General features: G+C 38.0%; 1 long non-coding RNA gene across 2 annotated transcripts; it reads right to left on the reverse strand.

Annotated features, from left to right (window-relative positions):
- Nucleotides 1–24,420: 24,420 nt before the first annotated feature.
- LOC141414109 (uncharacterized) lies at nt 24,421–97,571 on the reverse strand. Of its 2 annotated transcripts, XR_012439199.1 has the most exons (4): nt 97,375–97,571; nt 63,523–63,755; nt 35,421–35,673; nt 24,421–24,799 (listed from the first exon to the last, which is right to left on the reverse strand). It is a non-coding gene; the product is annotated as an uncharacterized lncRNA (long non-coding RNA). The 2 variants fall into 2 exon arrangements; XR_012439198.1 differs by lacking the exon at nt 63,523–63,755.
- Between the last annotated feature and the right edge of the window lie 46,608 nt (nt 97,572–144,179).

Below are 144,179 nucleotides of genomic sequence, written 5' to 3' on the forward strand. Positions count from 1 at the left end.
GGGGCCTGAGGAGGGATAAGCAGTTGCGTATCAGAGCAACATATTGAGGCTGAAGACTTCCCTGTTAAGGTTGTTACTGTTAATTTTCATCTGATTTTGTTTACTGGTTTTGAGACCATTAGGACATTAAAATCAATTTCTCCTGAGATCACATTCATCAAGCTACGTACGTAGAAACACACACTCAGAGTGAAGCTGTCACCAATGCTAGTTTGCCATTCCTGGTCTTTCAATATTTATAGATATGTTCATTAAAGCACAGTTCCCTCCAAAATTTTATGTTCCTCCACATTATATTTTGTGATACATTCATTTTTTATTCATCTGATCAATTTCTTTACCAATCACTGTACACTTCATGCTATAGATGAAGTAAAAATGATGAGAGACCAGTCTGCTTTCTTGAAATCCTGTGGAACCAGTAAAAAGAATCCTATAAGCTATTCCCTAAATATACTTCTGTATCCTACTGAATAAAATAAATATATTTTATGTTGTTGGCATTTGTGATATAGAAAAAACTGATGTTTTATCAGTCATGTAACATGCTTTTGACACACAATTGTTATGTCTAGAGGTCATTGTCACTGAACTGCATGACCTGTTGGGTCTTATTATAGCAGAAGTAGAACACAATGATCCACTTGTTTGCATAAAATCACTGTGCAAATTATCTGTTCAATATTATTTCATTAAACTAATGGATACAAGATTGTTTTACCCACTCTATAAAGAGGAAAATATAAATAATTCACTTTGCAAAATTATTTGACTTGGCTCAGGTTGTCTGGATATAATTAATTTTACTTTTATTATTATATTTAAGTCATTACATCTGTTCTCAAAATGTTCCATAATGGAAGAATTAACAGGAAGCAGGTTATACAACTGAAACCCCTTTCTCTCCAAACATAGCATCCATGGTGACGAATGTAGAGAACGAAACAAAAGCAGCACAAAACTGGAAAGAAAACCTCTAAATGCATAGGTTAACCTCAGCTAGAATGTAATGGAGAGAATCCTTTCTCTGTTTCCTCTGAAAAATATTCTTAAAAATCCCAGAGTGCATGTCACAGTCAAAAGGCCAAATGATGGATTTTTCACCAAGCAGGATAAAACAGTGGAGAAAATTTGCATTTTGTTGAGGATGTCAAATCTGATCCAGTTATGATAATTTGAAAAGGAACCAAACAGGGCCAAGCTGCCTTGTACAGCTGTGAAAAGAAGAAGTCTGCTTAAGAAAGGGCCCTGTAAACTCCGCACAAGATAAAATTCAGGGTCAAAGTAGTTCTCCATACTTTCATTTATTTGCCGAGGTCTGACTAATTTCATGACTATAAACTTTTGCATTCATCTTGCTGTTTCCCACTTAAGGAAGTTTTTCATGCATTCATTCCATTAATGTTTATTAAATGTCAGCAAGCATTCAATAATAGGCATGCAAATGAACAGACATGGGTCTTACCATCAAGGGGCTCCCTGCTTAATGGGATAGCAAATGCATTCCTCAATTCACCAAAAACATCAAATGACTGAATTTTAATAATGTGAACAGAATACCAGCAGCTCACATAATTCATTCTGACTACCACACATAAGGAGCATATAAACTGTTACTTAGAGTATAAGCAGCTTTGGGATCGCCATGAGGTGGTGGAAGGCATTATAGGAAAAAATAAAGACACCAGGAAAAAGCATGCAGTACATAATTAAATACTTGAAGGTGAAGCATAGAACACCGTGGTTGGAGCACATATGCGCAGGACAGGAGTAGTGAGAAATGAGGGCAGAAAAGGTAAATGGAGTCCATGATGTAATCATTCTTGATACCATGATAAGGAGCAAAGAACTGAGGTAATAGGTTCATTAAGAGGATGTTTTACAGCTTTGGTTTTTTTTTTTAAACTGCATCATATCTTTATTACTTAAGGGCTCTAAGCAAATGAACACTCATCCCCCCCAAAAAAATAATTTATTGGCTTGAATAAAGTATGAAGCCCATGTACAGATTACAGGCACACTTCAAATTCAATGACCAGATGCTATCACGGGATCCATTTCTCTCTTGGGGATTGATAACCCTTCCCAGGATCTTGATGGCACTGCCTTCTCTCACTATATCACCATGACTTCAAAAGCACATTAACAGCATGGCCACGTATGAAGCCTTGGACCCTCTTGCCATGGAAACACTGATTTAACAATACATGGACCAATTCCATTTATGAGAAATCCAGGAGCCAGTTAAGAAGCTCATGCATCCCAGGTAAATGCAAAATCAGCTACACTAAAGCCACTAAGAACATTCATGGCACCCCAAAACCACAGTTCCTCCCCTGGCATAGTACCACCCTATCAGAAAGAAACCCTTAGTTCCTGGATTCTCTCTGAGGATGGAGAGAGAAATCTTGACGGTACATTACATTAGTCCATTTTGGTTGCTATAATGAATTATCCAAGGTAGGTTAATGTATAAAAAAAAAAATGCTAGATCTAAGTGGTCTCATACATTGATGGCCGTCTTGCTAACAGAGTCTTGAGGCATTGCAGAATACCCAATGGCAAGAGACAAGGAAGGCATGTGTGTGTGCCCATTTTTCTGGCCTCTCTCCCTCTTCATACAAATCCAACAGGATTCAATCTGATGTTGTTTCATCATAATCATTTCCCAAAGGTCCCAAATCTAAACACCACAGTCAGATTGAGTTCCATCTTCATTTAATACGTCACAATGGGAATTAAATTTCAGCACATGAAGCCTTGGGGAACACTCAAGCCATATCCGAACCATTTCAATGTCAAATGCTCCGACACTTGTGCAACTGACCAGGATACTGGGTATTCTCACCTGTCCTAAAGCACTGATAGAACCCAGAAAATTCTAGATGCCAGCCGCTGAGAACAACCACAACAGCAAAAAGAGATAGATAGCATACCACTGGTTCTCAATGCAGGCAGAGTGAAAAAAAGATGACACAGTTGGCAGACTCTCTGAGGCACAAAAAGAAAACAGTAGAGCATGAGGTCAATATTCTGGCTTTTGGTGGGGAGGGGGCTTCCTAAGGAACTTGTCTCTGTCTATTGAATTCTGGATAATGAGAGTATCCAACATACCTAAATAATTGAGGGAAACTGAAATAAATAAAAGCTGGACAGTGTGCTGCTGTTTAAGTAGACCCATAGTATAGTAGGCAGACACCAGAGGGAGCAAGAGATTATGAGCTATTGAAAAAAAGACCAGCAGGTATCTACAATTAAGAATCTGCTGGGCATGGGAGGTGGGGAGATAAAAGAAAATGGTGGAAGGGGTGAATTCAAGGATGATTTATTTGACATATTGTAAGAACTTTTTTAAATGCAACAAGGTACTTCTATCCAGCACAACAATAAAAACTGGGAAAAAATATGGTGCATTCAAGTATGATATATTTAATATATTGTAATTATTTTGTAAATGCCACAATGTATGCCCACCCAATAAAATAAAAAAAAAATACTAACCTCAAAAAAAATCTACACACACAAAGTTAGAAGGACACTGAAAAGTTTTGAGGGAATCCTGGAGTCCTTAGCCAGGTTTGATGTTGACTGTCATTCCCTGTACAAATCTCAGTCCATAAAGACAAGGAGAGGTGACTGCCTTCAAACACCTGAATAACAACACAACATTGCAGAAAGCATGAAGAAGCAGGCAGAAATGACCCAATAAAAGGAACAAAACAAATCTCCAGAAACCTACCCTATAGAAATGGAGGTGTATAAATTACCTGACAAAGTATTCAAAATAACTCTCATAAAAATAATGAGCTCAGAAAAATATCTGAACAAAATGACAATTTCAATAGATTTGAAATATAGCTATGAAAAGAAGAGATATGAAAAGATATTTTAGAGTTGAAGAATGCAATAAATGAACTGAAAAATTCACTAAGAGGGTTTCAATATCAGACTTGATCAGTAGGAGAAATAAATTGGTCACTCAAAGACACTCATTTGAAATTATCCAGTCATAAGAACAAAAAGAGAAAAATGAAAAGAAGTGAAGAGAACCTAAGGAACCTATGTGATGCTGTCAAGCTGAACAATATCTACATTTTGGAGTTCCAGAGAGAGAGGTACAAAGCTTATTCAAAGACATAATCATTAAACACTTCCCAAATATGGGGAAGAAAATGGACATCTTAATTCAAGAAGAACAATGGAATCCAAATAGTATGAATGCAGCTAAGTCCTTAGTGAAACACATTGTAACCAAATTGTTAAAAGTCAAAGATGTGCCAGACACCAGAGGCTCATACCTGTCATTTTAGCTACTTGGAGGCAGAGATCTGGAGGATTACAGTTTGAAGACAGTCTGACAAAAAGTTTGTGAGACCCCAATCTTAACCAATAGATGGGTGTGGAAGTGAGCACCTGACATCCCAACTACCCAGGAGGCAAAGGTTAGGAGGACTGAGGTTCCAGGCCAGCCTAGGGAACAGGTTTGTGGGATTGTCTCAACAGGAAAAGCAGGGCATGGTGGCATATGTCTGTCATCTCAGCTACTGTGGGAGGCCAGCCTGGAAAAAAGCGAGATCCTATCTCAAAAAATAACCAGAGCTAAAAGGGTCAGAGGCATGGCTCAAGTGATAAAGTGCCTGCCTAGCAAATGTGAAGCCCTGAGTTCAAACCGCAACACTGACAAAAAGAAAAAAAAATGTTGAAGATGTAAAGATTTTCCTTTGAGAAGGAGTATATATCCTTAAGTAATGTGTCATTTTGTGTCATTTTAGGTTTTTATAAATAGAATTGTACTGCGGAAGGCATATTCATGTCTTCTGGTCTACCCACACAAAAGATTCTCTAGCATGTATGTGCAGGAGTGGAGTTGCTCAATGGTTAAACTTGATTCGGGATGATAAACTATCTTAAGAGTATACTGTGACATTAGATCAAGGGCAAACACAACAAGGGGATTGAACTTTGATCACAAGATAAAAGCGAGAGCACTCAAGGGAGATATGAGGATAGGTAAGACACCTAAAAAATTAGTTAGCATTTGTTGTCCTCAACACAGAGAAACTAAACCAGATACCTTAAAAGCAACTGAGGCCAATAGGAGAAGGGGACCAAGAACTAGAGAAAAGGTTAGATCAAAAAGAATTAACCTAGAAGGTAACACACATGCACAGGAAATTAATGTGAGTCAACTCCCTGTTATAGCTATCCTTATCTCAACTAGCAAAAACCCTTGTTCCTTCCTATTATTGCTTATGCTCTCTCTTCAACAAAATTAGAAATAAGGGCAAAATAGTTTCTGCCCGGGTAGCGAGGGGGTGGGGGGAGAGGGAGGGGGCGGAGTGGGTGGTAAGGGAGGGGGTGGGGGCAGGGGGGAGAAATGACCCAAGCATTGTATGCACATATGAATAATAATAATAAAAAAGAGTATGCTGTGTACACATTTAGCAACAGAGCATATAAGCACCCCTCTCTCTCACACACACATATGGTATTTCTATTTCCTCATCTGTGAAATGACCATTTGTGATTTTGTTCATTTCCTATTGATATATATTTGTTTCTAATTGAATTTTGGAATTTACTTACATTTCTTTGATAACAATGCAGTGCTAGTTACATGTGTTGCACAAATCTTTGTATTTCTGGATTTTCTTCTTTGCTTTCTTCTTGAAATATTTTGATAAACATGTGTTCTTAATTCTTTTGTTTGTGGTGCTGGAGCTTGAACTCAGGGCCTACATCTTGAGCCACTCCACCAGCCCTTTTTTTTTTTTTGGTGTGGTTTTTCGAGATATGGTCTTGCAAACTTGCCTGGGCTAGCTTCAAACTGTGATCCTCCTGCTCTCTGCATCCTAAGTAGCTAGGATTACAGGTGCGAGCCACCAGCTGCCTGCTATTCTTAATCTTATCATGTTCAGATTTGTCAGTTTTGGCTGTGTGTGAGAATATATGTTTAATCTTTAGATAGCCTCCTTTTCCCAAAGTCAAAAAGACAATTTCTTATATTTTTCTCTAAAGATTTTAAAATCTGGCCTTTCATAAATATGTCTTAATCCATTTGAAATTTAGTTTTTGCATGCTGTGAAGCAGATGCAATTTTTTTCACATTTATACTCAATATTCCAGCACTAATTATTACACTCCTATGTGCCATATCATACTTGCCTTATATCAAATTTCTGCATATGTGTGGATGTAGATCTGGGAGATCAGTTGTGTTCCATTAATCATTCTTTCCCTGTGCCAGTACCTCTGTGTATTCCTAAAGCTTTGTATGAACATCTTGATATCTGATTGAAAAGGTTCTCCTCCATGTTTTACAGGGAGCTCTTGAATATTTCTGGCCCTTTGCTTTTTCAAATAAATTTTTAGGTCAATTTGTCAAGTTCTATGAAAATCCCTGTTGGAATATTGATAACAATAGTATCAAATCAATCAATTAAATTTGTGAAGAACTGACATATTTGTAATATTGAGAATTGTCAACCATGAGCATGGTTATATGTCTTGATTAAATTGGGTGTTTAAAGTCATTCAGTAAAGATTTTCCATATATTTTGTTACCTGTATTCATGGGTGTCCTAATGATATTGTAATTCACACTTCATCAGTATATTTTTTAATTGTAACTTACATATACAGATACCTTGCACAACTTTCTTCTATCTATAAAAGCAAGTGTCTAAGATTTTCTAGGATTTCTACATAGACTTTGATATCTTCTGAAACGAGTAAGATTTTTTCTTCCTTTCTAACAGTTACATCTATTCTTATCTTTCTATATTTGGCAGAATCTCTAATAAAATGTTAAATGAAATTTTGGTAGTAGGAAAATGTATCATGTCCCCAATTAAATGGATTACTGTTTGGTATAATGATTTCTTCAGTTTTTTTGTCATGCCCTTTTTTTGCAGGTTCAAAACCCTGTATTTCTTGTTTAGTAAGGAATTTCAAATATAAAGAATGAATGTTAAATATTATTGCATGCTCTTTATTGTATACACTAAGACAATCATATCATTTTATTTGATTTGTTTATGTGGTGAAACATATTAATAGATTTTCTAAAACTGAAGCAACATTGAATTTCCGGAATATACCTAACTTGGTCACCATGAATTATTGACTACATAAGGTTTCATTGCTAACATTTTTCTTAGTATGTTTCATCTATGCTTATGAATAGGAGTTTTTCTGATTCCCTGCTCAAGATGTACTTATTTTTTCCTTTGTTTATGATACAACTTATATAAGCCCCATAAAATTACTTGGAATGATTTCTACTTTTTTCTATTCTTTGGAAGACTTGATGCTGAGATGAACTTATCTGCTTTTTAAATATTTAAATAACTCCTCTCTAAAATAACTTTGTGTCACATGGTTTTTGTATATCTTTTATCAGATTTTCTAACTTGGTAGAGTTTAGCTTGGGGAAGGCAACAGGTGGTAATCAAGAAAACAAGCAAAAAAATCCGTTACAGGTTCTATGAAGGGAATGTGACAGAAAAGAGAGAGGCAAACTATGGCCTGCCATGTGTTTTGTAAACAATGTTGTACTGGAACACAACCACTCACAATAAGCCTTGTCTATGGCTGCTTTTATCACATTACCTTTATCTGTCCTGTCTCTCCAGGCTGATCTGGATTGTGACAGTTTGTTAGACTTGCCTTGTTTTTAATGATTTTAACACTTTGGGGGAGTATTTGTCAGTTACTTCGAACAACTGTTCTTCAATTTGGGTTTGACTGACATTATTTTCACGGTTAGAATGGTGGTATGGGTTTTTGAGAGGAGAAAGTAGTACCATTTTCATCACATCATATCAGGGAAGTATAATGAAATGACCTATTGCTGACATTAGATGCTGACATCTTTTCCTCAAGCTTCTCCCCTATGAAGTTATTCCTTTTTCCCATCCACATTGTTCGTAAAAGAAAGTCACTATGCAGTTCATCTTGCAGGGTGAGTTATGCTCCTCTTTGGGAATGAGATAGAGCGTATATTATTTGAGATTTCTCTGCATTGGTAAATTTGTCTCTTCCCCTTCATTTACTTACAAAATAACTTATTTATATGAGTATGAATAGTTGGGCATTTATTTTATATTTGGAATTATAATCCAATACTATTATTTATTATTTCTCTCAATTTACCTCAGCTTTGACTTTTCAATGGATTTTTAATAGCTAAAAAATCTTTACCTTTAAAACCTACCTTTTCACTATTTCTATTCAATGGCATTGTCCTTGAGAATACAATCTGTATGACACAGATGCTTTAAAATATATTCTACTAGATTGGGCTTTGTAAATAATTTCTGATTATTAAGAGCAATTTCTGGGGCTCTAAGACTCATAAAGTCTTACTTTGGTATCTTCATTATAAGTATGACTTTAATGAAAAGTGACAGAGCCTGGATAACTGTAGTGTGCAAAGAAAAGGAAAGCCTTGTTGCTGAAGGGTAGGTAGCAACTGTACTTCTGTTCATTTCTGCCCAGGGGATGCTGCCTTTTGACTCTGATTATAGGAGTTGATTCTGGGGATCTCGGCCAAGTTCCATTCTTGTATATAAGAAGAATGCCTTCTGCTGCTTTCATGAGAAGTCATGAAAACCTCAGAGATTGCAAAGGCAGTTTTGCATATCAGGGTCCTATTGTTAGTTTGTATATTGTTCAGACCTAGACTTAATGCTGGGCTTCTTTCAAATTTCTTTGGTAGGTATGTTTGCTGACCATGAGTAATTTTTTTTTCCATTTAATTTCCTTTTTTTTTTAATTATTCATATGTGCATACAATGTTTGGGTCATTTCTCCCCCCTGCCCCCACCCCTTCCCTTACCACTTGCTCCACCCCCTCCCTCTCCCCCCAACCCCCTCGATACCCAGCAGAAACTATTTTGCCCTTATCTCTAATTTTGTTGAAGACAGAGTATAAGCAATAATAGGAAGGAACAAGGGTTTTTGCTAGTTGAGTTAAGGATAGCTATACAGGGAGTTGACTCGCATTGATTTCCTGTGCGTGTGTGTTACCTTCTAGGTAAATTCTTCTTGATCTAACCTTTTCTCTAGTTCCTTGACCATCAGTAATTGGGAAGAAGAATGAAGAATACAGAAACCTGGAACTCACTTCTTTTTTCAGCTCTGTGGCCATCCCTGTTCTTGTGCTACAACCAGATAGGGAGGGCTGAGGTTGACAGCAGGACCTAAAGAAGAATGTGAGAAAGGACCTAAGAATTGCCATTGCCCCACCCCCAAAATCAGGGCTGTGTTAGTCAGCTTCCCATACCTGATATAATAAATATACAAGAGAAAGACTTTGTGTTGGCTTATGATTTTGGAAGTTCCAGTCCAATATCAAGTGGCCCCATGGCTTTGTAACCAGGAATGTGTAAGAATATCCTTTGCCCCACATCTCTGCCAGAAATAGGTGTTAATATTCTTCTTAATTTTCCCAGTATGATAGGTATAAAGTGATATCATATTACTACTTTACTTTGCAGAATTTAAAAATATTACCATGTGTTTGGTGATTTTCATAGTTGCCTATATACTTCCTTTGCTCAATTTTATGGCAACTTAAAAAAAACATTTGGATATAACAATAATTTTTTTGCCCACAATCTACATTGCCTATATAAATATTTTTGAAAAGCAAACATTTGTTGACATCTTATGCTTTTCCATATATAGTTTAATTTAATTTTTCAATTTAAAGCAATAATTTGTCTTTTTAAAATTTTGGGTTTTCTAGTTTTAACAAGAAGTTTCTCTCACCTCTACATTTACCTAGACTCTCCCAAATTCTCAACTATACCATCCCACTTCCAAGAATTAGTCACATTAAATTAAAAACATAAGGACAAACTATTTTCAAAAAATATTATTTTGGCATGTTTCACCATGTAAAAACTAATATAGGGAAATAAATAATTTCTATCAGTAGGGGACTGACTGAGAAAGTCATGGTAGATAAATAATGGTAGATAAATACTATCAAAAGAAGAAGATGAGTATACCAGTTGCCCTGGAAAAATTTCTCCTAAAATGGTTTTGAATGAGTAAAGCAAGTTATATGAAATTGTGCATAATATGAAACAAAAAGTTACCCATGAACATGTATAACGAATGCATGTTTACGTCTATCTCTATATGAACACAGGAAAATATGGAAGGTCATATACTTATTGGAATGAGAAGCAAAAGGGGAAAATGAGAAAGAAGAGAATCATAAAATTTAGGGAAGACTATTATAAAATTAATACCTACCACAAAAAAATCAAGCTCCATTTCCAATTTTGTTTTCTTTAAAGTTCTATATCTGTGTAAAATGATCTTTCATTTATCTTTACATTATACTCTCAAGGATGAAACTTGATGGATGATTTATTGAATAAATACTGTTATATTTATATAAGTGTAGTAGGAAGAACCTAGTCTTGGCTTATCTTTCAGGTACTTGGTGACTTGTATCAGTGACTTGCGTCTTGAAAGCTGGCAGAGTCTCAATGATTCCCAGATCCTTTACAGGTGTATTAGTTCCTCATTCATGATCTAGCTCAAGGATTCTAAGGAGCATCACTGTTGGCTTTTGGGCTGGATACTTCCATGCTAGGGGTGAGCCCAGAATGCTGGGCTGGCAGAGTGGCTCAAGTAGTAGACCACCTGCCTAGAAAGCATGTGGCCCTGAGTTCAAACCCCAGTATTGAAAAAAAAAAAAGCAGGATGCTAAGCCACCATATCCCTCGCTTCTATCTATTAGATGCCAGTAGCAATGCACTCAGTGGTGACAACCAAAAATATCCCAAGACATTATCAAATGTTCCTTAAGAGGACACATTAACCCCAGTTTTGAACCACTAATCTAATCTGAATGATTATTATATCCGTTTCCTGAAATTTGTTTTTCTGGTAACTAAAAAAAGGATACTCTTCAATAATTCCACTGGAAACTGACCTCTGAATTATTTCAGTGCCCTTTATTTTGATTAAGTGTGTGTCACCTTATCACTAGTGTGAGAGGGAGATACGAGCCTGTTGTTTTCCTCTCCATATTATACAAACAAGCCATAATGACTCATTCATTGTAGGCACAAGGAACTTCAGCCTTCAGGTGCTTGGGGAGTGTTCATAGTAAATCATAATTATCTGAGTTGTTTTGACCGACTATAATACAGCTAAGGAACAATGACTTAGAATTTTTTGAAAATGAAGGAAGTTCCTTTCTATTCATTTGCTTTATCCTTAAGTAATCACACATACACAGGAACTGCCTTACTGTTTATTGCAGTCTTTTATCTTAGCATTTTGAATTTTTACAAAAGTGATCATCCAGGGTAAAGGACTAAGTTAGGAACATAAAATGTCCTAGGCTCTGATGATTTTGCTTAAAGGTAATCCATTTTGTGTTTAGACAGAGCAGAGTAACTCTGGAATTCCAAACTGCCCAATTGTTAAAACTTGAAGTAAATTCTCCTTAAATATCACACATGGATTAATCCCAGCTAATGACAGACTTGTATTTGCTTCAGTTATAACTTTCAAGCAATTCTCTTAGAAAACCAAGAGGCACAGAGGGATATGAGACTTTGTGCCATGTTAACAGAAGTGACTGCATGATTTTTTGGGGGCAGTTATAATCAAACTTGATTTCATTATCACCTATTACAATCCACCACCACCAGCAAGTAAGTGGTTACTGAGATTTTTGTATAGAGCTTAATTTTAAATAAATAAATAGAACCTAGTTGCTGTTTGAAGTTAATGTCTTAGGTTGTTGCATAAGGCAAGCCATGTGCCTACAACTATCTTAAAAATATTCATTCATTTTTATTTAATAAAAAATTTCAGGCAGGCATCAGTATCTCGAACCCATAATCCTAGCTACTTTGGAAGCTGAGATTGGGAGGATTACAGTTTCAGTCCAGCCCAATCAAAAAGTTTACAAGACCCCACTTCAGTGAAAAAAAAATGGGCATGGTGGTATGCATCTGTCATCCCAGCTACTGTAGGAAGCATAAATAGAAGGATTGCAATCCAGGCCTACCTGGGCAAAATTTGAGACATTTCCAAACTAACCACAGCAGAAAGGGCTGGAAGCATGACTTAATTGGTGGAGCACCTGCCTAGAAAATGTGACACACTGAGTTCAAACCCCAGGACTGCCAAAATGAGGTTTTTTTCTAAGTCCTATGTGCCAGGCATTGTGCTGGGGACATGCTGATGAGCAAAAATAACCTATTCCCTGTCTTCATGGAGTTAAAGGGCTAGTGGAGCAAAGACAATAATTATATACTGTCATGAATAAGTGGTAGAGATTGTGAAGCCAAAGTATCTGGTGCAAATGCCTTTGTGAAATCTCCTCTACTTAAAAAGTTAGGTAAGACTTACGTGAGGACCTGATCCTTTTACCAGATCTAAAGGATCATTAGAAGTTATGGTGGTGAAGAAGGGAGAGAAAAACATTTCAAGAAAGCAACATTTAATCTGCAAAGTCCTTGTTGGGAAGTAGGCCAGTGTGCTTGAAATAAGGGTGGCAACTGGTGACATCCATGTGAAATAAGCTTGAGAGATGAAAAGAGGCCAGAGCTTTCGGTTCAAACTCAGTTTCACCTAAATCCTATAAGCAATGAGAAGTCCAAGAGTCATTTAAGTAAAGAGTTGACATTAGTGTTATTGAAACAAAAGGTTGATGCTATTAGGTTTTGAAATTATTCTGCATAAGTTTAAAGAATGGGCACAAGAAAGAGGAGAGGAGAAACTGAGTGTTGATGTGGGAACATTTTAACGGCCCCAGCTAATAGAAGATGATTCTGTATACTAGCATGGATGTAGCAGTAGTGGTGGGAATGAAGAAAAATAAGAAGATTTGAGAGCAATTTATTGGATAATATCAATTGTAATTTATAAGAGCTGGGGGTATCTCCCAATGGTAGAGCCCTTGTCTTGTATACATTAGAGCCTGAGTTCAATCCCCAGCACCATAAAAAGAAAAACAAAAAAACCTAAGTAAAATAAAACAAAATCAATTGGCATTTATGGTAGGTTTTGGTAGAGAATGAAGGTGATAGGAAGAAGAAAGAGAATATAAGAATGACTAGGAAAACTGGAATCATGAAGGGCTATTTTTTTCTGAATTGTAGATGAGGCTCAGATAATTTAACTAAATTTCCCAAGTTCACAGAGTGAACTTTATAAATCTGACCCAGAGAAAGAAACACTTAAAAATGGAACAGTGCTCATTTTGCTAAAACCTAGAGTCCTGATACTTTAAAAAAATATAAAAGAAATCTTCACCCTAGACCTCTTTGTGCTCTTTTAGCTCCCCCACGCTCACTGGGCAGGTGACCCACCCTCAGCCTCCAGTAAGTCAATTAGCATGTGATTCTGAAAGAAGTGCATAGAGTAAGTTATATTGCTTTCCAATCTTTCCAAATGCTAACATGAAACAAAGACAAAAGACCCAAACATCAAAACAGAAAGTATACGAATTATGATTAAAAATAAAACTAGATAGCAGGTTATCTCCACATCTCTTAAACTACAAGGGGAGACAAACTACCAGTAGCCACAGGTTGCCATAGAATTTGAGTACCTGAACACTGGAGACCAGGAAAAATCTAAAATGGCCAAGTGTCATGGGCCAATTTCACATTAGCATTGGGAAAGGTGCTGCCCAATGAAACAATATCTTAGAAAGAAGAACCTGTGGTAAATATTAAAGCAGCTAGAGGACTCAATCCCCAGTATATTCTCAAAACTGACTCCTGAGTTTCTTTTCCGGGTAAATCCACACACAAAGGAGAAACTTCTGGAAGTTGAATAAAAATGGGTAACCAGTGAGTGGCTAAATTGCAGATGAAGGGAAGGTTCTGTTAGAAAAGTGAACCACCTAACAAATGAAAAGAAATGATCAAATTAGGATAAGCCCTTAGGCAAACCCTCATTAAGTATTATGGGATCTGGTCATGAAACATCCATGGCTGCCAACATCACAAAAAGAAAGCCATGCAGACAGCAAATACCTCCTATTATAAAGACACACTACCACATGTAGTCCTGAAAAAATGAGAAACTGAGTCTGATCAGGACTTGTCTGATCTGATCCAGTTTGTAGTAAATACCAGGAAGGAAGGAACATGCTGAACTGAGCCTTATGTGGACAACTGCAAACATTCAGACTGTAGGGAAATATCCAGGTCAAATGTCCTCTATTCTTCAACAGTGAAAAAAGGGAAAAAGGGAGAATCTTAAAAGACATATTAATTTTCTTTAAGAGGGTTAGACTAAACTGAAGTTCTTACAGATGCTCATTTGGATGATAAAAGCATAAAGGAAAATCAAGAAGGTGATCAAGAAGTTATAATTTAGTAGTCACATTGGGGAGTGAGAGAGCTGTGATTCAGATAGCATCTGAGCTGGTGGCACATTTGATTTCGTGACCCAGATGTTGGTAGCAAAGTTGTATGCCCTGTAATAACTCATAGAGATCTGCAGTTGCTTTGTGTAGGTCTTTTTTTTTTTTTTGCATCTATATTTTATTTTTGGGGACAAAAGCAGAAAAAAAGAAAATGCAATTTATTTGGACATGCCCCAGCTTACTCTAAAAAGTAAAATAAGTGGCTAGAGAGATACACATCATTCTTGTGAAAATAAAGTATTTAATGTACAGTTCATAATTTCTAAAGCCTAGAGTATCTTTTTCAATGGAGAATTAGTATAGGAAAGGAATGTTAAGATGTGATTTATAGTTTTTGCTTGCATCCATATGAATTAACAAGCATAGTACCATAGGACATATCTAATTTATGCTTAGTGTATGTCCTCAAGGCTCCATCCAGTTATGATCAAATCTGTAAACACCAAATGGTTGACTTGGCCTAAATAATCAATACCCAGTGAATTACCTGATCACAAAGGCTAAGAAAAGGGAATGATCTTAGTTGATGCTAGAGGCAAGGACTTTAGATGAGAACTATTTCTTGATTCCCCCAGATCATATTAGCAGAAATTCCCCAGAGAAAGGAGTAAAAGGACAGTAAATGTTTAGAACCTTCCCTGGGTGCCAGAAGATGTTTGGTTCATTATTGTGATGTTTCTACAGCTGTCTGCTTATAGAAAGAGCTGCAGGAAATCTGTCATCCTTCTTCAAAACAACCAAGGGTCACTAAAGCCCCATTATTGGCCCAAAGCAGGAAATACAACAAAGCCCAACATAATACAGTTCCACTGAAAGGAATCTGACTTAGGAAAGAGTTGATGGAGTTTTCTTAGGATTGCTAGTCTAAACTATTCCCAGGCCAGTCACGATGAAAAGATATGCTTATTTAATGATCTACTGTTTATGACAAATTGCAAAGGCTATCAATAGGAAGAGGAAGCCTGTGCATCAAGATGCAATCCTTTTCTGATATGCCAGGAAATATTAACCAGTGATGACAAAGTAAAATAAAACAAAGGTGATTGCTGACATGACATTTGTGGATACATGCCAGAACTATGTTACTGCCCATAGAGATGGAAAGGCCAGGCAGAGTCACCCCAGAGTACAATCACTATCTCTGGTTCTGACCATACCAACAAGCCACTTGTGTGACCTCAGTTATAGCATTCAACTGAAAAAGAGAGTTAGTAGTGGAAAATGAAAAAATATATATTAGCTTAATAATCCATTGTAACATTAATTAGCAGAGTCATTAGTGAAAAACAGCAAGTCACTTTTCAAAAGAACTCAATACATCCTAGGCCATGTATGGGACCCCTAGTCACAGTTGTTTTAAAGAAAATGTGCACATTGTTTATGTGCCAAGCATAAAATGTTAGTAGATAGTAATTGACAATATACAATGAAGTCTTAATTTTAATCTAAAAATAAATACTAGTGGTTTTCTTTGGAGAAGTTAGAAGTGATTTTTTCCTTAGTTCCTCCTCTATTCAAGTACAAATTTTGCACAGTTGGTAGTTGGCATTTATCTCTCAGTCCTGGTGTACTATGGATCCACTCAACTCTAAGTATTAGTACATTCCCATGAGGACACTTGCAACCTAAGCCTTGAGCCTCTGAGAACCAGGCATCTTGATATAATGAGAATTTCTTCACTGAGGAGTAAGGAATGAAGATTGATCTGATGTCCTAAATGTCATATTCACTGTGTAAGGGGTAATAGAGGTTATTGGTCTTCTCTGAGCAGTGAGCCACAGCCCTGAAAACTCCATTCTTCCTTCCACTAAGTATGTCCATCTTGCCTTATTGTCTGCTTGGCCACTTTTCTGAATTCCCAGATCAATTCCTTCTTTTCAGCCAGTCATCTAGATCTCACTGAGCCCAGGTGATTCACATATAAATCAAATAGCAAAGAAAGTTCAAATTCCCCACTTCTTTCTGCTTTAATGTCAGCTAGATTTCTCACTGTCTAGAAAGTTCTTGTGGCTGCTATAGACTAGGTTGTACTGGAGTACCTGCAGTACAACCAGGCTTAAGACTATCTTAAGACAAAAATTTAAGTCTCCAATCTTCCTTTGTGAGCCTCCAGAGTGAATAAAACATCAAGATTGTGCAGAATGGGTCCCATAGCTACCAAATCCAGGAAGCAAAATATCCCCAGCTATCAAACAACCTCCTAAGGAAACTTATTCCTGGTATCCAAACTTTGTAGAATCCATAGTCTCTTATCTGAATTTCCAAAATTCAAAATGCATTTGGTGACAAATGTTCACCTCATCTGTCCTATGTGATTTATAGTTTTTATCAAACCAGTAAGATATTTATACACTTTCCTGAAGAAATAGGAATGTTACATTATGGGGTGTTTTTTAAAGACCCTGTTACAGATGTTATGCAATATTTGATATAACACAAGTTTGAATTCAGAAAAGCATATAACCATATGGGTTTTGAAGAAAAATGAGCACTACAAAACTAACTGAATTAAGATAGATGGAGATTTCATTTTCTTCAGCCATACCAGCATCTGGTTCAGTGTGTCAGAATTTATAACTGGGAAATCCAAAGTCAATTGGGAGAAATTACCTATTAAAGATTGATTTGGGCACAATATATTGATCAAATATGGAGAAGAAATCTACACATATTCTGTCCTTCCTCTCAAAAGGGCACTATTGTATCCTTAACAACTTGAGACATTTATAAGATGACAACCCCAGTCACTAGATCACATTTATTTAAGGTGCCTTCTTTTCCCATGGCACTCAAGAGCTGCAAAAGAGAACTGGCTCTATGGAAAAGTGTTTTTCAAGCCTCTGTTTGGGTTACATTTGCTAACATCTCATTATCTAAAGTGAACATGTGGCCAAGGGCCATGTCATAATGAAAGAGAACAAAGGCATATTGTGAAGCATGTAGCGCCAAGGAGGAAAGAATCGGTCGATTTGTGTACCCTATCACAAATTTCCTTCACATGGACAGAACCGTCAAGGAAAAGATGTGTTCCCTGTTGACACCCACTGTCACACAACTAGAAAGCGGTAAGGGCAGGATTTAATCTGGTTCTAGAATCTGCTCTTGACTTTTATAGGAACCTAGCCTGACCCCTGTCTCTCTGAATGACTCCTATTTCCTTTCCAGGAGAAAATTGAGTCTATTCACTAGGAGGGAGTTATCCAGCAATATAAGCCTAAGAGCAAGTAGAGGCTGACTCATGGCTGTACCATCTTCCTGGTCATGGACTATAAACTCAGGGATGGTATGGGTAGGTAGCTCCAGAACCAGCACATCCTGTAACTCCAGATATGACCTCAATGGGAATCCTTTCTCTTCATTTCCTATCACTGTCCAGGTAGTTACATGAAATTGCCACACAAGTAGAAGCCTCAGGTGTGAAACAAAAGGATTGAGGCCAAAGATTCTGATCTGTTTTCTGTCCTCTGCATACTATCATAAGGAAATTTGCTTTAGCATGCTTTTTAAGTTATTCATGTCTTGGGAGCCCCAAGTGGGAAAGTTATTAGAATGTAAGACTACCTTAATAAAAATAAAATTGACTGTATTAAAATGAAACATATTTTCTTTCAAACAAAAAAGATCTGGGCTTTTACATTTTTTTTCCTCCTTCTCTATCCTAAAACTCTTCCACACTTAAAATATAAGGTAACTATGGATCCAGTGTTCTTGGAATGATGTTGATGCTTCTCATTAAAGTTTTCTTTGTCTGTTGATAGTCTGTAATAAATGTGATTCCATACCTATTCGCTTTCCATTGACTCATACAGGTCAAACTTCAAATATAGAATTTAGGAAAAAACAGTAGTTGAGGAGTGTGTAGAATGATAATATTGAAACAGCGAGGGAGGGAGAGTGTAGGGAAGGCAAGAAGGAGGAGACGAGTGGGGGGCCTTGGAAGTGATATAAGAAGTTATGTGGGTTGATTGTCTGTGTTAGAGTGTAAATTCAGATGGTAGGATCAAGTATTTAAATCACACAGCAGCTCACTTAGACATGCCTTAATCCTATTGCTGAATGTCTGTGTCTTAGGGAGGTGAGGAAGCAAGTGGAACGAAGTCTGCAGGAAGTATACACAAAGAGCAGGAAAGCTGCAGATGCCATGAGAAGCAGAAATATTGGTGACAGATGTTCCTGGCTTATTGGAGGGCCTCACTCCAGACAGCATCTTCATCATTTCTCTGACACTGCCTCTTCCCCCAAGCGTGTGACAGGCCCCATAATGGCTTTTACAAGTGTGCTTGACAGAGGGTGCTGTGAAATTGCAGCATCCCTTTCACCATCACCTTTATAGCAGCCTTGTAAATACCTTTCCTTAATCCAGCCACCCAGCAGGACATAACTCTATTGAAAAGAAATCCTAGACCATACCAAAGTCTCTCAAGAAATACTCAGAAGAAAGATGAACTTTAATCCTATTATGGCTAAATCATCTCAGCTTTCAGGCTGTTAGATATCTCTGCCAATCGGCCTACTACTCAGAATAGTATAGAACATATAAAATACTCTGTGAATGTATGTGTATATAACTGCTTATGGATCATTAGCTCATTTAATTTATTAAATTAATAAGTTCTAATGGGCACTACCAATTTCTGAGTTCATGCAGAACTTGGATGCTACACAAAGATCTTTTCCCAGATCAAAGGGGTAAGACTGATGTTACAAAATTTCTAGGACAAGGAAGAAGGAAGACAATGAGCAAAATAGATTGTGATGTTGGAAGACTAAAGAAAAAAGCCAAAATAAATCATACGTTTTAGAGAATTTTCAACTTAAATCCACAACCTGACAGACCAATAATTACCAAATGATTATTCAAATTGGTTTTCTAGTAAATTGCTGCTTCTGACTAAGACAAAATAACAAAGATTGGATTTATCCTTTCACCTTCTATAAGCCACACACACACACACACACACACACGTGTGTATATATATGTATATATGTGTATATATGTATATATATATATATATATATATATATATATACATACATAGCAAAATATAGTAAATAAAAGCCTTTGGGGATTGTGCATCAGGTAACAAAATGTAGTGAACCCCATGATTAGCAAGTTTACAGACTGAACAGAAATTCCAGGTTGTGTCTCAAGGAGGTAAAACCCAGGTAAGGTCCAGTGGTCATGCTAATTTGAGGAAATAGATCTTTAAGTCCAGGAGAGGAAACTGGAGTTCTCAGGTAGAGTGCCATAGTAAAGAGAGCTGTACACAGGGAGAGGGAAGGTCCTCCTTGAGTCTTTGCTAAGAGTTTCTCAGTATAAACATGATAGAAAACTACCTGGTATGTGGAGGTCATGTGAAAAGATGAGACTAATCTTAAGACTAATGCAGAGGTGAGAATACCTCATGTTCTCTCCAACCACAGTGGAAACACCATACACAGAGGAGGCTCACGATAAGTATCTCATGTCCAAAAGTTTAATAAGCAGGCTGGCTGGCCTAGAAAAAAATGGCACAGCAGCTTCTCTTGGCGGGTCTGGCCTTAAGTAGCATTTGGGAGAAAGCAAGGGCTAGGGACAGGCAAAGAGAGGTGGCAGGAGATAAGGGACAGTGGGACTTTGCTCTGCAAGGGATGAGACCAGCTGTTGAAGCAAGGGCTAGGGGCAGGCAAAGGGAGGTGGCGGGAGACAAGGGACAGTGGGCTTTGTTCTGCAAAGGATGAGACCAGCTGTGGCTCAGGCTGCAGAATGGTGGCATGGGGCAGTTCTTATCAGAAACCATATATCCTCTGGGTCACAGATGGATGCTCAGAATGGTTTTGCCTCCACAGAGGGACAAAATTAGCCCTAGACTAACAGTCTCCCTTTCCCAAATAACAAAGTTTAGAAGAAAGATCTAAAAAGAACAAACTATTTCTAAGCAACTTATCTACCTCACTGAGCAGAGCTCAAGAATATTCATGAGAATACAAAAGTATCCAGTGCCCAAATGGTACATGCATATGTTGGATAAGCCAATACACTAAACATATCCAATAAAAGTTGCTAGTCTATTCAAGAAAGCAGAAAAGTATGACCCACAATGAGGAGGAAAAAAAAGTTAATTATAAAACACCCAATTATAGAATAGGTGGTACATTTGTAGACAGGACATGAAAATAGTTATTATAACTGTCTTTTATAAGTTCAAAAGTTAGGTAAAAGCTGAGTATGGTGGTTTGCACCTGTAATCCCAGCACTTGAGGGGTAAGGCAGGAGGAGCTTGAGCTTGAAGCCAGCCTGGGCAACACAGTGAGTTCCAGGCAAGGCTGGGTTGCATAATTGGATCCTGTCTCAAACAAAAAAAGAGAAAAAAGGTAGGACATGATGGCACACACCTGTGATCGCAGCTGTTTGGGAGGTGGAAATAGGAGGATCCTGGTCCAGACCAGCCTGGACAAAAATGTTAGCAAGAACCCATCTATCTCAAAGAACACACTGGGCCTGGTGGCACACGCATATATACTCGGCTACATGTGAGGCATAGGTAGGGGGATCATGGTGTGAAGTGCAATGAGACAAAATGTATGAGACCCTATCTGAAAAATAACTAAAGCAATAAGCACTATGGGCATGGCTCAAGTGGTAGAACACTTGCCAGCAAGTGCAAAGTCCTGAGTTCAAACCCCAGTGCTGCCAAAAAAATAGGTGAATACATAAAAGATGTAACAGAGGTCAAATAAAGCTTTAAGAGATAAAACTATACTACCTAAAGGCATTAACAGATAAGACACTGTAGAAGAAAGTATTAGTGAAGTTAGAGTGAGTAATAAAGAGAAAATCTTAAAAGTAGTTGGGGGAAACAAGACATGTTATTTACAGAAGAACAAAGGTAAAAATAATATTGGAAGTGAGGTGTAAAGGTGCATGTCTGTAATCACAGCACATGAAAGGCTGACACAGAGGTCATAAACTGGTGGCCAGTCTGGGCTAAATAGAGAGACTCTGTCTCAAAAAAAAAAAAAAATCAGAAACAATGCCAGCAAGAACAAGGTTTATAATGCTGATGAATAAAAATACTTATCAAACTTGAAGTCTATACTTAGAAAAATATCTTTTATAAACCAAAGAAAAATAAATATACTTTAAACATATAAAAATTGAAAGAATTCATAATCAGCAGAATATAAGTAAAAGAAATGTTAAAGAATGTCCTTTGAGCAAAAAAGAAAATAATACCAGATGAGACTATGCGTGTCCACAAAGGAATGAAGAATATCGGAAAATAGTATTATTCTATTTTTATATGATTTAAGATATAACTTTAATGATAATTGGTAATTTAAAGGAAACATAATACAAATATATTCCCCCTAAAAAGCAAGTTACTTAAAACAATAGAAGCTGTGATATTAAGAGAAAAAGGAGATAAAATGGGATTTATATACTATACTACTAAATAGAAGATGACTGAAAAATACAAAGACATCAAAAAAATCAGTGGTACAAATAGAAAACAAATAGCAAGAAGGTAGTTTTAAACCCAACCATGCCATTAATCATATTAAATGAAATGCTCTACACATACTCAATTAAAAATCAGACATTGTCAGATTTTATATATATATATAGAGAGAGAGAGAGAGAAAGCTCCCAAGTATTTAGAAATTACATAACAGTCAAAATGACTCCAGAGTCAAAGAAATCAAGAAGAGAAATAGAAAGTAATTTGGACTCAATAAATATGAAACTACAGCAGGCCAGACTGTGATAGAAGCCAATAAAGCAGGACTTAGGGAGGGATTTATAACATTTACCACCTGTCTCAAATCAATGACCTTAGCTTCAAGCTTTAGGAACAAACTAGAAAGAAGAACAAATTAAACCTGAGGCCAACAGAGAAAGGAAACAATAAAGATTAGAGCAGAGATCAATGAAATTCACTTTCCTTATCCACCAAAGATCAGAGACCAAAATCATCTTAGTGTTATGGGGATATTGCTTGCCATTCCATCTGTGAGTAAAGCAATCCTCACCACCATTATAAAGGAGAGATGAAAAGGAATTATGGACTACTTAACTAAGAAAGAGAAAGAGCAGAAAAGAGGGAACCGAACATACTTTCTGGTTATCTGCCTCAATAGAAACATCATTCCTGTTATTTGATAGGAACAGATGAGGAAGAAGTCCAGATGGAAAGGAAATGAATTCTCTGGAGTTGCTATTTGAGTGGCAGAATTTCTATAATCCAACAGCCCAAATTTTCCCCTGTTCTTTTACATTCCTTGGCCCCACAGCAATGGTAAACCAAGAGCCATGGACACAGTGACTATCTTCAATAATCCTTTGTGCCTGATGTTAATGCCTTTGCCCTTCATCTTCTCAGATGACTTATCAAACTATCATCCTTTCTTTTCTCTATCACCTTCCCCCTCTTAGATTTAGAACTTCATAAATGAAAGCATAAAAAGCAGAACTCATAAAGGTAAACTCTTTACATAAAGTTACCATGCACATTCCTGGCAACAAAAATGGAAAACAGCTTTACACTTCACAATATACCTTGCTCCTGCAGTGGCAGCCACCCACCCCTATCCTTCCTAGCACCCTGAGCAAAACACCCTCACATCCTGATCACCAGCTGCTATTATTGTGGGCAGTGGAAACAGAAATAGCTGTGACTTGGTGTGGCTAAAACTTTGTGAGGGAGCCATTACTATTCATCCCACTTTACCGATGAGGAGACGAAATCCTAGAAAAGCGATTTGATCAGTGTCTCATAAGTGTAAGAACTCAAATACTGATCCTCTGACTTCAGATTTCACATTTTGTACCCCAAACAGGTTTTGAGTGAACTATACTTTATCCTGTAAGTTGTTCTTTTATTATGTCTTCACTTCATTTACTCAATCTTTTATTCCACAAATGCCTATTGAAGGCTGCAAGGTTTCATTTTTCATAAAGTATCTTATAAAAGTCTATGTTTAATTTTCTGGGGAACCTCCATATTGTTTCCTTCCATGGTGGATACACCATTTTACATTCCTACCAGCAATGCTGAAGATTCTGAATTATTTTCTGCTTGTTCATTTTGTTTCCTTCTGTTTTTAGTAATATCCAGCCTGAATGGTAAAGTGGTATAACAATAAGCACTTTGATTTGCATTTCCTTCATTATTAGTAATGTTGAGCATCCTTTCATTTGCTTATTGGCCACTTGTATATCTTCTTTTGAGAAATGTCTACTAAAATCATCAACCCATTTTGAATTGTTTTTGTTGTTGAGCTATAGGAGTTCTTTATATTTTCTAAATATTAATGTTTTAGCAGATATATAATTTACATGTATTTTCTCTCATTCTGTGTGTTGCCTTTTCACTTGATTAATAGTGTCCTTTGATAAACAAAAGTTTGTGGTTTTTTATTGTCATTGTTTTGTTTTTACTTTTTTGAGACAGGGTCTCCCTATGTAGACCAGGCTGGTCTTAAATGCAAGATCCTTCTGCCTGTGCCTCCTGAGTTCTGGAATTACAGATGTGCACCACCATGCCTAGCTTAAAACACTGAAATTCTAATGAAACCCAATGTATCTATTTTTTTCTTTTGCTGCCTTTGCTTTTGGTATGAGTATAGTAAGACTTACTGGTAGTTTTATAGTGGGAAGATGGACAACGGAGGAAGAAAAAATGTATATGCCCAAACATCAAAGCAAATTCAAGTTTTATATTAGTCACCCTCATTTTGACATGTTCCTTGGTAAGAAAGAAAGAAAAGGAAGGAAGGAAGGAAGGGAGAAAGAGAGACAGATGGAGGGAGGGGGAGGGAGGAAAGGAAGGAAGATGGAGGGAAGGAAGGAGAGGGGGAAGAAGGGAAGGAAAGGAGGAGGGAGGGAGAGAAGGAAAGAAGGGAGGGAGGGGAGAAAGGCAGGAGGGAGGGAGGGAGGAGAGTGTTCCAGTCACAGACACTGCAAAAGACCTCTGCAGACTTAGTCATGCAAATAGAATCATTTATTGCTTACAGTTGTGTGGTTCAAGAACTCAGACAGATCCTAGTAAGAATGGCTCCTCTCTGCTCTGCAATGCCTGAACATCAGGGTGGCTAGGCAGGACAGTCAGCTAGAATAGTTTCACAAAAGCCATATGGCTGGACCTAAGTTCAAACCATTCTCTATCTTCTTTGGCTCTCCTTCATATAATCCCTCTTCCAGAAAGCTTGTGATTCCTCATAATATGGTAGGCTTCAGGGAGCTGAACATATATGCCAACTGGCTTTATACAGACAGAATATGAAAGCTGCCAGTCCTCTTCAGTTTTGAGCTCAGAATTTTTACAACATCATTTCTGCTTCATTAGAAGTCACAAGAGGAGAGAAAATAGAATCCACCTCTTGAAGGATGAGGACTTCTACCTAAAATGGAAGTAACATAGAAAAAGGCATGGTCAACACCTTTGATTATAAAGAGGAACAGCCCTAGAATGAGAATCAGGCAAACACTTTCTTCCCAAGTTGAATCTAGGCTTCCAAAACCAACTTTTCACACTTTGGTGGGTGTAAAGCACATTTTACTCCCTCTTTCTGAGGCCTTAACTATCAGTTAATATCACCTTATTTGAAAGCACAGTGGTGATTGTTCTTATTCTCTGCAATTTAATGTTGTTTCTGGTGTTGGGGACAACAGGCATCCCACAGTGGGTCCTGAAAATCTAAGGTGGGCCTTCTTTTTCTTTTTTTGGACACTGTTTCATGGAACTATTTCCCTCCAGATCATTAATGGAAACAAGGCTTCCACTGTGGAAACCTACTCTGAGTGTGCTTTGTCCTCCTTAATGTCTAAGCAGTTTCTACAGGTCTGTGACAGGATGACGTGAAGCTGGTGAGGTAGGATATGTTGCTCTTGTGTACTGTGCTTCATGGACGGAACAAAGGCTCTATCCAGCTGGTGTGTGGCAGAGGCACTTGGAGAGCCCTCTCTCTTGGTCTATTATGTGAGTCTGAGAAAGGAAGCTCAGGCAAGATCAATACATCCTCTGTGTCGACGTCAAATGCCTTGTGACGTTGGTTCTTCAGGGCTGTTTTTAGTGAGGATATTCCAGTCTTATGAATTTGACATGAATTTGGCTTAGTGCCCTGACAGAATGCAATGTAGGCATAATTTGATCTTCCTGTAATTGTCTATTTAACTTGGCAATCCAGACTAAGTTTTTCCTGTGAAGTGAGCCCAGAACGTCACTAGGATAGTGGTTGGGTTAATTAATGAGGCATAATAATGTACATAATAAATGCTTATGATCTGAGTCCTCTTCCCACTATTTTCCTCTCTTCTTCCCATAGAAAATGGCTGGCCTCACCAGAATCTTTGAGTCACATTTTGTTAAAGGAGACTCTGCTTGTAAACAACAGCAAGGGAAAAATAATAACTTGAGAACCATCTGTTTGATTGAGTCCTTGATTTTTTTTTCCCATTTCCCCCTATTGCATGTTAAAGAAAGTAAATAGGAAAAAAATTCTAATTATATTGCTGTTTTCTGATTACAGGATAACTTTTTATTGTATTTATTTTAAATGCCATTCTGATACACAACCAAAAGTTTTAATCATCTATCTTCTTATTGCTCCTTCCAATCCCCTTTTCTCCTCTCTTTTCTTAGTATGTGCCTAATCACATTTAAGATCATTCTTGAGCTTATCCAAATCTTTGCAGCCCAGCATTACCAGAGATAGATGTGGGAGTAGAAGCTTGGGTTGCATCAGGTGGGGAAAAATGTTTTCACGTGTGTCAATGCCAAGGCCTGTGGACCCACAGGCCTAGGATATAGCTTTCCATCCCAGCAGCTCTGAGCTTGGAGAAATCATTAAACATTTTTCCTCACCTGGAAAACATGGACTCATCAACTTTAATTCTATAAACAGCTATCAAGTACCAACTTGTATGCCCTAAGCACTGAGCTACACCTACACCTGATAAACAGAACACCAACTTTGCCCATCACAAGAATCACTGTTAGGATCAAGTGAGAGAAGGTGTAGGAAAGACCTCTGTAGGTTACAAAGCAGTGCCTAGGTCTGAGATGTTACTTACATTATTATTACTGTAAGGCACCTGAGAGTTAAATCAGCTCTGTCATGATCTTGGGGCCAGGTGGGTGCCTTAACTTATCATTTGGATTGGGCAAGGAAATAAATCCATCAAGCAATGCTCGAGTCTAGCATTTCTACGCCTATGTCCTCTTCAGAGAGAAACAAAACAAAACAAAAACATTGCATCTACATTATCACCCCCCAGTCAATGCCATTTTGCCAAATAGCTGTCATTAGCTTGTGATTTGCTTCAGCTGAAAATTCCTTGATTTCATGACTTCAATTTTTTTTCCAAAAATTAGTGCTGTTCTTGATCAAAGTCAAAATTCGTCTAAAACCACTTTTGTTAAAAAGACAGCATAAACACTGTGATGCCTGGCACATGATGTTACATGCTTGCATTTGGCTCTCATCACTGCCAAGAGAAGGGAAATTAACATTTTGCAAGGACAAAGCGTTTGGCTAGAAAGGGTACATTCCATGTGAGTCACAGGTGATGAAGTCATAACCCAACCTCTAGCCTGACCAACTTCTTGAAAACAAGGCACGTCAGGAAACAATAGCGTTCACCACAGGAAAGATGTAGCTGGTCCTACTCCTGAGCCTCATCAGTTAACTCACATTCATGCACGTGGGTAAAACACTACTCGCTGTTTCCTCTCAATAATCCATGTCTGACCTTTGAGAAGTTGTGACAAATGCTTCTACTGCTTCCTTATGACCTCTTAGAAACAATCTCTGGCACACAATATTTTTTAATCAAATTTAATGCCAAGGAGTTTTGAGAAGTAGTTATGGAGACATAATTGCCACAGAAGTAAAAGTAGAAATTGTAAAAAAAAAAAAAACACAAAAAATCACCAGGATACTACAAAATGAGGGCTTAGTGTTACTGTTCTAACTCAAAGGACAGTGGGACAAATATACTAATAAACACAGTGCCTCATTGCTAAGAGTTTACAATTTTAGGTAAAATAATCTGTATAAACATGAAAGAACCAGAGATGAAGATAAACATGGCCTAAGAATTCAGGACAAAAAACAGTAATGGTATGTCACAGAAAGAAAAAGATGAGAGTTGGACTCTGAACTATTTAGGAAAATTAAAGTTATGTTTCCAGAAAGAGTCAGGAATATGTCAATTTCCAATTCAAAAATGTTCTGAGGTTCACTCCGATACGTGATTTAAGAAGACTACCATTTCTTTCATGGGATTGGTCTCACAAAATGAGACAAAATCATCCTGTTGGAAGAAAGCTCAATTTTTAATCTCACTGTCCGAGTAAGTACTGAACATAACTTATTCAAAATACAAGCTTAATGTTATATAAATGGCTAGCAAGTGTGATCAAGGGAAATTTTGAATGAAAGTAGTATTTGAAGTGGGCCTGGGAGTCATTTTTTATTCTTGTTTTCTACTCTTTCAAATTTTGCTCTTCCTTAATCAATTTCTATAACCAATATCCTGTCCATGCTTCCAGGCAAGAACTCAGTCCTTGAAATAGCACTACCCCATCTGTTTGAAACCTTGCTGGGGGTCTTCCCCAGCCTGCTTCTCATGCACACATGCCTAAGACACAAGATTTGTTAGAGCCATTCTCCTCTTTTTTGTCTCCTTAGTCCTGGGATGTCCTGGCTTCTCAAATCAGCTCCAAACCCACTATTGTGATCCTCAGTCCTTCCTTCCATCAACTCTCACCATACTCTCATCATTGTACTCCCCGTTTAGTGGTTTCTCTGTTAAGAGATCCTCCTACAATCAGCATCCTCCCAGTGGATCTATATCAAATGAGTTAGCCAGGGAAGAGGACTGATCCTCATCAAATGCCAAAATGATAGTTCTGCCATCAATGAATTATTTATTGAGCACTTACTATACAATAGGCTCTGTTTTAGTTATTGCTAACAAGATAGACAAGGTCCCTGCCTTCATAAAGATCATATATGAATAAGAGAAACAGTAAGCTCATAATAAATTAGATCATTTAAATTGTTATAACTAATATAAGAAACAATTGCTATGAACAAATAGCAGCTAATAACTGGCTATTTCTAAAGTGCTATCCTAAGCACTTTATGTGGGTTATCTCATTTAGTGCATAGAACCTTCTGAAATAGGGGTAATTGTTAGCCCCACGTTACAGGTGAGGAAATTAAAACTTCCCCACGTTCTTGCACCTGCTAGGTATCAAGACCAACAGGCAGTCTGACTCTGTACTTCCCACCCACTACATGAGGAATGCCTTGTTGGGAGGAAATTTATTTGAACTATGACATCAACAATATGCAGCAGGGAGCACAAACATTCTTGGCTTTTCCATTGTCTAGCGGTGTTTGCCTTGGCATCTATACCCCCAAGGGAACCCAAAACACTGGGACACCTTCTGTCCTGCAAATTTTTGCAAATGAGATACATTCAAAACTTGGCAAAACTTGGGATCTCAGAAGATCTTTTTTCATTAGGGAACAAGACCCTTTTGGTCCAAGCCAAGAGACTGGTCTTAGAGGGACGCCCCAAGAGCTCCATCAAGGATAGCTACCTCTGTCCCTTGCCTTCCCAGAAGGTCTCACAGGCAACTATCTCCTCTTCCTCAAGAAGAGCAGTGGAAACCCAATGTACCATCTAAGTTTATTTTACTTATTTACAAAATTATATGTGCTCATTATACTAGTATAGCACATTTAAAGGCAGAATGGTATTCAATCATGTGTGTACCCCAAATTTATAGATAACTCCTCCACTGTGGGACATTCAGTTTTTAATTCTGTATTAATATAAACAATGACAAAGATGACATCTTGATGAATAAGCAAAATGTATATTATTATATTTCCAATTATTCCCTTAGGGTAAATTCCCAAATTCAGAATTATTGGTCAAAATGTATGAATATAAAAAAGCCTATTTGTGCCTATTATTAAAATTGTTTGCAGGAAGATTATACAAATCTCACCAGACTGTCTAACATTGCCAACAAAACTGTGTCATCACCAACACTGGACACTTAGAAGAGGAACAGCAGAGCTCTGAAGTAAGGTACCCCTAGTTTGTAATTTTCTTAGGCCTCGTCTTAAAGCATCTATCATAGAAGTTTTACTGAGTTTTGCTTATCTTAGCGATAAGCAAGAGAAAGGGGGTTGGCTGAATTGCAACAGGCACCTGAGAGAGTGGATGGGATTGGTCTGCATAAGGTAATTCACAGAAGGAGATGGATCCCTGGAATCTATAGAAATATGAATACCCTAAAATAAGACAGATTGAAAGCAAAAATATGTAACCAATGGTCAATTCAACCAATAAGTTGGTTGAATAAATTGGTTGAATTTACTTGCTTCTTTCTCCCCAAATAGTTCATTGGTTGCTCTCAAGATAGTTTGACTCATTCCATCAAGATGTCTTCGCTGTTTTCCATCCGTAAATCCTTCCCCAAATGTCTTCTCCACTGAGTGCAGACCCAAAGGACCAGTGATTAGCAAGGATGAGAATGGTCTCAGAAATGGAAGCCTTTGGTCACTGCTGAAGATTTTCTTTAATATGTTAATGCCCCCACAGATCCAGGCAAGATTTTAAAAAGGCTAGAAATACAGAGCTATCTTCATTGAAGCAAACATCTTTTTTCTACTTTTCCCTTGGCGGCAAGACAAGTTTATTTAATAACTACATAATTTATTATCAACTTTGAGATTAAAGATACCTAAAAACATCTCTTTTGCTTGTTCTTTGAATTAGCCAAAGGCAAATTCAGGGATTTTGCCAAACAAGGCAATGGGAAAAAAATCATCTACTGGGAAAAAATAAAGTTTGGATGAGTCAAATTAAAACCATTCACTGTCCTAATAAGTAGTTTATAAAATGAAATAAAATAGTTACCACTGCTTTGAGCTGTAACAAGCTCTCAGAAAACTCAGAAGGCAAAATGCCAGAACCACAATCAGTCATTAGGGGAAGGAGGAGTACTGGAAAAAAAGCAAGAGCCAGCTGACCTTGAAGAGAAGCAAAGAACCATGCACCAAGAAGAGAAGAATGCAAGGTCTTCTGACCCATCCCCCTGCCTCCAGAAATAACCCCATTCAGAAAAGAAATCAAGTTAATAACTAGTACTAGTTGGGCCTAATCACCCTGGCAATGGTCTGTCCTAGGAGGAGACCTCTTTCCCCAGATCAGGGCCTGCAAGAGACTTTTTATTATGAAGGCAAGGAGGTTTTCAACCAGGCAACAAGCAGGTTCAGTTGAATTGGACGGACTAATACAGGTCATATACGTGCTAAAACTTAATTTTAAATGTCTCTATTTTTGATCAGACACTGTAAGTTTGAATCTCAATATTTCTAAAACCTTGATGAGTAGAGGTAAGGAGAAAATGAGCATTGGTAAGTTGCCAGAAAAAAAAAAAAACTTTCCCCTCCTCCATCCCTGACTCTGAAGGTAGAAACAGGGGTTCTCTGTATGGAGCCTCTTTCATAGCGCTGAGCCCTGCCACTGAGGGAGGAGGGGTTCTACAGAAAACTCACCCACAGTGCGAGTTGGAGGCTGAAATTTTGGTAGCGCACATCTGGGAGGGAACCCTTGTATCCACATGGTATTAAACAGAATTGAGGAGAGGAATTGAAAGTCAGTGTTGATAGAGAGATGGAAAGAATAGAGAGACTTGAACAAGTCAAGAGAGCTAAGTGGGACAAGGATCAAACAAAAGTCAAAGAGAAATCAAAGCAATTCCTGACAACTTGCAATATTTGACGTCCTGTTTTTTCTGGACTTTATCGTTTTTAATTGCATTAGATTTTCATCTAAAGCAACTTGTGGGAACATGATAAAACCTCCCTTATGCAGATGTCATTGACTCAGAATGAATGATAATTGAAGGCCAATGTCATGTTTAAAGACAGCACTTGGCAAATCTTCAGGATCTTCTTTACATTTAATTGAAATCTTGTTAAAAGGCAGTTGTGCTTTTAAAATATATTGCTTGAAAATCAAGAATTCTTTTAACGGGCTTTCATAGGTTTTATGAAACATAAGTTTATTATGAATAATAATAATTTCACTTTACTAACTAGTATGTAATTATAGGTCACCTAATGTCTACTAAACTAGAACACTTGACTTATTTCAAGACTATACAATTCAGATTTTCCAAGAAATAATATCATTCCCTCACCAACTGTCACCCCATGGCAACTATATTTGCAATTTCAGAATATTCTTTTATGACTATGGGTTACTATATCTTTATTTCAACCCTTAATTGTATACCTCATGCAAGCTATTTATATTGCCTTACAAGATTTGGTTCTAAATAATTACTTCACTACAAAAGAAAGATTTTTTTAATTCCTTCAGATACTCTTCCAAATCTGAAACACACTAATTAACCTTAATCAATTTTACAGCAATGTATGCACAAGACAAAGTGCATAATAGAGGACTTAGAACCAGACAGACCTGGCTTTCAATCTCAGCTCTACCATTTGCAAGTTACAGACCTTGGGGACATATTTAACATCTCCATGTTTATTTCTACACCTAAAAAGTGAAGATAATGACAATATTTCATAGGCTTGTGAAGAATAAACACAAAAGCCAATACAGCTTGCACAGACCTGCACATAATTGCTCCTCACAAGATGGTTAGTATGTTCTTATTTTGCATTTTCCATCAGAGGATCCTACTGGTCTTTTACAGTCAGTGTTTCAGCCACAATGATACCCAGGGTTTTCCCCTCCACTTTCTGGTCTCTGTAGGACAAGGTAGATCTTTTGGGCTTCTTTGGTAAGTCTTGCTTTCCTACATTTTGTCCTCAGGATAGATCTTGATTGGCCTCTGGTTCCAAACAGAATTCTATCTGGGGTCTGACCAAAGCAGTATAACAGAAGAACTTGTTTATGACCTGGAAGTTTCCACTGTAGTTTGATGAAAATCAGAAGAACCCAGCAATATGCTGCCTTTTCTACCCACTAGCTCACTGAACTTCAGTCTGTCCATTATGAAGCAGAAATAACATTTACATCTAGGCTTATTAATGAGAAAATCTGTGTGAAAATACAGAATGCTATAGAGATGTAGGTATTCATTATTACCTACATGTAATTCCCTTATTTATGAAGCATAGCAGCAATTTGCTGGTTTTGTTGTATAATAAAAATTTAATTATGTAATAATATGTTCCATATTTAGTTTATTATAGGTCAGACCCAGAAATCTGTTTCTCATGTGTGCCCACAGTCAATTATTCCTCTTTGCAAATGCAGTCCTCTTGATTCTCTTCTCCTTCACCACATGTGGACAAATTGCTCTCAATATTATAGTACAAAATTATCTCTCCCCAAACTCCTTCCACAATGCACAATGTAGTGCTTCAGACTCAACCGCTCCTTATTTTATTTTATTTGTTCTTTCCCTGACCACATCTTTTAGTTTATATTTAGCATTTCCATTCCATAGCACAATAATGTTTCAAGTACTCTGCCATTCTGTGTTCAAAAGAACCTTATTCCTCCTGACTTTTCATGGTTGGAATTATCATATAATCAAGCAACACTACTTATTATCTGAGTGTACCTAGGTTACACTACACTTGCACTTGCTTGTACCCATAAATTTGCATATATAATTGCTCCCCCAGGGGGTCATCTCCAAATGTAACCACTAAGCTGTTCTCTTATCACAGAAGAAAATAAGGTTTTGTCAGGAAAAAAAGTTATGAATAGCTTTTAAATGTAGCAAAAATATTGCTGAGTGCTATTTTTTTTAGCAGAAAATTAGATCTTTCATGTATACTTCCAGGTCATTTGATTCTATTAAATCTGCATATCTCATTGTCTTTGAGTTATTTTTCAACTCTTTAAATTTTAGAAAACTGATATTAACTCAAATTATTTTTGCTCAAAAAAATGCAAGTGAGTTTTGCCTGGTGTAGTATCCTTGTTCCTGTGTACTAGGCCGATTTTGCACCTGTTGCACAAATTCTTTCAGCATCCCTGACTGCCTTGAGTTAAATATGATACCTGTTCATTTTATGTTTGTATGAAAGTCAAGATTTACCTTTTGCTCAAAAATAAGTTATTTCAAAGTTTTATTTAGATGTTTCCCCTAAGGATTAGTAATCAGGGTGCACACTCTGGACAAAGTAAAGTCACTTTATGCTGTCTCAAGTTTTAGACTTAGTTGACTTATTGCTAAATCAGGCCTGCAGAAGTACCAAAGTTGCAACTTTTTTCTGCCTTATTGAACTCATTTAAACATAGCTGATTTCTGAAGTTGTAATCTTTAAATTTCCACTTTTGTCAGCCTAAATATCCAGATAAGCACACCAACTGTTCTCTCATTCTCTTTTCTGAGTGTTTATATTCTGTGTGGATTAATTAATACATTAAGGAAGAGCTGGAGCACTGGGAAGGAAACAAAAGTTAGGCAAATTTCTGCAAAGGAGTTCCAGGGAGAATGGCTGGTAAGAGAAGGGAGAAGTAGAGAGAGAGCTGGCTTGAAATGTCTACGCTGGAGGGCTCGCTGCATCTTTGGCAGCTGGGTGTGCTTTTGTTCATGTAATTATTTTCCTGTCTGTTTTCCCCATGAAATTAGAAACTAACTCTATTTACTTCATTGTTTTATCCTCAGCACTTTTCCCCAGTATTGGAACATATTAAGCACTCAGCAAATATTTATTAAATTAATAAATGAATGAAGAAAAGATTGACATGATAAATCAGAGAATGCAGATCACAGGGCAGTTGGGAATGTCAATTTCCTGTGTACTCCAAGGGCTCATTTTAACCTTCTAATCTGAGAGCTTCTTGGCTATGGTACTCACTGGCTTTGTAAACTTGGGCAAGTCTTTCTTGTGAGCATTCATGGTTTGGTCTGGAGACTGAGGACAAGGAAATGTCATTAGAAGCTACATGACTAGTAATAGTCAGTAGAGAATCTTGAACAGATGACGTGGAAGGAAGAAAAGACATACATGCCTTCAGTTGGGAGAGCTAGAGTATCATTCTGCATAAAAGAAAGTTCTAGGGCTTGGGACATAGCTCAGTGATAGAGCATTGCCTAGCTTGCACAAAGTCCCAAAATAACAACAGAAAGAAAGAAAATTCTGGATAAAGATAGTAAAGCTGGACATTCTAAGTGGCTGAATTAGTGAAGTGATCCAGGTATATATAGTAATAGGGTAGAAGTTCTCTCTCAAATAAGAAGCTTTTTTTGGGGCAGGGGTGGATATAGGATTTCATTATCTTCTGCCTGTTCTCACACAGTCTTGGACATATTTCAGTCCAGCACTGTTGAGAAGTTACATCAGGCCAACACTTTTGCCTAATATTCAATGTCTTCTATATTATGAAGATCAAAGAACCTACACAATTGCATGACTTCCTACTCTCCAATATACATTATATAACTTAATCAAATGGAATTTCTCATTGTTCTCACACCTGTCTTGCATTTCTCACTCCTGTCCTTTCATTTGGGTTGTGCATTTGCCTGGAATACTCTCCCACAACTCCTGATCAACTTAGCTATGGTACCCCCAACATCTTCAGTTGAAATACAAACCCCTTTTATGAATCTTTCTATTACATCAGTCCCAACAATGTGCCATTCTTCCATCTCTGAATCTTATACATTTTATGATATTTATCTCAGAGTACCACACATTACCATAATGCACTTATGGATCTTACCCTCCCAGATAAAGAAAAAGTTCCTGAGAACAAGGACTCTTACTTCTCCATCTTGAAGTTCTGAAACCATTTCTTCAACATAGGAGGTTTTTAATAAAAAATTGAATTAATGAATGAATAAATGCATAAACAGACATATCCATGCCACTTCTTGTTGCAATTATCTCTACCAGATGTTGAAGAGCAAATTTAGACCGTTACTAGAATTTCACAGATTGAAACAAACTTCAAAGTTGTTTTCTGAGGAAATTTAAGCTCAGGATCCAGACTTACTTATTCCTGGGAGTTTAGCCATCGAGGGCTTCTTTAACATTTCCACTTTTCTGTTTTACTGCTGCTAGTAAACATGCAAATCTTCAAAGACCTTGCATAGGGTCTCCAAGAGATGTGCTGTTGAAAGGAGCATGCTTCTCTTGTTGACCTTTACAGGCAAGGCTGCTGCACAGGGAATGTTCCAGATGCATTGCACGCTCGGGTAACACCAGCCCCACATGTTCCTCACTGATGGATGTTGGTTTATAAAGTGCTGTAAGGAATTTTGGAAGGATAATATTAGAACATTAAGTACAGGTTTTGTTTTTCATTCCACATGATGAATTAGTGGGGTTAATTTTCAGTAAGGTTTTTTTTCAAAGGTTATTTTAAAGGATTAAAATATTTGACATAACGGAGACAAGCTATTTACTTCTCCTCTTCAGAATAAAATGTTTTCAATTGCTTGTTATGTTTCTTTAATCATAGTTGTGATTAGGATACAGAGAAGGAGCATCTGTATAATGGGAGGCCCTATAACTTGCAGCTCTCTCATAATTGCTACCAACCAGGGTTTCCACTTGTAATGGAACTATATTTTTAATTTCATTATCACATTTTTCCTCATCAACTTGGAAATTGTCCACACCACAAGGAAATTGCTTGCTTATATTTTTATTTGATCTACTTTTAACAATAACCAGACCCATGTTACTCCGTTAGCAGTTATACTTGTCAGAGCTACTACCAAAGCAAAGTGTAAGCAACAAAGAGATTTAAAAATGCAGGTGATACCAATGACTGCCAAAACTCAGTTGGAAAAGCCATATATACCTTCTTTTGCAGGAGGTTGACCTCTACTGCAGCTCTCTTAGTAAACCTCTCTCCTCATTCCAATCCTATGTGGGGCAAATGTGTTGGCCCTCTGGTTTTTCAGAGAGCCAGGCTATGCAAGATGTACCCGATACATGGACTGCTGCAAGCTGTCTTCCTGATTTAGAAGACTCAAGGGGGAAAGAAAACCCATCTATAAAGGCCTTTTAATTTTTAACATAAGCTTTGGCTTGAGTCGTAAAGTGTATCACATTGGTCATCTTGAATCTGAAGTCCATTCCCTAAATTCATCAGTGTGTAACTGCCACAGCTGCTGGTCCTTTGGCACCTGCAGGGTACCCCAGAGAGAGTCTCTGCAAACACACGGGTTTATAGGCAGCAAGCTTAATGACCAAATTTCAAGATTTGTTTTTCAAATAAGTGCATGTTAAGTGAAAAAAAAGTTTAAGATGTCAATGAGCCAGAGAACATTTCATTGGCTAAGAGGAGCCTTATGAAAAATCTATCATAGAGCATCTGATTTAGAAATGTAAAGAAAAACAGATTTTCTTAGATTTAAATAAGGAGAAGAAAGACTATGCTCTTTAATGTGTGTCAAACCAGCATTCAAATTAAGGACTTTTTCCAGCTGTAATGATTATTTCTCAGGAAGGAACATTTCCTAATTTAGAGGCTAATCCTCAAAAATTGCTGTGGAGGCCAGAACATTTCTTGGTTTAGGTGATGTGTCTGTTCACTTTGCTTTAAATCCCTGAGGGCCATAAAATCAGTGAAGTAGGACTGGGTTAGAAACCAACAGAGTTGAGTTCTGACCCTCCTTCCACTGATTCTTTGCTTTGAGGCCCCCAATTTCTATTATTGATGTCATATTTGTCACATGGGAGGGTGGTGGGTTGGCAGTAGGACCACGGATTGAGGTCAGGATCTGAGCTCTGTAGAGATGGACATTCCGTCCCCATCCTCCCAACCCCAACTGTGGCTGACACCACAGAGGAGGAAGCAAGGCAGGTCCACTATTCTGAGACATGCTGGTGAAAAGCGTGTCTGTCAGAGCACCTTTCTGACACAGCCATTCTAATTGCAGATGACAACAGCACACAGGATGCCTGGAGCTTCTTTCCAAAGGTAAGAGATAGTGGGTTCTTATCCTTCCGCTCTGCACAAATGTGAATGACCATTTATTTCAGATACACAGGCTCCCCAAGCAGAGATTTTGCTGAAAAAAATATTATGACACAGATTATTTTTCCCATTTTGAAGTTTTAATACTAAAAACTCAGGAAATATTGTGGATTTGAGTGGAAAACTTAAATGAATTTCTGTGACAACACAGGTCTTATCTGGACTGTAGACATAGATGCAAATCTAGGATTCAAGGCTAAGGAGTTCCAGGTATATGCTATAAGATGCCAAGTAAGCAGATATCAGCATCAGTAAACACTTCGCTACATTCTTAATACAAATTCATATTTGCATCCCTAATAAGTGAAAGATGTACTGAACCACACACCATAGAAGTGCATTATTCTGTGTATTTTTTAGTTAATGGCCATGCAGAATAGAGGACAAAGACAGAGTATGAAACAAAATGAAACTGGGATGATGGTGTCTGCTCTGCCATCTCCACCAGTTGAGTCACCTTGGGCAACAATCTTAATCCTCTTAATCTTTTTAATCTCATTACTGCCCTGCTTACCTCACAGGTTAAAGAAAGTAATATAAGATATATTAAAACTATATTCCTATATGTAATTCTCCAATAATGCACATGTATCTTTCATACTCAGAATCCCTCTGCAGAGGCAGATTTGATGGAAGATTGCTTCCATGATTGCATCCTGATGATTTTTGTGGCAAAAGAATAGACCCCCAAGCCATTGATTGGGGACCTCCTACACTAGATTTCTAGGCGAAAAACTTTAAATGAGCTCTTCTCCATGGTTTTCCTAATGCTTAATTAAAGCAGTGACCCCTCTTCTGTAAGGTCCTCGTTCCTACCTCCAGTCCTCTCAGCCATAGAAAGAATCCCATCTCAGAGCTGGCAATGACACAGACAAAGTGCTTCTGTGTTCTTCCTTATGAGCCCTATGACAGGGAATAGTGACTGGCATTCCACTGGACAGAGGAACAACCTAAAGTCAAGTCTAAAAAGGTTTCTTATTTGACTCCATAACTTATCCTGTTTCTTTAAACAAAAATTTCAAAATGGAAAAAAATCTTCGAGAAATAATGGTTTTTTTTTTCAGCAAAAATGATCTTTATTTATCCTGTAGCTACCTTCCCCACCCCCAACACACTCTCACAACTTCAGAGTATCTTTCTCAAGAATTAATTCTAAAAATGACATCTGTTCTTGGGGATCTTGAAGATAATAATGATTTTTAATGTTAAACATTTCCCCCGAAAAATAAAATGATACAGTTAGGGAAGGGAGCAGTATGAGAAGGAAAAACTCTTTCAACTATTTCACAGTTTCTGACCCTCTAAGCCCAATCCCCAGCAACTCAGCTCACAGCAGTCTTCTTGAGAGATGTCTACAGGCAGCTATACATTCCCTCCTGGCTGTGCAGGATTGATTAACCCAGAAATGGCATTCCATCTCTGAAATATGACTATCTAGTGAGAGATATGTTTCAGGCATGGCTTTTGTCACAGGTGAGATTCCTGCGTGGAACTCCAGATTTGCACAACAAATTCTTCTCTTCCCCAGATAGAGACTGCAGACTCATCAAATATGCTATTGGTTGAAATGAAGTAAGGATGGAAAGTGCTAAGGACTCAGACCTGTGTATTGCCATGGCAGAAAAACAGGCTGATGTCCAACCTATGAGGAGTCATTTGAAGTCTCCTCCATGCAAGAAAACACCACATGTGCAACGTAAGGCAGGCCTCTGTCTCCCACTGAGGTACTACAGACAGTGTCTGCCTGCACAATCCATCTCCAGGGCATGTGCAAGGGAGGCGGGGCAGAACAAGTAATGTGAAACATAAAAAGTACAGCTGAGACAAAGAGTTGCAATTGCAAATGGCCCTTAACCAACACCAGGCCTCATCTGCTGTTGGTGTTTGAAGTCTTCAGACTGAGGTCTGTGCCAGTCCCCAGTAATTCCCCACACTGGAGCTCATCAGCAGTGGAATGCAGAGAGACTGCGCCTCTGTCAGGGGTCTGCTGTCAAGAATCAAAATGAGGTCTATGGGATGGGTAGTGGGTGTCTGAGTGACTCAGCTGTCTCCAGGGGCCAGAGATTCATCTAGTGATCAACAGTGGTGCCCAGTCAGGCAGGGCTGGGGCTGACCTGATTGTCTGATCCATGCCTGGCAAAACATGAAGAGAGGAAATAGTTCCTTATAGAAGAGTAGCAGTGAGAAGCCAAAGTAGCAACTCCCATGGATGTCCTAAGAGCCCAGAACCTCAAAAGGGAAGATAGATTTTTGGGTTCACTGACAAAAACACGTCAACTTAATAGGGATGGTTCATTATTGTCTTCCTCCTAAAGGCTTCTGTAAGCAACTGGGTGTTATAATCAAAAGGATATCTCTTTGGGGAAGGGGCAATCAGTCTGAACACTGTCCTTGGTCAAATAATGCCATCACATTTATCTTTCTACATTGTTGGAAAAGTGGAAACCCTGATGGTAAAGTAACCTAAACAACTAAAATCTCTGACTCAGACCATCCTGAAGTTATAAGTAATTAACATGACTGACTGGCTCAGTCCCAAACTGGACCAATCCATTAAAGCCCAGATGCTCATCTATCTCTTCTGCCTCCAGTATGTGTGTCTCTGGAAGCTACCCTTTTCCATTCAGTTTTCAAGAACTTTATGTTCATTAATACGATGACATGACACATTCAGGTTTTCTTTTTACTATGTTTATTACAGATTTTTAAGAGGTTCCTCCATGCCTCAAATCAGGAAATAATTAATTTATGTAAGTCATCAAAAATGTATGATATTCATTCCAAGCCATATAATCTTTACATAAGCTACCTGAATTCTCAAAAAAAATTAGGGGAGAGATTCTTGAATTGTCACCCACTATTTTAATTATTCAACAAGTATTTAGGGAGCACCAACTATATATCATTTCTGTTATAGTTACAGCTCAATGTCTGGTTATATACAGAGTGATATGACCTCATTTGCTATGAGCAATTTCTAACAAATAATTTAGAAATTTGCATGCTTCAGCCAATTCTTCCCCTCCTAAAGAAAACTTTAAAGTAATCCATTTATTTTTATGCATTCAGTCTACAACATTTGTTAGGGACTTTTTGATCCAGATAAGCTAATAATAGTCTTATTTCTCTGTTTCTGTTCACTAAGTGCAATTATAAACCTTGGAAATGATTTAAGGGGCAACCAAAAGAGAACCTCAAAAGAAGGACAGAGTAAGGCAAGCTGCTTAGGGACCCCAGCACTAGAAGAGCAACAGTGTGGGTGCCTCCTACAAACCTCACTGCCATGAGAAGAATGTGAGCAGGCCAACCTAACAAGACAAAGTAGCTTGGGAGATTTATCCCTCTCCCATATGGAATGAGAGCTTGCCAACATTACAAGGCAACCCTGCAGCACTGGTGAGGGGGATAGATCCAGAGCCCTCCAGGTAGGCAAAGTACCCTCTTCCACTACCCCCAGGAGTGAGACACTTCTTCCCCACCCAAAGACATCAGGCAGTAAGTAGGGGGAAAGAAAAAAGAAGGAAGCCACCAGCAAGTGGGCTGGCCCGGATAGCCTCTTTTCCTTGCAAGACTGAGCGTTCCCTCCTCCACCCAGGGACACTAGGCAGTTAGGTGCCTATCAAGGAGATCCTGACATAACTAGCACCTTGTTGGAAAAGTGCTCTCTTTCCCTCCTGGCTCTGGGAATTTTCTCAATTATAAAGAGAAACAGGCAACCAGGGAGCACCTGCAAAGGCGTGCCAGCCACAAGTGACTGCCCGAGAAGATCCTTTGTCTCCATGAACCTGAGACTCCCCTCCAATAGTACCACCAGGCAGCATAAAGAATGGGGATCCTCAGGATAACAAGTGGCTAGAGCAGGACACCTATTCCTCCTTGTGGACCAGCCATTTTTTTTCCCACCTAGATACAGGAGCCAGAACTCCTGATGCCTCCAAAACAGGGGCAATCAGTGGACTCTCATCTGCCCAAGATGCACTAACAGAACAAAGTTCTAAAAATAAATTTGCCATTGGAAACACAGCCCAATCAGAATCTGCTGAACCCAAGCTAGGTAACTGCCTGCTAAAATAAAAGATTTAACAAGAATCCGGAATTGCCTAACATAACAGTCAAAATATTCAGTATGCAACTGAAAACCATTTAAGAAGAATGAGAAAAATCATGACTTAGTTGGCAAAATGCAGTCAAATAATGCCAAAACGGCATGGGAGGAAATGCTATACTTATCTGACAAGAATTTTTAAAGAGCTATCAAAAAAACGCTTGAATACATGATTACACGTTCTCTCAAAACAAATGAAAAGTCAGAAGACTTCACAAAAGAAATAAAAGCCATAAAACAGAACCAAATGGAAATTTGTACCATAATAGAAAATTTTTAAATTTGCTAGATATATTCAGTTGTTGAATTAGGATGTCAGAGGTTAGGAAGGGAGAACCTGAACACAAATCAATAGACTTTACTCAATTTGAAAACACGATAAAAGCGAGAGCACACAAGGGAGGGGTGAGGATAGGTAAGACACCTAAAAAACTAGCTAGCATTTGTTGCCCTTAATGCAGAGAAACTAAAGCAGATACCTTAAAGCAACTGAGGCCAATAGGAAAAGGGGACCAGGAACTAGAGAAAAGGTTAGATCAAAAAGAATTAACCTAGAAGGTAACACCCACGCACAGGAAATCAATGTGAGTCAATGCCCTGTATAGCTATCCTTATCTCAACCAGCAAAACCCCTTGTTCCTTCCTATTATTGCTTATACTCTCTCTACAACAAAATTAGAGATAAGGGCAAAATAGTTTCTGCTGGGTATTGAGGGGGGGAGCGGGAGGGGGTGGAGTGGGTGGTAAGGGAGGGGGTGGGGGCAGGGGGGAGAAATAAACCAAGCCTTGTATGCACATATGAATAATAAAAGAAAAATGAAAAAAAAAAAAAAAAAGAAAACAGAGTGTTTTCTGTTTTCTGACTGAGGAGAAAAAAAAGGGAACTGAGTCTTAGGGACCTGGACAGCAGTTACAAAAATCCAATATTGGAACTCCCAGATGGAGAGGGGAAAGGGTATTTGAAGAAATAATATCTTAAAACTTTCCAAATTGGGAGAAAACACAAGCTTTTTAATGTAAGAGCTTGAGAAAAATCAAAATAGGATAAACCCAAAGATATTTACACCAAGATACATTATAAAGTTCTGAAAATGAGCCAGACACGGTGGTATATACCTGCAATCTCAGCAATAGAGAGATTTTCCAGTTAAAGGCCACACTGGGCCACATTTCAAGACCCTACATCAAAAATTTTTAAAGTTCTGAAAATGAAACACAAAAAAACCCTTCAAGAGCATTCAGAGAGATATGACATATTACATAGTAGGCAATAATAATTCAAATGACAACAAATTTCTCTCCTCTGTAAGCTCAGCAGCCAGAAGAAAATAAAAAATCTTTCAAGTGATGAAAGAAAAGAAAAATCAGTCACAAATTCTGTGTCCAGGGAGGCTAGTCTTCAAAACTGATGGCCAATAAAGATATTCTAGGTTGAAGGAAACCTAAAAGTTGCCATTGGCAGACAGACTAGTGACACTCACTTTTTTTTTGTATGTCTATGGTGCTAGGGATCAAACTCATGGCCTTATGCAAGCAAGGCAACAAACCTAACATTAAATAATGACTAAAGAAAGTTCTTCCCAAGAGAAGGAAGAATGTTAGAGCATCATAAAGGAAGAAAGCACAATGGAAAGAGCAGAAATATGAGATACAATAGCCTATCATTCATTGTGTGAAATACACTTGATTGAAACAAAAAGTATAATACTATCTGATATTCAAAGCAATGTTATTTAAGGGTGATAAAGTGAAAGGAACATCAACGAAAGTAAGGTCCACAGTGCACTTGAAGTAGAAATATACTGCTATCACTAGACTGTGACAAATTGCATATGTATATTACAACACTCACAGTTCTAAGAAAATTGTATAAAGAGGAATGGACAAAAACACTGTGGACAAATCAAGATGAAATCACGGAAAGTGTTCAAGTAACATGTGTCAAGGCAAGAAAAAGAAAAGCAGATGAACAAGAAATAGAGAAAAAACGCAGAAAATAAATAATAAAGTTCCAGAATAAGCTCTAGTATATTAACAATTGGTTGAAATGTAGATGGTCTAAGTAGGTTAAAAAGGCAAAGATTAATAGGGTGGATTGAGAAACGATGATCCCATGCTTACAAGAAACTCATTACAAATTCAACAACCTAAGTTGACTGCATCACACAAATATTAATCATAAAAATCAGGAATTAATTCATTAATGTTTAAAATCTGACAAAATTGACTCCAGAGAAGAGAAAAGAAGAACGTTGTAATGATAAATGGATTACTCCACCAAGAAGACAAATCAAGTCCTAAGGGTGTTTGCATCAAACAAAGGAGTTCTAAAACTCTGATAGACCTGAAAAGAGAAAAAGACAAATCCATATTTATTACTGGGGATTTCAACATTCGCCAGTCAGTAATTGATGCAATAATTAGCAAAAAATCAACAAAGATATAGATCTTTACATAATCACACAGTAGGATCTACTTCACGCATACAGAACCTAACAACATCAATATACACCTTTTTCCCCAAATGGTTTACATATCAATAAGCTAAAGAAGAAAAGCAAATGGTCCTGAGAATTGACAAAGACAAGATATTTAACAGTATCCAACCTTCACTTGTGATAAAAAGTGTTTGTCAAGTTAGGAATAAAAAAGGAATTAATTTTATAAAAAGCCCTTACAAAAATCTTACAACTTATACTTAATGGTAGAAGATTGATGCATTCCTCCCAAGACAGAAAACAAGACAAGGACACCTAGTCTTCCTGCTTTTGTTCAGTATTGTACTGGAAGGCCTAGCAATTCAATAAGGCAAAGAGATGAAGTAAAAAAGCACATCTGTTTGCAGATGTTATGATCATCCATGTAGAAAATCTCAAGGAATCGATAAACAACAGCAAAAGAAACTTCGGGAACTATGAGGATACAAGATCAACATGTGAAAACCAATGTCATTTCTATATACTAATAATGAACATGAAAAAGCCAAAATTTAAAACAATATCATTTATAATTGTGCCAAAAAAGTGAGTTGCCTAAGTATAATTTTTTTTTTCGGTACTGGGGTTTGAACTCAGGAATTACATCTTGAGCCACTACCAGCCCTTTCTGGTGATGGATGGTTTTTGAGATGGGGTCTCACAAACTATTTGCCCAGGCTGGTTCCAAACCATGTTCCTCCTGATCTCTGTCTCCTGAGTAGCAAGGGTTACAGGTGTGAGCCACCAATGCTTGGCTGCCTAGGTACAAATTTAATATGTACATGATCTGTAAACTGAAAATTACAAAATGCTGATGGGAGAAATAAAAAAATTAATGAACAGAAAGACATACTATGTCCATGTATTGGGAACCTCAATATATTAAAGAATCAATTCTACTCAAATTGATACATAAATTTAATGTAATTTCTATTAATATAACAACAGGTTTTTTTTGGCAGTCATAGGGAAGATATTTTTAAACTTCTATGGAACAGCACAGGCTTAAGAAAAGCTCAATTTTCATTTTATAATTTTATTTTATTTTTATCATTGTGCTAGGGGTACATTGTGACATTTTCAAAAGTTCTTATATCATAGTTGAATTCATCTCCTCCATCATTCTCCTTCTCAAACAATTTTTAAAAAGAAAATTGAAAATGTGAGAAACCATTCTTCTTGATATTAAGACCTATTCTGTAGCTACAGCAATTAAGATAGTGCAGTATTGGTGGGATAGTCATATAGTCAATTGAACAGAATAGGTAAGCGAAAACTACTATATAAACATGCCAAATTAAAGCCAGGTGACAATGACTCACACCTGTAGTCCTAGCTACTTTGGGAGGCTGAGATTGGGAGGATTGAACTTCAAGGCCAGCCCAGGCAAGTAGTTCACAAGACCCCATCTCCAAAATAACCAGAGCAAGATATACAGCAGGTGTGACTCAAGCGGTAGAAAACCTTTGCAAATGTGAAACCCTGAGTTCAAATCCCAGTCCTCCCCCTCACCCCTAAATCCCAAATCCATTCTTGACAAATATGCAAAGGCAATGCAATGAAGGAAATACAAAACTTTCAGAAAGTGATGTAAATGGTACCATGGCAGGATAGCCATGTGTTTTTTAAAAAATTAACTCAATATTGATCATGGATAGGAATGTAAAGCTACAAAACTTTTATAAAAATAAACATACAGGATGCTATGGTTTGAATATAGTTTATCTCCTCCAAATTCATGTTGAAATTTGATTGTTTTGTGGTGGTATTGAGAGAGGAGGACTTTAAGAAGTTATTAGAAGCTTCTGAGGTTATTAGAAACTTATTATGGAGCAATATGGGGCTCTCATCATATTAGCCATCCTATTTCAGACTTCCCAGTTTTCAAAAACATGTGTCTAAATAAACTTCTTTTCTTTATTAGTTACCCAATCTCTGACAGTCTGTTGTAGCAACTTCAAGGAATATTGGCAGTTAATACTGACTATACCAAACCTCAATTTTCTAGGAAGTTTCAAAATATATTAAATGTCATTAGAGAGGAACAGAGAGAAAGATATCTGAGAATCAATTGAAAGAGAAACATATCTTTGTCAAAACCAGTTGCTTTTATATGGATGCATGGCACAGGATTAGACTAGCATATCAACTTCTGAGAAAGGGGTACTCATCCTAATAAAATGAAGTTGTTCCTAGAGCTTCTTGCATGTTTTTTATTTTTTTAGAAGACCAGAGAAACAAAAGAAGGCAGATACTCTGTTTTAGGAGTGCAATTTACTTTGTGGAATTAATAGCTAAAAGTAAAGAAATGTTGAGCCACTAGTAATTACGAGATGTACAAAAAGCAATTATTATTGCAATGAAGTATATTATTTGGAGTATAATTTGCAATATAGTTCTGTTAACATAAAAGCTACAAGCTAGGAACGAATTCATGAGCCGAGAGAAAACTGACAGCCATAAAGCATGTGCACCCAGGAAACAGCAGTGTATCTATACTGATATAGACAGGCATAGACACAGATATATGTATGACATCTATACATATCATACATATAAATATCAGAGAAAACAAGTGACTTATTGAATGAATTAAAGTCTCACTTTTATTTCCGTAAGTTTCAAAACTCTGGAAGGAAATTCAGGGGTGGAGGCTCTAAGACTTGACAAGCTATGTTAACAAACTCCAACTGTATTTACTTAAGCATACATTTATTAAGTTTGTTTTAAAAGTCATATCAGTGTAAGTCAATTTGCAAATATCTTACTTTACAATTCAACAACAAAAACAATGGCAAAATATTTTAGTGGGTCAAGTACTTGAATGGATATTTCTTCAAAGAACATGTACAAATGGCCAAGAAGCACAATGAAAGATATCCAGCATCATGAAGTCCTGAGTTCAAACCTAGTACTGCCAAAAAAAATGAGTGGGGGAAAATATCCAGCATCACCAGTCACTAGGGAAACGTGAATCAGAACCACAATAAGGCACCACGTCATATCTATTAGAATGGCTGCTATCAAAAAATGGGGTAAGGGGAGTAAAAAGATTTGACAAGGAATTAGAAGAATTAGAACCTTCATACATTACTGGCAAGATTGTTAAAAAAAATATGTGCAGCTGCTGTGGAACAGTGTGGCAATTCCACTAGTGTGTGTGTGTGTGTGTGTGTGTGTGTGTGTGTAACAAAAATATTAAAAGCAGAGACTCAGTGCTTGTACACCCATGCTCACAATAGATTATTCACAGTATCCACAAGATGAAAGCAACTCAAATGTACATTAACAGACAGATGAATGGAAAAACAAAATCAAATTTTATATCTATCTGTGCAGATTATTACTCAGCCTTAAGAAAGGAATAAAATTCTGATACAGGTTACAATATGTATGAACTTTGAAAATATTATGCCAAGTGAAAGAAGCCAGACACAACAGAACAGATACATATTATTCCACTTATATGAGATACCTAGAAAAGAAAAATTCATAGAGCCAGAAAGCAAAAGAGACATTAGTGGGCCTGGGAAAACAGAAAAGGGTATTGTTTTTAAATGGGTGCAGAATTTGTGTTTGGAAGGATGAAAATGTTATGGACGGTTACACAATCTTGACCATGTACTTACTGCTGCTAAATGGAATACTTAAAAAATTAGTTACAATGGGGCTGGGAATGTAGCTCAGTGGTAGACTGCTTGCTTAGCCTGCTAGAGGCCTCGGATTTGATCCCCAGCACCACAAGAAAACAAACAAAAAGTGGTTAAAATGGCAAATTTTATGTTATATGTATTTTACTATAATAAAAAAGAAAATCACAATGAGATACCTGTCAGAATGGCTGAATTTTAAATGCCTGAAGAGAGCATGTGTTGGTGAGGACATGGAACAAATGTAACTCATAATGGAAGTGTGAAATAGTGCAACTATGGTAAATCAGTTGGATAAGTCAATACACATTTACTCCTTCTAGGTACTCATCAAAGAGAAATGAAAACATTCCCACATAAAAACTTGCAAACATAAATTCATAACGGCATTGTTCATAATAGGCCTGAACTGAAAATAACCTATACCTTTGGTATCTGTGGGCATTGGTTCCAAGGACAACCCCCACTGAGGAAAAACAGTGCATGCTCAGGACACATAGAATTCTGGGCTGTAGTGTGGAAGTTTGATTAATATTTTTCCCACAGTGCCCCAACCCCCATCCAATGCCAAGTTCTGCTAATACATGCAACTTTCAACAAATCTCAAATTTTCACTTAATCACTTAGATGCCCTTTTAAGCTTGGGAGAATTATCATAACTTTTGCCTTGCTTTTGGGAGGCGTTTGCTTTTTGGGAGGCTTATTTTCACAAAATTGAGGTAAGAAAACTCTCAGCAGAGCACCCGATTTAAACACAACTAATGAGCACAAGGTACTGACAGAGCTTCTCTGCATCCACTGAGCTGTGTAATGCACATATGGAAATTAAAATATTTTGTTTTTGAAATTACTTTTGATGTTTGAAATTTATTATTTTGACTGTACTTCCATCTGCAATCAAGTGGGCTTACTGTATGTCCATCAACTGATAAATGGGCACATTTCTATTTCATGAAATAATATGTAAATAAAAAGGAATAAAATATGGATACATGCCACAACATGGAGAACCTCAAAATAATTATGCCATGTACAGAAATCTAGACAAAAAATAATATATACTATTTATTTCAATTTACATGGAATTCTGCAAAGAAACTCAATTGATCAAAGGCAAAGCAGTGGTTGCCTGGGCTTAAAATTGGGGTGGGTGTTGAATGGGGCAGGAAGGAACTGTTAATGGAGCATTTTTGAGGTCAATAAAGTACAGCAATAAATAGCAAAGTGAGGAAGGGGTAAGAGTTTCCTGTAGAAAATTCAAGTGGGGTGACTGAAGCTGGGGCATCCTAGGAAGGAAGGGGTGTCCTTGGCAGTGTCAATTCCCACACCTCCCACCCATCCCATTTGAAATGTCAGACTGAGGCTCTGGTCATGTCTTTCTCCATTCCCTCATTCCTGGCATCCACTTCACAGGTCCAGTAACATGGGTCCCAATGTGACCGGGGAATAGGAGGACCTTGGTTCCTTCTGGGGACAAGCAGAGCTGAGAGCCCAACTCCTTCTCTGAGGCCTGGCACCTGCAGCTTCTATTCCTTAGGCCTGGGGGCAAGACAGATTCAGCATTCCTGAGCCCTGACTTCCAGGCTGCCCAGGGCTTTCTCCTACTCATGATGACCTCAGGAGGGCAGGGTCTACCTGCCACCAGCCTAGCCTGATTGCACTCCTGCACAGGGGCCTGAGGTCCAATAAATACTGTCTGCATGGGGGCTGTGGGCAGGTGACCTAGTACCCCTAGTGGTAATGGAAGGGACCCCTCCCCCCAGCTGCATGGGTCCAGATTGGTCAGTTCACAGGATGAGGTGTATGGCCATGCTGCAAGTCAGAGATTTCTTAATTGCTCAAAGGTTCATCTTTTTTTTTTTTTTTTTTTTTTTTTTTTTCGTTTTTGCAACCCTGGAGGAGTCCTTGCTGTGGCTCAATCCAGTGGAAACAGACAGTGGAAGAGCCCAGCCTGCCACCACCAGCTTGCTCCAAGTCTGAGAAATAAATACATTCATGACTACACAAACATATTCATACAAAAAAAAAAACCCCACTATTGAGAGTGTTTGCATCATCTGTGTTGATAAGGATTAGATACAATCAGCCAGGAAGGAATATTTGATGTGGTGGACCTACCTCTTGATTGTGACAGTAGCATCACAACTGCATAAAAATATTACAATTGATTAAACTGTGCACTTAAAAAATAGTAAAACAGAAAAGCAACTATTCCCCTTCCTTCCATACATGTTAAGCACCTTGGACTCCAGGACTCCACATCTGCCACTGCTACAGAGCACTAGGGAGTTCAAAGCACCGTGTTTAGGTTTGCACCGTTGTTCTGCTACATTTCCTAGCCTGGTGGTCTACCCTAATTGCATATAGTGTTTCTCCTCAAAATTCGTACGTTGATACTGAATCTTCAATGGGATGGTATTAGGAGGTAGTGCCTTTGGGAAGTAATTAGGTCATGAGGCCTCCACTCTTGTGAATGGGATCAGTGGTCCTACAAAAGAGGCCTTAGAAAGCTACCTTGCTCTGTGTTAGAATGCAGCAAGAAGGTACCATCTATGCACCAAGAAATGAACCCTTACCAGACATCAAGTCTCCTGGTGCCTTGATGTTGGACTTTCCAGCCCCCAGACCTGCGAGAAATAAATTCCTGTCATTTATCAGCCACTCAGCTCATAGCCACCCAGTTTTGTTATAGCAGCCTGAGTGGACTAAGAATAAGTCTTCCATTTTTAAATAAAAATTGTAACTTCTTGTCTAGTCTCTTAGTTCGGGCTCTAGTTTCTGCTACAGTTCACTTTCTCATCCCAAATCCTGTTACAGCTGCTTGAAAACCCTTAGAGCAAGGCAAACTACCTTCTCCACAGCCCACTCCCACCTGCAAAACCATTATGTAATTTCTGTCATCAGGCAGTGTGTTTAACTAAGTTAGGAGGACATTCCTCAGCTGTGCCTAACAACAAATGGAAAACAGTTTTTAATTCCTTTGTTACAAATTTACCTAGCAAAGTGCAAGTTGGGAGCCAAAAGAAAAGTAGAAAGGCCAGAGAAATAAATAAAGGAAAGGTCATAATGCAAAATTATATGCAGCAATATATTACCCACTGTAGTCTGTGTCCTAATATTTCTTCAGAAGACAGCCATAATAAACAACACTCTCCCTGAGGAGCCACGACACCTGCTACTGATTTGTTTTCCCTCTAATTGGAAGTTGTTGGTGGAATTCCACAAACAGAAGAAGACTCTCGCTATTGCTTTGAGACAGAAATGTGCTTAAAAGATGTCCGTGAGCACGCAGATGGTAGCCTGATCCCAGAGATGGACAGGAGAGGCTAACCAGGAGAGACAGACAGATGCAAACAGTAACAGAGGACACAGGCAGAGAAGGCTGGAGAGAGGGTATCAAATACACGTTCAGTTTCCCATGGTGGCTTGGGTCATTTGCTTAACTTGCTGATTCTCTATCCACTGTTGCCATGCTTCGGATTAAGCGATTAAGCGAGTCCAGTAAGCTCGTTGCCTCAGACACCTTTTTTGTGCTTAATTGTTAAACTCATATGCAATTGAAAGAAAATATAATCCATATGTTTTTTGCTCATTTACACTTAAATTATCCAAAGATGGTGTTTTAACTTCAATTTGTCATTCACAGAAACTTCAGAGACTTCACTAAATCTCCAGAGCCCTGTGTCAATTCCTCCTCCACTCATTTATGGCCTTCAAGCAAATGCTTATATTTGAAATGAAGGGTTTGAGGGGTCAGCACAGGGACTTACAGGAAGTTTCAAAACAGTTTTCCGCCCATAACTGGTTCCCCTCCAACCTCAATAAGTAGTCACTCAGATCCCTTTGCTACCTCCTTCTTTGTTCCTGAATTTGGGGTACTCAGGACCAACATGGGTCTTCTTTCCTCTTCAGCTCCGCTGTCTCCACAGGGGATCTTCTTTAACAACCCTCCTTAGTATCCAGTTTATACTGCTATCCTTGACCTTTCCTCTGAGTCTCTATCCTGTATGTACTAATTCCTATTTGATACCTTAGAAATCACGTAAGTACTTCCAATTTAACTTTCCATAATGAAATATGTGGTACCATTTTTGAAATCTTGTATGCATCTATAATAATTTCAAAATAAAAAGTTTTTAAAATGTATGATGAAAAATCAAATATTTGACTTTTGTCTGCCTGAAACATTATTTCCTTAATCTTTTCCATTTCAGCAAAAGGCACAACCTTCATCCAGTTGCATCTGAATAAAAATTTTAAGTTTTTCCAACATTTTCATTCAATTCACTAACTAATTCTGATGGCTCCATTTTGCATCTATCTACTTTCCCATCACCACTAACACTATCAACTATATGTTTTCATCACCTCTTGTCAGGATTATTAATTTTTTCTACTACTGCATGACAAGTCCTCACACATTTAGTGATTTAAAACAACACAGATTGATTACCTTTGTTTCTGTAGACCAGAAGTCCAGGCACGAAATGGCTGGTTTTTTTGCCGTTTCTCACCAGACAATAATCAGCAAGAGCTAGTTCTCACTGGTGGTTTAGACTTCTTCTTCTAAGTCTGTTCAGATTATTGGCAAAATTCAGTTCTTCAAGATTGTAGGACTGAAATCCCATTTTTTTTTTGCCAGCTACTAGCTGGAGGTGACTCTCTGCAATTAGAGACTGTACCCAAGTCTTAGCAACAATGACCTTCTTCATAGACCCTCTCACTTTCATCTTTATAACTTTAGAAAGAAAACTAAGACTATAAAGTCTTAGTAATTTGAGATTTTTTTCTCATACTGAGTTAAGTATCATTCACAATTTTTTATTTGTTGTTTTTCTTTCTTTCTACTAAAACTGTTTCTACAATTTTGTAAACTTTCAGGACCAATAAAATAATCTGTATTTGCACTATTTCTACCTACTATCTGTCCATCCATCTCTTGAACTGCTTCCTAGAAGATACAGCAAAAAGCAATCAGGAAGTGTTTTGGAGGCAGGGAGAGTGGCTCTTGACACACCCATTGAAGAAAGTTTTCACAAAACAGAGGTGATCATCAGAGTTAAATGGTCCTGATACCTTAAGGAAGATAAAGATGCAGACCTGACCATTAAATTTAGCAACGTGTTCACTAATGGTCTTAATGATCAGTTTTGGAGGTAGAGGGCAAAAGCATGACTACAGAGTATGTTTAAGAAACAGTGTATGAACAAAGATATAACAGCTACACACAAAAACTACAAATAGTCAGCTATGAATAGTACTTTTATTGTTGATCATTAATTGCTCAATTAGTTCAATTGATTAATTAATTCTAACTATAGCTAAAGTATATAAAAACAAATATCAATACTGGATATATCCATTGGACAGACAACTGAAGGAATGTTCAATGTAATTATTCATCAATTTATTCAACAATACTGGAACTACATGTGCCATATCAAAGTATTAAAAATTTTAAAAATGGAAAAAAGAAACATTATATTAGAAGAACTGAAAATAGCAAGTTTTGAAAACTCTTTCTAGTATAGTTATTGCAAAGGACAGCCAAAATGTGGAGTAACTATAAAATTATATAATTTCACATTTTATTCTTCCCCTAGCTAAAAAAATTGTCTTGTCAATCCCAGTGCCCAACAACCTACATTTTCATATATTTTTGGAGGCAGCATTGCCTTTTTCAGGCACTGACTATACTGAACCAATCCAGAACCAATCTGCTGCTATATCCTGGGAGATTGGCTCTGGATACCAAAGTCTGGGTGTCATAATTGTATGCAATCTACACAGATCTCTCATGTGCCTTAAATCATCTCTATATAACTATAATACTGAACATAATGTAAATGTTACATAGGCATAGATAGTTCCTACACTATATAGTATACATAGTATACCACAGTATGTAGTATAGAACATACAGTATTGTTTAAGGAATAATTATAAACAATGGGCTTGCATATATTCAACATAGATACAATTATTTTTAAAATTTTTGATCTGCAGTTGGTTGAATATGAAAATGTAGAATCCACAAATACAGATGGTCAACTGTGTGATACAAATCTATCTAGGAAGGAGAATTTCATTAAGTACCTGAGGCCTTCAAGGCTCTGTAGAGTGGTTAATAGAGCACTGGGTTTAGGATTTAGATCACAGAACTGGCAGCTCTGTGATCTTGAATATTTTATGTTAAATCTTTGAGTTTCCATTTTCTAAACTCTAATCTAACACAAACCATAAAAATCCATAAAGCGAATAATGTTAATCCTATCAGATGGTTTATTTTCATTAAACTAGAAGACATGGGGCTATATTAGATAGCGAGATTAAGAGAAGCAGTCCATAGGAAGGATAGAGTGTGCACGGTGTATCACAGTTCTTTTAGGACTGACTCCCTGTCCAGCACTTGGGTAATCCAGGAAAGTATAGACTATGGAAAAGGCATAAATCCCTTGGTAAAACTTATCAGATAAAGTCTCATGTTTTTGCCCTGGGGCCAGCCTCAGGCAGCAATCCTATGCCACCTCTAGAGCTGGGATTACAACTGTGAACAACCACACATGGCTTGTTTTTTGTGGTAGATCTTGCTAATTTTTTGCCTGGTCTTGCCTCAAACCATGGGTCCTCCTTATTGCAGCCTCTCAAGTAGATAACAGGCATGAACCACTGTGCCTAGCCCCTATACAATCAGATGAATCTGGTCTTACCCTAAGTTTGCATACATCCCGACAAAGCCAAGTTGACAGAGGAGTCTGTATTTTCATTTCGTGCATAGTTAAGCTGGATGCTGCTTCTTTATTGCACACAGCATATGCACTTGGTTCTGAGTAAGAAAGGTGAGCCTGTGCATTATTTCTGGTTTCTTTAGGATTCCCAGGTCAACTTTTGCATTGGCTCAATGAGTGCCGCCTATGCAGCTCAAATAACCAATGAAGCCACTACATGTGGTCACCATAGTGAAAAGCAGAACTCTAAGTATATATCAGACATCTGCTAAGTACAATCCATGTTAACATCAACTAATACCTGATCTTGTTGTTTTCTTGATGTTATTCATAAGATCACTTATAGAATCATTTATAAAATCCCATTGCATCATTGTAATTCCAACATAACTCAAACATGCCTGTGTTGAACAGAAGTTTCTGTAGAGATAATATTATGGGTTTTTTTAATCTATGTTAAAATTTTCACAAGAAGAAATATATCTCTTATTTATGAAGATGAACAAGTGATCTGCAGTCAAATTATAAGAGCACACTTTGTGCTCTACTTAACAAACTCCTCCTTGAAAACCTTCATAAATACATCTGCCTAAAAGTCTTTAACTCATGCTTTCTTTATAATCCCATCATACTTTGTGTTTAGCACTGTTAAATACATTATCTTATGGGGTTATAACCACTGTAATCATTTATTTACATTTTTGCCTCCCCACCCTCCACGCACCAAACCTCCAATTTCTTGAGGGCAAACAGTGTGACATTGGCTAACTTCTCCCCAACCCTTAGTATAGTTCCTGGCAAAAACTGGCTCACGCTCAAGTGTTTTAAGTTTGTAAAGCACTTTCATATACTTAACCTTGTTTCATGCATATAACAATCCTGTGAGTCAGGTATTCTTATTCCCATTTAAAAGTTGAGGAAATTAAGGCTTAGAAAGATTAAGTGACTGGGAAAAGGGTGCATAGTTAATAAATCTCATAAATTCAACTCTAGCTAAGATCTTCCATGTACCAAATCCCATATCACTTCCACTATGCCACAATTCCCTTTCGAGATACCATTTCTCTCAACTAAGGAAATGACCATTATCACCATTTTGTGGATCAAGGAAAGTAGACTTAAAACTCTGCCAGGTAATTCAATTCTCATCTCTGGCAGCAACAGGAACCTAGAATAAGAAACCAGCATTACTATTCTGCCTCCTAGCCAATTCACATGCATGTAACAAACACCATCTGTTCCTTGATCAAATAAGCCTAAAATCAGATGAACATGGACCAACACACCCAGTGTAAACCTTCCTCACAGTTGGTGGTAATGACATTTAGCAATTTACCAAATGCAGAAGTACTTACAAGAAGTGCTAGTTTCTTTAACTTTTTACCCAACACACTTAGGAAAATACCCAATCATATGCTTACAAGGACATTTCAATCACATGACATACATATTATCTTACCCCCATCCCATTAACTCTATTTTCACGTTCTTTTCATCTTGGTATAATTCAACAAAAGGAAATCCATTCTGCATTTCCAAACCTCTGAAACTAGATTCTGACCTCCTGCAGCTTTAGTTTGGAATTTGGGTTTTAATCAATAGCTTATTTCAGAGACTCTGAAGGGAATACTCAGGGATCCTGAAATTCTCAAGACACAAAGAGCATTATTTTTGTCTGAACAAACTGAGACCCTTCCAGAGTAAGTTATAACCCTCGGGAGTCCTCCAAAGCCCCAGGATCAAGTTGAGTCCACTTTTACAATCTCCTTAGTCACTCAGTAGTGCTGGGCCCCCACCCTCTGCATCTCTGTCTCAAAGCTCAGTGACCATAGTGTGCTTATCATGTGCTGATTTATATAACAGCTAGAAGAACTCACCAACCACCAGTCACTTCTAGAACAGTCACCAAAAAGCAAAGGAGTTGCATAGCCTCACTAACAATTCATGTTAAAGTGAAAAGTGGTCTCATGTCTCTGTTTCCTTTGCACCCATTTTGAAAATGAGACACTGATTCACACATTTATCTGAGGAATTAGTTTAGCTTGCAGGCCAGGAAATTGTGAGTAGAATTTGAAATGAGATTTATAAACCATAAGAGACAATACATTAGTTAGGTTGTTTTTCAAGAGTGTAATTAAAATTTACTAAGGTTAGGCAGAACCTGGGAATAAGAAAGAGCGAAGAGATAATAAATGTCTGCCCTTAAGAAAGAATAGGTCATTCTGACAATGATGCTATGTTTTCACAAAGACATTTAGAAAAGGAGACTTTGAAGGAATCCTGGAATCTCCTAGAAGTTTTATAACTTTAAAAATGGAAAGACTTGGAGAGAATTTACCAAGAATGCAAATGATAGATGAAGACAAAAGAATGACAAGAAGTGTTTAGGGACTTTCCATCAAAATAGCTTAAAGGCAATGTAATTCAGAATATAATTATAAACCTCCAGAATACTTTGGAAGAGATGAATATTTTATTGTGCCTGGTATACACGTTCCTCTGGCTTTCCCTTTATGGCTGGTTTAGGTATTGATTAGCCAACACCCTGTGCCATGAGGATTTAAAGTCCTTATTGAGACACTTATTAAGATTACTGGTCCTAAGTAGTTCTAAACTCCCAGAAAAAAAAAAAAAGGAGTAAATGTTGAACAGCAAAAGATTCATCTATCAGATTTGTTTCAGAACCTGGTAAAGATTCAAAAAATGTTTATTGAATGGATGGGATTGAATGAGTGCGGAAGGGCAAGGAATTCCGAGACTACTAAAAAAAGACAGTTATTCTCAGCTTTGGAGGAAAAGTAGATCTAGCTATTATTTGAGTCCTGATCATCACTGCACTTAATACCTGTTGCCATCCAAGCCTGGGCAGTGTTCCAACAAAGGATCACATGTAAAAGACTTGGTCTACAGAGTGGAACTATCGGAAGATGCTGTGGACCTTTAGAAGTTGGGGCCTTTTGAAAGATCCTCAGGTCTTTGTGGGGAGGATTCCCTTAAAAGGTATCATGGGACCTTACCCATCTTCTCTCTGTTCCCTGGTTCCCGATGTGTCCACTCTCTCTATTCCTGCCATTGCCACCTGCCACCTTGTGCAGGGGCCAAATCAATGGGCTTCAACACTCTGCTGATCTTGGATTTTAAAGCTCCAAAACTTTGATCTGAACAAATCCCTCTTAACTTCAAAAGTAGCCTGCATTGGATATTTCAATATAGGTATGGAAAGAAGACTAATGCAGTCCCTAATTTTAGTACTATCTGTCTTGCTTTTTCTCTATGTCATATTGTGTATTTGTTTCACTTGCTAAACAGCAAACCTCTTAGCAGCAAATATTATTCACTGAGCACCTCCTATGTGTCAGCTACTGTGCAGGTTCCCAGTGAGTCAAAATTCATCTTTATGCACATTACATTTTAATGAGTAGGCAGATAATCAGAATATCATAGCAACAGAGGTAAGTTCTATCACAGCGGTAGGAGCTCTGTGCAATGAAACCATTCATCATTATCTCATTCACTTTTGTTTCTCTCGTGCCTAGTTTAGAATTCAACACGTTTGATATATGAATGTATAAACGAATCAGTGTTGAATCTGGACAAGCCTCATGTTTATGCAAATTTGGCAATGTCAGTCTTTCCTAGGGAATGCTGGGAAAGCATGTTGGAAAGGAAGTAAATTCAGAGGCTTCAATTCCCACCCCAGCACTTCACAGTAGGAGGCATCCTTCTCTCCGAATACTGCACAGTAGGAAGGTACTGTGGAGTTGTTAAGGAAACTAGCAGGAGGTTGATCACACTCTTTGTCCTCCAGGTAAGGAAGCCAAGATGAATCTGTCCTGGCAAATCCTCTGCCCTTTAGGACTCTGGATGGCACAAACAGAATAGTATTCATTTTTTCAGAAACTCCACATAAGGTAGAGTTTGTGTGCAGAGCCTGGGTGGAAACCACACACCGGGAACACCAGAAAATTAAAGAATCCCAGGAAAGTAAGTGAGGGGACTGCAGTTGACTTTTGCAACTTTGTATCATTTCTTAATTAGGAAATAGTGGGAGGGCTTAGACTCTTCACATTTACTAATACCTCCTAATAAAGTTTAGTAAATATCTTAGGGTACAGCTGATATTACAAATGGCCCACTATTCTTTATCTGTAATTGCAAAATAAGTGCTACAATAAGTAAAAGAAGTATTATAATATGGAATATCAGCTTAGACAGTCACCAGTTAGCTAATCCCATCCTTGAAACTATAATTATGACCCAGACAACCAATTCGTTCTAGGCCTGGTTCTGCTTTTATGCTGTTCCACTCACTCATTTCCTGACTTCTATGGACTCCCCCCCCATTCCATCTTTGGCACATTTTTCTAACCCTATTGGTTTTGGAAAGTGTTACATATTTCTTGGCTCTGTGACCTGCTTTCACTTCAGCTTTTATCCCTACTTGCTCCCACAGTTTCTCTGGCCTCTTCCTCCTCTACTTTTGCCCACCCTCTACCCTGTCCCAATATCTGGCAAGGAGACCTGGGACATGAGCAGGCAAATAAAGGCTTCCCTAGCCATCTATGGGCAGAACTAAGGAGCCTAGGCTCTCAGAATCAGGGATGGCCGGGAGCTGGTGGCATCCCTAGCTACTCAGGAGGCAGAGATCAGGAGGATTGCTGTTTGAAGCCAGCCCAGGCAAATAGTTTATGAGACCCTATCTCAAAAAACTCATCACACGTAATAAAAAAGAGCTGGTGGAGTCCCTCAAGGTGTAGGCCCCTGAGTTCAAACCCCTAATACTGCAAAAAAAAATTAAGAAAAAATAAGGGATGATCCAGTAGAATCCACATATACTCTAAGGCAAGAAACTGGTTCATTGTAGATTGTATGTAGGTGGTGTGTAGATGAGCAAAGTCAATCTCATTGAGGTACCGTGTCTTTGTGTGTAAAATAACAATGATATAGCAATAATATTAGGTCAAAAGTGCCTCTGAAAGGCACAACAAGTAAGATACATGAATGTACTTTTTTTATAAAGAGTATTCATTATTATGCTAGGAAAAACTCAATCAGTTGATAGCTGGTTTATTAAAGTGAGGTTAAAATGGGTAAGCCGAGCAGTACACCTACATTGAAATATGACTTCTGTGAAGCAAAAGAAGAAACTATTGTTAAAAAGACTAAGAAATGAAGAGAACTAAGCATGGGTTTTACATCAACCTCTGGGGGAAGGAACAGAGCTGCAGAGCAATGGCGGAAGTCACATATCCACAGGCAGAGACATATCCACAGGCAGAGACAACAAGATACAGTCACCAAAAGACAAGAGTTCTGTGTGTTGGTGGAGGAGTGAGTACTAAGTACCCAGAGGGAACCATGTGGCCTAGGCTGGGTTAATAGGGGCCAACTTCCAAGCGAGCACCTGCAGTCAGCATGCTTGGCTGCAGCCAGCCCTATCCATCATCCATTCCGAGAGGCCCAGATTCACCACCAACTTGAAAAAAGAATTAACATGATGATTTTGCTGCTGATGAAAATACGCTGGCAGGTTTGAACAATTTCATCTCAATTTGCCTCTATTAAATTCACATGTGCAGTTAAAGCAGTTGGCGCCTCATATCAGTTACAACATATGGATTTTGCAAAGTGAGAGCATGACAAAAGTGGGGGCTGTTCATTGTAAATGTGCTCTGTAAGCAGCCCTAAATCATCAAGGAGGAATATTTCTCCATAGGGAATGTGTACATGTATGCACATCCACACACATCCACTCACACACACACATCTACTCACACACACACACACCTTAAAATATACAAACTCTTTTGCTTCCCCATGTCCCAAAAACACAGGGAAAAAAAGAATGAATAAATGGATTACATCTTTGACCTCTCTCTTCAAAAAGAATATAGCAAAACAATATTTTTCCCTATTACCTACTTGGTTCAAAGTTCCCAAGCAGTGTCCTGGAATTGGGGGAGGATTCTAAGCTCTAAATAAGAAATTCTATTTTCATGTATACTGACAGACTTAAAAAAAATCATAAATTATTTCAGCTTAGAATTTTATTAATGTTTTTCCCTAGAATTTCCCCACCAGAAAACTTTTTAGTGACTACCAATATTTTCATTGGTAGAAACAAGAAGCACTAGAAACAAGTGCTTATCTCACAATGAGGTTGAGAAATAAATCTGATATTTGACAATAAGACTATTTGTATTCAAAGATCAAATGGCTTCCATGTTATCAGGCCTCTGAACAAGGGATGACAGGAGGACCTAGGCAATTCTTCCTTGTGGAGGAGAATTCGGACCAACTGGGTGGGATCATGAATGCGGAACCAAAACAGGTTCTGCATGTGGCTAATGCTGTCATTGTGTTTCTTAGCTCCTCAGACTCAGAGTAAAAGAGAAAATACATTATCACATTGGCTGGAAAAATCTGCTCCCCTATATTGACCTCAAAATGTGATACTTTTACATAACTATGAAATATCAATATAATTAATAATAAAATCTTGATATTCTGAACGCTTAATATATGCCTTGTGTCATGCTTTCATTTTATACGAATTATCTCTCTGAGTCTCCATAAAGTAGACAGAGTTAGTAACATCGTACAGATGAGAGGAATGAGGCTCAGTTAAGAGAATGCAACTGGTCACAAGATTAGCAAATAGCAAGAGAAAAACATGTGAATGTAAATTCCAACTTTAAAGACCAGGCCCTTATATATCATGTGATTTCACCAGTAAATGTGCTAAGGATTTCTAGTCAATCATAAACAACAATCAAAAGCTAGCAGAGTGAGTGAGGGTGTGGTGGTGCACACCTGTAAGCCCAGCACTTGGGAGGTGGAGGGAGGAACATCACAAGTTTGAGGGCAGCCAGTGCTACATATTGAGACTCTGTCTCAAAAAACAACTAAAATTAACAGAGTGAGGAAGTCCAAGTTGTAGAGGGTACCATGACCATTTGTTGTCATGATTTCATGATAGTTGCAGCCTGATTCAGCTGCTGACAATAAAAGCCTCTAATATCCAGTGTCTGGGTCTGAGACCCTGGGAAGGACACTGGCCAGGGGAGCAAAAGGCAACGACTCAAACAGGGAAGGAACAGTCTGAACCCAGGCCTCTGGAGGAACATTCCCTGGCTTGGGTTTGTTTCCACTGAGTCCTCAAGACAAGCTCACATTCTGATGATGCTTGTCCAGGATGCTAACACAGCCACATTCTGCTCCCATGTATTGACCTAACAAGCTTGTTCCAAAGAATAAAAGTTTGACCTCTAAGCCACCATTCCTAAGAGGCTGGATGAATGTTTAAATGTTGACTGAAGTTAGATGCATGTCATCATTGGGCAAAGGCAAAAGAGTGATGAATGAAGTTGGAAGCCAAATACAAATATTTAAATATTCTGAGCCTGTATCTACAACAAAGATGCTATCAGCCTGTGGTTTGTATGTTTATGTTTTGTGGAAGGAGGGCAGGGAAACAGTGCATTTCCTTAGCAAGGCAGGATTTGCATGGTTCCATCATTATACTGCAACCAGAGGCATCTTGGATTCACTGGAGAAATATAAAGGCACTAGCCCAAAGAGACCAAAGAATGAAATGGATATAACCAATTTGTGCCAACCTCCAACTCCCCAACTTGTTGATGGAAAAATCAGCCAAATCACTCTCTGTTGACTTAGTCTTTGAGAGCGAGATATTAGGTGGCAGCTATTCCTAAAAAGAGGTCACTATTAAAGAGGATGAAAGCCAGCTGGTGGAGTCATTAACCACTGTGGTTTCAAAGCCTTGGTATTAATATAAAACCTAGTGCTTGTTTGAAATGTAACCCAGAGTTTGAGAAAAGACTAAACAGTCTCTCCATGTTAGAGGGTTTGCTTGAGGATATACATAATCACAAATAAGGTTAGTTTTTACTTGCAGCTATCAGCCAAGATGCTCTGAAATAAGCCATTCACCAGGCAACAGCAGCAGAATCTGATATTTCCTACAATAGAAACAGAAAATGAAGCCTGTGGAGCTGTGGAATCACTGTCTACAGACCTCCTGATGACTGTGGATGCTTTTAGAAATGGATACTATAGGGACTGTAGTATCTATGAGAAACAATCTTGATTTGAAAATGAAGACATCTTAAAGACAAACGTTTTCTTTTGTTGAACACAAAATAACTTTCAAACTCATTTTATATGTTAAATAATCCCAAATGAAAGATGGCCAGAATGCCAGAGTGGCCCTGTCATTCTGATATGGGCCCCAGTTCCCTAGCATTGATTATGTCAGGTGCCAAATCTTAGCTTTCTCTGAAATCCTGACATCAGAAAAAAAAAAGCAGTGTCTTAGGGTAAAATGTCAAGATGATTAAATAAGATGATTTGGGGATGTAGGGATGTAGAAAGGACACTCTACTGTTTACTGACTAAAGGAATGGAGCAATTAGTCCCCGTGGTTAATTAGTGGCAGGTACAGTGGCGTGGCCTGTTGTGCTACCCAGTCCTCATAGTTCCATCCCCAAACAGTTCCCAGTTTCCACCTGCCAGTCACTTGGGAGGCTGTTCTAGGGAGGACAATTCCTAAAATGACCCAGAGTTTATCCTCCATGGGTGACAGAACAGTTACACCTCACACATTCCCTAGGTCTTGGCCGACGAAAACTTTTCTAAAATCTCTCTGGCTCTCCTGTCCCAAACAACCAGGTTGGATTTTGCCAACATGTGGAGTTGTTCTGAGCATGACCCTGGGAGCTGCTAGCTTCCCAGAGATGGCTCGCAGGCCTCAGCAGACTGAGGAGTCAGAAGGCAAGTCTCCTGGGGACACTTGTGGACTCAGGGTTTATAGCTTGTTGCTTTTTGCTGTTGTTGTTTTTCAAAGTCCTAACCCTTAGGCCACTGGCTGATTTATCTTTCTGGGGCAGTGCTTGCTGGAAAACAGTGGCTTTGGCCAGAAAGGGGAGGGCTGTGTCTAAACTGGAATCTTGGAAATTATTTTTTTTTAAACATTTTATCTCTATCACTGTCTACTATAATCTCCATTAATCCATTAATCACAAGCATATCCAGCTTTGATCCTCAGATGTTATTTTCTCAATCTCCCCCATATTTTTTCAGGAAAGAGCCTTTAGTTCCGCAACCTAAACTGTGGTACAAACTCACCTGCACCCCAAGTCTGAGCTCTGGTTTGAAACTGTGCTCACTCGCCACTGCTCATGAAACAATAGTGGTCTGAGTAAGAATCTGTGCACACACAGACTCCGATTTCCACCAAAGTTCTCTTTGTTGTGCCATTTAATGACCTCAATATGGCATGGCAATAGTTTCTGAGTCACTCAAGGGGTAAGACAATTGTAAGGGGCTCTCTTCTGTCCTTCCAAGGCAGCAGCTGTTCCCTAGAAGCAAAAAGAAAATCATTTGCATCCAGCAGTTGTTCTCCAGCCAGTCACAGCTTCCCTGCTTGGGTTTAGGAGCTGACTTTGCTTCCTTCCTCCATCTTGCTCCATGTTATCTCTCCAAGACACTCCAAGACACCTCATCTTGTCTCTCTAAGTCACTACTTTGCAGGAGCATGTGGCTTTGCAGGAACCCACCATGCTTTTTTCCCTTATTTCTGGGTGGGAATGGAACATTGCCTACCTACATATTGAAATTTAGGCAAAGGCTGCCAGTCTCAACATGTGTTCAGTTTCCCCTGTGAAGACTGCCCAAAAAGCTACCTGTGTACCTTCCTAGGAAAGAGCAGGTATCCTAGAGATCACAGTTTCAGAGGCCTGGCCTGATGACAAAGAGCTCTGCATCCCTCTCTGTCAGCTTTAGACCATTCAGGAGGCTTCTTCCCCGATGAGAAGAAAATGCCTTTTTTCTTTTCTTCTTATATTTTGTGTTTTAAATAATTGGTACAAACCTGTAACTCACCAACCTAGAAAAGCACTAGAGAAAACCTCCCCCATCCTGGAGAGCTGCTCTTCAAATCTTAGCTGTTTGCCCAAATACTTGACATCAGCTTCCTCTTGAATATACGTTATCTCAAAGAGAAGGAAAAAATAAACCAAACAGTTTGTTGCTTATAAGTTGGTAGGAAAAGGCTTTCACATGATAAGACCAGACTTCTATTTTAGGTCTTTATTTTTGCAAATAAACCCATACAAACAAGGATTCTGAAACCTAAATAATTACTGAAAAGCTACTCTTCTTTGCTGGTTTGGATGAAGCCAAAACCAGAGTTCCCTGTGCTGGATTCTGATAGGGCAGATTCTGGGTTATAATTAAAAGCAAACAAATAAAAAAAGAACAAAAACTGATATATGGTGAGCCTTCTTCCAGGCTCCACCAGCCAGATTGGAAGACAGCCAACATCTTTTCTATGGATCTGCATGAAATAGTGTATCTGTGATGTGCTGTCCACTAGGAAAGTAAAAGGGTGGTGAGAAAGGATACAGTAAGAAAAGCCATCAGTGGGATACCCCATAAAAGTATGCTTACAGAATGGAAAAATACCTGTTTTCGTAGTTCTTCCCTCCCTTCTCTAACTCCTCCCACTTCAATAAAGTTTTAAAAACTTGAGCCAGGTACAGAGTCACACACCTGTAATCCTAGAGAGGCAGAGAAGAGGAGGATAGTAGTTAAGACTAGGCCAGTTAGCAAAAACCCATCTCAATCAAACTGGGCATAGTGGCCTGAGCCAGTGATCCTAGCTATGCCGTCATAGGTATGAAGGTAGCAGACCAAAGCTAGCCAAAAAATGCTAGACCCTACCTGAAAAATAACTACAGCAAAAATGGGCTGGAGGAATAGCTTAAGTGGTAGAGTGCCTGCCTAGTAAGCAGAAGGTCCTGAGTTCAAACCCCAGTACTGTCAAAAAAAACTTAATTTGGAGAGACCAATTTTGTTGTGTTTTTAAATGTGTGAATGGTTTTTTAAAAACTGAGGAACAAAAGCCATTCATCTCAAGAATGGCTTTAATTCAGTGACTTTTTATTTCTAAATCTTTGTTTCTAGGAACATTTGCAAAAATAAATGCCTAAAAGTACAAGTAGCTATGCACTTTGCCACTCAGTGTGTTTCCTCTCTTTACTGTGTCCCAGGTGACTTATATGCATTTGCTCATTTTTTTCTTCATCACAACCTAGAAACACCATTTCTATTTAAATCTTGAAAGAAAGTGAGGCTGCAAGTGGATGGTCGTTTGCTAATAGTAATTCAGGAAGCTTAAAACTCAAGTTTATGGTGATCTAGTTCCAAAACCCATATTTAAAAGTTTTTTAAAATTGTGATAAAATACATATAACACAAAAATTAACATCTCAGCTGTTTCAGTAAGTACACTTCAGCAAGTACATTCTTCAGCAAGAAAGTGTGCTACACATTGTTGTGTAACCAATCATCTCCCAACCCTTTTAACTTCCCAAATTGAAACTCTGTATCCATCAGGAAAACTTCAATTCCCCTAATCCCAGATGTTGACATCTACCATCCTACTTTCTGTCCTTATGAATTTGACTATTCTATTGACCTTGTAGAAGTGGAACCATACAGTATTTGTCTTTGGGTGGTTGGCATTTTTTACATAGAACAATATGATTAAGATTCACCCATGTTGTTTCACACGTTGTAAGTTACATTTAAGATGCTACAGAATAAATCTTTATCTATTGTGTACTGATTAACATCCATTTACACTAACTTTATGTTTTTGCCTCCTAAATTTTATAAAAGAACAAAAAAGTTTAATTACAAACCAAAATTACAGTAATGCAGGTTTTCATATTTGTCCATATATTCACCTTTGCCAGAAAATTTGAATAGTTTTGTAAGGGTTTGAATAACCGTCTAAAGTCCTTTTCAAGACTCCATTTAACATTTCTTGTAAGGAAGGCCTAGTGGTAATGAACTCCTTGAGCTTTTGTAAAATCTGGTCATGCCTCAATTTTTCCTTCATTTTTGAAGAACAGTTCTGGATATAGAATTTTCAGTTACAGTCTTATTTTAGCACCATAAATATCCCATTGTTTTGTGTTCTGAAAGGTTCCTGCTGAGAAATCTAATTATCTTCTTATTTTAGGATCCCTTGTATTTGACAAGTCATTTTTTCTCTTAGTGATTTAAGATTTGCTCTTGATTTTCAACAGTGTGAGTTTCCTTATTCTACTTGGAGTTTTTTGAACTTTTTGTATTTGCAGATTTGTATCTTTCCTGAAATTTGTGAAGTTTTGGGAATTATTTTTGTAAACAAGTTTTCTATCTTTTTTTTTTTTTTGAGTACAGCAGGCATAATTATTTGTTGTGATACATTAAATACATGATTATATACAACAGCTTTACATCATCATTTTAATAGCACATTGTTTCAATCACTTTAACCAAATCCTATTCATTGAAAAATGTTGTGGGAGGTTGTCTGTTGACAGTTCCTTTTTCCTGATTATAATTTTGATTAATTTTTATTGATTACATAGAATATACTTTCATCTCTGTAATAACGAATATCCAAGCAAGGAATTCTTCATAAATGCTTGGGAAGTACTGCTAGCTTTGCTAGCCTTTTATGGGCCACAGTTATGGATTTGTTTTTAATTTTTTTTACAACTTTCCCATGTAATTAGAAAATAAATAAAGAGAATTTTTCTCATGGCCAATGCAAGAGACAGTTGCTAAATTTAGGAACAACAACAGGTACCCCAAGATTTACAGTGGTCAAATGCATCCCATTTTATAGCTTAGTGTTGTGAAACATATTTTAGTTCAGGATTTGAAATGTGTTAGAACCTTTGGAGTGAATCTGCCTTCAAAAATTGGGCCAGTTTTTCCACAGTAAAATTTAGTTCTTTTGGTAACAGCTAAATGCGTGTTTCTAATATCAGCTCTATTTCTCAAAGACCTAATTCTAGATTGTTAAGATAATTGTCTTTGAAAATGCAAATTCTTACAATAAAACATTATATCAATGAACTCTTCCTGTGGAGCCACTATGTTGCTTATTCTCTCTCTCTCTCTCTCTCTCTCTCCCCTTCTCTCCCTTTTTACTTATCACATTTTCTCACATCTTAATTTTTGGATATAACTGTCTTAAACATTTAATGTATTTATATTAAAAAATAAGTAACCAAACAGTATTTCCACTGTGCGTACATGCAGCATAAGTGTTATAATTAGTGGATAACCAATATTTATAAAATCCATTTATATAAAAAATATTTGTACTTTGTACCATAAAAGAATTAGCATATCATTTATAAAAATTGTCTTTCAGCTCTCTACCTAAGATTTCTTAGACTTAAGAATTTATATAGGCCATGATCAAATCATATGCAGGTTCTTAAAATATCAAACAACTCATTTTAATGAGTGAACATGAATCACATCCTTTCAATTTCTGGTAGAACAACTTACACTCGCCATCTGCTTTTCTATCTTAAAAGAAACAGGAATTCTCCATTGACCTACAACCACATACCATTATTTTGGTCCTATTTATAGAAAAAAGTGACTATCTCTATCTTTTTTGTCTCTGTTTTCTGGAACTTCATAACATACATGTTGGTCTACTTTATGATACTCCCTAAGTCTCTGAATCTCTGTTCACATTTTTCTCCACATTTCTTTTTTACTCCTCAGATTTCATCATTTCTCTTTACATTTAAATTGACCTAATGTCAAGTATAGGGATAATTTCTTCTGCCTGCTCAAGTCTGCTATTAAGATTCTCCAGTGAAATTTTCAATTCATTTACTGTGTTTTCCAGCTCAGATTTTCTATTTAGTTCTTTTTAATATTTTCTATCTTTTTGTTTATATTCTCATTGTTTTCACATGCATTTTTCATGCTTTCCTTTAGTTGTCTGCTTGATATCTCCTTTAGCTCATTGACCAATTTTAAGATAGTTGGGTTAATGTCTTTGGCAAGCAAATCTGAAGCCTATATTTCCTTAGTGTCAGTTTCTGGAGGTTTATTCTGTTCTTTTGCATGGACCACATTTCCCTGCTTCTTTGCATGCCTTGTGATCCTTTGTTGGAGTTTGGGCATTTGAAATGACTATAGCTAGTACAACCCTCTAATCCCAGCATTCAAGAGACTGAGGCAGGAGTATCAAGAGCTCAAGTCTGTCCTGAATTAAATAAGAGAGCCCCTGAAGAAAGAGAGAGAAAAGGAAGGAAGGAAGGAAGGGGGGGAGGAAGGGAGGAAGGAAGGAAGGAAAGAAATAAAAAAGAAAGGGAAGGAAGAAGGGAGGAAGGGAAAGAAAGAAAAAGTATTCATAATTAGTCAGAAGATTTTTGTGATTAGTCAGGAATGGAGGAGTAAGATCTTTCCCAGTCCTTTTCTGACAAAGAGACGTCTCTTCCCAAGCCTAAGAGTATGCCTTCCCCACCCCCCATTCCTCTCTATACATAGCTGCTTTTAAATGTCCTAATTCCCTTATGATTCTCTCACTTGCTTCTTCTCAGGCCTTTAAATGTTCTTTCACATTCATGATGGCACTCACCACAGATTTCAGCAGCCTTCAAACTGCTGTCCAGACTATGCCACCATTCCCATCAGTTCTCCCTTTTAGATGGAACAGAAACCAGTCCTGTGGGCAGCTCCCAGATAAACTAGCACAATATATACAAGTTCCACTAGTTTCCTTCCATTCTGAGGGAGGAGCTGGGAACTGGGAAACTTTCTCTTCACTGCACTGCACTGCACCAAATGAGCAAGACCATCAAATTTCCTACCATTTTGGATGTGGCATTTCCTTGAATAGGCATTTGCTTGTTTGCTATTGAATCTTCACTGATTTCTAACATTCTCACAGTTACTTCTGTCCATTTGTTGCTATTTACTTGTTTCCATGGGAATGAGGTCCTGGAAACTTTTAGTTCACTATCTTAAGTACATCACTGTCAAGCCCAACTGTACCATATTCCTTTCTACCTGGATATAAGACAGGCACACATAAACAAAGCAACTTAAGCCAGTGTGCAATTAAACAAATCACGTGGCAATAAAGTTGAAAAAATTTTTAAAAGGTTGTAAAGGGAAATGATTAAAGCCAGAATAATAAAAGTATATTTCAGGGTGGAAGGGGGAAAGTGGGCTGGGTCTTGTACACACACACATGCATGCATGCACACCACACAAATGCACACACTACACACATACACATACACCACACACACATGCATGTACACCACACACATACACCACACACACATGCATATACACCACACACATACACCACACATGCACACATCATACACATCACACATACACATACACACACATAGCATTACATATGCACAACACACAGCAAACACGCACGCACCACACACATGCATGTCACATGCACATACAACACACACACACCACACAAACCACACACACAACATGAACATACCACATGCACACACACGCCACACATGCAGACATATACACACCCATACCACACACACATCACGCATATGCTTGCATGTATGCACACACGCTATCACAGGACAAATTTTCATTGTTGAGGACCTTCCATAAAGAAATAAATCATGAGTCTCCAGATCCTTCTTACTTCATTCTGAAATAACTTCATCCAATCTAAGTATGAGGAAAAGGGAGTTATTTTGTGTGGAACTGGGCATCGAACCAAAGACCTTGCACAGGCCAGACAAGTACTCTACCACTGGGCTATACACTCCCTGCCCCTCACCCAGGAAAAGGATATTATTCTCATGATAATAATGGGTGGGCCTAATTTGTTTTTGTTGTTTTCTTTATATTGACGTCTGATATCTGGAAGTAAGCTCTGGGGCCTTTAATACCTGTAGAAGGCAGAAACGTTAGGAAAAGCCACCACTCACCAGTCAAGAAGCCTGTCACTAGAGAAACACGAGTGGGGAAATAGTTTTGGCCTGGCCCTCATTCTCCAGCGTGAGCAAATTGATTATATGAAGGTTGAGCTGACAGGTGGAGTCTGAGATGTGCTGTGGCTGGGGTTTAATAGGTACTTCAAGAGGCTTGTGTTCTACTTTACATTGTTTTTAATTGTTCCGTTTTCCAGATGTTTACTCCTAGGGCATTTCCCACAAAAGTAGAGAAACTTCTTTCGAACACTTGGATGACTGGGGCCCCTTTGGGCCAAAGCTTTTAGACTAAACTGGGAGGAAAAAGGTGCTTATGATGTGTTTGAAGATTCTGAAGAAATCCTCTCTACAAAAACAACAAAGGCGGGACCAGGAAACAAAGTATTAATTTCATGTTCCCCCATTAGCTTTCCACCTGTTCTGTCTGATCCTTACTCAGCACGGAAGGGGGGAAAAGGCTAATCTGTAGCACATTTATATCAACAAACATGCACAAACCCTGCCTAATTATCCCATTGAACCTGTGTCCTCCCAATGGAAGGCAGTCTCCCATGCTGGCTGAGAGCCAACTGCAGCAAGCTGGTGTCCATAAGCTTGGCTAATGACAGCCCACTTTCACTCCAGGAGTGCCATAATTGCCCAGAGCAGTTTACAGATCCATTATTTTATGACCATATTTCAGTAGAAGGGTTCAGAGGTTAGCAGAGTGGGATTCCTGGTGGGGCAGTGTACGTGAACAGCTTCACTTTGGACCTTTTGCCCTTCCTTCCCTGGTTAAAAAAAAAAAATCTTCAGTAGGCTTCCATTCTTAAAATAACTGTTTTTCTGTCCAAAATATATTAAGGAGCCATGGTAATGGGGAGGTAGTGTGAAAGGAAAAAAGGAGCACTGGACAGGGAGTCAGAAGCCCGTGTTAAACCCTCTACCAGCCCTATACAACCTGGTCAGCCAAAAAAATCCCAGAAGTTCCCCTACTTCCAAACCTGCAGTTCTCTGGGATGTTATCCTCCTGGGTTAGAAACTCACTGAGCACATACACAACACATGTTTCTTGTAAAATCCTTGATGTTCCAGGGACTGATCTCAATAGAGTACAGCTTTAAATGAAGCAAAGTCTGGGACTCACTATCTCATAGCAGGATGACTATAAATAAATGCATACAATCATGCATCATTTAACCACAGGATATATCCTGAGAAATACATTAATAGGTGATTTTGTCATTGTGCAAAACATCTTAGAGTGTCCTTGCACAAATGTGGACAGAAGAGCCCAGTATACACCTATATGGTTTAGCCTACTGCCCCAAGGCTGCAAGTCTGTATAGCCGGTTACTGTGCTGAATACTGTAGGCAACTACAACACAGTAGTAAGAATTTATAAATCCAAAGATAATGAAACATAGAAAAGATACATTAAAAATATGGTATAATTTTGAGCTATAATACATATATACATAGAAATGTCACAAGGAAACTTCCTGTGTGGCTATCTTAAATAAACAAAAATATCATGTTTTCTTTCTTTTACAAAATTGGAGAACATGGGGGTAGAACAGGTCCTGCCTGGGGAGGTATCAGTGGGAGGGGGGATGAGATGGGAAAAAGTTATAGGAAGGCGAATATGGTGCAAATACTGTATACATTTACAATATGTGTATGTAAATGGAAAAATGAAACCTTTTGAAACTATTCCAGGAAGGCAGGGGGAGGGAGGATAAAGGAGAATGATGGAGAGGTAATTTCAGTTATGATATATTTGATATATTATGAGATCTTTTGCAAATGTCATGATGTACCCCAACCCAGCACAACAATAAAATGAAATTTTAAAAATATGGTATAGAATATTAAAGATGGTGCAGCTATGTTGGAAGTTACCATGAATAGAACTTTCAAGACTAGAAAGTACTTTTCCAGAATGGGATGAATAAGTGAGTGGTGAGTGAAGGCCTAGGACATTGCCATACAATGCTGTGCACTTTATAAACACTGTACACATGTATAAAAATTCTTTATTCAATAGTAAATTAACCTTAACTTGTAACTTTTTTTGGTGGCACAGAGTTTGAACTCAGAACTTTGTGCTTGTGAGGCAGGCCCTCTACCTCTTGAATCACACCTTCAGCCCTTATTACTCTGATTTTTTTGGAAATAGGGTCTTTCTTTTTACCCAGGCCAGCCTGGACCATGACCCTCCTCTTGGCACTTCTTGTTGTCACTTGATGACAGACATGTACCACTGAGCCAAGCTTTTCTCCATTGAGATAAGTTCTCTCAAACTTCTTTGCCTGGGATGGTCTGGAAATATGACCCTCCCTGTCTCAGCCTCTGGAGTATCTAGGATTACAGGCATGAGCCACTGGCACCAGCACTTGTAATATTTTTACTGCAGTAGATTGGTTAACCAGCATCACCACAAGTGAGTAACATATCACGCTATGATGTTACAATGGCTGTGACATCACGAGATGATAGGAATTTCTCAGCTCTCTTATAACGTCATGGAATAGTTGTCACATATGGGATCCATCTTTGAACAAAATGGGATGATGGGCTGTGTGACTGTACATAATAATAAGATCAGGAACTGTGGTGGAAAATAGTGCTGTGAAAAAATAGAGGAGGCCATAGGGAGCATAGAGAAGGAGGAGGGGCTACTATGGTGAACTTCTTGCAGGGGAGATAATTGAGCAGACCCCCTACAGAGGGAAGGAAAGTGCCATATAAATACACAAAACTATAGTGCTGTGGCCTGGGAACTAGTGAGCATGTACCAAGTACAGTAAAGGGATCAGTGTAGTTGGAGCAGAAAGAGCAAGGAAAGTGGCCAAAGGTGAGAACATAGGCAGGAAAAAGGGGTATAACATATAGGGTTTCCTAGGCTTTTTCTAAACTTTAGATTTCCTTTGAGATGAGGACCACTGGAGGACCTCGAATGGAGGAATCCAACAACTTATTTGGATCTGGAATTAGCTCTGGCTGCTCTGCAGGCACAGACCACAGGGTGGCAAGAGTAGAATAGAGACCAGAGGGCTCTGGCTGTGCCGGATTCCTGATGAGGTGTGATGGAACTGGACCATGGCTGTAACTTTGGAGGTGGTGAGTCAACATCCAAAAATAGAAAGAGGGAGGGAGGAAAGGAGGAAGAAGAAAACAAAAACAATGCCCATAGCTACTAGAACTTGCTCCTATTACACCATGCAGCCTGCTTTTCCCTCACACTCTTTCATCAGTTTAAAAATACTCAGGCCATGGTAAAATGTTTGCCATTTTCCTACTTCTTAGCACATGTATGTCTAATCTTTTCCTCCTGGTTTGGAATAGAGACACCAAATGATGGCCACACTCCTCTGGCCCCTGTTGCCTATGGTAGTGGTCACTAATCTGTTTGGTTTTCTCCCAGGTGCTGTTACGCTACTTGGAGGAGGACATCAGGGTAACTTAGAGTCTAATCCAAGGCTAGAATCACAGAGTGTGGGTTCAAGACCCTGTTTGACACTTTCTAAGTTACCTTGAGCAAGTTACTCAATCTTTCTGTGCTTCAATGCTCTCCTCTGTGAAGTGGAGATTGTAATAATACCCTCCTCCTAGAATGTGTTGTGAGAATCACATGAAATAATATGTTAAAGCCTTAGAACAGTATCTAAAACACAGTAAGTACTCAATAAACAACCGTTATACACAAAAAATGAATTATTCTCCTTACCTTCAAAGTCAGACTGTGTACATCTAACTTTAGAAAGACAAAGAGGGATAAACCAAGTAAATAATCCTCCAAAATATAGCCTTAGACTTTAGGGAAATAAAGCAGCAAAATCTTGATTTCCCTTGGTACCTTTAGAAATTCATCCTTTGTTAGTAAGTACAGATTAGCTTTTCTGCAGTAAGTTGAACATTCTATTGGATTTTAAAGCTTTGGCAAAAGGTATTCTTTGATTAAATAAATATAGAAAACTCAGAGTTAAAGTTAAATGCTTTCTTTTCCAAGAGACTGGTAGACACTGTAATACAATATGCATTATCAATAGCCAAGGATCAGATGTACATGTGGATTTTTTTTTAATTATAAAAACTTTGCCAAGTGCAGTGGTGCACACCTGTAATCCTAGCACTTGGAAGTCTGAGGCAGGGAAATCATGAGTTGAAGGACAACCTGGGCTGTATAGTAAGACCCTGTCTCAAACAAAACAAAACAAAACTTGGAAAACCATGGAAAACTTTGGTTTGCTGTTTGTTAAGCAATATCAGAATTTTGTTATATCCACCTTATCTTCAGCCTATGTCATTTTGATCTTAATTAATTTAAAAAGTTCATAGTGTTGGTTTTCCAAATCAAAATTTGTAAATAAGATAATATATAAAGGTATTTAGTAAGGATAAAGTACATTTATTGTTGTTGTTAGCTTCCTCAAAGTTTAACGGAAGCCTCTTAGTTCTAGCCCTTGAATAGAAGAGAAGTTATTCATGCTCACTCTTTCCAGATCTCTTACTTCTCAACACAGGGTATCTTTCCCAAGGGGCACATGCAGCCATTCAACTTTGTGCCCCAAGGCAACATATTTTCCTAGGCTCTTCCCTTTCCTGTGTAATGACAATTGTCTTGTTGGAGACGTTCTCCTGATTCCCTGTCTCTGTCCAAAAGCAATGGTGATTTCAGTGCCCCAAGTACTCCAGGTATATCCTTTCCAGGGGTGATATCAGTTCAATTCTTGAGGTGACACAGTGTGGGATTTTTGACTGAAGCCTGATCTCAAGCTGATTTCCTCCAGAATGGTCTTGCAACGATGCCCATACTACCCTCTTAAGTTGCAGCAGAGATTCCCAGAGTTGACCCTAGTTAATTTTCTCAGGTGTATGTGACTATGCTGCCATATTCCTGTCCATGCATCTAGTTGATAATGGCTTAGCATTTCACAAGAAAAGACAATTTTATCACCACCTTAATCTTAATCTTAACAGAATCATCATCTGACATCAGTCAGATTTAACTAAACTGTAAAATATGAAAATGGCCCTTTGTCAATAAAAGAAACTCAAAATGCATGTCCTCCTGCCTCTTCTCCTCCAGCTTCCCCCTGCCATTCCCCTGTTGTGTCCTGTCTCATTCTAGGCAAATCAATTGAGTTTCCATAGTGCCATAGAGCTATCTTCTAGAGTGAGATGGCTTCTGGGATATGGGGTTGATGACAAAAGGAAGGAAAAACAAGATGCTTGTCTCAAAGAATTTGTGCTTAAGTGATGAAGCCAGTTCTAAAAAGCAGACCCCTAAATTTTCAGCTTGCATATTGACCTGGAAAAATATTGAATCAGACAAAGCTTTTATTTTCCACATTGTAGACCATAAACTCTATGGTTGAGATATGCAAATAGAGAGGGAAAGTCAATGTGATATGATTTTCATCCTTGAGTTAATGTGGATAGTGTTAATCTCAGGAAATGGACTCCATTGCAAGCATATTGTTTCCCCTTGGTGATCTCCAGGCTAGAATTGAACCAAAAGCAAACCTCTCCTGGCAACAGACTAGTGATAAGTTGATAATTTCTCTGGCTGTTGTCTAGTTGAGTTAGATTTCAAGTCAAATAAAGCTATTAACTGAGACTTCTCAAGAGTAACACCAAGCAACGTGACAGCAAGGAGCCTTTTTCTAAACCGCATCAGACACTTAAATGCCAAAATCACAAGCTAAATGTACCCCTGAGTAAAGGAAAGTCTGCAAAATACATTAAGATCCCAGAGGTCTTCTGAGATTTTTTTTCTCTCAGTCCTAATATTTTTAACCAGTGTTTCTGTTACAAAAAGTTTGAGGTAGTGCAAGAGGTGTCACGTTTCCTTATAATCCACCTTTTTCTTTTGGTTTCATTCCACATGAATTCTGTTGAAACCATAGTTTTACCAGTGAGCTGCTTAGATTTTCTAGAATCTTCTTCATCTGTATCATAAGTGACACCACCGGAAGGAATTGGGAGGTAAAATATTATATTTGATGATTTCTCCACCTCTTCTCAAAAGTCAAATTGCTTAGTAAAAATAAATGTTATCAAGAAACATGTCTTTGATTCTATTTCTAAATATACATCCATGAAATGATCTCTTTAGTCCCACCTATGCTGGAATTTCAGCTACAATAGTAAAACTCCAGGAGTTATATACTGTACATAATAAAACTGATAGTTTATTAAGTTCAATAATAAAACTATAGGCAAAACAAAGGCTAACATATTAGAGAAGTAAACCATTCTGACCCAGGCTATAGCTTTATAGATTTTTAGCATCTGCAGGTAGTTACGTGGGATTTTACTATCTCCAGTTCAATATAGTCTTCTGATTAAAAACCTATTTACTACTTATCTGGTTATTTCTTTATTAGCTGATAGCCAGCATGCGTCACAGAATTCAATTTAGGTGGACACCTTGTCTGGGAGCAGATGGGAAGAATGCTTTGAAAAGATGAATAGTCATTCATTAAAAAAAGTATAAAGAAGAAAGCTGAGAAGCCAAGGGGAGCTATGATCCTGTGAGGACTCTGGCTGTTGGAAGACATCTGTCCCTAGAGTATGGGACCTGTCCTCTGCAGTATGAACAGCCATTCAGCTGTGTTCCACTGAGCCTAAGAGAGGTGGGGCTGATATAAAGCAATGGAAGAGTCTAAGACATTTGTGTTGTGTGCTAAAATGTAATCAGACACATTGTAGTGTCTCCACATCTGTCCTTCCTGTCAGTATTCCCTGGTGCATAGCGAGGGTGGAATGAAGGTGCTCTGATGTATGATGGAAGGCACCAAACTAAGGCTTCATGTGTGGGTCATAGAGAAATAAAGGCCTGTCTAGGTAGCTTTCAAGGACAAGGACAAAGAAGGTGGTTAATTAAAAGACCCTGTGCGACAGGCCTTCATGTGAATGACAAGGCAGGTGTTGTCTGTAGGGAAATGGGAATGCAATTAGAGTGAAATGAAACTAGTTCTCTGTGTCAAATTTTCAGTGATTGTTTAAAACAAATATTGAATAGGAAAGGATCCCAAAGGCAGATGTTGCTTGTCTTCTAAACTCTGGGTGTACCAACAGCATACAAGGTTGGTACAAATAGCATGACAGTATTTTTTTTAAAGTAATATATATAGACACACACGTATGCATATATATGTATATAAACTTTCCATGAATAATGCATAGATAATTTTCAAGTAGTTGTTACATGAAAATGCTTTAGAAAATGAAACTTGAATTTTATTTCTTGGCTACACCTAAAGCATTGTTTTTAGGTTATCAGACTTTATATGTCCTTTGAAAGATGAGCAAATATTGAGCCAACATTTAAAGACCATGTACTTCTGCATCTCCATCTTAGAAATTGAAAATCTGAGCCTATTGTCAGCTCCCACTCCAGAAGTTAAGGATTTATGACCTGGCTTCTCCGATCACGCAGTGACAAAGCAACTGATCCAAATGGATCCAGATCTCTGGCTCTGAACCAAGAACAAGGTGCTGTGTTATTGCTGGCAGTGTGGGTGACTGGGAAACACATGGGCATGATTAGGAAAGGCTGCAGGGAAGGTGGGGGGCCAGAAAACCCCTTGGGTTCCATGAAGAAAAGTCTCTACCATGCAGACACCTAAACTGTATTAACTAGAATTCCAGCTTTATGGTTATGCAGGTTAGGTTCCCTGAGAAAATGACTCAACGATCCAAATTAATATGCAGGAAGTTCTCTCCAGATCAACACACCTTTAGAAGAAGGGAAGGCAGTCTGATAAGGCAAAGGGAGAGATTATACTGTGATGTAGTCACCATGGCCATTTCCACAGGAAGTGTTGCTGAAGCTGGGATGGCCCTGGAGGATTGTCCCAGTTGGTGGTCAGAAGAGCAGACCTTTGTACCCTTGCATTGTCTGTGTAGTCACTGGATATAAACTGATGGTGGACACAGATCTCTTCAGTTGAAATCAATTATTAGAGAGGGCTGATAACTGAGTGTGGTCATACAGCAGAGCTCTCCACAACTGATAATGAAGTCTATCAGTCCTCCACTTTATGTGGGGAGGTATGGATGGTGCATCTCAGTGTCCACTATAATGGGATGGACAAAAATCCCTTAGCATGATCCACTGCTATCCAGATTATCTTTTATGACCTTGGCTGTAGATGCTAAGAGACCACGGATGCTTTCTTTGCTGATTATATGATATAGTACATAGTAAGCACTTAGACATGCTCCTTGCACATTAAGTAAATTCATATTGCTGTTGTTGTTATTGTTGTCACTAATAAATACCTTTTCAGGACCTATATGTTGAGACAAAGGAGGCACATGGAAGCCACTGACAACCTTCTACTTTTAATCATGGGTCTTGAGCACCTGTAAATGAGTGAACACACCTGAGAATAACAAGAGGTTATTGTGACAGTATTCTACCTTACCTTGAATTTTTATTTCCTTTAGTTGGGAGAGGGATATAGATTACTGCTTGCATTTAAAAGTGGGTTTTTTTTTTAATTTTCTGGAAAATGGATTAGTAATAATAAATTAATTCATTCTCTGCATCTACAGTCAAATATGTGTCAGGAAAAATGTACTATTTATTACAACCACTAAAATCCCTTTGTCAGGAAATCATTTGTTCCTGACCAAGTATGAGCTAACTCTGAGCATGGGGGACCATGAACTGATGTTGTTGTTTCTGATACTCACCATTGACTCCCTCCTTGAGGTACCAGTGCCCATCTTTCCACTGGAATAAATGCACCCTCTATTCTTTGTCATCTAGCCCATCTTAGCCCTCCTCTTCCCCAGAAAAGGGGACATCCAAAACAGGCTAGCCCATCTCTCTCTCCAGGGAATTTAAATCTAGAGATGAATAAGTCAAGTACAGAAAAGGGTTGGGTTGATTCTTCTTACCATAGTTGCCCAAACAAACATTCCATTGGTGCCTTCTGCTTAAGTACTCTGTTCTTAAACATTCTGGAATATGGTTGTCTAACGTTCTCACTGGTTCTGTAAGAGACTCTGGAACTTGCCAATCAATTGCTTTTTTTCTTTCTTAATTTAACCAAGGTTAGTTTGTATTGTATATACCCAAGGCATTAAGTGTGGAAAGGGCTAGAGTTTTTAACTAACCTATTTCTTCTCTAATGCTATGATCTTGAAAAAACACATTTGCTTTAAATGAAACAGACATACAGATAACCTTAGTTTATGCTTGGTTTCACCATCTGGAAGATTTTATAAGTAAAGCTGAAGTAAAAGTCCAAAAGTACAGGTCACTACCACTAAACTCTTGAGTGAAGGTATGTTGTAACCATAGTAATATTTTATTTTAAACAACTGAAGGATTTGGGTGGGGGAGGGGGTTCCTACAGAGTTTCTTTTCCTTTCCATATGTAGAAAAATCTATAGATTAGTTGCTATTAATGAAAAATGCTCTCCCTTCCTCAGTGATACTTAGTTCATGAAACTTTGTATCCAAAAAGGTCTGTTGAAGTAGAGTTTGGGTTTTCCTTTTAGATAAAGGCCATCTGTTTCAGAACATAATTTGCTTAGGAGTTTGCTTGCTGGTTATTTAGTAAGCATCAAGGAGCCCTTATCTCAGACAAGGTAGGATGCATGAGGAAATTCCAACAACAAAATGATCTTTTCCAATCCCTAACTTGGAATGAGACTCAATTCACTAGTACTGTGTTGAGTACCTACTGTGTGCAGTTTGTTATACTAGATCTTTTGAGTGATTTTTAAGTTAATAAAACAAAGGCCTTTAAAAACTATCAGGACTTCTAGACATATTAAGGTAAATCCCATACTGGCTTAATGACAGAAGTAGCATTTGAGAGGATTCTGACTGATGAGTAAGACATCAGCAGATGAAGAAAACAAACTTGAAATTTCCAGGAGGAAATAAAAATAGCATAGAAATTACATTGTATTGAAAAATGCAGTGTTCTGGATGACGTAGAATGTGCAGGACAATAATGATCAAGTTAGAGGAGATCAGCCCCACCTAAGAAGGGTATTAGCTGCCCAAGGAATGTACTTGATGTATGCCTTCCTTCAGTCAGACAAGGGTGTTCTCAAGATCGCACTAGAACAATTGATTCTACTTCCCTAGAAGTGGAAGTTGTCTCACCACATACAAAAATTAAGGGACATCACAGGCCTAAATACAAAAGTCAAAACTAGATGCTTCTAGCAAAAGAAGCCACAGGAGTTTCCTTCATGACACTGGGGTAGATAACGATTTTTTGGACAAGGCACAAAAAGTACTAGCCATGGAAACATTGAATGACTGAGTATAATCAAAATAAGCCAGATGGCAGGGCAGGATAGAGAGAAGAAGAAACTATGAAAACAAACTAGACCAATAGAAAATACAAAATAATCCGACACGACACAATGGTATGGTTTAGTCTGTATGTTTTGCAATGGGGTCCTGGAGATTGGACCCCGGGGCCTTGTGCATGCTAGGCAAGCACTCTACCACTGAGCTACATCCCGGCCCTTTTATTAATTTTTTTTTTAAGATAAGGTCTTGCACAGACTGGCCTTAAAATCCTCCTGCCCCAGCCTGAGTAACTGAGAGTGCCATCACATCCAGCTAAATCATGTCATCTTTTAACCAGATTTTACATTCATTTGTATGAACTTATACATTTCACCTAACCTCTCTTATAAAATGAAGAGTTTTAAAAAATTAATCTCCAAGTTTTTTCCAGTTAACTCAGGGCTCCATCTGGGAAACTTAGACAAAATTACAACATACACAAACACATAATCATAATTATATAAAAACATATGAAACTCAAATTGCCTTTTTCCCCCTTCAAAATGTAAACCCCAAAGCTCTATGATTATCTGAGATTCCTTAGTGTAGCTGACGATTTGGCTTGAAAATCTTTTCAACTGAGATGAGAGATCCTCACATTAACACTCATTTGAGAGCCAGATAAATGAATCCTCCTCTTCCTTCAAGCTCACTAGGTCTCTGGTCTGCCATGCCACCCCTCTCTTGACCTCTTTTCTGGCATTTGCCTCATTGCCAGATTCATCTGATACTTCCCCAGGGAACTTGCACCCTTGTTGGGTGACTTGGAACAAACAGCGCCTAAGAGTCCTGTCCCTGCACTCCAGGTGGCCCTGGATGGGGGTTAGAAAGCAGCTTAGCTCCCTTGAGGACTCTGATAGGTCCTTAATTAGTGTTAGTGGAAAGACTGAAAGCATTTCCCCCATGGTATTAGGAAGTTAAATGAGTACTTCTATTAACAGTGCCTGTGCAGTTTGTGATCAGAAGACTTCCAAAGTCTTTGTGTCCCATAGGGAAGAATCCATAACAGGACAAGTGTGTATAATTGGGGTTTATTAAAAGTTAGGGAAAGCAGAAAGAGCATGCTTCTCTTCTCCAGGTGCTTTTAAAACCTACGCTAACCTATGGGAAGGGCAGAACCAGGTGATTCCCATCCAATAATCAATGAATGGGGCGGGGCGTGGGTGGTCACCAGCCAGGCGAGGGTGGTCCCTGGGTCAGGGAATGGTAAATGTAATATTAAGTCATATATGTTTACGAGTCCTGAACTTTCCCTAATTCTAGCCTGCCTCACTTCTAGCAGCTCACTTTTCATGGCAAACTGAGGAAAGAGAAAGGGATGCCCAAAGGCAATTCAAAGGAGAAGACTTACAAGTGTTGGTGAAGGGAACTATGAGCTTTATTGCATTTTCCCTTTGGCTTATTTCTTTATTTCAAAGAAAATGCACCCACATGGGGAATCACAAAATAATGCTACATGAAGAGATCAATCACTTAGTTTCCTCTTTATTTGTCTTTCCAGAATAAAAAACACTTTTTTTTTTTTGAGAGTTTCCATAGGGATCCATTGTTTTCAGAGAACCTGGAAACTTAGCAATGTGAGTCACCTCTCTCAGGTGTCACTCACCTGGCTTCCAGTAGGAGCAATGCTAATAAATTCTAGCACATTTCATAAAGTTTAAATTAACACCTCTTAATCAAAAGGCAGGCATTCTGTTCCTTCTGGGAAAAGTCTTAGTGGGGACCTACCAGGGGCAAAAGTAGTTCTGAAAGTCTTTCTTCTCATCAAAAGCAAACCTTCAAGCCAAAAAGAACTAAGTTCTAATGTTTTCAACAATAGCAGAATGTCTTGCATTAAGCCAAGGAATGAGTAAAATTTATAATTTAATAATAGGTGGGTGGTACTTGTTAATGTACTTAAAATTTTTAACTTCACTTAAACAATGTAATATATTTACAAACATTAAAAATTCAAATTGTATTACAAACTTCAGAACAAAAATGTGTGTCTCAGGAACACAGAAAAGCCTGGGGCCGGTGAATAAATTTGAAGAAAATATGGGGAGCACTGAAGGAGTGGAAGTTCTGAGTATTTTTTTTTTTCTTCTCCCTCTCACAGTAAAGGAAGCAGCTCACTGAAAGCCAGGAGACATTTTCACAGGGATGGATCTGTCTGGCCTGTTAGGTGGAGCCACGTGCACTCAGCATCAGTGGAGCTGCTGTTCCACAACACAGCATACCTCACAGCTGGGGAGCCATGGCTGCTGGAGCCTAGGCTTCACCTCCATGTGACAAGCATATTTGAGGTCTAATAAACTCTGGAGGCTAAACCCAGTTGAGGGGTACCCGAATCCATGGAAAAGACTTTGCTTTGCTTTTTGTAAGTCATTTGGGGTTTCATTTCTCATCACATATTCCCTCGTCCACCAAACACTATTTCATGAAGGAAGGGTAGTTAACAATTTTGCCAAATACATTTTTATATGAGTAGATTTACTGCCAGAAGAACAGAATCACTTGGAAGCCTTTGCCTCCCTTTCCTGCACATTCTACTCTACCACACATTTTCATATTTTTATAGTCCCACAAAGTATCTAAGGTGCAATGATAAATAGATCCCTGTCCAAATGCATTCCTTTCTAGTCACATCTTCTTCCACCTATTCACCTCCAAGTGTGTCTTTCTATCAAATGATTAATTTTGTGATTTTTTTTAGCACTATAGTTAAATGCAAAGCTGCCTGAACCAATGATGGATTTACATACCCTCATACTCATGCTGACAGGCTATTGTTCATTCCTGACCACAGTTATCAAAGCAAAGAAGAAATCTGATCATGACAGCGATTTTTAGAGCCCCCCTATAATAGCTACAGGTGTCTGCCTGATTCTGAGTCCAAGAGGAGTCATTTCTACCAGAGCATGCGGAGTTATTGGGAAAGTTCTTCTTAGAAGGCTCAGCTACCTGTGCATGGACTATGTTTTACATAAAATGGAATTGGCGGATCACACTTCAAGAACATTTTAGTTACCTCAAATGGTGGACCCCATAATCTCCATGCGAACACGTGAACCACCATCACGAGGAGTAAAAGAAACAGGATTTCCTGTTCTTTGCCCAATGTCCTATCTCCAGTTTTAGGTTTAGGTTTTAGGTTTCTACATCACGTAGTCACGCTTGTGGGGTTTCATGCATACAGTTGATTTCAGTAAAGAAATTGCTCTGTGGCATGAAGATAAACAGCATTCAGGATGGGTAGTTACTTTATTTACCACTTAATAATGTTCAAACTGTGTTCACTTTATTTACCCCTTTACTTCTGTTAATAGTGCTGGAAGAGGCTCAGTATTATTACATTCACTTATTTAACAGCACAGGACAGAACGTTCTGGTGATCTGCCTTAAGTTATGCATCTTCTGAAGTATACCTGAGCTTCCACAATGAGAATATTGAATGTAGAGCCAGGTGTCTTTCAACCGCACCAATAATTCTAGCAATAATTCCATTAAGAATTACCAACCCCTAAGGACACCCTACTGGGTTGATAAGATTGTTCTCAGATTTTCACCATCTAGTGACTCCCTACCTACAACCACAGAATACTTTTTACCATAACTGAATATATTCTATGTTTCAGGTTATTTTCATAGCTTTTCCCTTGACCCTGTGATTCTCACGAAGTTATGTTTTCCTCAAAATCAAGCACCAAATCTTATTCAACTTTGTATCTTCACCATCCAGACTAGTGCTCGGAATCCAAGAGATAAAGGGTGTGTCAAGCAAATGAACAACTATACTAATAGATGTGACTTAACTATAAATAGTGCTAACATAGAGTCATGAATAAAGTTTTCTAGAAGAAAGGGGAAAGTAAGTCATTCTAGGAACTGGAGAAGATGTCACAGAGAAGGTGACATTTGAGTCAGACCTTGCTGGATTAGAAGGAGTTCACGAAATAGAAAGGAGAAGAAAAGACACCCTGGAGGGCAAGAGATGAAGATGTTGAGTTCTTGTGACATATGACCCTGTGTGACCTGACTGGGAAGTAATACAGGGTGGCTGGCTCAGTACACTGTACTAGAATGACCCATGGTGCCTGTGATCCAGAGATCACACTAGTACAGAGATTAATTAAACAAATTACATTTTAACTTTAATTAAAATAATTTGAATTATTTAATGGCAACTAATTTTAAACACCGAACTAAAGTAAGAAAGTTTATCTCAAAGTCTAGCTCAAAATGATATTGTATATGCAAGACAGTTAACAAGGGGAAAGTTCGCATCTTTCAGAGTGAGGAGGCCAAGGCTCAGCAGGTGGCTGAGGCAGGGCTCTGGGTCCTCCTTCTTGGCTCCGCCCCATCCCGGCCTGGTAGGAGCTGGCCCCGCCCCCAGGCCAGAGCCCCAGGTCCAGCCAGGCAGCACCTGGTGCCTATTCCCAGCGCAGCCTGCATCTGCACCTTCAGGGCAGGCTGACGTCTGAGGTGCAGCGCCTTTAGGGATCCCCAAGGCCCCCTCAATCAATAATCCCCGGGGTTTTTTATGAGGGTTGGATTATGAGGATTTGGAAAGAGGATGATTAAGCAGTACTTCAAAGAGGCATTCTAGCTGCACCTGCAGCATTTATGAAGATCTATTAATAGAAGGCACAAGATTTAGTTGTAATCCCTAATTCATAGAAAATTGATGATTGATGCCTTTGCGCCCCAAACGCACTGAGGACTTTGGATCACCCCTGCTTGGAGGCAGGGTGTGATGGCCCCACATCTGGTCAAGGGTGACCTACATTACAGTGTAGTGTGGAACCCTTCCCACCATCCCAGTAAATAGAAAGCAATTTTGTAGGCCGGCCTCAGTCCTTCCAAACTGAGTCATCAACCGATCTGGTGCAATATCCAGGTAAATAGGTTAAATCCTCGTTGGTGCCAGAGAACTTGCTGTCAAACCAAAGACCTACCTGTCCCCAGCCAAGTTCCTCCTCTTTCCTCCCCATCTGTACCTCCTTTGCCATTTAGAGAATGGTAGCAGTGACACCAACAAATGTCAGAAATTCTGGAATCCATCTGGCTCCCATTTAACCCCAATGGGTTAGGTATTTGAAATTCTCATAAAAAAGAGTCATGAGGCACATCCATTAATTAATGTCTTAGTTCACCTTGGAAAGTCAAAGACATAGGCCTGGAGTGGGGTTCCCTTTATGAATATATGAAAAAAGAAAAACATGTTTGAATCACAAAATCACAAAAAGAAAGATTCAGGTAATACAAACTAAAAAGAAAATTTCATAAACAGAGAAAGTGATCTTGTTAGACTCTGTATGTGTGTGTGTGTGTGTGTGTGTGTAGTGCTAGAAATGGAACCCAACGCTCATTCATGCTAGGAAAACACTCTACCAGAGTACGTCAGACCTTGCCAGACTTTAAGAAAGACAGCCAGCCAGAACTGGAGGGGTGTGAATGTTCTCTCTCTTAATTAGTAGAGAAACTGAGAAGGCTGGACTTATGCCTTTTATGGTTGTATGATAATCAGTGTGCAAAAGACTCAGAGGTTCATTGATAATAGATTTGTCCACTTATAAATACACAAGTGTGTATGGACATTTCTACTTCAAAGGGCTTCATATTCCATTCCTGGCTCAAATATAAATATATTGTCTACCTGTTACCAGTTTTGTCAAATCCTTCAATTAAATCTTCATGCATAGCCTAACAAAGACTAGGTATGGCCTTTGTCTTATGAACAGAAATCTGATGTACAAAACCAAAACTTCAAGCCATCTTAATTTAAGGGGTAATTAACCTCCCTGCAAAATATCTGCATCATCACAGAGTTCACCACCCGGTTCCCTTCTATGGACTGAGGTGAGTGTTTACAGAGCTGGAAGATTGAGGGATGGAGGGGATTGGGGGAGGGAGGTGCAAACAGAATCTCCCCCATCTCAGGAGGAAGAGCACCCAGCTTTGGGAACAGCGTGGCTCAGGATGGAATGTCCTTAATGAGACAGAACTCAGATTCAACCATGTGTCCTTGCATTATGAATTTTTTCCTTTCTTATAAACAGTATGTATAGATTGTTTTTAAAAAACTAGTAAGTATTCAAAAGTATAAAAATATATAAAATTTATAAAATTTTATATATATATGTAATATGGTAAATATTTTCATGTTTATTTCTAGTGTTTTTCTTTTCTATGCTAAAATAGATGTTATAGATGTAGGTACAAAAGTTTTGTTGTTAAACAAATAAGGTTCACACTGTGTTATTTTGCAGTGATTTTGTATGACTTTCCTATGCTATTAAATATTTTAAAGCATGAATTTTCATTCCTTTAAAACATGGGTAATCAGTTACTTTATCTAACCATTTTCCCCTTTGACTGAAGGGTTTATTATCCACATCACTATTTTAAGAGAAATGCAAGAAAATGCAAAGAAAGATAAATGAATAAATAAATGACACAGGCATGAACATCCTTGTTTAGCCCTGAGAAGTTAAAAAAAAAAATGGAGTGTTAAGTATTAAGTGAGTCAGAATGCTTGAGTTGTGTGAACATGTTTACTTGTCTTTAAAATGGGACAATAATAGTATCCACCAGAAAAGTTATTGGGAACTTTAGGAGCACACATGAAACATCATAAGAGCTACACAATTGTTGGTTGCTACTGTTACACAGAGGCATTCTCATCTGTCCAGGAGTCAGGTCAGCAATGCACCAACTGATGTTCCATTCAGAACATTGGTCATCCTTCATCTTCCACATTGGGTACAGCTGTGGATGCTGGAAATTCAGCCCACATGGGACATGTCTACCTGGATTCCCTTTGCTTCTCCACGACACAGTCATCCTTTCCATCCCTTCAGTGCTTACTGGCTTCACCGTCCAATATCACTTCACTGAAGAAGGAAACCATGTCCTTTTCTTCCTCCTTCCCCAACACATGCCATTCCCTTCCCTCATATCCAAGGGTGGTTTTGCTTCTTTTTCGGTTTCTTTTGTTCTCCTCAGGATTATGGTTCATGCTTCAAGCTGCATTCTATTTGGAGGACATTATTCCTCCGTTTTATTGAATGGACTGGAAGGATGAGAGAAAAATATACTACATGTGCATATGCACAGGAAATTAGGATCTCTCTCTCTTTCTCTCTCTCTCTCACTCCCCCCTCCCTCTCTCCCTCTCCCTCTCTCCCTTTTATTCTTAGAGCTACAGTTTGGCAAACACTTCACCTTAGGATTTCTGACATTAATGAGGTGGCATAGAATAGAGAATTGCCTGCTGAGAGACAAAATTCGGGAACATTGTTCAGAGTGTCTTGCTCAGCAGAACTGATAAGACTAAACTAGCAGAAACCTAGTAAACAAACCACATGGGAAAAACAGAAGTTTTTATGGTTTTACTCCAAGAAATTTAACTTTGGTGCTCTGAGTGTTGGACAAATTGACTTCTGAGAAAGAGGACTAGGTCAGAAAGCAAACCAAGGGGTTGTTTTCCTATTTGAAAATATGCAGCCTGGGGTTAGCTTTTATAATCTTGTGGGATAAGACTCACATGAAAGAAAGACTCCTAAAATAGTTCTTGGTGGGATCACTCTTGTCCTATTGCACTGTCCCTTTTCCTCCCTTCCTTTCGCTTCCATTGGTGTTCTATCCTCCTATAGACCTAAGGCTAAATCACCAAATGACCCTAATCCCTTAAACTATTTTTATAGTGTAATTCTATACTCTGGGCTTATCTGTTGACTATCATGCAAAAAAATGTGCCAAAATGAGATGGCAAGTCTTTACTAATTCTGTTTATTTGCTTACTGGTAAGGAAGTCCATATTCTCACATAACGAGGGAGTGTGGGTATCCACACCAGAAAAAACCTGTGTTCAAGTACTGATGCTGCCAGCAATGTGATGAGCAAGGAACCACCTTGGTTTACTCATCCATAAAATGGGATACTGTAAGCCTTGCTTACTGTAAACGATTATTGGAAGGATTAAAGGAGACAATGCTTTTGTGAAGCACTTATAAACTAGAACTGACTTTTCTATAGAACATATTAACCTACCCAAACCCAGCTAAGTCTTCTGGGATAAGCCAGTCCTAAGAAAGGATGTAACTTACATTTCGCACTGAATTGGCTAGCCCTTGGGTTAGGCTTCTTTCTTCTGTTTTTATTTTGGGTTTTTTTTGTTTTTGTTTTTTCCTTTAATTGTTGGTGCTTGTCCCCTTTCATAGAATTCTGTCATTGCCTCAGATCAAATTAAAAAGCTCACCAGAAGCCACTTGGGCCTACATTAGCTCTCAATGTCAAATCTCCTGGTCGACTGGTTTCAGAGGGCAAAATATCTAAGCATTAGGGAAAAAACATTAGAAGCCAATGTGACCAAATACTGGGCCTCATCTCTAATCAACATTTGTTTACTTCAGTGGACAATAATTCTAGACTCTCTCACACTTTCTTAAAACAGTTTTACTCTTGGCTGTTTTCTTCTTTACATGCAAAAGTTGGTACAAATATGCATTTGTACCCCAAAACTATTATATGAGAGAGGGCAGATGGTGGGTAAAAGAAGGAAGTGAAAGGTGAATATGGTCAATGTACTTCCTATACAAGAATGAATATAGAACTTTTAAACCTGTTGAAATCACCGTAACAAGGGAACTAAGGTAGAAAGGAGAAAAACAGAGGGGGTGAACCCATTCAGGTTATAATACATATATGCTTGGAAATGTCACAATGAAACATTAGCTATCTTAAACAAACAAGATGGAGAACAGGAAGACAAAACAGGTCTTGCCTATGGGGTTGATACCATTGGGAGTGGGGAGGATACAAGGAAAGAGTATAAGGGTGTGTGAACGTGGTAGAAATACTATGTACACATGAATGTACATGGAAAAATGAGACCTGTTGAAACTATTCCAGGAATGGGGCAGGGAGGATAAAGGAGAATGATGGAGGAGGTGAATTCAACTATGATATATTGTAAGAACTTTTGTAAATGCCACAATGTACCCCCAGTGCAACAATAAAAAAATAAAAATAAAAATCTGTAACATAAACAAACAAAAAAGCCTTTTACATATAAAGAAAATACTAGGCAGGAAGGCTGGTTAAAACCAACAAGAAGTCTATTTATTTACCTGAGATTCATAGAGAGGGGAAACAGAGATTAAGTTTTCTTTCTGTGTACTTCAGTTCTCTTTGCCAAGCACAGAACTTGATAATGCCATTGTCATTTGCCCACAGAAAATGTTGATGCGATTGAGGTTCAAAATATGTCTTACTTTTAACTCTAAGTTGTCAGTGTTTGAATTAGACACCTTTTTCAATATTTCTAACTTCTGCCCTTATATTTAAAATGAATTGCTTGTAAGCAAAACATAGCTGGTTTTCATATCTACTATAAAATTTTAGTCTTTTATTTGGGGCATTTATTCCATTTATATTTAATATAATTACTGATTTATTTGAGATTATACACATGACAGTACTATTGATTTTCTATTTGAACTTGAACTGTCTCCTTTATGCTCTGTTCTCTCCCCTTCCTGTCATTGTTTTAAATCAATTGGACTTTTTCAAATTATTCATTTCTCTGTTTTAACATATAATGAACAGATATATGAACAAAAACTACAAAGTAATGAAGAGAACAATCATCACAAAAGACACACACACAAAAAAAAAAACAACACACAAGAACAACAGGAGGAAGTAAGGCAATCCAGAGCAAATAAAAATACATACATTAAGAGATAATCTCCAATTACTTATTCAGACAGGGCTGAGAAGATGGTGGGTCCATTAAACAAGACTAGAATGCTTAAATTTAAATCTTAGAAGTGAAATACATGGTTATTACAATTAAAACAATTTTGAAGAGTTGACACATTAAGTTTAAGAAACCTTCTCAAGATACATATAGCAAAAATTCATAGAAAGATTGCATGCCAATAGAAATGTACTTAATGCCACAAAACTACATACAAAATGGAGAAACTGGTAAATTTTATGTTATGTATTTTACTTCAATTTAAAATGTTTATTGACAGATAGGCATGGTAGTACACATCTGCAATCCCAGCACTTGGGAGGCCAGCCTAGGTGACCTAGTGAGAAGTTATCTCAAAAAATAAATATATAAACAAGCAAATAAATAAAAATTCAGTGAAAGAAAATAGAGAATACATAGAGGATCAATTCAAAATATAGCAAATTATCAGATAAGTAGTGAATGCTCTTTAATTACTAAGAAGATGGCAAATTAGCATGGCTTCCTGTCTGTCTCTCTTCTTATCAACTGTGGGAAAACTTCAGCTGTCAAAAGGAAGCATGGCTCTCAAGAAACTTAAACAAACAAAACCTGAAAACTCTGGGGAGAAACAAAGTTGATTTGCAACTGGTGTGTGGTATAGAGCTGGTGGCCACAGCTTCCAGTGCAGAGTTGTAGATAGCAGCTGTGAGAGGCTGATTTTCAGACGGTTTTTAAGCCCTTCTCTTGCCTGGGACAAACACTGGATGACTTGTGGCAAAAAACAAATTAGCAATGGCAATCCTGGCCACTTGTGAAGGCACTATCAGGGGAGGTTAAAAGCCCAGCTGTGTGAGAAGCTGATGAAAAACAGGTGAAGCTTGACTATTAAGCATTCACTCCTACCTCTTCCCCATCTGGCCACCAACCATGGTAAATTATAAAGTCACTCGATGAATGATGGAAGACAAATCCAGACACAGAGGGTTGGCTTGCTATTGTGGAAGCCAATGGAGATAATTGGTAAGGGCTGATGGTGCCCAGAGCTCTCCAAACATGCCTGTACCTTCCTTCTCTTTGAATTACAAGGAGAAACATTCCAGGACTTAACCCTCAGCCCTTCTGTGAAGCATGCTACCTGTTTGTGTAGGTGACACAGCTTGAAGACTGATATATTTCCCTGAAGAATGTGTCCACGATAAAACAAAAAATCAGTAACTTCTAAAATAGAATAATTGGGATGGACATACCAATAATGTAAAAAAAACATGATAAAATACACCAAGACATAAAGTTATTAGTATACAAGTCACAACAAGAACCAAAGGGAAATACTAAAAATATAACAGATGAAATACATATTCAGATAGATGGAATAAATAATAGAATGGATAATGCTTTGGGGTTAATTAGACACCTGAATGTTCACATTGAAATGCACTCTGGGATGACAGTAAAAGAAGCAATAATGAAGATCTGGGTTGGGATATGGCTCAGTGGTAGAGTGCTTTGCGTAGCATACTCAAGACTCTGGGTTTGATCCCCAGCACTGCAAAAAAATAAATAAAAATATATTCATAGGAAAAACTAAAACATATTTATTGAATACCTAAATAGATTATCACAGAATTTAAGAATATCAGAGATAAAAAGACTATTCAAAATGTTTTCAAAAGTAAGAAAAACAATCTACACCGGGCAGAGAAACACATTTATGTTATATAACTTGTCAGTGACATGGATGCAAGTAGAATTTTTTAAGGAACATACTCCAGAATTTTAAATTTTGTGTTCAGAACTATCAACATTTAAAATGAGGACTAGGGCTGGACCTGAGTTCAGACCCCAGTACTACCGAAAAAAAAAAAAGAAAAGAAAAAATGTCTAACTACAATGAAGCTAATAAAAAGATTCTTAGGCTACAGACTTCCAAAGAATTTTATATAAATTCATACTTAAAAGAAATTATAACATAAAATGATAAAATTAAGATATATAAGTCAGAGAATGTTGTAAGAGATAAAGGAGTTAAAGGTTACCAAATACTTTGTTTAAATAGCAAAATGTAAAAAAAAGCAAGGAAAAGAGAGATTAAATCACTAACATTCAAAGCTAAAAGTTTAGACAAATTAATATAATAAAGTGAGGGAAGAGAGCTTTCCTAGGATAGATGAGACATGTTAACACACTTGCCTTATTAGATATAAGTATACATATAGATATAAAGATCAATAAGCTTTAAAATTTTATAGAGAAAATAAACATAAAAATGTATCTTAAGAACTGTCATTTCAGATGGGCATGTAGCCTCACACCTGTAATCCCATTACTAGGAGGGCTGAGGCAGGAGGATCAAAAGTTTGAGGTCACCCTGAGCTATGTAGGGAGAGTCTATCTCAAACAACAAAAACAGAACAAAAAAAGGGGGGAAAGGCGTACCAAAAAGAATGGGGTAGGATAAATCTAATTAAGATACACTGTGAGCACATATGTAAATATCACAACAATTCCCCCTGTACAACTATTATATGCTAATAAAAATGTAAAAAAGAAGCAATAGAACAGGGTAATACAACTAATACATACATATATATATATCAGAATTTGATGACGCATCTCTCAAAATTTGATGACTCCATCAGACAAAAATTAAGCACATGGAAGACCTGAAAAATGCATGCAATAAACTTGAGGTATTACGTATGTGCACGTACGTGTGTGTGTGTATATATATATATATATATATATACATTAAACTACACACACACACTATATATACATTACATATACTATGTATAAATAAATTTCTACTCCCAATAAACAGGGAGCACACCTGGAGCATTTATGAAAACATACCATCTACTAAAATGTAAAATAATAATATTATATCAAAGAACAAGAATCAGACTGAATTTTAAAACCATAGTCAATAAATGAAACAATCCATTTGCCCAACAGTTATACAACATATTACTAAATAATCCTTGAGATAAAAAGAAAATCATACACTTTTTCAGTCATAATAAAGTAGGCTATGACGCTGCAACAAGTAGGTGCCAAGTCTTGGTCTCATCCATGACGTGCCCATCATGGCTGGCAAGGGTCAATTCCCTAAGCCATCAGCAGCCAGAGAGCAGGTTTAGAAGGTCTGATCCTCTGCTTCCTCAACTGCTGTGACAGGATGCAGAGATTATGTTGATTTATACAGTCACTTAAAGTTTCTTCCAGAAGTTATGTTAATTCTGTTCAAAACTCTGTAGTCACATGACTAACTTCAAAGAATCTGAAGAAATGTAATTTTATCATGAAGTCAGAAAAAGAGACCTGGAAATAGTAATAATTACCACATTACAGAAATTATAAAATGCAGAACTTATCAACACTGAGAACACTATGTAAGAAACACAGAAAAGCACTGAAAGATAAATCTGTAGCCCTATATGCAAATTATCAAAAAATGAAAAGTTGAACACACATTACTGAATCATTTAATCAAAATAAAGAAAAAGAAAGAATTAAATAAATTGGTGAAAGAATGAAAGGAAAATAAAGGAGTTGATTGATGAAATCAAGTTGATTCTTTGAAAGAAGTAGACAGATCTTTAATACTTAAGAAGCATTATGCATACATCTTAATAAATTTCTGGAAAATATAGCATGGTAAAATTGAGAAGAGAAAAATGAAAAATATAAACAGTTTAAACCACTAAAGACAATTAAATGACAATTAAAGACTTCTCCAAAACACCCTCACATGCAGACATCTGTTCAGGTGAGTCCTAACAAATCGCCAATGGGCAATTTATTCCTGTGTTATGTAAGTTTTCCAGAAGTTAGAAAAACAGCTTGCAGCTTATTTATGAAGTAAGTCTTGATTGCAACCTTGAATGAAGAAAAGCATAAGCCTATTTCACTTTGGATATAGACACAAAAATCCAAAATAAAGTATTAATATACATATATATCCCACTGAATTGAGTTATACAGATATTTTTAATTACCTCAGGATTAAGTAAAATTTACCTCCCAGAGGCAGGGTGAGTTTCTCAACAAAAACTTACCATAAGTTTATTATTAAAAATCTCAACAAGTTAGATTTGTAAAGGTTGTATAGCTGAAATATTGCAAAAATGTTATTTTATACCAAAATGTAAGATACATTTAAACAGAAATAAGAATAGAATGACAACTATCATTGCTACTATTATCAGATATTTGTTACTGATTAAATATGAAATTTTATTAATGGTAAATTTTATAATAAAAAATAAATAAAGGTATTAAGATCAGAACAAAGAGATGCAATTGTCAGAAGTCGCAGTCATTGTTTGCAGAAGTCGACTTCATAGGCATGCCACCTTTGCAGTCACACAGGGCTCTAAGCTCTTGCCATTATGGCAATCATTTTATTTTGCGATCATTTTATTTTTTAATTGTGCTTTATAAATGAAGTCTGAGAAGTCAATGGAGCCTGTCCATGAGCAGAAAAGAGACATGCAATATGCTTCCTGTCTTCCTGTCACTCCATTTACATACCAAAGGTCAAGTGCCTCATGAGCAGAGAGTTTGGGTGGTCTGGGATGCATGGGATTGAGCAATGCTCAAAGCAAGTGAAAGGTAAGTGTGTTACATCTATGAAAAGATGAGGTCCTGACGGCCTGGAAAGAACATGCTTTTGGTTCAAACCAGAACTTCCTTCAAATGCAGAGAGAAGGGAATGATGCTCTAAGAAACACACATGACCAAGGAAACATATACTTTCTCACCCATGTTCCTTCCCTGTATCATCCGAACCCCTGATGAGCATGTCACAGCAAAAGTGAAAGATGGGGAGCCAGCTCATGGTTCTTTTCCCTTTCAGTCCTTCCTCACTCACTAGAAAGCAGAGGGTAGGGTATCAGGAGAGTGTGCTCCACACCTAGCAAGGAGCAAAACTTTTGCAGCCCAGTTCTGGTCATATGTGCATGATCAGCATAAATGGCACAATTCCAAATCCAAGTTAAATGCCCTTATGATTACATTTAAAACTGGTTTAGCACCATAAAAAGATGAATGGTAAAAATACTTGCTAACAATTGAAATTTTTAAGTTTTACTTTTCAACGTTTAATAGCAAACATGAAATGACAAACCAAGAGAGAAAGCCCACTTTTTAAAATTGTGTATTTTAGTAGCTTAAAAGCCCTTTTCCTTTTCCTACTTTTTGAAAGGGCCTGAATTTGCATTTTGCACTGGGGACCATCTATATAGAAGAAAAATATAGCTTAATTCCTAAAACTAATAAAAGAATTTGGGATGCAAGTATGGCCTTTTAAAATCAGTAACATTTCTCCAAACTAATAATAATGTGTTAAAAAATATATTTGTTAAATAATATGACATTTACAAAAACTAATAAAATATCTAACTATAACTTAACCAAAAGCACACTCAGTCTCTAGAGAAAATGTCAACACTCAAAGTATGTACAGAAAAAATCGTATGAATGGACAGCCCATGTTCTTGTACAAATGAAGATTGTAAATGTATCAATTCTTCCCCTAATTAATCTACAAATTCAAGTCCTCATTGCAATATCTGTTGGAGTTTTTGAAAGGTATTTAATAAACTTATGCTAAAATTGTCTATGAAGAATAAAGGCCCATGAATAGCAAAGGCAACTTCAGAGAACAAAAAAACTAGGTAAAGTAATTTAACACACACACACATACCCCTCAGAGGAACTGAATAGAACCTCAAGGAGATGTCATGTAAAACTTAATGCATGATAAGGATGGCAATGTAAAACAGTAAGTAAAGAACAGACTATTTAGCTAATGACTTGGAGAAAACTGACTCACAAATCCCCTTGTCTGACTGAAGCTGTGGATCAAATGGTTGAGTGTTTGCCTACCAAGCAGAGGCTTCTGAGTTCAAACCCTAGTACTTCCAAAACAATTACCTTGAACAATGTAGTCTCTAGGTGGATTAAAACCTAAAGTGTGAAAAGTAAAACAATTATTTTCGTAGAAGATGGTACAGGAATAGAGCCAGCTTGGTGCGATGGGACTCGTACAAAGCCCAATGCTCATAAGGGCCCAGTGTCTGGTAGAATGTTTATTGTTGCCATCGTGAAATTCTTACTAATTTTTAATAAAAGACCCTGCATTTTTCACTTGTACTCAGCTGACAATTTATGTAATCATTTCTGTTTAGGAGTGTATCTTTGTGATGTAGGAGTGAGGAAGAACTTCTCAAAAAAAAAAAGAAAGAACAAACTAAAGGCAAAATAAAGTAATCCAAATCATAAATCATCTGCATGATTCTCAAATTGACATGTCTCTAACTTTGACAATGTACAAGGTACATAGTATCTGCCAACCCTCATTAAGATTTCCAAACCCAACTATGCTCACAGGGAAAATAATTCTGTTGTATGTTATTGTTTGTACTTGATTTACATATTATTTAATCATATTACCAATTTCAATAACAATTACAAAAGACACAAACATGTTTGGGAAGCATTGATTTTGTTTCATGAGAGCACCAAGGAGAGGAAATCTTGCAATAACAAACTACTAGTCTTGGGCTTCAGAAGGTATGTTTTATAGAGAGACTAGAGATTCAGATAATCCCATGAGTCAGGTCAGTGGAAGAAATTTAATATAATTTTAATTATAGGTCAAAAAATTCTTAGATTTCTGAAAGTTTATGTTAATTTCCAAACTTTCCCTTACAGACTTTGACTTGTTTTTAGTTCTCAATACAAGTTTGTGGATGTGTAACATGATTAAGTTAGGCTCTGGGCCCCATAGTCAGTGTCAATATTCATAGTTTCCATATTACATAAAGCCCCACAAAACATCTAATGATGCATGTGCTAGTAAGCTTTCACCACTGTAACAAAATACTTGAGATAATCAACTTATAAAGAATAATGTTCTGCCAGATGCCGGAGGCTCAGGCTTATAATTGTAGTTACTTGGGAGGCTGAGATAGGGAGGTTAATGGTTGGAGGCCAGCCCAGGTTATTTTGCAAAGCCCCCCATCTCCAAAATAACCACAGCAAAATGAATGGGAAGCATGGCTAAGCACCTGCTTTGCAAGTACAAATCCCTGAGTCCAAACCCCAGAAAGAGAGAGAGAGAAGATTTATTTTTGACTCACAGTTTAGAGGCTCAGTCCATAATCAGTTTCCCCTGATTGTTGCTTTAGGCCTATAGAAAGGCAGCACACCTTGCTAAGAGCATGTGCAGAATGAAAGCATTCACCCTGTGGCCAGGAAGCAAAATAAAAAGGAGGAGGAGGAGAGAAGGGAGGGGTGTCTGGGGTCCCACAATTGCTTTTGCCTTACCTCTTAAAGGTTCCATCCTTCTCAGTAGTACCCCCTGGGGACCAAGCCTTTAACACATGGCCCTTTGGAGGACATTCAAGATTCGAACTATAACAATGTATTTGACTCATTTCCTGCAATAAAACACTCACTTCAAGCCAACTATTAATTTTTTCATTCAGTGTCATTCTTGCTCTATGAGCTATGTTCTATAAAAAATGTATCTAGAAAATTACAATTATGCAAAAGAAAATTGCATACTGCCTAAGAATAGTTTTCTTTCCTTAGAAGGGAGAATTTTTAACAATGTCACAAAATATACCTATTACTTTGGTTAAAAAGTATGCACAAGTCTCATTTGAAAGTTATGCACATTATATGAAAATACTTAATGGTTTTCTCTTTCTTCAATCAACAGGTTATCTCTTGATAAATGTCATTTTGGTGGCCTCTCAACCACTGTCCCATTTCTACTGTGACTGAAAACTAAAAAGTTCCATAAGTAATGAAACTAAGAGTTCACTATTTAGGCTGATATTTGCAGTAGTTTCCTGGTACATCCTTTATCAAACTGAAGATATCTTTCTATTCTTACTAGGAAGATTTATTAGGCAGGCACTGGGGTCTCTAATAAAATCGTCATGTACTTTTTCTCTTTTAATGGAAAATGAAATTTTCATTCAGAGATTTCCTGTGCCGAACAATTCTTACATGATATATTGTTCATTTTACAAGCTGATGGATTTTATTTGCATATAGTTAGGATTTTTATATTTATGGCCATAAGCTACGTAAGCTTTTCTATACTTGCCTTATTCAATTTTAGTGTGAGATTAAGCTAATCTTTAAACATGAGTTGGAAAGTATTCCATATTTTCCTATGCTCTGAAAGACTAAGTAACAAAAATTATGCTTCTTGAACTGTGATAGAATTTCCCAGGAAAATCACCCTGACCTTTTCTGTAGGACAGAGAGGGGCTGGTCTTTCACAATCATTTTAACTTCTTACAATTATTGTTCAAGTTTTAGGCATCTTCTGGAGTCAGTTTACTTAATTTATGCTTTCTAGAAAGTCATCAATGCCATTTATATTCAAAATTCAATGATTTGAAATTAACAAGTATATCTTTAAATAAAAATGTTTTATAACTGGAATTATTTTCCCTTTTGCTGACTAAGAATGTGATTTGTGGAATTCTTTCAACTTTAAATAGATAAATATGTATCTATTTAATTGATCTCCTTCAAGAAAAAAGCAAAAGTTTACTTTAAGGTTTAATTACTTTTATTAATTTTATTATATATTCCATTAATTTCTTATTTTTTATCAATCATCCTCACTTGCTTCCCATAACTTTATTTATTGTTTTTATTTTACATTTTTAATTGAACTTAATTGCCTTATTTCCATTCTTTCTTATTTGTCTAAATAAATGTACTTAATACATAGTCACTGGAGCATTGATTTACATTTGAGTACTGCCAGATATCTTATATATAGTAATTTCATTTGTTTATATTCCTAAACTAATTGTAATTCTAATGTAAATTCTTCTTTAACCTTAGTTTTGTTTAGAAAAGTATCTTACAAATTTGTAAACAAATACCATAGTTGGCTGTTCAATATTTTGAATTTCACTGAATTATAGTCAGAGATTTATCCATTTATTGTTTACATTCATAGAATTTATTATTCTTCTTTGTGACTGATAAGGGACTAATTTTTTAAAAGTATTCTATATTGATTAGAAAAAGATAGTTTTCCTGTTTCTTGGCTATCAAGTTTTATACATATATTTAACCAACATTGCTAATTCAACTTTTGAATGTACATCCTGTGCTATGACTATTTAATTTATCAGTAGTAAAGTAACACCACTACTGTGTTTCTGGATTTCTCCTTGCAATCCTGTCTATTTGATGCTATCATGGCGACTTGCTCTTGATTCAGGGCCTTTGTACCATGTACACATCGTGTACGGAGAACACATCATGCTGTACTCTCTGCCTAGGAACCTTTCCCTGCCCATCCTGACACCCACGTGTCATTGACTTGCTCACTCCATTCAGATCCCTCCCTAAGAGGCATTCCCTCCTGTCCTACTAAAATAGAAAGCACACCCTCTCACTCTCCTTCACTTGCATGATGATTACTCATACCTCTGACCACTTCAACTATGCCTCACATCCGTGAGATTCCTCTCACCACGATAAAATTCCTTGAAGGCATCAAATGTGTCTGCCTAATGTGATAATCCCAGTTCTCTTAGAATGCCTGGCACATTGCAGACTTTTGACAAATAAATATAGATGTTAATAAGTGAACGAATGTGCATTTCCCCATGACATTTATATTTAACTCATTTAATGTTTTTCATGTGAGTTTTATTTTGTCTATTATTAACAATTTTAGCAATTGCCTGGTTTATGATTTTATCCATTTTCAAGTTTTTTGCTAACATTTTGTTGTAGGTAGATCTCTAGTAAGCAGTATATATCTGGTTTTTACATCCTTATTCACATTAGGACTCTGTATTTTAAGATAAAAATTTAACTCATTCAGATTTGTTGTGATTACTGATGTGTCTGTATTTACCCCTGTCATTTAAAGTTGTTTATTACTGCAGGGCACAGTGGCTCATGTTTATAGTCCCAGCACTAAGGAGGCTGAGGCAGAAGGATTACATAAGCCCAGGAGTTTAAGGCCAAGCCGGGCAACATAGCATGGCTCTGTTCCCCAACCCACACCATCACAAAACGAAAACAAAAATGTTGTTTGTTATTATTTTCCCCACCATTCATAGTTTTAATTAATAGCTGACATTTGTGAATATTTCATCATGTACCAAACTATATTCTGAGTACTTTGGGGGTTTTAACTTACTTAATATTCAAAATGCCTTTGGGATTCACGAAACTGAAGCTTAATAAGGTTCAGTCCCTCATCCAAGGCCCTATAAGTTCTGAATTGGAATCCAGGGCTCAGATGCTAGCAGTCTGTCTCTAGAGGCCGTGGTCTTTGCTTCCCAGGCTGTGCTGCTTCTCTTGCCTAAGGTTTTTTTGCTTTTCTCACAAATGATTTGACTGTTACACCTTCTATTTTTATACTTCTAATAATAAGATGTAAATTTTATTTAAAAAAAAAAACATAATTATTCAGCATCTCCGACCCATTCCTCTTGAGAAATGTATTACTAGCATGCTTCCACTACTGCTCCTGTTCTGAAAGTTTATTTGCAATAATTTAGAATTTTAATTCCTTACTGCCTCATAATTTCATTTGGCATTATGCTTCTCCAAATAGCTTGCCATTTTCGCCTTTATTCTTGAAAATTCCCTCCACTTGCTTTACCTGCCACCGGTGTGTTCTGTATTAGTCTCCACCACACTACTTTGCTTCTTTTATTTCAGTTTTAGGAACAGGAAACCAGACCATTAATGTGTTAACTGCCTAAATCTCCTCCTTATTTTTTGATTGACTCTGTTCTCGCAACCTGCTCTTGTTTTGTATTAAATAGCCTTCTAAGTCTTCTCAAACTTACTTAATAGAATTATTTTTCTAGTTTTCTTCTTTTTTCATGTACTATTCTCTTTCCAATGTCAGCTATGGTTCTTTGCTGTGTCTTTCTATGCTATTGATTCATTCTCAAATAATTTTTCACTTTCCATTCAGATTTATGACAGTAGGATAATTACTATTGATAGTTGTTATTCATTTTCTCTGTCATTACAGAATTCTGTCATCAGCCTCTGTAAGGGAAGGAAGCTAGTGTTTGTGTAAATGAGTGAGCATGCTAAGAGGCAGACTGCCCTTCAATTGATAAATGAGTAGGAAAGAGAAACCAAACGAAAAAGCCTTTCCTTTGGAAGCATAGTGTTTTAAGGTGTTTCATTCTTTATGGACTTGAGTTTCCTTTGTCACCCTCTGAAACATTTTAGATTTCTAAAATTATCTCATGTCCTGTTCCATGTCTCTGTTGAGTTCCTCTAGTAGGATCTCCCTAGCCAATATATGATATTAATCGTTATCACGGTGAAAATAACCTTTAGCAGGCATTTTTCTCTAAAAGCATGTTAATTGCTTTATTTGTATTTTTATTTTATTTTCATAATGCTTTTTATTTTGGTACTTCTATTACTCATGTTTTACAGATAATGAGACCAGGGCTAAGGGTGATAATGAAACTGAAGAGATTAAATGTTTTGTCCAAGGTTACATTCCTGACCTCATAAGGATGGAGCCAGGGTGTGGTCCCAGACAGGCTGACTTATACACAGCTTCACAGTGCCTTTCTCTGCTATTCTGCCAATTTTCTCTAATGGAGTATGAGATGTGGAATCCTCTTTACCTTGATCAGGTCACAGAGGTTGGAAGAAAATTCCAGAAAAAATTCTGGATGAGACAAAGAAGTGTATTCTAAGGACATGTGTCGTAGGCACTCGGGCATGGACTTCTGATATCTGAGAAGGCACACTTATCATAACGACTTACCCAGGCTACACTCTGGAGACTTAAGAGACTGTAATAGCTCAGTTTTAGGCTATTGTTACCGGGATTTATAACCAGGATTCAGTCCTTCATGTAGCAGTCAGGGGCCATTCTGTTCAAACTCTAATGCTCACAAGATTGCTCCTTTTCATTTCAACCCACTTGGCAGGAAACACAAGCCATCCTTGAGACAACAGTACTATCTTCTAACCATTCACCTGTTGGAGGTTCAGTTCTTCAGGTGCTGCAGAACTTAGCTATCCGTTTTTAGAGTGTGGTGAGGCAGAAGACACTGGAGTGAGCTTCATATAAGGCTTCTTGCCATGCAAATCAGCCAATTTGCCAACAGTTGTCTGTCAACTGAATAAACAAGGTGCACAGACAAAAAGGGCTATCTTTGCCACAGACAGTAAGCAGAACACAAGACTAACTCTTCTGGTCTTAAGGCTCTGAAGAGTAACTTGTTACTTGTTCTACCAGACTTCTCAATTTTTATTAAAGGAACTTGACCAAGTTACCTTTGGTAAAGCAATGTACCTTAATTGCCCATAGAGAAAATTTTGTTTTTAGGACATCACAAGATCATGCTAACATGAACCTGCTACCAAAAATCCAGTTATGATAAATGATTTTTACTGAGAATGGCCTCAAAGTTGCATGGTATTATCAAACACAATGCTTTAAGCATATGAGCCGCACAATCAGTTGGCCGGGACAGCATCTTAGTTTCCTTCTTCCTTGCTCTGTGGTTTTTAGTCAAATTTCCTAACCTCTCTAATTTCAGTTTTCATAGTTGTTAAATGAGAATAGCAACAGTACCCATGGAATGGAGTTATCGCAAAGATGAAATCAAACAATGCACATACAATGCCCAGAAGAGTTCCAGGCCTGCCTGGTATGAGAGTTTAAAAGATGTTGATTATTACTGTTATTAGATATTCTGAATTGCTTACTGCATTATAAAACCAAAGGACGAGTACCATCACAGTTTTTACAGATGGTCAAGAGAAAGAATAGGAAGTAACCAGAGCAAATTCACACATCTTGTATTTAACTGAACCAAGCTTCAATCCTCAGCTGCTTGCTTCTGAAAGTCTTGGAATTTTCTGTGCTTCACTGAAATCCACTCCTTGTAGAACAGCTTTTACTGACTTGTTCTTTGGCATGACGCCAACCACCCACAACAAAGGATGTTATGAGACAGACTCATTATGTCTGTGATTGGTGCTATGGGGGATCCTGTTAAGAACATTGTCCTACCACATCACACGGCAGTCTCTGCATTCATGGGAGAAATTCCTTAGGAATCGGTTTTCGAAAAACTGTGCTCCTTTCTGAGCAAGTGGTTTGTTTTATTTTTCTTTTGGAGAACTGTGACTAATCATGATCCTTCTTTATTTTGGCTGTTAGGAAGCTTAAAATAAAATTTGTGGCCTTTTTCTACTACTTCCATGTACTAATCTTATCCCAGATTTATGAGATTCCTTTTCTTATTTCCCTCGACTTTCATTCCCTTGATAGTATATTTTATCCCATTGAATAATATATTTTTATAAACTTCCACAGTGTCTTTGTGGAATAAAACAACCATGGATGCTCTTTAAAAATCTAAAAACTATAGCTCAACATATGTTCATCTTTTTTCTTGGTTTTGATGTTTGCTAGTCCTACTTAGTCTGATATGATTATTTTCCCAGGGTTGGACAAGCCCTACTGGAGCATATGAATGCAATTACTGAGCTTCATGATACCGCCTGTGTCAATGACAAGCAGAGGCTAGAGTGATTTAAGCTATAGGAATTTATGAACATAGACAATTTTATGACCAAACATTGTAATTTCTTTCACACACAAATGATTGGGAGGTCGGAGCAGGGAGAATGGGAGGGGTGGAGGTAACCAGAAGAGGGGGCAATTACATCAACTTACAATATACAAGCTCTTCAGAAAAGCCTCTGTTCATGTTCAAGGATGACTCATGCTCACCTTCACTGTGCTCTTTGCTATGTGTGCAATGCAGTAAGAATTATTTCTTGTTCTTTATTACTTTCCTAAGTAATAGAGTCATAACACTTACAAGACTGAAAGACAGACAGATAGTTTGATTAATAGATAAATAGTACAGATCCAATACATTGCTTGACTTAATAAATAAAAAGAATTCTGAGGAAAACCACTCAATATAGTGGGGTAGATGGAAGGCTGAGAGGATTTCTGTAATAGCCACATGTGTTTAGTATCTATTAAATGAAAAATTTGTATGCTAGGCAATGAAGAAGAGGAAGGAAATTCTAAGCAAATTGTGTGCAGACTCACAAAGCTGAGAAAAAAGCATGGTGTGCTTAGGAAATTGCAAATATTTCAGTTTGGCTTTAGTCTGTGTGAAGAGGGAATAGAATGAGATGACTTGGAATGTAAACTTTATCTCGAAGACTACAGGGAGTCGCTGATGAATTCTACATAGGGAAGGGGGCAGGTTATGAGAGGATGGTGTATTTGTTTTAGAAAGATTATTTTGACTCTGGTGAGGACTGTAAATTGATGGCAGACATTGAGGAGACTATTGTATCAATCTAGGAGAGAAATGATGATGCTTTCAATTAATTAGATAGTGGGAGTTGTAATGATGAGGAGTACACTTGGGAAGTTTCAAGGTGATAGAATGAACAGACTTGGTGCTCAGTTGCACTGTGAGGACGTAGGAGGGAAGGAGTTTGTAATGCTTCCCATGTTTCTGTGTTGGCTATCCAGATGGATATTAGTGTCATTTTCTCACACCAAAAACAGAAGAAGAAACAGGTCAACTTTGGATACATTGAGTATAAGATGCCATGGGCACAGCCCAATCAATAAGACCTCTAGAAACATAGATTCACGGCTCCAAAGACTGACTTGGCTAGACAGTGCACAACTTGGGGAGTACAACATTGGTGTATATTTAATTGTTAACTGCACAAATGAACAGAATATATCTTCTAAACAGATAAGAAGAGAGTAAAGGATAGAACACTATGAGACACTGCCTTTTTGATGATACAGAAAAAAGAAGAGCCAATGAAGACTACTAAAAAAAAAACTGCCAGAATAGAAGAGGGAAATTGGTAAAGCCTGAAGCCAATGAACAAAAAAAAATGGGGAAAATCAAGACAGTCTTTCATTTTTCAAAAATTAGACCGGACACCCTGAACAATCGTTTGTCTGATAACAAATGCTAGATAAAATAAAACATATTTTCTCTTTTTTTGGCAGCACTTCGGTTTGAACTCAGGGGACACACACCTGCTACACACGTGCCCTAACACTTGAGCCACTCCACCAACCCTTCTTTGTGTTGGGTATTTTTCAGACAGGGTCTCTTTTTATTTCACCAGGCTGGCTTTGAACTGTGATCTTCCTGATCTCTGCCTCCTGAACTAGGATTCCATGCATGAGCCACTGGCACCTAGCCAAAATAAAACATATTTTCAAATGAAACGCTGAACTTGAGGAAGTGAGGAATTATCAGAAGCAACATCATAAGGAAGGCGTCATCTCGAGAGGCAAGCTGGCACTGGACCCACTTTCCCAATGAAATATGCTATGCCGCAGAGACTATGAGATTTCATTGCAGTAGCCTCAGAGGATCCGCCACGCAGGAGCTGAGAAGGGGAATATGACTGAAAGAAATCCCAGCAAAAAGTGTGAGGGCTCTTGCCTAAAAGTGAAAAATAAGTAAACCAGCCCAGCAGAAGAGAGGAACCAAAAATCTTATCTACGTTGCCCACCCTTAGATAAAAAGGGGGAGGGAAATTTCCCACTAAGAAAATAAGACTCCCTAAGAACTTGGAACCATGAATTGGGACTTAGATAGTTTTAACATAAAAATCATAGTGTACAAAAAAAGGAAAAACAAAAAATATTAGAGCAAAGTAAATGTGACAATGAAACAATGATCAGCAAACAGAAACAGCAGAGAACCGAGTCACACCCCTAAAGTCTACCAATGGCAGAATTATCAACAACAAACAAGATAAATATGCCCACGGTATGAAACAAAGATAAGTGCACATTGAAAATGGAATTAAAGTCTAAAATATTACTAATCAAAATTATGGAAAGGGACAAATAAGAGTCTGAGGGAGAGGAAAGATTTGAGACATTATGGCAGTTATAGAACTTATGGAAAAAACTGTCTTTATCATCAGTCAACTTAACAAATTCCAGGCAGGATGTGTTCCAAGACAGAGTAGCGCTATGCAATGGACCGAAAACAAAGAGACTAGCTTAAAAGGAGACAGAGAAAAAGTACACCCATAAAGAAACCCTGAAGCTCGGTGTGATGGTACACGCCTGTAAGCCTGACTACTTGGCAGCCAGAGGCAAGAGGATTATGAGTTCTAGGACAGGTGAGTAAAGTTAGGGAGCTTCTGTCTAAAAACAAAATAAAAAACAAGAAGGCTGAGAATGTGGCTGAAGTGGTTGAGTGCTTGCCTAACATACACAAGGCCCGGGCTTCAATCCCCAATACCACAGACTAATAGCTAATGTCCCAACAAGAGTGAAAAGTAAAATAATATAGTCCATGTGCGGAGAAAATAGCAATGACTGAGTTGGAGATGTAGTTCAATGGTAGAGTGCTTGCCTTGAAAGGCTCTGGGTTCAATCCCAGCACAAGGAAAGAAAGACAGAGAGGTAAAGAGAGACAGAGAGAGAGAGAGAGAGAGAGAGAGAGAGAGAGAGAGAGAAGAAAGGAAGGATGGAAGGGAGGGAGGGAGGAAGAAAGAAAGAAAAAAAGAAAGGAAGGAATAAAGAGAGAAGGAAAAAAAAGCAATGGATCTGTGATTGTTTACTCAGAAAAGTAAGCTTCAAGAATGAGGACAAAATGCAAAATTTTTATATAAACAAAATAAGATAATTACAATATATGCAGAGTAAGTGTGTATATGCTGTTTATAACATACCCATTACACATAAAGAGTATATGTATATTTACTGGACACAGTAAATCATTTTATCTATCATGGTTTCAGGATAATGAAAGGATCTCATAAAATACTTGCCATTAAAAGAGGCATTGATTCTGATTAGGGTAAGAACCACTGTTCTAGGTCAGCCATGCTCCCAGAATTTAGGACTGTGCTCTGTGTCTGTCACCTCCATTCATGCCCTCCTTCAATTCACGACTTCCAATGTCCCTTTTTTCAAGTTGAGGAGCGTAGAGTTCTGTACAGATATCTGCCTCAGGCCCCTGTAGACTTTGCTTCAGGTTGACATAACCCATTTTGAAGTGCTTTTCTCACTCATCCTGCCTTTCTTCCTGTGCCTCAGTCTTCAGTCTTTACCTGCCCAAGGACTTTCGCATCTTCTCCTCAGAAGGCTAATACCTTCTTGTTTTCAGGTCTCAGCTCTAACATTGCCTCTCCAGAGGGCTTTGTCCTGAACACCTACCCAAAGCAGCCCAGCCTCATCCTGCTCTGACTCCTTCTCAACCCTTGCCACTCTAAAAGTAGCATTTTCATCCCGGCATGATGGCACATGCCTGTGATCCCAGCACTCTGGAGACTGAGGCGGGAGGATTGCTGGCTCTAGGCCAGCCTGGGCTACATAGCAAGTTATAAGCCAGCCTTGGCTACAAAATGAGACCTTGATCTCACAAATTAAATTAAGTTAAATTAATTGGTCCATGTGTTTTCTTGCAGTTACAACCCCCCCCCCAACACACACACAAATAAAGCTTTGAGAACAACAGGATCTGAGCCTGCATTCTTAGTATGTAAAGAGTATCTGACATACAGTAATGTTCCAACAGTGAATTCATGCACCCATGTGCATTGGTTTGCTGAGGCTACAGTAATAAAATACTACAGACTAAATGGCTTAAACAGAAACTTATTTTCTTACAGTTCTAGAGGCTGGAAGTCTGGGGTCCAGGTTTTGGCAGTGTTAGGTTCCTCTGAGGCCTCTCTCCATGGCTTGCAGGTGGCCATCTGCTTGCTGCCTCTTCACATGGATGGCCCTCTATGCACAGTGTCCCTGGTATCTCTTAGTCTATCTCTTAATCTCTACTTTGTGTAAAGACACCTGCATATTTAATGAGGGACCCACCCTAACAGTCTCATTTAAGTTAGTACATCTTTGAAGGCCTCCTCTTCTCTCCAAATAGGGTCACATTTTGGGGTACTGAGGTTGGGAAGATCAACATGTGAATCTGAGCAAACACAGTTCAGCCCTTAACACCATTAGTGACACCATCCCTAATGCAAAGTAAGAGGCAGGAAAGACTCTAGCTTCAGGAAGCCTCCAGGAAACAGCATGGACCAGCTCATCATCAAGTCTCCCCAAGTCCCCAAGACTGTGGGAGCTTCGCTTAGCTCCTAACTCACCTGGAGCATGGCTGGAATGACTTATCTAGGGATAGTCCTCAACCAGATTAAGCAGCACCAACACTACCATACTACCTCCAACCAATAAGGTCTCCTGGTTAGAGTCTATAGATATCTGTTCTGGATGGCTCTCTGTGTGCTCAAACAGCTCACTAGGCAGTGATAAGCATCAAGAGGCCCACACGTTGCAGAAAGCTTCCAGTGGCGTGAGGTCTGGTGGTAAAGTGCAATCTGTCCGTTCAGACCACAGCTGTCTGGGGATCAGATTTCCAAGTCACCTGCTTAGGCCCAGGCTTCAGGAACTGAGCTGTCAGACAAAGCTCTGTAATTACCCCAGACTCATCTACACCTTCTCTGTCTATCTCCTAATTGAGGTTTAATGGCTATGGTCACAGTAGGGGGCTTTTCCTGCCTTCATAGACATAGATTCTTTCATCTGAGCATCAAGCCAATTAGTTTAGCATCTGGGGTAATTGACAGAAGTCAGGCTGACTGCATGGAATTCCCCAAGCCAGGGAGGTCTTTGTGGTGCTTGCTGCCCCGGGGGGTGTATGTGTTTTCATTGTTGTTAGTTAGGATGCAATTTAGAAAATGAGGACCAAAGTAGAGATGAGGAAGTTGGAGTCTATAGGTCTTTAGGATTTGAGTTGCACCTGACCTCTATTTATACCTTTTATCTTAAGTGCTTCTTGCATTCACTTCCTAAGTGAATCTATTGAAATGCAGTAAGTTTACTATTCAAAAAAATAGATGTGATGACTGACCTAAGTCTCAGTAGAGTCCAGTATCCTTCCTGTGGAGAAATGATTCAGAGACTTGACTGTCAATCAGAGTGGGATTTCTTCTCACAATTACTAATCTTTAGTATTCTGACCCTTACCTATCTCTTCTGCTGTTTTCCCCTCTACTGTGCAATCACCAACCTCAGCAAAGGCAGTTCCACTAAACAGATCCTTGCAATTAGATGAACTGAGTCCAGGACTAGCAAGACTGACCTCTACAGGAACACTGGCCTCCTAGAATCTCCAGAGCTCCAGAGATGAATGGGGAGATCGTTTCAGTAGAGTTGGCAAGCAAACATTCGGGGTTCAGGCCAGTGTGGTGGCTACCCTTTGAGTTGGCACTCCACCACAGAGACAAGCACAGCTTGGGGGCTGAATTATGGCTGGGAAAATGGATGCTCTGCTCTCCTGAGGAGATTTTAGCTGTGCTTTAGACTCTGGAGCACACAGGGTGGCTTAAAGCAGCCCCTAAGATGGTCTTGCCAAGATCAAAGTGATTACCACCATTAGAACTTGACTGAGGAGCAATTGGTTAGCTCAGGCTTTCCTTTAAGTGTGAAACAGAAGCACTGTTTTGAGAAGGGGATGTGTATGTGTACGTATTGAATTATTGGGAGTTGTTCCAGTACTGAGTGGAAAAAGGAAGTGGTGGGGGGATGCTGGAAAACCTATGAGTGAGCGTGTCCTCTGCTGCTTCATATATTTCAAGTTCCAGCCCAAGCTAGCTGCTCATAGGTCATATCACAGGAGGAAAATAATAGACAAGCACAGGTTTCTCCTGCAAATATTCAGACACAGATGAGTGGAAAAACATGGGGATCTTTATAATTAATCCTTAAAGACCATTCCCATCAATCAACCCATGTTTATTATTAACCCATTCAGATATTCTTAGCACCATGCTAGGGTTCTGAGGAGTATAGGAAGAACAATAATACACCATGCCTGCCTTTAAGGGAAAAGAAAAGTTAACAAAAATTACAGAACCAGGCAGGGTCAAATTAAATATTAATTTATATAACTCACACCAAAAATACTCTAAGGAGTTCAAGAGGTAGAAAGAGTTGAAGACAATCACTAACATTTAGAGTGGTTACTATAGGTCAAGGCCTTTAATAAACATCTGACATTCATTACCTTACAGTATTAACCCTCAAGAGACTTTATAAAGTGGGTTCTATTATCAGTTCCTACAAAACAGATAACTGGTCCATAACAAAGATAAGTAACTTACACAAAGTAGCACACTTAGCCACAAACATATTATTTATCTTTGTGAAATTATTCAGGCACTCAAAATAATATAAACAACTAGGCTCTAAAAATACCTGTGTACCCATTGCCCAGCTAAAGATATAACACTAATGAAACCCTTGAGTTACCCCTCTCTGTAGAGTTAACTGTCCCTCCTAAAATTTAGGACCCTAAATTTTAATTATTACCCTAAATTATATCTTGAAGAAATCAGCAAGGGTGCTGACCCTCAGAAAGATGTCACACAAGTGGTTGTCTTGAATGATGATTGGGATTTAGATTCACAAAAGAAGGGTCTTTCAGACAAGGACAGGGAAAGTGGGGAGGACCAGAAGGTTGGCATGGGAAGAAACCTGATACAAGTCTTGAATGGAAGACAGGGGACTTTACCCAAAAGTATAGCTTTTATACAGTCCGAAAGCAGCTTTGATTAAGGTGCATGTGACATAGGAGAAATGATATAGCAAAATAAGGCAGCTGTAGAATGAATTATTCTTTCCCAAACTACTTCGGCTAATCTCTCTTCTTCAGCCTTGTACAAAAAGCCTTGCTCAGTGATATAAGTGACATTCAACAAATGTTGGTTCACTGAAAAAGTACTCAATAGGCTCCTAGAAAGCTTGTGTCTCTCTTATTCAACAGAAGTTCCAGATATGAGAGGGGGGACAGGAGTGGAGGTAAGGGACTGGCAGTATTGGGCATGAGGAATTTTATTGGGAGTCAGAGACGTCTAAGAGGCAGATGCAGGAAACCTGGACTATTTTATAGCAACATCAGCACATCTGAAGTGTGAGTGAGTCTGAAGGTGATATGTTTGTTTCACTGATTTAAATGACTTAACAACTGTTATTGACCCCTGAGTTCTATTCCAAGAACCCAGCTTCTCCAAGAACCAGGCTTCTTTGCTTCCTAGAAAGAACAAACAAAGGGACACAGCCACTGCCCCAAGAGGCCACAAGTCCAGACAGTTCCAGTCCTAAGGTCTCTCGTACTTTCCTTAAAATTCTGTTCACTTGTCAAACTTTCTAGCACAAGCTTTACCTACACATTTTCTATTGCCTGTGGGTTAAAATCTAAATTCCTAGCCTGACACGGAGGGAAGAATCTTTATACTGTTGGCTGTGTTTACCTCTCCAGCGTCATTAAATTCAGGTACTCCAGGGATCCTGTTCTTCATCCAAACAGTCCAGATACTCTCCAACCTCCAGATCTTTGCTCCTGGGGTTCTCTCTAGCCAGTAGGACCTCAATTTCTCCATGACTTACAGCAATTCTGAATCTCTTTCAAGGTAAAAATGTGATGTCATATCTTCTGTGATGCCTTCCTAATCTTCAAGGGTGAATTAATTTCTTCCTCCTCTGAAGACATATTTCTGTGATAGCGTGTATCTCATTGCATGGTAATTATTGGTATATCTGTCTACCTGCATAACTGGACATAAATTCTTCAAGGGCAGAGACTGTGTCTCTGAAATACATGTGCTTACAGCATACAGAACATTACACACTTCTTAATTAAACATATTGAAAGATCACAGAGGGCATGTTATACAGTCACTTTTAGGGCAGTGTAGAACAGTGTTAGACATACATCCAGAGTCACATTTTCTTCACTTGATCAAGTCACAGTCTACTTCTAGTACATCCTGTTTGGCAAGAACTGCTTTGAAAAAACACTGGTGTAGCTGTACTAGGAGAGGCTGCACCTGTGAGTGTGTGTCAGCAAGCTCATGCGCAGACCACACCTGCCCTTACCACTACTGGGCACAAGCCAGGGAGAGACTGTTCCCCATCTGTGTAAGTGCAGGATGAGGGAATTACATTCCAGCACCATGTTAATGGTTCAGCTCTATAAAGCATAATTCTGAGATTCTCAAGAACTCCTCTGAAGGCCTGGGATTTGATTATGCTCAAACAAATGCCAAAAAACTACGCGGTCCAACTGATTACCAAATACAATATCAAGACCACAATCTTTAAAACTAATCTGCATATTATGCCAAGCAACTTGTGCATTTTCCCTATGGAACAGGCCAAAATACCATCCTGCTGGAAGCTCTAGATGTAGCCATAAATTCTTGGGTTTCTTTTTCATTGAAGGACAGAGTTGTTAAGTTACATACACATAAGACTTTCATGGAAGCAATTTAGATAGAGAACTATATCATGCAATACAAGGTGTCCAGAATACACATCACCTCTCATTACAGTGACCCCAGTGGGCACAGTAGGAACCATGGTGTTTCCTTGTTTTTTTCACTTCCTCTGCCTCCAATGTTTTGCGATCTTCTACCCATCCCTGCCTCCTCTTTCCCACCTCAGCAGTAGTAGGCTTCATCTTGGAAGGCATTAGAGACTCATTGCTACCAGGGCAGAGAGTTGCTTAGGAAGACAGACTAGTGGCTGTGAGTTATACCATTTCAGCTTTGCCCTCAGTGGACTTTCACAGCTGACTTCATGAACCTAACCTTGACTAGCACTATTGCAACTATTACACTTGCAAAAAATAGGCTTGTAAAATAACCCTTCAAACATGACCCATTTCTAAGGCTGCCTTAGAAATTCATTTATTAAGAAACTAACTGCATTGAGAAATAGGTTCACAGGTCTGTTGCACCCCATACTGATGGAATAAGACACGAGGCTGGTTGACTCCTACTGAATTCCCACACAACACAGTTGTTCATTTTGGCACCAATTAATAGTTCTTCTTAGAAGTAGACTTTTACATTGCTAATGAGACATAGATGCACTGCTGAGGTTCCCAATCTTTCACTGAGTCAGTGGCTTGGTATACGGCCGAAGGTAGGGTAACCAGTTCAAGATGAATGACTCTATCTGCTATTAGAAGATATGCATCTTCAGAGGAAGATAAATTGTCATTTTTTTTTAAACAAAAGGGTGAAAACATCAGGCATTAGGTCTCCTTTGAGAGATTTATTCATGTCACAAATAAATGTGGCTTTCAATTTTTAGTCATCAAGAATTTTAATATATATTTTTCCATGTGAGGTCTGGAATAATGGGATTAGAATTGGTCACTCTAAATATTGTACCTTCTTTCAAAGATCCTTCTAGACATCAAGAAAAGAGGTTTGGCAGCTATTTGGTAGTTACTTTCCTCATTGAGACAGGAAAAGAAAATGTGAGTAAAGCTTCTCCAATCAGTACTTCCAAAAGGAAGGACTTAAGTTACTTCCCTCCATCTGGTTGCCAAATTGCTTCTTTTCTTCTTTTTTACATGAATGTTACAGTAACTTGATTCATAATTGCCCAAAATATGAAATATTCCTCAACTAGCAAACAGATAAAAATTTATAGTACATGCATAGGTTAAAACTACCATGGTAATAGATAACAATAGGGGTTTCAAGATTTTTTTTCCAAATTAAAATTACTTACATGTATTACTTACTAAAAGAGAGGACTCAAGATAAACAAATATTTTAGAAGAAGGCTGGAAACATGTGCATACCCAAGAATAGTTAAAAGTACTCTAAATGTATATGTATGTACATATACATATGTCATGTGTATATACAGTAGGCCCACCTTATTCATGGATTTATTACATACAAGTGTGTCAATAAACAAATAAATAAAAGTCAAAAGAAATTTTCAAAACAAAACTTTTAAATTCTCACATGCACATTACACAGCTCAGTTGATGCAGAGACACTCTCAGTCAGTCCCTCATTATTGTCAGTTGTGTTTAAATCGTTGTGTGATCTGCCTTCAATTTTGTGAAAATCTGCATCTCAAAAAGCAAATTAAAAATTAATGTGCTTAAGTGATCTCGTGAAATTTTGAAGTTTATTGGAAGGCTGCAGGTCATTAGAGGAAGTTGGGTGGTGGTATGGGAAAAATGAATCAAGCATCAGAAGTACTCTTGCATCCTGACCATACAAGGATTTTCTTCAAAGTGGTCTCCATAGAACCATATGCACACTGATACAGAGGGTCTGCTGTGTGTGTGTGTGTGTGTGTGTGTGTGTGTGTGTGTGTGTGTATACAAGTCACACACAGCTAACAGTAATTTTGTCAGGAACACTCACTTTGAAAAGGACACTAATCTCTAATAGATGCTCAAAGTAAATAAGATTATAATACAAAACAGATGGGAACACAAAAAAATAAGGCTGAAAATAACATGGCGTTGTAAAAAGACACACAGTAACACTTCCTCTCCACCACCTAAAGCTTAATCCCTGTCTTTTGCAGGTCTGAGATGTTATAGGGCTCATCCAGATTTGTTTGTTCGTTTTCCCTCATTAATTGACTCAGCTCACAAAACCTCAAAGCCTCCTGGGCCAGGTAGTGACATGAAAATACAGAAGCAACCCTTTGAGTTGTTCTGCACACGAGTTTCCTTTTCATTTTCAGACCCAAATCCTGGTTCCGTGGCAAGAGTAGCTGAAAAGCTCAGGATTTCAGCAAACGGGTGGCTGGGGAAGGTCCCAGGAGAGGTCTTTCATCCCAGCCTTCGCCTTCACGTGCCAAGGCTTGCAGCCCTCCCTAGGCTCTCTAGAACCTTTGTCACAACCCCAAAGGGAAAGTGACAGGGACAAGACTACACCCAGGAGCATGTCACTGTCCCCCGGCCCAGCACAGCTGAAGTCCACAGTGCAAGGTAAGGGCAAGAAATGGGGTCTCTGCTGAACTTAAACCTCAGACCCATGGAACCCACTGTGGGTTCCCTGAGCCTCTCTGAAAGGTGGACCTCTTCATTCTGTACTCATGATGCCCCAAAACAAACAACTTGTAGGCAGAGGCCTTGGAACCACCATCCTGGCACCAGGCCGGCCAGGAGAAGGACCAAAAAGACCAAGTCCTGCTCCAAGACAGAGACTGTCTAGAGACTGAGGGCCAACAGTGACCTACTTACCTTTCCAGAAGCCCAGAGCCAGGGAGTGTCCAGGTTCGCCACAGAGCCCCCAAGAACCAGTTCAACACATGAACGACCATGGACCCCAATGCCATTTTCCTCCATGCACAGGGCACATGGTGGCTGGACTTGCTCCCCAATGCTAACCCAACAGCTTCTTTCACAAGTATCTAAAAAGGAAGAAAAGGAGCAGGAAGAATAAAAAGGAGAAAGAAGAGGGAAGAAAAGGTGAAGAAAAAGAAAAATGGGTCACCAGTAAAAATGTTTTCACCATAAACTTTCTCAAGCTCTTATCTGGAAGATGTCACTAGCTAAATGAACATTCCTCATATTTGAGACCATATCATATTTAACATATTTCCATGAGCTCATGATTTTCTTTAAAATTCTTTGATAGAGACCAAGTTTGTGGCTTTGATGTTAAACCCTGGTGAATCCCATCTCACCTATCACCAGCTGTAGAGGAGTTTAGCCCCTTTGTTTAGGGAGAGACACTCTCCTGAGTGAAATCGCACAGCCATCTGGTGGCAGATAATGCTCCTTATTTTCTCAGTTAGATGATAATGTTATTAAGGAAAGAACAAATGTTTCACTCATCTTTGATCCTGTTCCCTTGCTAGCACTGTGTCTTAATTATCATGTATGATGAAGTCTCACTGAGTGGAGACTCACTTCTGATTTGCTCCACTCAAAAGTTTCCAAATGCGACCAAGATGGGAAGTTGGCCCTTCCTCTTAACAACATAAATCTGTGCCAACACATCTTATATCCTAGTACTGCTCCCAGAGTGTTATGTACGCTATTGCATTAAGTCCTCACCACAACCTACATAGTGGCCATTTTTATCATCATCCCTGTGAACCACATCATCAGTACATACTAATGAGTACAGAAGCAAGAAGAGTTTAAGTAGCCAAAACCACATGGCAGGTAAGTGGCAGAACCAGGATCAGAACACAGGTCATTTTGCACTGAGTTGTGATGTAAGCAACATGCCTAATTGCCTCTCTCTATGCACATGTGAGAATGAAAACACCCTCAGAACAGCATCCTCACCAAGAGTAAAAGCTCTGAGTTTTGGAAGGGAACCCAATGAGATATCAGTGAGTGCTCAGAATTATGGTTCCTTCTATCAGAGTTCTCTGCTGGAGACTGACACCTGTTGTTGAGTTTGCGTGTTGGTTTGTTTACCTGTCAAGTTTTGCTGTGGTGCACAGTAAAGAACTCTGACCACATTCAGCATTTACTGACTTAGAAGCAAAGTATCACACTGGCATGATGTTAACAGACTGAGTCTAAAAATGCAGACAATGCCCATACTTTTGACATATTTCTTATTCCAAGAGACAATCTGAAAAAAGAAATATATACATCTTTATATATCTTACACATATGAATATGTTATATGCCAATATACATATGTACAAGATAAAAGATATGCATATAGATCATATGTGTATTTTGAAATGTATCTAGACATACATCTATTTCTTACATGTATACTATCATCTGCACCTACTAGATGCTGAGCTTGCACAAATTTCATCTTACTCTTTCCTCACTTATTAACAGAGTCATTAAGTGACATAGCAAGGATTCAAAGTGAAGAGTGTCTGGCTCCAGCCTCTGGGTCCCCAAGCCCCATGTAACATGGTTAATTTTCGATGCCTCTTACTAACCTCAACCCCTGAGAGCCCAAGTTTTTTCTTATGTGGCATGTAGAAGGTAAAGGCTATGCTATCACACAGCTATGAGAACTACCTAAGGCAAAATAGGAAAATATCTAGCATGTAGTCCTCTTCCTTAAAAATCGGACATTCAAATTTTTCAAGGATTTTACTCCATCTTGCTTGCCACCTCTTCCACCAGGAAAAAATAAATAGTAGAAGGATCTTAATGCTGTTTACAGCTTCTGAGGACCTCACCTCGACCCTTTCCTCCAGTATGATTTCAAAAACACAAAAGCTATACTTGCAAAGCCAGCTCCAGCAAGTAGACCATGGTCCATCTTCTCCAAATGTGGAATCTGTCCCAAATTCAGCAGTTCAATCTGTGGGTCATAGGTTCATTTACTGGGCTGTATCCAACATGTTTCAAAATAAAAGATGAAATAAAAATAAAACCAAACATTTTAAAATTTCAGAGTTCATTATATCTGATCAGTAAAGAAAGTTTGTTTTGTGCATTTTTTACTTCAGTTGTACTTAGTCTGCACACTGTTGCAATGTATTTCTTATTTCAATGAGTTGTTGGATTTCTTGGAGAAGGGTCTTCAATTAGGGGATTCTTAATTAATTTCTTTGGGAATCTAAGTCAATATGACTTGATACCCTGATACTAATTTGGTTCAGGAGTTACCTATGTGGTTTAGACTATACTGATCCACCTGTGATGGAGTTTGGGATCCAACGCTAATTCATCAAAGGATTGGAATCCAGAAGTTCGGGAGAACAGTTGTCTCACATCTCCACTACTGATTTTTTTTTTTAATCATTCCTGTCACTTCATTATTCTGTATTCTTCTGCAAATTTTAGAGGACTTTACAACTTGAAGGATTTTACAAGGGTGTTAAGAGAACCCAACACAGGTGTCTTGTTAGGTGGTGCTTTGAAACTCATGACTCTCTAAGTTTCATGAAGGTATGACCCATGATTTTTCCAAGTTGTTCTGTACTCCTACTGCAGTGCCTGGTATAAAAACTAATTAATATTTTTTGAATGAATTAACAGTAAAGTTCAAATACCAAAGACAAATGATTTTCCTCAATATCTTAGACAACTTAGCTATGTAAATACATTTCTTCTTCACTGTAAGAATGAAAAACTCAATCAACTTTTTCCTCCACCAGAAACAGCCCTGAAAAATACAAGGACAAGTTCAATGACACCATGAGGAAACAATCAGTCAAATCTACAATATGGGATATTTTTAAAGAATAAGAATCTGGGTATCACCAACAAATCTATAGCGTAAAATTGAAGAAGGAGGAAAAAGAGGATGAGGAAGAGAAAGAGAAGGGAAAGGAGAAGGATCAGAAAGAGGACAAGGAGGAGGGGAAGGAGAATGAAGAATCTGTTTGTAGAACAAAGGAGATTAAAAGTCATACCAATCAATGCATTGAGTAGGCCTTGTATAAATGTAGTTCAAGACATGGCGGGCTGGGATGGAGCTCAATGGAAGGTCGCTTTGCCTGGCAAGTGTGAGGCCCTGGGTTTGATTCCCAGCACCAAAAAATAAAAGGAAAACATACAGTAAGTAAATAAGGGAACTATCATAATACTTGCCATCACATCTTACATTCCAGGAACTTGTGTAAAAATATATATGAACTGGATGACTTTAAAGAATTATCAGGAATTTTGCTAGGCATGAATTTGCATAACAATTATGCCAAAAACAGAAAGCTCTTATTAGCTAGCAAGGCATGTAGGAGTGTTTATGATAAAGACCTATTTGTTTATTTGTTTTTAAGTCCGTCAGTAGGAAGATGTGCATAAGGAGAGGATTAAATAAAATATGATGAGTGAAATGGCTGATTATTGAGAAAGATAAAGCCTAGGTACACGGTTCATTATGTGATTACTTTTGTATATATTTGAAATTTTCCATAATAAAAAGTTAAATATAGTTAGCCCCAGCAGAACAAAAAAAATGACAATGTAAAACTTCAAGACTACAATTTCATGCTTTTTTGTATAATCATATTCCAGGGGGACCCGAGATGGTATTTACTGTGCTTTATACACTTTCCAAATGTGGTAATCTGGTATAAATTGCTCATTATTTTTTAAAAATAAAAGATCATATGCACTGTTAGAAACATCAAAACTTCATTCTATTCATTTTGAGCAAAATGCTCCCCCAGTGCAGCTTTTTCCTTGAAAGAGGAGGAGGGCAGAAAGAAGCTGGGGTGAGAGGTCGAGAAGGAGAAACGACCATTGAGTTTTCCACTTTCGGCAGAGTGGCAAGGTCCTCTGGGAGACAGTAAATTGAAATTAAGGCTGTTTCAGGCAGCCTACAGGATGTGCCTGCAAATGTAGACATATCGAAATGGTGAAAAAGTCTGTTTGTGCCCATTCATATGGAGTAAATGCCTTGTAATGTGCTCCAGCCCCTGGGAATGGTGGCTGGATTGAGGAACGGAGGCCGGAAGAATGGGATGGATTTGACATAAGTACTTTTAAGTGCTCTGAAGGCTGGGTTCCTCCCTGTGGTTTAATAGCAAGGTCCACTGGGAGCTACAAGGAAGGAGCCGAGTGAATCCCTACAGCTTTTCGTTTTAAGGATAACAAATCTTAAAACAGGTGTGAGCTCAGAAAGATCCTTTTACTTCTTATTTTAGCGTCTTCTGTGGCCAGCCAGCTCTCTGTGTATTATTATCATTCCACAGAAAGAGGTCTGGAGGAAGGGAAGGGAGGAGAGGAAAGAGAAGCTGAATAAACAAAAAATGGCTTCCAGTGACTAATATTCACTTAGTCCACTGGTCATGTGCTATGAAATTTATTAAACTGTGGTCTCCAAGAGAATGTATTAGGAGCTAATGAACACAGATTAAGAAAAAAAAAAAATGAGGTCTCCAGGAAATGGTTTCCTGGGCCTAGATGAGAAGGGTGAGTAATGTTAACAGCTTCTGTTATATAGTCTAAAAGAGGTGGGGCACCTTTAGCAGGGGAGGGAAGGGAGGAGGAGACTAGAAGTCTGACTCTGAAGAAAGAACCTAATGTTTTTCCTTCACATTCATTAGGCCAGGAGGTTCTGCTGATGGTGTCTGAGCTTTAGTGCTGCCATCTGGTGGAGAAGGGACTGAGACACCCTTGGAAATGATGGCAGCCGCCATCTTCAAGAGGCCTGGAATTTGAGCACAGGTTACAGTTAAAAAACTGGGGTCATACTCACTGTGTCCTGAGTAACAGTGGTGGAGTCCTTGTAAGTATAGCGTTGGGAGCAGGGACAAACATTCACACGGTCACCAGGTATGCAGAATCTGTGCTAAATACTGTATAAAGAAAACAGTTATCCCATTCTGCCATTCTATTCCGTTAGGACCTCAGCAGTTAATTTTCATGAGCTCCTACTTTCAATCTTAGGTTAAGCTTCACCTCTTAGATCATTTGCTTCATAACCTAGTCCAGTTATTCCAACCAGAAACATTAGAGTTATCCTTAATTTCCCTCTTTCGCACACATGTCAATTCCAATTCCTCACCAAATCCTGTTGGCTCTGCAGTCACCATTTCTCATGTCTACTGCCACTGGTGGATGATTTCAGTAACTTCTGATTAGGCTCCTGCATCCAGTATGTTCTCCACTTGCCACCAGAGTGAACCGTGAGACCATGACAAAAATTCCCCTTCTCTGCCCTGTAGCCATCAAGAGAAAATCTAAACTCCTAACCTGGTTCAAGGCCTTAAATGACCTGGCCCCAACGCTTTCCCTGACCTCATTACCTGTGTTTTCTGCCCATTTGCTCTGTTCTAGCTATATTGGCTTGGCCTCCTTGCTGGTCCTCAAAGAGGCCAAACAGATACTTGACTAGACATCTACGAGGCTCTCCCTCCTTCCTCCAGGTCTCTGATCAAGTACTACTTTATAAAAATGCCACCCATTTCCATCCCACTTAAACATGTCCCCTCTTTCATCCAGACCCATTTTTCTTTATTTCTTTTCTCTGACTTGTTTTTTTGTAATTTTATTGTAATAAAATAAACATAAGATTTACCATTTTAACCATTTTTTAAATATTGGATGTATTTTTATATGAAATATATTCATAATTGTATACATTCATAATATGCAACCAGCACTATTAGGCATTTCCTAAACTCTTTGCATTTTGTAAAGTAGAAGCTCTGTATCTGTTAAATAATAAGTCCCCACTCCCTCATTCCCCTGGCCTCAGGCAACCACAGTTCTGCTCTCTGTCTCTGTGACCCTGTCTAAGTACCTCAGACAGTGGAGTCATAGTATTTATCTGCTGTGTGTGACCCTGTTTCACTCTGCATAATGTCCTCAAGGTTCATTCATGCTATAGCATGTGTCAAATTTCCTTTCTTCTCAAGGCTAAATAATATTTCATTGAATGGACATAATAAATCTTGCTTAATCCATCCATTAGTTGATGGACACTTGGGTTGCTTCCCTGGCTTAGCGCTTATGAATAATGCTACTGTGCACATAGGTGTACAAGTACCACTTTCATTCTTTTGGTTTTAGGAGAAGAAATGCAATTGCCAGGTCAGATAGTAATTCTATAGTTAATTTTTTGAGGAACTGTCATATTGTCCCCACAGTGACTATGCTCATTTTACTTTCCTAAAATAATAACCCAAAGGTGCCAAATACTCCACATCCTCACCAACACTTGTTTTCTGGTTTTTTCCTTGTTGCTATCTTAAGAGTATAAGGTGGAATTTCCTTGTAGTTCTGATTTGATTTTCATTGTTGTTATGTTTTACAGGTTCTCAAGCTGAAAGCCAGTGGCTCATACTTAACTACTTAGGAGGCAGAGATCAGAGGATCACAGTTGAAGAACATCCCAGGCCAAAAAAAAAGCGAGACACTGTCTCAAAGATATCCAACACAAAATGCACTGGCAGAGTGGCTGAAATGGTAGAGCACCTGCCTCATCAGTATGAAGCCCTGAGTTCAAACCCCAGTGCTACCAAAAGCAAACAGAAAGCTTTACAAGTTCTCTGTATCTCTGATTTATAAGAATAAATATTAGTAGTACTTATAAATATTAGTAGTGCTTCCCTTATAAAATGTACATACTTATGTTTCTATATTCTTACTTTTCATCTTCCCAAAGTCCCCAAAAATAGAATGTGAATTCCGTGAAAGCAAACAGTGCCACCCTTCTCAAAATCCTGCATGGACTCTTGCTGATTTTGAGGTCCATGAGGGTAGGATTTTTATCTGACTTAGTCTCCTGCCGTGCATGGTAATGGTATATGGACAGGACTGTTTTTACTTAAGCAGTTTTGTAGATATAAGTTATACACCAAATTCACCCATTATATACGTGCACTTCAATTATTATTTTTAAAGGCAAACTCATACTATGTTACCCCCGCTAGCCTCAGTCTACTGCCCCAGTCTCCTGACTAGGATTACAGGTGCATGCTAATTCAATGTTTTTAAAATCAGACTTACAATAGTGGGAATGCAAGACCAAAATACAAGGACTAAAGCTATACCAATTATTGACAAAAGCTGCTGGAGAAAAATCTTTGTGATCTTGGATAGGAAAACAATTCTTAGCTATGACACCAAAATTATGGTCCAAAAACTTGACAAATTGAACTTTATCAGAAATTAAAATGTTTGGGTTACAAAAGACACCATTAGGCCAATGCAAAGATGAGTCATTCACAGGCAAAAAATATTTGTAAGTTATTTTGTTGGTAAAGGGCTTATATCTAGAGTATATAAAGAATTCTTAGAACTGAATAAAAGGAAGATAACCTCATTTAATTGGGGAAAAGATGTGAATAGAAATTTTACCAAAGAAAATATCAAATTGCTAGTAAATATTGTGCATAAAAATGTTCAACTTCTTTATTTGTAAGGGAAATGCAAATAAAGACCATAACGATATACCACTACACACCTACTAGAATGACGACAAACAAAAAGACAATTGATACAAAGTACTGGTGATGAAGCAGAGAAATTGGGACCACCATGCACTCTTGTTGGAAATATAAAATGGTATAGCCATTTTGGAAAACAGCATCATAACAGTTTGTTAAAAAATTAATCATAATCTTATATGACCCAACAATTTACCACTAGAAATCTATCCAATAAAATAAAAACATGTTTCCCACAAAGTTATGTACATAAGCCTTCATAGCCAAAAATCAAAAGCCACTCAAATGTGCATCAAGTGATAAATGGATCTAAAAAAAAAATAAAACCATAAATGGAGTACTGCTCAGCAATAAAAAGGGATATCCTTTTTATTCATGGATGGATCTTGATAATGTTACGCTGACTGACAGAAGCCAGATGTAAATAACTAAATATGGTATTCTTCCATTCATATGAAATCTCCAGAAAAGGTAAACTTATAGACAGGGTAAAGATTAGTGAATGCCTACAACATTTTGAGTCAATGTTTGTGTATGGTATGAGTTAGGGTTCTAACTTCTGTTTCTTTTCTTTCTTTCTTTCCTTCCTTCCTTTCTATTTTTGGCAGTACCAGGGTTTGCACTCAGGGTTTCAAGCATGTGAGTATGACTTCAGTTTCACATGTGATTTATCTCAGCACCATTGTTGAAAAGACTATTCTCTCCCGATTGATTTCTTGGTTTCTTTGTTGAAAGTCAGTTATCCTTCAATTAAATGATTTTTTTTTCTGGACACTCAATTCTGCTCCATTGAGCTTGTAAAGTATATCCTTGAACCAACACCACACTCTCTTTTTTACTTTGGTGTTATAGTAAGTTTTTTTTTTTTTTGGATTTCCTTTCTTTTTTTTTTCTTTTATTCATATGCACATATGAATTGTATGTATGCACATACAATGTTTGGGTCATTTCTCCCCCCTTCCCCCCATCCCTTCCCTTCTCCGCCCCACCCCCACGCCCCTTGCTACCCGGCAGAAACTACTTTGCCCTTATCTCTAATTTTATTGAAGAGAGAGTATAAGCAATAATAGGAAGGACCAAGGGTTTTTGCTAGTTGAGATAAGGATAGCTATACAGGGAGTTGACTCACATTAATTTCCTGTGCATGTGTGTTACCTTCTAGGTTAATTCTTCTTGAACTAACCTTTTCTTTAGTTCCTGGTCCCCTTTTCCTATTGGCCTCAGTTGCTTTTAAGGTATCTGCTTTAGTTTCTCTGCTGGTGTTATAGTAAGTTTTGAAAGCCAGTAAAGCAACTCCTCCAACTTGGCTCTTTTCATACACATTTCGGGAAAGTTTTGTCTTTTTTTTTCTTTTTAAAATTTATTTTATCATAATAGTATTGAATTGGGGGTACATTGTGACATTTACAAAAGTTCTTACAATATATCTTAGTTTAAATTCACCCCCTCCATTATTCTCCTCCTTCCTCCCCATTCCTGGATTAGTTTCAGCAGCTCTCATTTTTCCATTTTCGTACATGACTAAATAATATTTCCACTACATTCACACTTTCCTATATCTTTTCCTAGTATCGTCACCCTCACTGGTACCAACCCCTGTACAGGACCTGCTTTACCTTCCCGTTCATTTTTTTTAATGTTACATTTTGATCATACTTTTTTACTCAATGTTGGTTATCATACTGAGTCTTGCACATACTAGGCAAGTGCTCTACCACTAAGCTGTATCCCCAGCCCAGAAATTTTGTCAGTTTTTACAAAAATGCCTGCTGGCATTTTGATAAGGATCATCTTGATTTTATAGACCAATGGTGGGGGGGTTGCCATCTTAACCAGCCCTTACCAATTTTTAAAAATAAGATATTGAAATCACCAACTATTGCTGACTTGTCAATTTCTTCTTTCAATTCTGGAGTTTTGGCTTCTTTATTTTGACGTTCTGTTGGTATGTGTGTAATTGTTGGTATGCTTTCCTGATTTAAACTCAATCTTAGAGTCGGGCAAGCTGATGCATGCCTGTAGTTCTACCTACTCAGGAGGATCACTTGAGCCCACAAGTTCAAGACCAACCTGGGCTAGGCACCAGTGGCTCACACCTATAATCCTAGATATTCAGGAGGCAGAGATCAGGAGAATCACAGTTCGAAGCTGGCCCGGGGAAATAGTTTGCAAGACACTATCTCAAAAAAAAAAAAAAAAACCCGTCACAAAAATAGGGCTGGTGAAGTGGCTGAAGGTGAAGGCTCTGAGTTCAAATCCCACTACAGAAAAAAAAAAAGATTAACCTGGGCAAAATAGTGAGACCCTATCTCAAAAAATAAATCAATCAATTTAATATTGTCTGATGTTAGTATGTTCATTTCAAGACTTTTATGACTATTCTTTTCCTGGTTTATTATTTTCTATCCTCTACTTACAATCTATTCTTATTTTTGAATCTAAAATTTTTGTTTCGTGCAATCAATATTCAGTTTACTTTTGGATCCATTCTGACAATTTCTGTCTTTTGATTGGGATGTTTAGACTTTATACATCTAATGCATATATTGATATAGTTGGATTTACATTTACCATTTTGCTTTGTTTCCCATATGCTTTTAATATTTTTCCCTCTGCTCCTTTTTTAATACCTTATACCTTCTTCAGTGGTAAGAAAAATTTTAGTATACCGTTTCATTTGTCTGTTGACTTTTTTATTATATTTCTATTTTATTAGTGACTGTCTTAATGATTACCATATGCATCATAATTTGTTACAATAATCCTCATAGACTAATACGAACTCCATTCTTCTAATATAGAAACTTTAATGTAGTCCTATTCATTTTCTCCTTGTTTGTGCTATAATTGCCATATATATTATATCTGGATGTGCTCTAAACATAACCATTCAGTGTTACATGTAGTGCTTTTTATAACTATGATAGCTACTTTAAGCTAGTCAAGACATAGGCCCTCTATCATCACTTCTGCCATCAGCACTGCCCACCACACTAAATCAGGTGGTACCTGTTCAACACAGCAGCCAAGCTCCATGGTTACATGGCTTGCCTTGTCCTTTCAGGATGTCTTTGTAGATTGACCTGGAAGATGGGTGGAGTGGAATGGAGGATCCCAAAGCATGAATGAATGTCACAGAATTCCCCTGTTGTTCCTAAGCGTTTAACAGTTTTTCAAGCATGAAGAGTTTGATGATTACTGAATGTTTTTGGTTGGGTTCTAGAAACAGTTATTTTTATTAATATCATCTATCCCTATTGCTGTTTTTAGGGAGAGGGTTCAAAGATCTCAGTCATGAGTGTGAATCTGCCACTCCAATTAAAACTTAAACTCTAGGAAGAAGGTACATTCTTTTCTATTGCTTTTGTTGTCATTGAATGAAGTAAGCTGCTTTCCTTACCTTATAATGTCCCATATTTAAAAGATTTAAGACAGTTTAGTAGCATGGGAGAATCTCTATGCTTGTAGAAATAACAGGAATCCCAAGATGTATATTGTCATCTTTGGAAAGAGAGAAATATGTGACAAACCTCACGGAGGAAGCTAGGACAAGGTCCAAGCATGAAAAGGCATAGGTACTAATCCAGAGTTCCCTATTCTGCCTCCTGCAAGGACAGGAAAAAAAAGAAAATAAACTTAGATTCCTACAAAATGGAATTTGGTTAGTTTTATGTGAACCTCAATAGAGGAAGAAGCACAGGAACCTTGTTTCTAAGCATGTTAGAGGAAATTTATTTCAAGCAATATTTAAGAAAATGAATTATAATTACTTTTCTGTCACACTTTATATTGAGTCATATGTGAGACTTGGAAATGAGTTGAGGACCTTCAAATGTACCCTCTAAGAATCTTCAAATCTTGATTTATGTATCCCCCTATGACATCTATAACCATGCTGGTATTTTCTGAGTAAAATCACAGAAGATTTATCCATTTTCAACAAGAAATCTCATGTATCTCTCCAGTGTCATGACTGTAGACTTTCACAAGGCCCAAAAGCTTTGCACAGACTCTGTGTTTGCACTTTTACACCTTTCCTGTATTGAAAGACAAATAGTAGAAAGGAAAGCTAACTCTGTAAGAGAGGGAACATGGCTGATACCATATTGGGCCACCCGTAATGCACCAGGATTAATGACAACCTACCCTGACAGCATCATGACCACAAGAGATGATGTCACCCCAGAAAGTGTTTTGTGGAGGAAAATAAAATAAACAGAGTGCAAAAGAAACAAAAACCCATAACATCTGAAACACACATTTTCCAAGGATTTCCCCCCATTAATTTTGGAAGCCCTTGAGTGTTTCCAAGGAAATTTAATCTTTGTGTTTCTGAACCATTTACACTTAACTCACACAACGTTGTTTCATAACAGTTATTTGTTGCCCAGCAAGCCCTCAGAACCTTGTTCATAAAGATTTTTATAAATCATTTGTTTTTGTTTTTCCCTCAAGTGAAATTATGCTTTCCCAGATTGAAAGGAACATGGAAATGAGCCCTAAACTTAAGACTCGTGAGGCACAAATGAATCCACCTTGATCAAAGCGTGTTACCATTCACATTTCTAACCCCAGGTGCTTTGGTTTTGGCAATGTCACAATAAAGAGTTCAGTTGAAAAGGTGCAGATTTCTGCTCCTTGGAAAGCCAGGGTAAGCCCTCCCAGGCTTCTCAAAATCAGAAGCCTTTTAAGGAAATCTGTCAGTCTAATAATCAACTCTGATTTAAAACCCAATGTGAATGAAGCTCCGGAGTGTGTGGAGTGAGGTGACAGAAGTATGAGAGATGCTTCATAACTTCAAGGACTTTTGTAGTCCAAGGGAACTAAGCAGTAATGGGAGAGTAGCAATGGCTCCTGCCTGAAAGGATTGCAGTGAGATAATTGTGCAAGGTGCTTAGCATACCCTAGAATGTAGTAAGACCTCAATATAGCTGGGACAATTGTAATCATTTATCTTTGAGTGTTGGTATTGACTAGTAGATCCTAAAACAGGCATCTCAAAACAAAACACTTGCTACAATAAGAAGACCTTTCTCTAAAAATTCTCATTTGTGCATTTATAGACCTGCAAGCTTGATGTAAACCTTATAAGATGAATGACTTCTGGTGCTGAATTTTTGTACTGAATTTTTAGGTGAAGATTGCAAAGCTAAGGCAGAAAACTACCATGAGAGAAACCATTATTATATTATAAGAATCAAGAATGAGTCTATCTCATGAACAATGTAATGTGTACTATATCTAGAAAGATTCCATAAATTTAATCGTGGTTCATCATTTAATCATTACACCAATAAAGAGTATGTATATACAATGGAATTTTATTCAGCCACAATGAAGAATGAAATTTTGTCATTTGCAGATAAATTGGATGGAACTGGTGAACATCATCTTAAGTGAAGTTAGCCAGGTTCAGAAAGCCAAAGGCCACATCTTTTCTCTTATATGAGGAATTTAGACCTAGTACAAATATAAGCAATATTATGAAAAACAGGTCACACTAAGAGGAGGTCACATATACAGAGGGAGGGTAAAAAAAGGAAGTTAAGGAAGTGAATATGGTTGATGTACTCTCTATACAAGAATATAGAAGTTTTAGGTCTGTTGAAATCATTATAAGAAGGGCACCAAGGTAGAGAAGAAAAAAATAAAGGGTATTTTAAAAGCTCTTTGTTTCTGAGTGTGGTGGTACATGTCTATAAACCCAGTCCTTGGAGCAGAAGCAGGTGAATCACAAGTTCTAGGCCAGACTGAGTAAGACTCTAGTTCAAAAAACAAAACCACAGGAACAAAAATAAAACAGAAACATTTGCATATTCTACTCTTATTGTCATATCTGTGATGGTTAGTTCTATGTGTCCATGTGGCTAAAGAATAGTGTAGAGTTATTGAGTCAAAGTCTAATCTAGGTTTCACTGTGAAAGCATAATTATAAATGTGACATACAATAAGTTGACTTTAAATGAAGATTGGCCTCAATATCATGTGTATGTCTCATCCAATCACTCTAAAGCTTTAAGGGTGAAACTAACATTTTTTAGAGAAAATAAAATTCTGCCTTAAGATTCCAACACTTCCTGCCTCAGATTCTAGCCTCCATCTTGCCCTGCAGATTTCACACTTGCTGAATTCCATAATCTGATACAATATCCATCTGTGTTTAAAAATTCTGGTAATTTTTTCTGTTAGAGAAGAGACATGAGCCAGGAAGTAGTGCCTATTTTGCTCCATAACTTCTAAAGTAACCTAAATTGCTTCATTTTTTCCATCTGGAGGAAGTAGCATTATCTTTGCTGCATGCCTGTCACCTTCATGAACCAAAGGTACAAAGGTTTGCCTGTCATCCTTGTTGCACAATGTTAGGCAGAGCATGAGACATTATTTATTCAAAAAACAAATGTTTACTGAAGACCTCTGTGGCCAGGTATCTAGGCACTGTGAAACATGACAGTAAAAAAGGCTAAAAAACCTTCCATCATGAAGCATACATTCTCATGGATGGGAAACAATGGGTAAACAAATAAGTAAAAAAATATATATACACATATATATGATTATATATATTGAGTATGTCTATATATATATATATATATATATATCAATCAAATAATGGTAAGGCCTAAATGAAAAACAAAGTAGAGGAGGAGGCAGGTAATGCTAGAGGGAGGGTATGATTTTAAACAGGTTGGTCAAGAAAGTTACCCTTAAAACATGGCCTTTGAACACAGACAATACTATTATGCTATTTGCTATTGCTAAATATTTCTAGTTAAAAATAGAAGAAACAATTAAAATGACAAACTTTTTTACATTGCAATGGTAATCTATGTGCAACCACCCTTCTAAATATTTTACATATATTAATTCACTTAAATTTCGCAACAGCCCTATGAACTAGATGCTTTTCACCAGTAGGGAGACAAGTAACAGAGAGATAAGAATTTCCCAGAAGTTGTATAATCAGCAAGAGGCATAGCTCTTTTATTTATATATATGTACATATATATGTACATATATATATTGTATTGTATATATATATATATATATATATATATATATATATATACAATTCAAACAGAGGTGTAGCTCTTCAAGTCTGTCCTTAACTCAGACTCCCGCCCACCAGGAAGAAGGCAAGTTCCATTCCTCTCCTCTTTGTTTTGCCTTCATCCTCAGCTGCACTAGGGTGGATGCAATATTTCCATGGGCAGTATTTCTCTTTCCTAGTGGAAAAGACCACTTTTCTTGTGTCTCTTCCTGGGAATGAGACACCAGTCCACTTCTCTGCCCAGAGTCAAGGACCAACCATGGGTCCCAGGCCCATTCCTAAACCAATCTCTCTGAAGGGGAATGGAATAAGCAAGTGTGAGTCAAGCAAATTCTTTGGAAAGGAGGAAGGACATGGATGATTCAATTGCAAAGACTATTGATGTAGGAAGGTAGGGTGTTTCCTGTGGCTTTCATCAGCTGAGGCCCAGTAAGTGAGGAGAGTAAATGCCAAGCCTTTCATGTCTGGGATGCATTGCTGTGTCTCACTGCCCTCTGGGGAGAATATGAATGTTTGATGAACTGACTCTGTTAGTGGATCTCGGGCATGAATGTAGGGGTAGACAGAAGATATATTCACATAGAAAAGAGCACAGTTCCCTTCAAGGTACATATAGCAAATTCTCTTTCCTATCCTCAAGATTTCAGTCTTTAGCCATATTTATTGTATATTCCTGACATCACTAAGGATGTTGATCCAAAGAAGGGTTATTTGACCACAGGTTTCAAAGTGACTGAGTTTCTTCTTAGATATTTTTCAAAAGCTTTGAGTCCCACTAAAGAATACCGAGAGGTTTTTGTTGTTGTTGTTATATACTAAATGTAAGAGGAGAGAAGAGCTTTTGTGCATATTTCTGAAGCCAAAATCAAGTGAAAAAAGAGGGAGATATTCAACTGGAAATTGTTTTGAAACTTAGCTGAAGGAAATACATATTTCAACAGTTGCTTAATTTATAGATCGTGCTTGGTAATGTTTATCAGATCCATTATAGCCAACTTGGTTGAAATGCCTGATTGTCCATTCAGTTTCATTTGATTCCAAACATAATAGGGAGATTTTCATAATCGAACTTGAGTTTGTGCCCTGTCCAGCATTTGTCTCCAGTCAAACTTACTATCTTCCCTTCTGAGTTTGGCATAGGAGCATGGGTATTACAAATATCTATGCTGTTTGAGCACCCTATAATGGTATTACAATGACAATTTTATTAGATCCATAAAAATTTTGCAACTTCCCCACAGCACACTATAATTTCACCAACAGTTATAAAAGGTCTTAAATTATATTTATGCAAAATTGAGATGAATGAGCTCGAACACTAGTGCATTTCTCATTGTGTAATAAGGGACTTTTTCTTCTCTCTCTCTTTGCCAAGTACAGAGAAAAAGATATCCCATTCAACTATTTGTCAACTCCCATTAGAAACATTTAATACTAATAAAATTTATGGATTCAGTTTCCAAAGGATACTGCCAGAAGACTTCAAGATTACCACATCAGTACTTAAATACAATGATTATTCCCCTTATAAAAATCCATATGCAGCCTGACAGGTATAAAATGTTGCTTTGTATGCTGAGTCAGCATCTGATACATTTTTTTTTGGTTGAAGTGGAGTTCATGAAATAAAAGTAAATGTGTTCTCAAGTCAGTGAGGAAAGATTGATCTGAAAACATTCCCCCTATAAATATGAAGCTGACAGACTGTGATGCTATATGCACATTCTCAACAGAAAAAAAATAAAGCATAATTCAATCTACTCCACAGATAGGAAATAGATGAATTTATTTTAAAGATTTTCTATATGAATGCTCATAAATGTAAGTTGAAAAGGCAAATTACACACTTTAAGGAAAGTGCTATCTTTCACATAGGTAGATTGCTGGACATGTTCGTTGTGTTGTATTTTTAGAAATAGTAATGGGTTTGTTTATTTGCATACTCACAGTCATCATTGCCACCCGGTTCTTCAAGCCACAAGTAATTGTTGCAGCCTCTAAACTCCTCAATGTGTATAGCATTACTTCGTAATTTATGTTATAGTTATTTGCAAACAAGTCTTCTCATTTCCACAAAATACAGGGTCCTTATTTTATGTGGACTTTATTTTCAGCTTAGCCAAAATATCTTACAAATGGTAAGTGCTTATCATATGTTTTCTGAAATAACAGTTTTAAAACAAGGAATGAATGAAATGCTGTGATGCAGAGCTATAACCCATGAAACTAATTTGTGTAAAAATAGCATCATGAAAATAAGGTCTCTTTCACTGTACATTATCATAAATGGGCTGCTGACAGAGGGCAACTGCCAGGCCGATGCCTTGGTTTCTCCATTAATTTTACAGGTGGATAACTCATCACCAGTAAACCAGGCCATTCAAAGTTCCATCAAAACTCCAGAGCTCTTCATAAACATTTTCATATCACCCAAGAACAAGCTCGTCAGATTGTTAAGTCATGTTCAAAATTTGCTCCTCATTTGTCTGTGCCCAGAGAGGGAGTTAACTCTCATGGTCTTTGTCCTCTATCATTATGGCAGATGGGTGTTACTCACATTCCGTCTTTTGGACGACAGCATTATGTCCATGTTGTTATTGATTCTCACTTTGGTTTTGTTTTTGCTTCTTCAAGATCAGGGGAAGCAACACACCATGTCCACTGTTTGGCCACCTGTGTGGTGATGGGCAAGCCACTCCATATTAAAACTGATAATGGCCCAGGCTCTACATCTACTGCTTTCAAGGCTTTTTGTTTCTCCTACAAAATTCTTCATACCACAGGCATACCCTACAATCCACAAGGCCAAGCTACAGTGGAATGGGCTCACCAAACTTTAAAAGTTCAATTACAATGACAAGAAGGGGGAGAGAGCTCCCCAGCTACTCAAATTAACAAAGGTCTTTTTACTTTAAAATTTTTAAATTGCTCTGAATCTGGCTTTACTCCAGCTGAAAAGCATTGGGAACAGTGTAACAAACAAAATTTGCCACAAGTATTGTGGAAAGGTGTAATGATTGGGGCCTGGCAAGGCCTTAGCCCGGTCTTGTTATGGGGCCGAGGCCATGCTTGTGTTTTTTCTGAAGGCTCAGGAAGCCCAATTTGGGTAACCTCAAGGTTTGTGAAGACCCATGGAACCCATCAGCCATCAGATGCAGAAGCTCCACCTGATGGAGGAGGAGAGTAGCCCAAGCCCGCCAAAAACCAAACCGACAGAGATCCTGTCACTGAAAGCAATAAGGAACCACCTTTACATGTCCTACTAGAGGCAACATCATCACCTTGACAGATGCAGTAAAACAACCAGGGGATCTACTCCCCCAACTTGGGGTCAAATAAAATGCTTGGTGGATATGGCCAAGAATGCCATTAAGGGGTGGGGACAGGAAGAAATGCCTGCTGTTCTTCTGTTAGCTATGATTACCATTGTTAGTCAACAGGTAAATGCTGCAGAAGCCCAAACTCAGTACATTGGGCTTTTGTGCCTCATCCACCTCTGCTTCATGCAGTTACCTGGAAAAGTCCACCTATGGATCAGAGTTACTAATGACTCTGAGCTGGTAGGAGATCACTCCAGTGGACAGCTGGTTCCTACTTTCACTAATTATAGTTTTACAGGACAAGCTGTTGCTTTACCCATATGTCTGGGGAATTTGCCTTATTATACCTATTTGGAAAAGTGCTCTGTTATGGAATGGTACTCAGTTTCTTGATAAAAAACTAGAATTTTTCAGCTTTAATGCCATGAGCCATATAATACTACACATTGGCCTCACACTCTCTGCTGTCATGACAAAAGCAATCCCTGGCACCCCCTTAAGGGAGCCTCGTGGGAACAATGTGTATTTGCTTCTCCAATGGCTATTAATGTTACAGGTTACAGGCTTGTGTTTTGGACTTATAATAAACTTCTGACACTAATATTATGGGGTACTGGACCTCCCCTGGTGGGACAGACGCCTCAAGGAACCATTCAATCGGATATATGGAAGCTCGAGCTGCTACTGCTAATATCAATCTAAGTAGCCATTCAGGCAGCTCTGTTGTTAAAGGATTGCAAGCTTGTGTTCAACATCTTTTTGCTTTATTGGCTGGATCAATCAACATTTCTAAAAATAGAACTATTTTTGATATCTCTTTTTCTAATTGCAATTTAACCTCATGTGTGGACAATTACATAAACGGCAGCCTACTTATAGTAAAACAAAGCCCCTATATCTTGATATCTACAAACTTCACGGGACCTTGGTATCATGATAGAGACTACAGGTTGTCAAAGAAATAAAATTGTTATTAGTAAGAGAAAAAAGATTTGTAGGGCTCTTGATGGCAGGCATTGTGGCAGCCATCACTGCTATTGCCACCATGGCTACCGCTGCAGTAGCCCTCTCCCAAAGCATTCAAAATACTCATTACATTAATACCTTGACACAAAATGTCAGTTATGCCTTTCAACAACAAGTTGCTGTAGATGAAAAAATTGATATCCACTTAATTCTCTAGAAGCTGCTTTGCTGGCTATGGGAAATGAAGTTCAAACGCTGAAATTCCGTCAGGATTCACTGTGCCACGCAGGCTTCCAACATGTTTGTGTCACTGCAATGCCACAGACTCCCATGGAAACTCGTTAAAGCACATGTCATGGGAGCCTGGGAAAATAACGATTCTCTTAACCTACAAGCCTTAGAGAGCAAGTCTTACCCATGCAGCGAGCACACGATCCAGTGGCTGCTCCTGAAGATATAGCAAAGACTGTCTTAGATGAATTACAATGATTTAACCCTTTAAATACTCTGAAATATTCCTTCTGGTATTTCATTGGCATTATATTACCAATAATTTGTTGCTTTTTGCTTACTTTCAATTGGAGCTCGAAAGAGCAAAAGGCGACACCTTGGATTAGACATAGAAATGCATCAGGAGCTTTTAAGAAATAGAGTAGGGGGAGATGTTGGGGACCAGGCATGAACCCTGGACTGGGAAATAATGGAGCTTGCAGAGCCTCTCCATAGTAGGATCTTGCAGAGCTCTCCTACCATATTTTTCCCAGTACCTAGGTGTCTTGACCTTTGTTCTCACATCTCCTTGAAGAAAACAACCTGCTGTGTCCGCATACCAGCCCCTGATGCAAAACTAGATAAAGTACCAGAACTGTTAGGAGACTCCCTGATGCCAGATTAATCAATATCTCAGATAAGGTGTCCTGATGTGATGTTGATGATGTGTTGTAGTTAAGCTTCATTAGCCTTAGGAAAATTAGCCCACCAAACCTCATTCCTTTTACCTTAGATCAAAGAATTGTTGATGCTTGATTTTTACCTGAGTCTTTTTCTTGTATTGACCTATAAAATAAACACTCTGGCTCAGGTAGGCCCTCACGTATCCCACTTTTCTGTTTTATGTCTGTATTTCTGTGTGTGTCATATTTCTCATTCCCTGCTGCTCGTAGTCAGGTTCACACAGCATTCCCACGCAGGGCAGGGCTGAGACTTCCTGTTGGTTCTTCCTTCTGTCTCTACAAAAGACAGGCATACTTCTCATTCTGAACCTTGTGATGGTGCACTATCTTGAGGTGCAACCCATTCCCTCACACACCCAGTCAAAAATCACCATTTGAAATAGTGGTGTTGGAGCACCACACCACTACCTGTGAAAGGGTAGTGGTGCATAGGCTTCCCTATGCTATGCACACATTTGTAAAAATAGCGTGTCATTACAATCAAAGTGCTATCTGTCCATGTTGAAGTGTTCTCAACTCAGATATATTTTAGGGCTAGATGGGATGACAATTTTTACTTAATGACCTTGTCTTTTCCATCCTCCCACTATTTTCAAAAAATGCATAAGCAGAGCATGGTGTCACAGCACTTTGGAGGCAGAAGCAAGAGGGTTGAGAGTTTGAGCCCAGCCTGTCTCAAAATAAATAAATAAATAAATAAATAAATAAATAAATTAAAACTACTTGTTCCAGGGGGAGTGGCCTGCAAGAGCAAAGCCAAGAGAATATTGAAGGCACCTGCATCCTTTTATACTCAGGTATGAATGCATAGGAAGATTTCATTACCTTATCTACTTATCTTAAAATTAGAATTTGGAAGTGAAACTATCAAAGGGAAGTGAATTGACAAGTTTATTTGAATTGAAATATAAATTCAGGCTTTCTTAAAGGTGCATCTGATTTGGAGAATTCATGTAATAATGAAAACTGATCAATCATTGCATATGAAAAATTTCACAAGTTAGTAAAAGTATATATTAAGGTAAAAAGTTTTGATAAAATATATTTAAATTTGTGATAAGATAAAATGCTTTTATTTTAAAATATCACATGGGAGAAAGTATCATTTAAATTCATATTATTTTTATTTCTTAACATCTTCTAAATATATTAGGTTAAGCTAGATGCCTCTAAGTGAAAAAGCAACAGGTATAATTAACAGTACTTTTCTACATCTTGTTAAAACTTTTGTTGAAAGGAGATATATTTCTAAAAAAAAAACTAAGAAAATGAATGAGGGCCCAATCAAAATTCCATCTGATTAATTTATGAAAACGGATCTGTGTAATATTCATTTCCATCTAATTTATTATGTGGGAAAGATGTCTCTGTGCTACATTTATTATAATGAAAAATAAAAGGAAAATTGATTCTGAAATTTGTTTCATGAAGAGAACAATTTAAATTTATGCCACATTCATTAAAAAGTGTAGTTCACCGGGGATGTAGATCAGTGATACAGCACTTGCCTGGTATGCGTGACATTCTGGGTTTGGTCCAGCATTGCAAAAATCCAAAAACAAACAAACAAAAAACTCTGAAAATGTATTATCTGAAAATTTTCGTATTATTGTATGTCATAGTAGTAGTCAAAGTGTAAAATTTTGATTTGGTTATATTATTTTGATTGATTATACATTAACAATTGCAGTGATTGAATGATGGTAATTCTGCCAAGCAGAAATTGTTTCCAACAAGGCATAGAAAAGTAAAACTTTAAAATTTTTAAATGTATATTGTTGCCAAGAAGAATGATAGAGTACTCAATAAATGTTTATTAACCCTTAAAATATTATTAAATTAAGACAAAATTCTGTGAGGAAAGTAGAATGATATAAAAGTCCAAGTACAAAAAAAGAAACAGTATAAAAATTTCAACTATCACAATAGGGCTCATTTGTGCACCTTTAAGTAGGCATTGTGGCATCACATTGCTTTGGCCTATAAAATTCCATTGGATATATTTAAATGAGTGACATAATAGTTTTATTGTAAATTTTCAATCTTTCAATATACAAGAAATTTCCTGAGCATTGTTTAACTTTTAATGAAAAATTTCATATGTTAATACAAAACTAAGCAAAAAAGCAGTGATTTTTGACATTCTTTTAAAAAATAAGTGAAAATGTTGGAAGTCACTAAGTTCAAACTGATTCTTGTTTAGAAAATACTCAATCTAAGAGACCCCATGGCACAACGGTAGCACATCTGACTCCAGAAAATACTCAATCTAGTGGGAGACAAAAGCAAAACAGATAAAAATCAGTTAATAGTAAGCACATTCAGCATTCTAACCTCAATTCTTTTTATTTTTCTCCCAGGTACTGAAAGGGCAAATCAGATACCAGAGTCTGGTTGGTTCATTCAACATTTTACTTGGTGCCATTTGGGCCGAGCTCCACACCAGGTACTGGGATGTGATTTTAATGTGACAAGGACTTTATCCTGATCGAGCGCCATAGTCTAGTGGGTTTGCTTCCTAGCACAAAACAAATTAACCAGGAAATTGCCTAAGAATTCCTGCTATATTGATGGACTTGAAGAATTCCTAAAATATGGATTCTTTCTGAGAAATATTATATTTCTTATGAAAATGGTAAAATCTGTACCATGTGCCATGTTCATAGAAGCATTATCATGATAGCCAAAAGATGGTAACATCCACAAATGGAAGAAAGGATAAATGAAGTGTGGCATATACACAACAGAACTTTACTCAGCCATAAAAGGAAAGAAATTCTAGTACATACCACATACAACATGGATGAACCCTGGAGGCTATGCTAGCTGAAACAACCCAATCACAAAAAGACAAATACATGATTCCACGTACAGAAAGTACCTAGAGTGGCGAAGGTAACAGTGACAAAAATAAGATTGCAGTTACCAGGAGCTGGAGGGAGGGGAATGGGAGTTATCCATTAATGGGCAGAGTTTCAGTTTAGAGAAATGAGAAGGTTTTGGAGATGGATGGTGGTGATGGTTGCACAACAGTGTAAATATACTTATTGCTGCTGAATTGTATTTAAAACTGAATAAAATGGAAAGTTTTATGTTATTCATACTCTACCACAGCAAAAATAAAGATGGTAAAATGGAGTGATCAGCTACTTAATTATACATTTTTCAAAATACATTTCTTAGGCTCCTGTGACACTCAAGTACTGTGCTACTCTTACACAAAGAGCAAAATAGCATGCCATCCAGAATTCCTTAGACTGGTCCTACGTGGGCGTAAAGCCAGAATCTACAGTCAGAAATGTGGATTTTTTTAATATGGAAACAAACATATAAATCAAGTCTCTGAACTGTTTAAGCCCGACTTCTGCAGTCTAATTATCCATGTTGAGCAAATTAACTAAAAAAACTAATGTTTCATAGGCATTTTTACCTCTGTACAGCATTTTTAAAGGAGAAATTAATCAGACAACCAAAATGCTTCAAACTAACACCTGTTTCATAAACTACAGGATGGAATACAATAAGTTGTCTTCAGAATGATCAGTAATTGCACCAATATCAATCTTCCTAAGACCTACAACTAATGTCAAGCCAAAAATAAAACATAAAAAATTATCTGCTGTTTAACTCAGATCAAATGAGCTGGATTGCTGCCAAATCTTGTTCTATTTTATGCTCCATGGAGTCAGCCGTAGTCCCACCCCCATCCCTCAGCTTTTCAGCATTTGTGAGAAGTAGATGGCTCCATAGGTATTATTCTCCCTGCATAGGTGGGGGAAGGGGGAGAATAGTTCTGTGCTTTCCCCCAGATCATGAAACATGTGGTAATAAGAAAATCTTACCCAAATTCTCTTTTTTAAATAAAACCATTTTTTAAGAAAAATGGGACATCAAATGTTATTAAGGCAAGTGACCTCAGAGAGAATCAACTCTTTCAAATCACAGATGGGGAAACAGAGTCTGGAGGGAAAGTTAATGGTGTCTCCAAGGGACCAAGAAGGGAGCAATACAGATGGCTTCCTTTAAGCAGGATCTCCTGGTGCCTAGTCCTATACCTTAACTACTTCTTCCTTCTGAATCTAAGAGGCAAAAAAAGGGGAAACAGTTTCATGAGTTCCTTAGAATCACATAGAAAAAGCAATTAAGTAACTGCAGATTTCCATCAGTGGCTGGTTTTGTTTACAACATTTAACATCAACAACCCCTCTGCTCAGTCCACATGGCTGTTCCAACCCCTTCCAAGTATTCCAAGTGTGGCGAGAAAAATCAAGAATGACAGCAGATAGCAAAGACCATTCCATTCCCTGTGCTTCTGAGACCTTTCTTAGCACAGCTCTCTCTCTCTCTCCTGATATGGATACACTGCCCATTTATGGTCAAGCTTATGGGAGGACAGTGGTCAGCCACAGAAGTTTATGGAATCCAAACATCTATGACCTAGATACAAGTAGAAGGAGAAAGATGAGGTGGAAGGATGGCCAATACTTCCACAAATCTGCACAGGTTAGAAAAACTGGAGAGAGAAACCCACTTTCCAGATCACATTGGAGGGAGGGAAAAGAGGTGAAAATTTGCTACACACTTCCCAACCTAAATCCCACTTGCAAACTGGAGTTGCTATGAAAACAGACTTCAAGATAATGGGAACCCTGTAGTTGGGGAAACAGGAAGGTAAAGCTGACCAAACTTAGAAAAAATACTTTCACAGTGAGATTTTTCTGTTTTTTGGTAATCAATGACTAACTTTGATTTTATCCTTCTCAATATTCTCCACAGTAAATCAGAACTCACATGACCTTCCTTTTCTCCTGCTGTAATTTACAGAGGCAGTACAGCAAGAAAAACAAATGATACTGATTCAGATTCCAAAGGACCCAACAGGGTCAGATTTCCAGATCATAGTTGTGAACAGCATTGGCTTTGTGTATGTTTATAGGGTGTGTGTGTGTGTGTGTGTGTGTGTGTGTGTGTGTGTGTGTGTGCGCGCGCGCGCACGCGTGCGTGTGCATGTGTATGTGTGCGTGTAAATATGGATAGGCAAAGAGAGGGTAGAAAGAGGAGATAAGGGGAATAATAATTTGCTTTCTGAAGAGAAGTCTTTCATGTGTTACATAAATGCTATAAATTCCACAAAGTTTACTCAGTGTTCAGAAAGTAGAAGGGGATGAGGAAAATGTGAACAAAAAAGAAAAAGAAAGAGAGAAAAGAGAGGAAGGAAGAAGGAAGGAAGGAAGGGAGGTAGGCAGGAAGGGAGAGAGGAAGAAAGGGAGGGGATAAGAGAAGGAGGGAGAGAGAATGGGGGAAGAAAGAAAGAAGGAAGGAAGAGAGAGAAAAGAGAAGCAAAAGACTCTTGCTTAGGTGAAAACTACTTGTGAGAAAACCTAAGTGGAGACCACATGTTGGGGAGTAAATGCGTTTCCACATGTGAATGCCAATATATTAGTGACTTACCCTGAGTCATAAATATGACAATTTGCCTCATTTCATAGTGAGGTCAGGCTCGGCCCAAATAAGCAGCCATCCTCCTCTGCTCACTTAATGTTCCTAAATATGAGCTTTCCCCAAAGCTCTCTGCGCATATAATATAACGCCATGTGCATATGCAGTGGGGAGGAGGGACCGGAGAGGTGACAGAAAGCAAGCTGTGAACACAAAGATACTTTTAAGCTGAATACTTGTACATGATATATAGAACAGAAGATCGTCCATCATGGTTATTGAAACTGTGACCAGTAAAGCTATAAACCTGACACAAAAGAAGAGAAAATATGACTTGTTAGGTTGAAAAAGTACCATAGAGGGAATTATAAAAGGGAAAAATTTCATGACAAATTAGTTTGTATTTTTTGTTTTCATTTCTGACACATGGAAGGAAATGCTATATGTTTGCTTAAGGAAGTGAAAATTTCTCCACTTCATCCATTTAAAATCCTCACCCTTAGGCCTTTTGTATTGAAGCATAAAATTTGGAGACCTTAAATAGTCATGATGTGTCCCTAAGGAATTTGGCCTCAGAAACGTAGTACAATTCAGGAGGGCTAAATGGAAAGTCATCTTACAGCAATCTGGCATTGTCTGCTTAAGACGACTCAAAAAGAGCATCAATTCCTTCTCGTGGTTTCTTTGCCATATTTGATGAGATATTAGATGCGATTGGAACAAGTGGTTCAAGCAAGAAAGCCATAAACTTGGAGACGGTGTTGTAAAACAAAAGTACGTTAACATGAAATAAGTTTGTGATTGGAAAAAAATGTCCAGTGGCTTGCTCAGAGACCAAGCATACAATGGGCTGGAAAGTCACAGATGTTGAGAGCCAACCTGGGGTTTCCATATGCATTCTCCTCTGGGAGCTAAGATTTGGAGCTGATTGATAACAATTTTCCAGCTCTGGGGAGCAAGTAAAACAAAGCAAATAAAGGAAGAAAGTTCAAGCTCAAGAGAAAGTACTGAAAATTCCCTATTTTAGTGTTCTTTGATTTCTATGCGTGTGGAGGAGGGTGTGGAGACAGAGAAAAGACAAAGATGTAAGGAAATTCCCTCAAATGCAATATATTACTACTTGCAATAGCAACAATACATATTACTAGTAGACTATCTTGCTATTTCAATTAAATTTTTAATGAAAATTCATTCTCCTGATTCTGGAATCTCTATCAAAATTCAGTACAACCTATTTAAATCAAAAATTTTAGTTGAAAGGATGAATGAGCAGAAAGATCTAGGAAATTTCTGAAGTGGGAGATTAATGGGACAGGGATATTTACTTGTCTTTGTCTGCCTTGTGTTGCTATAGAAAAAATACCCAAAACTAGGTACTTTATAAGGAAAAGAGGCTTATTTTGAATGACAGTTTGGAGGCTGAAACATCCAAGCTTGGGCAGTCCTATACTGCATCACAATGTGACAAATGGCAGCACATTAGAGAACATTGAGCAGCACATGTGAAAGAGACCAAACACATGCAGTGGCCTCACTTTGTACACAATCTGCTTTCACGGTTGCTAATGCAGTCCATCAAATACTGACCCACTCCTGAAATATAGGCATTAGTACCCTCCAGGCAATTATCCCCTTGATGTAATTACCTCCCATCACAATCCACCCTCACCTCTCATATGGTTACCTTGAGTAAGAAGCCTCCAGCACATAAACCTTGGAGGAAAACTATATCCAAACCATAGCATTACCCTAACTGACAATAAAATTAACTATAAAATCACTGTAATTAAATAGTCTAATGTTAAGGCAGGAATAGAACTGAGAACAGAATTAGGGCATGTTGAATATTCCTTATCTGAAGGCATGGGACCTTGATTCCAGTACTTTCAGATTTTGGAATATGTAAAGAATGGGACACAGTTCTAAATAGAATTCATTTATGTTTCAGATATACCTAATACTGTTTTTAGCAGGCTTGTGTTCTAATGGACAGATGTTTGAAGATCACCTGCGTAGAATTTTCCATTTGTGGTATCATGTCTCATATTTTGGAGCATTTCAGATTTTCAATTTTTGGATTAGGGATGTTTAACCTGTACCAAGAATATATGTACATTTTGCATTTAGAAATATGGGGTTTTCAAATCAGTGCAAAAAAGATGGTCTGTTCTTAACATAAAATTGGAACAACATGTTAATAATTTATAAAATAAACTAATCCACATCCCTAGTCACGCTTAAATTGAAATTCATAAATTTAAGTGAAAATATGCAAACTCAAAAGCTCCAGGAAAATATGGATGAACGCTTTTAGAATTTTGTGACTGAGAGAACTGTTCTAAACATGTCAGGAAACTCAAAATATAATGTATCTTTGCTTCATGAAAATAAGGTGAAATGTGCAAAAAATTATTAATTAAATATCAAAGATAAACTGAGAAATATATAGAATATCTTATTTTTATATATTTGTATTAGAAAATTATATTTGTATGAATAAAAGTTTAAATTAACATACTTAATGTAAAAAGAGCTCCCATAAATCAATAAAAGGTCACTCCCCACCAATAGGAAATATATGATGAATATATACAGTTGATAGAATTTCAAGCAGCCAATGTAATTAAGAATAATGTTAAATATCACTATAACTAAAGAAATGGAAATACGATGCCAGGAAGACATCTTTTTTACCATTAAGATCCTACTTATTTATTACTTGTTTATTTTTGAAAGTCTCACTATGTAGCCATTGCTGGCCTGGAACTCACTACATGGCACAGATTGGCCTCAATTTCAAGTTCCTCCTGCCTCAGCCTTCAAGTGCTGGGATTACAAGTGTGAACCACCACTACCAGCATGAGTTTTTTAAATAACTAAAAGAGCATTGAGAATCTATCATTTCTCACCATCTGTACAGTTGCCAATAAGTTCAACAACTCTGTTTCTGCCTAGAGCGCAACTCTACTCTTGCACTACTGTAACCAATTCTTCTTTTACCACATAAATCACAAAATTCCAGGATCTGGAGCCTGGATAGGAATCCCAGTTCTGTCATATGTCTCTGGGTGAACTTGAGATCTGGGTGATCTTACCGTGCTTAAGTCATTTCACTTTTAAAATCAAGATGATTGCAACACCTAACGCTTATATTGGGAGGATTAAGTGAGTTAATACATGACACATACTGAGAACAAGATCTAGCCAAACACTTATTACTAGTGGTGAAGCAGATGCTGCTGCTGCTGCTGTTATTGATGGCAACGCCACTCTCTCCTGTGCTCAGACTCTTCCAATGGCACCCCATCACAGTCAAAGCAAAATACAAAATGCCCATTGCAGCCTGATCTCTGCCAGTCAGCAACCTAACTTCTGTGCCTCCTTTGCTTACTTGCACCTGCACTAGCTTACACCTCAATGCCTTCCAGTCTTAGTCTTTTGTCATTTTCTTTCTATTGTCTGGATCACTCTTCCTTACACTGTAACAGGGCTCATTTCTTCATTCAGTTCTGGTAACTGCTCAGCTGATCACAACTCCTTGGCTTCCCTG

The sequence above is a fragment of the Castor canadensis genome, chromosome 11 (assembly GCF_047511655.1).
Source record: "Castor canadensis chromosome 11, mCasCan1.hap1v2, whole genome shotgun sequence".
Classification (NCBI taxonomy): Eukaryota; Metazoa; Chordata; class Mammalia; order Rodentia; family Castoridae; genus Castor; species Castor canadensis.